The following is a 121,896-nucleotide window of genomic DNA, read 5'->3' as shown; positions in this document are numbered from 1 at the left end:
GAAATCCAGAGGGTAGCCCTTCGAAAAGCAGAAGCCGGAGAAACGCGGTTCGGGCCTGATGTCTAATAATAGCTAAGAAGGTTTTGCTGGAGGGTTCAGAACCTGATACTCAGGCTGTGAACGTTGGGGCTACAGCTGAACTCCCGGGGAACCCCGCCCTGCTAGCTAAGTTTTTGCACAATGTTTCCTGCCACGGGGTGTGTGTGTGTGTGTGTCTGTGTGTGTGTGTGTGTGTGTGTGTGTGTGTGAGTGAGTCACTGTGAATCAGGGGAGGTCCTGGTGAGGGGGAGAAGAGAAGAGGGGAGAGGAGGCGGGGCGGGGAGGGGCGGGGCGGGGATTCTACTCCTACTGAGGATGTGGCAGAGGATAAAAACCCCACCCAAGCGGTCCCCGGCTCTGCCTGAACCCTGACTAGTTCCTTGCTCTCTCAGCGCTTGGCACAGGTAAGGACTGGCCCTCCCGCTATTCCCGTCCCTCGGTTATAGCGGGGAGGGAGAAGTTCTTCAAAGAAAAAAAAAAGGCCATTGCAAAGAGGCTCTGAGTTGCTTTGAGGCGGAGGGGGCCAAGGGAAATGAGCAGCAGAAGAGGGGCTGATCCTGCGCTAGGGGCCCCTTGGGCACAGGGCTCGCGCCAGTGGCAGGACTTCTAGGGAGAACAGTGGTGGGGCTAGTAGTAGTCCAATCTGAACCCCTCAGCTGCTCGCAGGCCGCATAGACGGGGGGCCCCGGACCCCACCTTCAGGCTGCTGCATGGGGCAAGGGTGAAGGGGATGGACAGCAGGGGGGAAAGGGTCCCTGCGTTCCAGGGGAAAGGAATCTGCGCAGGGGAGGTAAGGGCGTGGCAGTGATAGATGGCCCAAGGCAGCTTCAAGAAGTTACTACAAAGTGGGGTTTCAGAATTTATTCATTTAAAAAGTGCACAGACGTTTCCGAAGTCAAGTAATTGGCCTAAAATAAGGGTTCTATTAGCTTTCTTTGTGCAACCCCTCTTTTTTAAGACTGGAAGTAACTGAAGAGAGCTAGTCTGGTTGCATTGCTGCATAATGAGGGAAATCCAACAGCTGGCATAGATTGCTATAGTAGCTTAAAGCCTTCTGTTCTTGGGATTCGTCTTTTTTTTCCTTCCTTTTCTTTCTTTCCCTATATTTTCTCTTCCCCTTTTTTCCTTTTCTCCCCCTTCCTTCCCTCTCCTTTTTCTTTCCTTCTCACCTTTTTTTCTTCTGTGTGGTCTGATGGGGTGGGAGCAGCTTTTACTAATGGATCCCAGTATCGGGGCACTCCCTCTTTATCCCCAGCCTTGGTGCAGTAGGCAGGGTTGTGGTTGATTTTCAGTGGACGGGGCCAGTTTTGCCTTCGGCCTAACAGGATGTTTCAGATGGGAGTAGGAGGTGTTATTGGTTATAATTCAGTGGGTATATGAATTCAGAGAGTACGGAGAGGCGTGGCCTTCCAAATAGATTTAGGCCCAAGTGGCTACTCCTTTCTTGGGTCAAGTAAATTTATGGCTTACCTGTGCTGACTGGGTGGAATGGAAAGGGCTTAGATTCCAGGCCACAAAACCTCAAAACTTTGGTTTCCTTATCTGTAAAAAATGCGGTTGATGATAACCGTTCTTACTTTCCTGCAGTAAAAGCAACAGCATGGTACAGTGGAATGAATGAGTGCTGCATTTGGAGTTGGGAGAACCTGAGTTTTAAAGTTTATCTCTGACTCTGAACTGCTGTGACCCTAGGATAAGTCGCTTCACTTCCTGGCCCCAAGTGAGACAATAGTATTAGGTTATTGCTAAGGGTACTCACATCTCTTCATCCTGTGGCCTTAGGGTATAAGTTCCCCATTTTCTTTATGAAAGAGCATCCTGAAGTGTGTGCATTTATTCCCTAATGGATTGTGAGCTCCTTGAGGGCTGGAACTGGAGTTTCTACTTTTAAAAAAGTCCATACTTTCTGTGCAGGGTTGGGCCAGAAAAGTTTATTTGTAAATTATCTTAGAAATAGAAGTGGTAGGGGAATCATGGAATGTGAGACCTGGAAAGAGCCTTAGGAAGTTCATTAGAAGAGGTAGGATTCAAACCTGAAGTCCTTCGATTTCAGAACAAAACGGTTTGTCTATGGCAGTGTGATGACTCACTTGCCACACCATGAGTGGGTGTGGCAGGGATAGTGGCCGCATGGGTTTTTCGGGCTGAGGCCTGCCTGTCTGTAATATCCACCATTTTCTCTTAAGAGGCCTGCCCATGATAAAGGCTCAATAAAAATGCTTACTGGTCAGGAATATAAATATGGATTGGAAATGCAATGTTAATGTGTTATATCTTTGTGATACTAAAGCTGTGATTGATTTTATTCCTGCGGTTATGACCCCTGGCTTCCTGACTGATATTTCTGTTAAATAGTTTTTGGAAAAAACGGTCTAAGGAGAGACACATTTCTTCCCTAATTGCTATTGATTTAAGGGGCTATGTGTTTTTTCCTCTGGTGATGGATTTAATGGCACCAATCCATTGGGTATCAGCTCTTCATTCAGGAGGCACCAGCCCTCATAAATCCTATGGACTTGCTTTAGATAGTTACAAAGATCATTGGAAATAAGATGGGAAAGGAACCTAGAGGCCATCTTATTCCATATGGGGATCTAAAGAGGTCTTCAGACTCCAAATCTAGTGCTCTGTACTAGACCATTACTTGACACATCCCTAAATTAATTTTCTGTTACTTCCATAGTTGATATGGCAATTAAAAGTGGGGTAAATGGCTCGTTAAAACAATAACTTATGACGTTGGAGTTGATGGTCATACCGAGAGCTTCTGGTTTAAACCAGTCTTCACATAAATAGCTCAGGTAGCCTGTTGTGGGCTTGTGTTGCTTAAAGTTACCAGCACTTTGACCTATCTTCAGATGTAATTGTCTGAATTAATTAGACAACTTGCTGTGCCTCTTTTTTATGCACGGGGATCCCCATTTCCCCTGGTGCTTGAATGCTGCCACACCCTGTTCCAGTGGCCTGCCACATCAGAAGGAATCATGCTCACAAAAAATTCCCCTCCTTTCAATGAAGTTTATCTTTTCTTTTTCTGAAGTAGAAATCTTTTTTGCCTCTGGCAGAGATAGAGACCAGCTGAGAAATCAGGAGATGGCCAGTCTTAGGACTTGTGACCTGTATTCCAGAGCGGTCCTGGTTCTCTTCTGGAGAGCACCCTGGGCAGCCACCCACTTGCCCTTACATTGGGCAAATTATTTAACCTCCTTGAGCCTCAGTTTCCCTATCCATAAAATGAAGGAATTGGACTAGATGGCCTCTAAGGGCCCCTGCAGCCTTAAATCCTGTAATCCGGAGTCCTTGCCTCCAAAATACTTTGCTCAGACTAAAGAGTACTAACTAACACTGGCTAATTTGTGGCCTGCCTTTCCTGCTGAGAAGGGAGTGGTTGGGACTTTGGCTCTTGGAATCCAAATCCTTTCCCCTTCTTTGCCACTCCCTAGCAGTACACTCATCATCGTTGATCTGAGGAGTCCCAAGGCCACTTTAAATTATTTCCCACTGTGCTGTTACAATATTGCCTCTAGTGTTTCCAGGACCAGTAGGACCACTGCCATGTAATCTCTGCATTGCTTGAGGGTTTATAATCAAAGAAATGGTACATTGGTTCCCAACTTTTTTTGTTCCTCGAATTCCTTTCAACAACCACAGACAAAAGGCTTCAAACATACATGTGCTTGTTGTTACAAAGGAAAAATATATTTGTAACATAATTGGGCAATTATTTGCTGTGTAAGGTGCCATTAAAGAACATTTAGTACAAACCACTTGGAGAATTAGTGTGAAAATCTTTTGACCCATTAAATGGAAACCACTGGAGTAGTGTCTGGGGAGACTTATAGTGTCAGGGAATACAGGAAGTCTTGTCTTTGTAAATTTTTTGCTTGAGGTAAAAAAGATAGCCCATATTGGTGCAAAACTTCAGTGTGGGTCATCCCATACACTCTTTCTCATTATATGGTATTTGTATCTGCATGTCCCATCCTCCACCTCAATTCTCCATAGAGGATCTGTGGGTGGAGAGGGACCTTGCCCTCCAGGTCTTTTAACTTTCCATGAGATACATTATATATCGCACATGAGTTGTCTCTCTGTGTCTGGATCCATTCCTGGCCCACCTCCTTTTCCATTCAGCTTCTTGGATGATTTTTTTCCTTAATTAGAAAAAAAATTACAATCATTTTAGGATATGCTCCACCACACGGAACCTTCAGCTTTTAACAAAAGAAAAACCAATAAGCAAAGCCAACCAATAAAAGCTTCCGAATCTGAAAGAATATGCTACTTTCCCAACTCATGGTCTCCCACTTTTGTACTGAAAGGACAGATATGTTATAGTCTCTGTTTTTGGAAAAACGCATCCACCATGTTTTTACTTAAGGAAATAGTTGAGTGTAAAGCAATCTTCTGTATATGATATGATCATGAAAATATGGTTTATGGCCATACATTACTAAAATTCAGTGCCCCCTGTAGCTTTGGTGAATTGGCATGATTTCTCCAGAACTGAAGATAACGGGTTACTTCTCCAAGTTAGTGAAGTAGTTCCTTCCTCTTGGGTTTTTTCTGGACACCCACTCCAACCCAGTATCTTCTCTGAAGAACTGCAGAGAAACTGAACAAGAAGGACCCTGACTTGTCTGTAGGCTTTTTAAAAGAACAAGTCAGAGCTTGCAAGACAGGTTATTTTATTATTAAGTGTTCACCCAGTCCTACTTATCAGGGCTGTTTTGGATTTCTGGGAAGGACATACACGTAGAAACTCACATATAGGCATGTGATATTCATCTGGTGAATCATATGGAGGTCTTTAGCTCAGACTTTAATTAAGAAACTGTGAAACCAAGTATTCTAAGTTGTACTTTGGAAAAAAGGTCTGAGTAAGACTCAGTCTTCCCCCTCCCAAGCGTTATTGGTTAAAATTCGTAGACTTCATCATCCTGTTCTGGCTGATTGGCATGGTGGTTGCTATGGCGCTGTTTTGTGGTGACCCCATCAACATTCCATGTGTAGCTGTGCAATGTGGGGGTGTGGGTGAAACTGTTGGCAGGAATTCAAGTTTTGCTCTTTAGACCGGCCTCTTTCAATGTGTTTTTTATTTGCTCAAGAAATAAGCCTTTTTCTGTTACTGCTTTGTGCCTTCTAAGGCTGTGTCTAACTAAAACCAAATTATTCACAGATTCTGCTGTTGCTTTTTGTCCCCCCAGAAGATTAACCTTTGCGTTTAATTTAAAACAAAACAAAACAGCAACTTTTGCCCACCTGGTTAGTGTAGTGGCTTTCCTCTTTTTTTTTTTTTGATAATTAGTTAAAGCTACCTTTCCTAGAAAGTTTTTGATGGGTTTATCATATTATTATTATTACTTATTGTGGGACAAGATAAACTCCTTATCAGAACCAGTATTAGAAAAAAAACCCAAACAACCTCAAATTATTAAATTATCTTTGACATAAGGTTTATAGTCTCTTTAGATAGTAGCTTTCTTCCTAAACAGAGTCATAAAGTCTTTAGTCTGTAAGCAATTTGAGTGAATGTTTAATTTTTATGCCCCTAGCACATAGCATATATGGGAGGTGCTTAACACGTGCTTATTAATTGATTACTAGAAGAAGCCAAGGCTTGGTGGAAAGAATGGAAGGGCTGGGTATAAGTCTTAGCCTGCAGAGCTGAAGGTAGCAGTTTTGGCACCTGGGGTAAGTAGCACAAAGGGGGCTCATAAAGCACTTTTTTCTCTCTAAATCACTTGGAAGAGGCAAGGCAAGATTGAAAGACCTTATATCTCAGTACAAAAGCCTTTGCTGGGGAGACTGTTGCCAGGAGAGGGAGCAGGAATATCCCACCTGAGGTATAGCCAACTTGAATCTCCTAGCCTCCTAGTTATCTAATTGATTTGGTTAAATAGGAGTTAAGCTGTTTGTACTTGCTGAATGAATGCAGGTGTTATTAGCACCTATTAAATATTGGCACCCTATGGAAAAGCTCTGGTAACTCTACCTTAGTTATAGCTCTACAATTCTTAACTTAATAGCAGTGTGACTTTGGGCAAAGCACCAAACATTTCTGAATTTCAGCTTTCTCTTCTTTAAATTGGACTAGATTTAATTTGACGAATCTTTTAGTGCCCATCCAGTGTAAAGTACTGCAGGAGGTGCTAGGAAATTAAAAAATGATTCGATGATCTTCAAGCCCTCTTTAGTTATTGCATTCTGAGAGTTCATACCGGAAGAGTTTTTTTCCCTAATAAGAGAAATAACAGTTTCTTATGAATATTTTGAAGTTCAAAGAAAATACTCCTCAGTTGTCTTGCTTGCATTAATGGTTGACCTCAAGTATGTCTCCCTACCCCAATGATGAAGTGTTTTAGCCAGTTTTATACAGGTGTGGCTGCTTAGGGGCTACACTAATCCAAAGTGGTTTTTTTTTTTAGACAGGGAAATAAATCTATGTGTTCTTGACTCACTCAACCTGTTTCTGGGAATTAAAAATCAGAACATGTTAGAGTGCTTATCAACAGGATGAATCTGCTGAAATGGCTTTTCTAAGCAAGTTGGGGCAAGTCAAGAATCTGGGTGAGGCTGAGGCTTTGGAAATACTGAAAGTTAAGTCTCTTTCCAGATTTCATGTAATCAGTTTGTAAGAGAGGGAGGGGAGGGTCTGGAAGGCCATTTCTGCTCTTAATATTAATGATAATTGTGGCTTTGGGGCAAGTTACTCAATCTCCCTGGGGCTCGGTTTCCTCATCTGTAAAATGAGGCGTTTGGGCTAGAGGGCTTTTGAGGTCCCTTTTAGCACCAGAGCTATGGTTCTGTAATTCCATGAATGTATGCTACTATGCAGATAGGGACTCATTCATCCTGTCTAGCCTTCTGACTTGGTTTAAATTACTCAAAGCAATGATAACACAACATGTAGATACAGCCTTTTATGATTTGCCAGGCACTTAACATGGACGATCTCATTTGAGCTTCTTAACAAACTTGAAACATGGGTAGTGCAAGTATCATCCCTATTTTATGGATGAGGAAACTGAGACTCGGAGGGTAAAGTGATTTTGGCTGAGGTCAACACACAGGTCTTGTGACTCAGAATCCAGAACTCCTCCATTACACTCTGTTACACTCTGTGGCCTTCCTGCATATTAAATTTGTAAAATAAAAAGTAAAAAAACAAGTTGGAATTTGTGAAGGGGAATGAGCAAATCTTGGCATCATATCCAAACTCCTCTGCCTAGTTCTTTAAGGCCTTTGGTGATGGGGCCCCACTCTGGTTGCCTCTTCAACTTTCCCATCTCCTTATACTTCAGTCTCCTCACGCTGCAGACTGAGCCCTCTCCTGTCCTCCTCCTTTTCATTAATACACATCCTACTTACTCTTCAAGCCACAGTCTCTGCCTCCCGTTTCTTTTTTCTCCATGAAGCCTTCTCTGACGACTGTCTTCTATTTGCTCTTAGGCCTGATGCTCATTTGCAGTGAGCCCTTAATTGTTCTCTCATTGTTTCACATGTCAGTTTTGCCTCCCGAATAGAGTTCAGATGCCTTGCGGTCAAGGACCTGGCTCTTTTTCAGACCCTGACATTGTCATGAACGTATAGGAAAGCCTCATGTAATCCTTGTTAGCTGGTTGATAGCATATGTTCTTAGCTGTCTCTACACTTGGTAGCCTCATTGCAGTTTGTTTTCCTCTTTTGTTGGAAGGATACTGACATATGGACATATTCACATCAATCAAATTTACTATATTAAACTAATGTTTTTACAAGTGGCATAAGCAGGAAAGCTGACTCTTTCCTCTGGCAGCTAATTAGTCATACACACAATGGCTTTGGAACACTAGCAGATTTGATGGGATGAAGAGAGAATATCCTGTTTTATTTCTAAGGTGAAAATGAGTTAAGTTACCCTTAATGGTTTGTGTGTATGTAGAGAAAACACTGATTTTGGAGGTTTTCCCTTTTTGCCACTTTAAATGTGATATTCACCCCAAAATTCTCCTCTTCTGTAGTTATAAGCATTTTAAAGACTGCCTTTTGTTTCAAAAGGATCATATATTTAGATCTGGGTGTGATCTGAGGGGCCATCTAGTCCAACTCTCTTTTTTACAGATGAGGAAACTGAGGCTCAGAGACTTCCCCAGGGTCCCAGAGTGATAGAAGTTGGATTTGTATTGTGTTCTTCCGATCCAACCCCAGTATGTGTTCCTTTTAAATAATATTTCATTTTCCCCCCAATTACATGTAAAAACAATTTTAACATTTTTTTTAAAGTTTGGAGTTCCAAATTCTATCCCTTCCTCCCTCCATTCCCTCTGCCTGAGATGACAGGCAGTCTGATACAGATTATACATGTGCAATCATGCAAAACCTATTTCCATATTAGTCATTTTCTGGAAGAAAACTCAAACAACAAAAAAAGAGAAAGTGAAAAATATTGTTTAGATCTACATTTAGACTCTTATCAGTTTTTTCCTCTGGAGGTGGATGAGCCCTTTGGGATTGTCTTAGATCATTGAATTGCTGAGAATAGCCAGGTTGTTCATCATACAATATTGCTGTTACTGTGGACAGTAACAGTACTGTTCTCCTGGTTCTGCTCACTTCACTCTGCATCAGTTCCTTTAAGACTTTCTGGGTTTTTCTAGCACAATAATATTCTATTACATTCATATACCACAACTTGTTCAGCTATTCCTCAAATTGATGGGCACAGGATGTGTTCTTCTGTACCATCTGGCTTGTAGTTTCATTAATGCTTTCAATGTAAGTGTTTATAATATTAACAGTAACAATAGTTAGCATTATTATAGGATTGTAAGGTTTTCAAAACACTTTACAAATGTTATCTCAATTTGTTCTCACAACAATCCTGGGAAGTAAGTGTTCAAAATTGCCCCCATTTTACAGATAAGGAAACTAAGGCAGATAATGGTTAAGTGACTTGCCCAGGGTCACACAGCTGTTAGTTGTATTAATTAACCAGACTTGAAATAAGGTCTTACTGACTCCAAGCCTAGTGTTGTATCAGCATATCAAGATGGGGAGGGGGAAGGAAGAATTTTTTTTCATCTTTGAAGTATTTGTTAATGAAAATACAAACGCATTAATAATTTATTCAGGAATATGAGTGTGCCTAACACTGTTGCTACATTGTAGCCACTTATGGGGCTTACAAAGATCAATAAGACAATTTTCCTGATTCTCAAGAGCTTGCAGTTGAGAAGGAGAGATAAAACATGTGCAGGAATGACTACTGACCAAGGTGTCATAAACTAATTTGAATTTGAGTAGCATGGACAAAGTTCTATAGGAGTTGGGAGAGAGACTATTCAGAAGGCCAGGATGTCCAGAGAAGTCTTCTTGGAAGGTGGGGGGCATGTTATGTCAGGGGACCTTTGAAGGTAGATGAAAATTTTACTGACGGCTGGGGAGTGAGGTGGGGAAGAGGAAAGTGAGCAGAGAAGGGCATCCTTGGGAGAAGGAATGGCCTGAGCTGTGGCTCAAGGTGTATTTGAGGAGTAGTTAGTAGACCAGTTTGAGGGAAAGGTAGGTTTCAGTTGGGGAGTAATGGGAGATATGTCTGGAAAGATAGTTTTGAGGCAGTTCATTAGGGGGATTTGAATGCAAAGTTAGAGTTTGCTGTTTTTTTTAAAGACAGTGGTGATAAAGAGTTTGGTATTTTTTTAAGGCAGTAGTGAGCCAGTCAAACTACATTGCACAGAGGAGTGAAAGGATCAATGGAGTCCTTTAGGAAGATTAATCTGTTGTAGACTGGTATGGTGGATAAATAGAAGAGAGGAAGACCAGCAGCATATATTAAGGCTCAGAATACAAGGAAACAGCATAGTATAGTGAAAGAAACATTGAATTTTGGGTCAGAATTTTCAGGGTTGCATCCTGACTGCTCCACATCACACATATGACTTTGGACAGGTCCTTTAACCTCTTTGGATCTCTGTTTCATTTCTGTAAAATGGGAGTTTGGATAAGATTGAACTCTAAAGCCTCATTCAGATCTAGATTCCCATGAGGATGATATTGACTAAGACCCAAAGAATTAGTTTTAATTTTCCTTCTCCATGTAGTCTACCCCGCTTTCATATATTGTAACTTAAGAGAAAAGAATGTTATGGGAGAGTATACTGAATGCATTTAATTACTTCTTTAGTACCGGAATGCATATATGTTACATGTTTAGACAGCTGTCTACAAAACCTGTGTCAGGGCTTGAAGAGCTCTCCATCTGTCCTTTCTAGCTTGAAAGAAAAGCTTTCCTTTTTATCAGATACATCAGAAGCATCAGAATTCATTCTGCAGTATTTAATTTCCCATACAGGTAAACTTTAACTCATACTTACTTGTAAGGAGAGACACATTATTTTGCAGTTTAGCCCTATCTCTTAGTATTAGTGCCCCCCGCCACACACACACACACTGTTTGCAGCAGGGAGTAAGCATATCATGGATTGGAAGGTAAGAGGGCAGATTTTTCCCACTGTTATCCTCCATCTGTTGAAAATCTAAATTTCTTCGCAAAGATGCAGCAGGCTTATAGAGGCATGAGAGAGTCGTTAGGGTCTAGATGTCCTGGGAAGTCCACCAAGAGATTAGTTATACTCACTCTGAAATTCCATAAGAGACTAGCTATTCTAGACTAGACCTTTGACATCTGATTTAGGTTCCTCTGACTATTCAGGCTTACCCTAATGCAGTTCCAAACCTATGATTTGGTATCGTAACTTAGTTGTACCTTACCCCCAGCCCAGAGTTCTGTGCATCAGACTGACTCAGGGTTGAAACTGAGACTAGGGGTTATAAGGCTTGGCAAAGAATTGCTTTGGATTCTTTGAAATTCATCTGTGTTTGCAACAATTCCATCAGCTTTAGCTGAATGAGAGGTATAAGCCTGAAAACAGCCCAGGGTCAAACCTTTACAAGAGGTGAACTATTTCTAAGAAATAATAGTTATCTTCTCCCTTCCTTCCCGCTCCTTAGATTGTACCTGGAATTTGCTCAGTAATTTATTATAGCATAGTAGGGATGACTTTTCCCAAATACTTCTCCAATTCTGTAATTCATGGCACCATTTTTACTAGCAGACTAAAGCATGCTGCTGAGTAGAACAGAGTATTTCATTTGTAGGGGCAGGATTTCTCTGAACAAAGGGGGTTTAGAGAAAGCAAGGAGGCCTCTGTAGGACCACAGATGGGCTCTGCACCAACTGAAATGCCATGGCACGTTTCAGCTCTCCATCAGAGAACATGACTGTGTTTGGGAGTTTGGGCTGAATGAACCCTTATTGCTAGGGATCAGATAAAATTTACTGCTAATTGTATGTCCCTTAGTGGCAGGGACTGGTAGCATATGTTGTTCCCTAGAACAGTACGATTATAAGATTGGGTTAGCCAGACTTCAGCCTTTAATGTTGCGTGCAGTCCAAGTAGGAGCATTAACTAATTATGAGCAGCTGGCTTGAATTCCAGCCATTTTATGTTTCAACATAAGGAATTTGGTTATTGATGGTACCAGCTTTCAGTGTGTTTCACGGGGGCTGGTTGAGTTCTGGCTTTCTAGCAACCACAAGGAATTTTTTAAATACTAGAAAAACATATGGACTATTGTGTCATGACTAGTTTGTTCACATCTTTGATTGAGGACAGTAATTATTAATGATAAATATGAATTGTTGTTTAGGAAAATCACTGTGACTTAAGTGGTCTTGGTTTGGAGTCACATCCATGCCTTACAAAGCTGTTTCCAAAATGTTAATTACATTTTGGAAGCATAGAATAAATCATTTATTGGAAAACTTCATCACTATTTTTTATGAGGAGCCGGAGACTTAGTTTTGGCAAATGACTGTGGCTTACATTTGCAGATTGAATTTTGAAGTTTTTTTTAAGTACGCTTGTAATAAATGATGAATGCAGAAAAGTAAGTGACTTCTCAGATCCTACCCTTTTTTTTTTCCTTAAAGAACTTTATCAATGAAGAGTAACATGTCACTCTGAGTAGAGTTTTGGATGTGGAGCCAGAAATTCAAATGGCATTGACCTGTTGTCAATTACTTAACTTTTCTGGGCCTCAATTTCCTCTTCTACATAATGGGAATAATAGAACCTGAACTACTCAACCCACAGGGTTGTTTGAGTTTCAAATTGGAAAAATATATGTGAAGCCTTTTGCAACTTTGAAGCTCTTTGTAAGTGTCAGATATTATTGTTAGTGGTGAAATTTAAAATCAAATTTCTCATAAATAATTATTTAGATCTTATGTCTAAATTGCAAAGATGGCAGTTAACAATAGGATAGTCTCATAAAAAAATGAGAGCTTAGACTTTTGAAATACAGAACTGGTGAGGTTTTTTTTTAAGATTCATAATTGTAAAGATGGCAGTTAACAATTGGATAGTCTCATAAATTAGAGCTTAGACTTTTGAAATACAGAACTGGTGAGTTTGTTTTTTTTTAAGATTTATAATTTTTGTCAACCTTGTGGTTGCTTTTATTGGGCTAGGGCTACTCTTGGAAGATTTTTTGGCTTCTCTGTTCACTAATGGCATGTGGTGAGGTTTGTGTCTAAAGGATCCAATAAGATAATGCATGCAAAAGCACTTTGTAAGCCCTTCAAGCACTTTTATAAATAAGTTGGACTTTTGTGGGGGGCTGGGTGGGGAGAACAGCAAGGAGATCGTTGAGCTTAGGTGCTTTCTCAGACCAAAGGCAGCTGAAAATGAGAGTACATGGCTGCAAAAATGATTTAACTTCCTCAAGTGAAAATGTCCTAATGTACTTGTGGCATTGATAAATGCATCTTCCTAAAGTTCTTGTGTATTTTTTTTGTTCCTTCAGCTTATTTCAAGATGGCTACAGTTCACGAAATTTTGTGCCGGCTCAGTTTGGAGGGTAATGTGAGTATCTCACTGAATCTTGTGTTTTGAAAGTGGCTCTTCTGAATCTTGGTACCTCTTGCTTTTTCAATTTAATCTTCTAGGCGGCACAGTGGGTAGTGGTGTCAGAAAGACCTGAGTTCCCATTTAGCTTTAGACATTTCATAGTTTTGTGACCCTACGCAGGGCACTTAACCTCTCTTTGCCTCAGTTTCCTCAGGCATAAAGTGGGGATAAATAATACTGGCTACCTCCCAGGGTTGTTGAGTGAATCAAAAGAGATAATATTTGTAGAGGATTTAGCACAGTACCTGTCACATAGTAGGCACTTGATAAATGCTTTTTTCCTTCCTTCCTCTATCACCTCCCTCCCCCAATTCATGACTCTCTACTAGGTGTTCTTAGCTTGATGAGTGAACTTGTTTTTTAAAAGAATTTTGATAACTTCTCATATAATTGGCTCCCTTTGTAAGCCTATGGATTTTATTTTATACTTTAAAAAACATTTTTCTGAGAAGCGATCCATCGGCTTCACCAGAGAGATCCATAAGATGAAAAAGATTAAAAGCTCCATTTCTAGGGGAGCTCAAAGGTTGAAATTCGGGTAGATTCTTTGGCTCTCCTTTCCCACGATTAATTTTGCCATTGTCAGTAGCACAAAACCAAAGACATTTTAAGTAATGAACTTTCCCCGCCCTTGCAGCAAAATTGGAAAGACTAACAAAATAACACCCTTGTGACCCTTTTTGAAGGACTGTGTGTCTTTTGGCCAAGAACCAGCCTAATTAAGATCAAAGAAGCCCATCACTGCAGGTGAAGAATTTTCTGGCTGTAGCAACTCATAAAGACCAAGTGCTAGGTCATAGGGGAGTTGTTATATAAATCAATGGTAAAATTTCAGATCCTCAAAGTATATCCTTGAAGCAGATGCTGTTATGGTTAGTAGTAAAATCATATTCATAGTGTGATTTTCTTGTTGTTGAGTCATTTCAGTCATGTCTGACCCTTCATGACATTTGGGGTTTTCTTGGCAGAGATACTGGAGTCATTTGCTACTTCCTTCTCCAACTCATTTTACAGATGAGGAAACTGAGGCAGGCAGTGCTAAGCGACTTGCCCAGGGTCATCTAGCTAGTGGGTGTCTGAGATCAGATTTGAACTCAGGAAGTTGAGGCTTCCTGACTCCAGGCTTAGTGCTCTATCTACTATGCCACCTAGCTACCCCCAATATGTGATACATGTTAAAATATACTGATTCTCATTCACATGCATAGAATGAGGGCCACATATTGGCCTTTGCTCTAACAGGAAGGTCAAAGACTGGTGAGATTGTACCTGAACATTAGGGTCTAGTGAGATGTGCCTGGGCTGTTCCTGAACATTATGGCTTAAGGAGAACTTTAATAACAACTCAGCACTATTAATGGTAATGTGGTTTGTAACTATATCCTGTCTTGCAGTTAAAAATATGCTTTCACTGAAGTGATAATAGACCCCCCACAAATTGGACAGATGCAATTGACAGTAATTTTGATAAATATTGCACAGAGCCAGTGATATATAATGAAAATTAAAAGTTACAGCATAAAAATATTAGAGGAGAGCGGAAGTAGGTACATTTTACAACTTTCATAACATAATTTGAGGGGGAGAATTTTTACCAAACAAGTGATAGAGGTGATCATAAATAACAATTTTAGCCACAAAAACCCTATAAAAAGCTTTTGCACAAACAAAAATCAATGCAAACAGGATAAGAAGAGTAAATATTAAGTGGCAAAAAGTTTTTGCATCAAATATTGCTGAGAGAAGTCTGATATCCAAGACATGTAAGAAATCAACATCAGTATACATGACCAAAAGCCATTCTAAAATAAATAACTGTGACTTGCTTAGGGTCACATAGCTACTAAGTGCTATGTGTCTGAGGTCTGCTTGACTCCAGGGCCAGTACTCTATCCACCATGCCACATACCTGCTGTTTATAAACAGTTTTCAAAGGAAGAGTTACATACTATCAGTCACCATATGAAAACAATCCAAATCACTAGTAATAGAAATGGAAATTAAAACAAAGCTGAGATTTTACTTTGTACCTGTAAATTGGCAAAAATGACTAGAAACTGAAACAGTGGTTGAAGGCCCCGTGGAAAGTCAAACCACTAATACACACTGTTCATGGGGAGCTGTAAATTGGTCCAAATTTTGGGGAAGTAACTTAGAGTTATCCAAGAAAAGTGACAGAATTGTTTAACGTTTGATTCAGCAATCTCACTACTGGTTATGTGGCCTAAAGAGATAATAAATAGAAAGGTCCCACATAATGCAAAATCTGTATTTTTTGTGGATGTGAAGAACTAGAGAAACAAAATGGATGCCTATTGATTGGGGAATGGCTGAACAACTTAGAGTATGTGAATATAAGAGAACATTATTGTGCAGTAACAAATAAGAATTCAGAGGATCATGGGGAAAATTTGTATGAACTGATACGTTGTTAGATAAACAGTTAAATAATAACAATATATACAACAATCACAACAATGTTAAATAAGGATTACTAAAAGAATGCTGAATTCTGAGTAATTGCAAAACCAGTTATGGTCCCAGAGGATAGACAATGAAAAATACTTTCTTCTAATTGTAGAGAAGTGGAGAACTAGCAGGACAGAATGTCAAGTATATTACAAGAGATTAGTCACTGTTTTTGGTGGTTTTCCTTAACTGTTTTTCTTTAATGTAGGAAAGCCATCAATAGGGAGGGATGGGGTCCAGAAATGATTGTGATATAAAGACAAGACGCATTAAAACATATTTTTAAAAAATTGAGCAGACCATTTTATACTTTTTGTGATTACTTAAAAAAAGAACATTATTTGGCATTGGTTAAGATTAATGTTTGTTACAGATTGTGTGGTGTATTCAGACTTTTATTTATTTGTTTGTTTTTGACAAAGTGGACATATCCTTCGACACACTCCCCCCCCACCATATACCTTCCTGAAAACAGTTAAGCAAAACCATCTTTAAAAAAAAAAAGAGTACTCTATTCTGTGTTTGTGTTCTGGTGTTTGAGTCTAAAATACAATAAAAAAAAACCCAATTATATTTGTTTCCAGGCAAAAAAAAAAGGGGTACACATTTTCTACTTTACTTAGTCTTCCACAATTTGTTCATAGAAGGGAAAGATGTACTTGAACTTGATAATTCATTAGTGACATTTTTTGTTGCATTTGACCTTAAGTTTGTTTTCATTTACATTGCTACTCTTATAGTTCATGTTGTTCTTTTGGCTCTGCTTCCTTCCTTCCCATCTCTTACAACAGACCTCGAGGTAATAGACTCAGGATGCAGAATGGTGTACGTCTTTTCAGATATGGCCAGTGGGAAGATTTAGTTTTCTGGATTATATGTATTCATTAAAAAGATGGCCTCCTTCTTGGAGTAGGAGTGGTATAAGAAAAAAAAAAGAGCATCAATGAAACTTTTGAAAAAGGCACAGAAGAAAATAAACAGGTTACATAAGGAAATATAAAAAAAAATGGAGCTGTTTTGTGACTGCCCTGTTACATCTAACATTAGGTGTTCTTTTTAAAAAAACAAACTGTGACTGACAAACGTTCATGATAGCCTCTGCAAGCCTCTTATTCTTGCTTATGTTGTAGATTGAAACATTTGAGTCTGTTGATGATTAAGTTCCTGATAAAAGGAAAGCAAACAATGCTTGCCAGGTTTCACTAAATTCTTCCTATTTGTGATTCTGTATGGCACAGTAATATTCTGCCACTTTAACATGCCACAGTTTGTTCAGCTATTCTATTCCCTAGTCATTGCCTATGTAGTTTGTTTCTAGCTATTTGCTATCACAAATCATGCTTTTAGAAACCCAATAGTTTGATCTCTGAGCCAAAGGACATGAACACTTCAGTACATTTTCTTGTATGATTTCAAGTTGTTTTCCAGATGAGTTGGATATTTGTTTTGTTGGAAAAAAATAGTTCTCAGCCTCTTTGTTGTAATTTATAGATACTTGCTCAATCCTGCCCATCCTATCCCTGGATTTCTGGAGTCTGCTCTTAACTGATATAATCATCTTTACCCTTATCTTGCCCAACTAGATAAGAGTTGGCACCTGAGTCCAAAAGCTAATAATTCACACACACAGATGTGTGTGTGTGTATATATATTATATATATATACATACATATATATATACACACACACACACGTATGCTTACATGCACGTGTGTATATATACATGCCCATGCATACATATGTATATAGGTACATATATCCACACACCTATAAGTATACACATATGCCTATATGCCTTATCCCTTCTCCAATTGTTTCATCCCTGTCTATAGATGAATCCCTCAAATTAGAGTAACGAACTTAGAAATGGACAGGATCTTAGAAGTCCTTTAGTGTAGTGCCCTCCTTTTACAGATGAAACAACTGAGGTCTAGAGAGATCAGATGACTTGTTCAAAGTTACCCAGGAAAGTAAATGGCAGAGATTTTAATCCAGATCTCTGACTCCAAAATCAGTGTTGCTTGCACTACACCCTCTCAGTTACCCTAGATGATGTGGAACTTCTAAGGAATAGAAATCTTGTGTCCTTGTTTCACTTGCAGCCTATTTTTACAGGAAGTTACTTTTCCTATTGACAACACAAGGTGCAGGTAAGGCATAAAGAGGATGTGGACGGTATCGCTACACTTTGGTGCTACATTCGTGGCCCGAGTCAATTCTTTGTTGTTGAGGAATACACCCGCACTCAGTTGTCTAGATGACCAGAGATAAGCCACTTAGGATTGTTGCATTTTCTTTTACAGTCTCTTTTACAGTCTGACCTGTCTCCATTCACTGTGCCTGCCCTAGGTTGATCCAGCTAGGACTTTTGATTTGTTCAGGGAAGTTCAGGTTATCTTACTTCCCTTCACTGTTTTGCACAGTTCTTATTTACAGTTTGGGTGTTTTGAGTTTTCATTTCTCTATCCCCTCTGCCTACAGCTTCCCTAGAACAATAAAAAAAAAATACCCTGTGAGATACAACCCAATTCTAGATTCTGATGGTCTTTGCAAAAAAAATTTTCCTTTAGCATTCTTGTCTTCCTCTGTAGTTGACAACACAACTCCAGATAAGTATGCACAGGTTAAATAATGAGCATTTCTGCCTAACTGATTAATTTAAAGGTGCAGGGCAGTGTGTAGCAGAAAGAACTCTGGACTTGCAGCTAGAAGACCTAGGTTTGAATCCTGTTGCTAGCAGGCAGTAGTCATATGACCCAAGTCATTTCACCTGTAAAGCCTCAGTTTTCTCTTATGTAAAATGGTGATAATCCTCGCGTTCTACTGACCTCTTAGGATTGTTATTATGAGGAAATTGCTTTGCACACCTTAAAATGCTAAGTAAATGTGAACTATTTCTTGCCAAGATTGTTAAAAATATGGATTTCTTACAGTTTTTCAGTTCATTCATTATGATTTGTGATACATTCCTTGATGTGGAAATCCACACACTTATGATAAGGTATTTTGATGTGTCTGTTTACACATACACACATTCATACTCAGAGGCTCGAAGATTAGAGCTAAGTGAGACTTCAGAGGTCATCTATTTCAATCCCCTCATTTTATTGATGAAAGTAGCAAAGGCTCAGAGGAATTGAGTGATTTATCCCTGCTGTAGAGGTAGGAAGTGGTTGGGCAAGGATGTGAGCCCAAGTCCTTAACTCCAGACATAGCACACTTTCCACTGCCCCATGCTCCTCCTGGAAGGTATACCTCTTGTATGTGAAGGACAAAATGGAAAATAAAGCAGTTAATTGGAAGCCTGAAGCAAAAACAAAGATGCTTTCTCCTCCCTTTCCTCAAAAAAAAAAAGCAAAAAAACAAAACCAAAAAACTAATTGAGGTAAATGTAAGTCCCTAATTCCCCCTGCCTCTGGGGTTTTATGGACAGTTGCCTTTGTCGTTTTTTTCTTGTTTCAGTATAGTGTTTTGATAAAAGCCTTTCCACTTAACTGTTATTTTTGGAAAAGAACATGCACAATCTGGAAAAATAAACCCTGTGAGATACAACCCAACTCTAGATTCTGATGGTCTTTGCAAATAGAAATAAGTGATGATTTTGGTAACATTTAGGAAAAAAACATTTTCCTTTAGCATTCTTGTCTTCCTCTGTGTAGCAAACATAGTTGGGGAAATTCTTTACTACTTCAGGGATCCAGGATTTTGTAGGAGTCCGTACTCCTTTCACTGACATGGATTGAAACACTTCTATGACTTACTAGGTATTCTTAGAGAGTTAATGAGGCTGAAACATTTACCATCCTAGTAATCAGCCTCTTTGAACTTCACTCAGCTGCCTCACTAGGCCTGTGCTGAAAGTCTTTCCAGTTTGGTAGGGCCTGATGCAGCTTGCACTCAACTGGCATTAAATGCAAGACCCAGGGTGATAATGAGGCAGAATGGTAAGATTTTAGTGGAGGTGCTAAGGAAGCACAGCTTCAAAATAGCGCTTAGTCTTCAACGTGGGATAAATACTTCAATTTCCGCCAAATGAGGAATATATCAAATGGCCCTTACTGGAACCTCAAAGCAAAATAGAGTGGTTGGTGCCTTGGAAATTCATTTGTGATTTTTAAGAGTTATAATTATTTCCTAATAATTATAATCTGGCTCCAAATTACACAAATATTATATATATACATAATTATATAATTTACATATATTCTGGCCCCAAATTATACAAATATCTCATATATATATATATAATTACATAATTACACATATTCTTGCTGAGATCAAAATATGCTTTTCCTTCTGTTCTGGGAATTGAGAAGTAGTAGCTATAATAGATAAAGAGCTGGCTTTAAAGCCAGGAAGTTCTGAGTTCAAGAAGTTCTGCTGTGTGACCTTGAGCAAGTCACTTAACTTCTCAGTGCTCCAGGCAGTTCTCCCGGATGATAAGTTGCAGAGGTTTCCTCCCCTGGGAGTTCTTTATTTCCATGAGACCTTAAGTCTAGTCACTATCCCTGTCATCTTGGTAAGTGTGAAAAATGGTATCTTATCTCAATATCATATGGGGATAATTCTCCACAGGTGGTGTGGGTGGTTTGGTTATGTCAACTATGTAGACAGAGAATTAAGTCAGAACACTTAGATCGCCTGATTCTACACCCAAAGGGGCCAAGGCAACATTACCACAGTGTGAGTAATTGCTATGGAATTTGCTCACTGGGGGAACTAAGGGTGGGGATAGTTGAAGTAAAGTAGGAAAAAATTTCTATCTTCTCGAAGTAAACTATGCTGATTTTTCACTTGTCCAAAAGTGGGGTAGTGGTAAAGATTAATTCAGGATCTCAGAAGAGAACAGGTGAACAGGTCTGGCCATCTTCTTCCTCTGACTTCCAGCTAGGGTGGGGATGAAGTGATGGAGAGAGAAAGAGGATATGGATTCACCTCAGGTGGAAAAAAAAAGACTACAAGGCATTTTAAAACAGTGGGATAGGAAAAGTATAAAAGAAAAAGGCCATAGGAGAAGCTGAGTGCTGTCCAGAGAAGGCCTAAAGGAGTCTGGGTAAGAAGGAAGAGGAGAAAAACTTTGGCAAAGACCGCAGTAAGGCATAAAGAGGATGTGGACGGTATTGCTACACGTTGTGATGCTACATTGGTGGCCCAAGCCAATTCTTTGTTGTTGAGGAATACACCCGTACTCAGTTGTCTAGATGACCAGAGATAAACCACTTAGGATTGCTGCATTTTCTTTTACAATTGTGATCTCAGTGATATAGAACCTGTCTCCATTCACTGTGCCTGCCCTAGGTTGATCCAGCTAGGACTTTTGATTTGTTTGGGGAAGTTCAGGTTATCTTACTTCTCTTCACTGTTTTGCACAGTTCTTATTTACAGTTTGGGTGTTTTGAGTTTTCATTTCTCTGTCCCTTCTACTTACAGTTTCCCTAGAACAATAAAAAATTAATTTTTCAAAATTAAATGTTTTATACTCAATAAATCTTTTGAAGAATAAAGTCTAGGTTTGCTTCATTGAATAACAGGCAAAACCTAGTTATTTTTGTTTTAGTTGGCTGTTAACATTTTAATATATGTTTGGTGGCTGTTTTGAGAGTGAGTGTGGCATAGTAGATAGAGGATTAGCCCTAGAGTCATGGGGACTTGGGTTCAAGGCCTGCCTCTGATACATACTGCCTTTGTGACCTTGGGCAAGTCACTTAAAGCTTTTCTCTGAGGCCTTAAGTTACAGAAGAGCAGCTGATCTGTACAAGTTCCCACACCAGAGATTGCCCACATAGGCTGAAATCACAGGTCTGGATAAAAAGACTTTTTAGTTGTTCATGATGCCAGATTTCTAATTTTTAATATTTTAAAATTTCAGCATTCTACACCAGCAAGTGCGTATGGCTCCGTCAAGGCTTATAACAACTTTGATGCCGAGAGGGATGCTATAAACATTGAGGCAGCCATCAAGACCAAAGGTAAGACATATTTCCATCTCCTTGTCAGACCCCATCTAATCATAATAATATCTAATATCTAATATTATATATGTAATATCTAGATCTATATAATATCTAATCTAATCATAACTGCTTTTGCATTCCAGTCACTTCCTGACTTTTGGGTTTGCCATCGGATTTACATTTAGTAGAAACAGATTATTACCTTTTTTCCCCCCTTTTCTTTTTAGAAAGGATGGTGAAAAGGGACCAAAAAATGGCATCCTGGTAGAATAGAAAATATGAGCTTGGTGATGGATTGGGGCACCAGTATAGATAATTTGAAGAGAGCTATCACCAGAACTTGGGCTGTGACATAAATGAGGAAATTTTATTTTAGTTATATCAGCTTGTTAGGCAGCCTATGAAAACATTTGAGGAAGGGTAAGGGAAGAGAAGAGCTGATGATCTACATCAGAGGAGAAATTACTTGTACAGAGGAAATCATGGATCCCAGAATGATAAAGACCTTGCTTATTTTGAATCTAATCACATTTCTATGAGAGGAAGCAGAGCATAATGGATAAGGCACTTGAATCAGTAGGACCTGAGTTCAAATCTCATCTTAGACATTTGCTAGTTGTGTGACCCTGAGCAAGTCATTTAACCTTTCTGTGCCTCAGTTTTATGGAGGAATCGGACATAATGACCTTTGAGGACACTTCTGGCTTTAAATCACAAATCTTCTTGGAATAAGCATTTATTTTTAAATTGTTGATTTGTAAAACATTTAAGATTGCATATGAAAATTTATAATAAAATGAAGTAAGGAATGCCTGGAAAATCTTTTCTCTTGTATGTTCTTTGGTGATTTAATAATGGAAAAATCCAGGCAGATTTTAACTTGAATGAAGGAAACCAGGAATGTCACTCATTTGCCTTTGGTCCCTAAAGCAGGAAGAGCTGTCAGGAGATTTCCTAGAGATCTGGGATTATTAAGAGAGGACCATGAGGCCTGTAAACCTTCTTTTTGAAATAAAACCAAATATTAACAGATGATTTACAAGTGTTTCTACTGGTGTCTGCCACAGTACTTGATAATTAGGCAAGGAGATGTTTCAACATCACGAAATGAAGCATGACTCTTTGGCATTCCCCCAAGTCTTCTGATTCCTAACAAAATCCTCCGCCTGTTGTGAAATGTAGTTCAATATTAATAACCCTAACCCTGCTGCTACCCCCTTTGAGGTTTCAGTGTGCTTTAGACATCACCCTGTGAGGAATGAGAAAGTAAAGTTACCCATCCCCACAAATGGTCAGGTCTTCCGTCTCAAAATTTTTGACAGGAGTGATGATGATGATCACCATAAATGTTTTTTCTTTGACTTCATTTGATGGAGTCTTAACCTTCAGGCAAGGCCCTCCAACCATATTGTCAGTCGATAGACATTTATTAAGTACCTCTTGTGTTCCAGGCATTGTGCCAAGTACTGGGAATACAAGTATGAAAAAGATAGACAGCCCTGCCCTCCAGAAGCTTACAGTCAAATAGAGGAAAACAATACACAAAGAGAAGCTGAAAAGGGTAGGGGAGGAGAGTGGGAGGTACAAGAAGTCCACAGGATTGTAGTAGTGGGAAATGAAGAGATGGCTGGCCTCGACCCCCTCCTTCAGGGGAGCTTCTTCCAGCTTCGAGGGTACTGTGGGTACTGAGAAAGTCCGGCTTATCCAGAGAATCTCTAACCTTTCACTTTTTGTATTATCCCTGTAGGCACTGACCCTCTTCTCAAAATGATGTCCTGTTACTCTGCTGATTTGGGGTGGGAGTGGGGCTCTCTCTGCTTAAGATAATAATAAATTCATAGGGTCGTAAATCAAGTCCAGCTCCTCAAGTGACACATGAGGAAACATTTTACAAACTAACGATGAAAGAGGGGTAGTGATTTATTCAGGATCATAATTTTTGGTAAGTTTTTGAGACAGGATTCTAACTCTGGTCTTTTTTACTCCAAATCCAGCACTCTATGCCCTGCATTGCTTAGCTGTCTAAATGAGCTGCCAAAAGTTGCTTAAAGGAGGCTTTAAGTTTCTAATTTTTGATGCTTTAAAACATCGCCCCCCTCTCTCACCCCACCACCCCTCATCTTGCTCATGTAAGTTTGGGCAAGGCATGTGCCCTTAGACACTGATGAGGAAATTGAACTGGATTCCAGAAGGCTTGTCTCATAACTCTCCTAACGGCTAGTTCTCATTCTGTGAGAAACAAAGAAAGGGTGTGGCCTGCTTTCCTGAAACTGTACACCCAGCCCCCTCCCCACCCCACTCTAGGACCTGGGTGTGCCTGGAGCCCTGTGGTTTGCCAACATGCCATTGCAGAAACATGCTCAGCGTCTAACAGTTAACTCATCCAAAAGACATACAGCTTTCAGTAAGCCTGGAACAAAGCCTCCTTTTATCCCTGCATGAGAAACCTTTTAGTGCATTGGAATGTGAAGATTCCATGAAACCACCCTCGTCAGCACAGAAATTCTCATGGTACCTTTTCCTACCCACTCTGAATTAACAGGAAGTAGTCAAAGGTTCTTCCTTCATAGGAAGTCTGGACTGAGAACTTCAGGCTTATTCCAAAGCAGCTGCCATTTCCTACCTGCTTTTTGTAATTGGAAAGAACCTTCAGCAGTGAGAAATCTAAGCCTAAGAATCTTTTGGTGATGATGGTGTGGCTGGTTGAAACTTCTCAAATTTAGCTTCAGGCACTGCCTTCTCTTGAAGATTTAGCCAGCAGAGCTTTTGGCGGCTTCTAGTTAGGGGCTGCAGTGCTTTGTAGAAAGGAATTGTTTTTTAAAACATTAGCCTGCAAAATCAACTTTCTTATAAAATGTCCTGTTCATCCAAGAACATTAAGCATCCACTATATGCAGTCTGAGAGGCAAGGTGGTGTAGTGGATAGAGTTGGCCTTGGACTTATATCTGTTGCACTTTTGGCTGAGTGACTCATGTAATCTCTCAGTGTCCTAGGCAGCTCTGTAAGAGTGTGTTTCAGAGCAGTTCCTAACCTGCCTTGGTAGAGGGAGTTCACAGAATCAAAAACTTGAGAATGGAAGAGACCTCAGTGGCCATCCATTCCAATCCATCCATGAAAATAATCTCTAACATGCTTACCAAGTAGTCATCACTAGGAACTCCCTACATGGATGAAATCATAAGTGTGTTGCAGAAAGAAAAAAAAATACACCCCTACTATTCAAGGGTGGGGAAAGTAAATAAGACATAGTCCCTACCCTAAATTAGGATATTTTTAATTTGGTAGAAGGGAGAACCTATAGGTTCCTCCAAATTAAATGGATTAAGTGCCTAAGCAGAGCACAAAGTGAAACACTCCTCTCTTCTGTGATTTACTTCATCCATGATGAAGTCAGATGATGTCAGTGATACTCTTAGGAAAACTACCTCATGGAAAGCCACAGGTGCTATATAATAACAAAAAAAAATGCTTGGAGGAAAGACTTTTAAGTGTAACATGTTTATAAAGTTAAAGAGACCTACTTGGAGTCTCACAATAACTTGTTTAGTTTTTTTTTTTCCTGTGAGAAATATAGCCAGTCTAAAGCTAGAATGAACATTTTGCGAAGTTTCAGATTTTCACATGATTAAGACTAGAAAATTTTGTTAACTAAGTGTATGTAATATTCTTCTTTTAAAAAAATAGATTTTTATTGATCTTTCATTGTTACTTTTATATAGAATAGATTTTACCCTTGTATCTCTCCCAAGAGAGGCTATAATATCTTTTTTTATCTGTTTGTCTTTATTTTTTTCAATTACGTGTAAAGGCAATTTTTAGCATTTATTTTTACAAAATTTTGAGTTCTAAATTTTTCTTCCTTGCTTTCTCCCCTCCCCTCTTCTTCAAATGGTAAGCAATTTGATATAGGTAATAATATGTGCAGTCATGTAAAACATATTTCCATATTAGTCACAATACTCTTTTAAAATAATAATATTTTATTTTCCCCCCAATTACACGTAAAAACAATCTGTGATATTCTCAGTAGAGGCAAGCTGGCATAGTCGATAACCAGGTCCAGTCCTGCCTCTTACTCATACTGGTTGTGTGACCCTGCATAAAGCACTAACCCCTCCCAGTGCTCCAAGCAATTCTCTAAGACTATAAGTAACAGAACAGCTGCCGATCTACCTCTGGTGGTGGGAGCTTCCATGCTGAAAATTCCCTGCGTTGATAAAATCATAGTTCTGAACAGTAAAACCCCCAAACTCTTAATACACAATGCAATATGATCCTAAGCAGCCCAGAAATGTCTTTTGGTGTTTGTCAAACAATAGTTCTAAATGCAAGCCACAGATGTCCAAAAGTATTAATTCTGAAGTTTCTTCTTAAAGTCATTAGCTCATCATCTTAAAAAGCTTTTCAGTTTCTCTTTCCAACACTCATCTCCATTCCTTTTCCTTGTATGTACCCTCCTATATAACCAATTTGAAAAATGATTAGATTCAAATCTTACCTTTTTCAGAAAACTTTTCCTATAAGTCTGTCTGGGAACAGATTCCACCCTTTTACTTGCTTATTCCTCCCGTTATTCCTCCCCTCCTCCCAATTCTAGGAAACTAGGCACTTTGGCATGGGGACATGGCATACTATCTGGTCTTCTGGTAGCATCCAACATAATAACAACAATAATTACAGGTTTGTACAGCTCTTTACAAATATTATCTCATTTCATCTGCACAATAATGGAGGTAGATACTATTCTTATTCCCATATTATTGATGAAGAAACTGAAATAAACAGATTAAGCCACTTGCCCAAAGCATCACAGCTAGTGTCTAGAGGTGAATTTGAACTCAGGTCTTCCTCTTCTTTTTTTTAAAAAAGGCAATTGGGGTTAAGTGATTTGCCCAGGGTTACACAGCTGGTAAGTGTCAAGTGTTTGGTTTGAGGCTGGATTTGAACTCAGGTCCTCCTGACTTCAGAGCCGGTCCTCTGTCCCCTGCGCCAGCTAGCTGCCCCTGGGGGAAGAAGAAGGAGAGATAGAATGATCAGGAGAAGGGAATGCATGACTGATTATATAGCTGGTGAAACTGTCCAAGTTGACAGTCCTGTAGTTGACTCTTGAAGGAATATAAGAATTCTTTTTTTTTTTTTTGAATATAATAGTTCTTGAAGGACCAGTGAGGAGGGAGTGTGTTCTAGGCCTCAAGGATGCAAGGTTGAAGAATTCCCATTTCATCTTAGAAGCACTAGGGACCCAACTGATATCTTCTGAATTGTTTAATGAAAACTTAGAGGATATCCTTTCCCATTCAAACTAAAAGCTCCTATTCTAAATTCCAGAATGGGGTGATTTTTCTTCACCCTCAGAAAGGATGCTGCTGTGCTAAAGGTAGCTGTATCTTTTGAGTTGAAAAGCAGCCACTTAACACCATACTGCCTATTTCTTCTACCCTTTATAAACTATTAGCCCTGGACTCCTTCACCTCCTTTACCTATTTAGAAGAGACTGAGATTTGAATAATTAATACTTAATTAGGAGATGATTGTGGTTGATCCTTTTACCTCTTTAATTGTGGATTGCCTAGAGGCAAACCAGACCTGGAGAATGAATGGCTTGGAGCTTGCAGGTGAGATTAGGTAACTAAATGCACCTGTGTTGGTGTTGAAGCAGGTTGGGCAGCCATTGAAGACAGAACCTGAATCTCAGTGGCCCCCTCAGAGAGTTGAACTCTTTTTTTGTTGTTGTTGTTGAAAGGAATTCAGTCTTTGCTGTTTGGTTTCCACTTGGGGGTCCTCCTTTTTTTTTTTTATGTTTATGGTACTTAAAACAGCTTTATTGGAAAAGCTAATAGTAATGCATATGTTCTCTCCTTTAGATAAACTGTACTGCTCCTAGCCTTAATTTATCTACTTAGAAATTGAGTAAAGCCTTGCAAAAGTATTATTATTGTCTAATTAACAAGAGGCTCCTTAGGCTTAAAGCTGTAGGAGTTTCATGGTCTAAATTGGCCTGGGGTTAAATATATGCTATGCAGGATACAACACAGCTGTGGATGGTTTACCATATGGGTCGAAAAAACTAGAAAGGAAAGTCAGCTAAATGAGTAAAGGATGAATCTAGACTACACAAAATAGATTGTAATTAGCAGCAACACAACCCCGGAGTTACTTTAAGTGCCAATAAATGAGTACAGCTTTCGTTTCTTTCTGGAATGCTAGGATAATGAGTGGTCCTATTATTGCCAGTTTTGATTTTAGCAGGATTTGTGCTCTCCGGAAAGGATGCAAAAATCAGCCGATGTTCTTTATGAGCATGAGTATAGAATAACTGCAGTGAGTTTCTGTGCTTATCTTGTGTTTTTTTTTCTTTTTCTTTTTGTGAGTACTTTAAAAATGGAACCAATCAAAGCAATACTCTAAATGACCAAAACTCACTCTCAACCTAAAGGAAGTTATTACACATATTGTTGGCACAGTATCTGGACCTGGAGCTACTTCAAACTGAGCAGAGTGGTTTGGAATACTGTTTTTTGAATGGATAATAATAATAATAACTAAGCCAGAAGAAAGGCATAACTTGATGTGACATTATTTCCCATTGATGGTATGTATACTCTGGGAAGAGCAGGCACCGATCTTTCTGAAAAAAGGAACCAGGCTTTGTTGAGAATGTCAACAAGAAAAGTCCCTTTCCGCCCATTGGCTTGAAGCCTAGAGCTTTAACAAGGACAGTCTCCCTCTCAAATGGCACTGCTAATGGAAGGGAGTGGGTTGGAGCCCAGTTGCTGAGAACATGCCCCATTGTATTATGGTTACTTTAGAGTTCTCATCTTACATTAACGCCAGGAGCAAGAGAAGCAAACCATGAATCATGGCCACCTTTGCACTAGGAGTACAGATTTCTTTCTTGATTGTATTCATTGTCTACGTGACAGTCCTGAATGCCAAAACACTGGGCCAAGTGTGCTAACGTGGATGGGTAAGGGAATCCAGAGTGCCTTTTTAGTTGTAGGTTTCAGTTTTAACATCCTTCTTTCCCCCTTCATTCTTTGCTAGACTGCTTGGTAAACTTTTTTCTTTTTTTCACATCTGAAATTCCAATGGTAGCACCTCCCAGGTAAGGTGGCCATTATTTGTTGTCCTAGTTGATGGGGCCACAGGAAACAGCCTCCTCATTGCCAATTAAGAGACAAATCTGAATTAGGAAGGTGTGTGTTGATTCCTCTTTCACCATTTAAAATTTTGATTTCCTCTTAAATCTGGGGCTTAGATTTGTCAGAATAAGTGGTGCATGTACCCTATTTCTGGCCTCAATCACTTTTGCCATTTTATTTATTTTGATTTATGAGTGAACATCAAGTTACTGTTGTGCTTTATGGTCTCCTAGGAGCTTTAACAGTATGTTTAGAAACAGCATGGCATTGTGGGTAAAGACTTGGACAGGATGTAAGGAAAGAACTGTGTTCAAATCCTGCCTACAACATTTCATAGCTTCGGGATTATGTATGGGCATTTAGCCTTAGCTTCCTTATCTATAAAAATAGAAATAAAGATACCTATAGCATCTGCCTCCTGGGGCTGTTTTAGGGTGTCAAATTAAGTAATATGGGTAAAACAGAAGCCTTTCAAGCCAAACTACCCCATGAAGTCCCTTAACGCTGTCAACCATCTCCTAGATTTTGCCTTCTTCAACCTGCTCTTTGGGGACCTCCCTGCTATGTTACTTGTTTGATGTATATTTTTCAAAGTATCACCTGGCCTTGCTAATCTGATAATAATAGTGTATTCATCTGGGAAAAGGCTAGAAGCCTTCTTTCTTCCTCTCCCAGGTAACAGAAATGTTTTAACAATTGACTTTGGGAGACAGTTACCCAACTTTGTCTAATCTGCTGACATGATTCTGAATGGGAATTTCAGGCCGAGTGGGTTGAGAAGATGATACCATAGTAGACCAATAAGGATAGTATTGAGGATGGGGGCAAATATGGCCTTGCAATCCTCCCTAAATTCACATGATATAGATAATAAATAAATTGCCTGATTTTCAGATGAATACCACTTGTCCTGGTCACAGCAGTCTTCTTTAGGGAAGAACAGACCTTGCTCACTCTAAGTTGTAAATAAAATTATGAATCACTCTCATCTCTGCCACTCAACTCTGACCTCTTAATTTCTTGATGATTGTCATTATATAGCTTCATGCTTTAATTTCCATTAGACTGAAAGAATTTTCAGTTGTTTTCCAAGAGGAAAAGCATAATTGGTCTTACTGCCTCAAATCCTTCCCTGCTGCCAAAATGAGTTTTCTGAAGTGTAGAATCTGACTGATCAGCACAGGCCTGTATATCCTTTGGCTGGCAGCTTATGGCTTTCAGGTGCTTTCAGCACTCCAAAGGATTTCCTCTACATACAAAGTATGTGTTCCTCTACATTTTTCGTGGGCCACCTGAAATCCTCCACAATAAGCAGTAATCTGCCTGAGAGCCACAGGTTACTTAGGCCTGCTCCAGTGGGTCCCTATTACCGCAACCCATAGGTAATATCCCATTTCTTGACTGGACCTGTGACTTCACTGATATAAAAAGCTCCTGGAGGAGAAAAAAAATCCCTCTACCAATGTTGGTCAGCACCGTTTTGGAAGCTTATAGTCTTAGAGTTGCCTAGAGCACTAAAAGATTAAGGGCCTTGCCCAGATCAAATATAAACTCATGCTGGGCAGGAGTTTTTGGCTCCTCCTTTCTGTTCAGTCTTCTTACACATCACTCCATTTCACAGTTCAACCATGATGATTTTCTGTTCTTCACATGGTACCTTCGTTTCCCTTACAGTGCCTTGTACTGGCTACTCCCCATACTTAGAATGCTCTCCATTATCACCTCTACTGCTTAGAATCCCAAGGACTAATTCAAATGCCACTCCTCCCCAGTACCTTTCCGGAGTTACCTTCTGCCTATTCTGTACATGTCTTGTGCATACCCTTTTATGTACATGTCATCTTTGCCTTTAGAACGTAAGCCTCTTGAGGAAAGGGGCGGTCTTTGTATTTTCTTTGTATGTCCAGAGCTTAGTTCAGTTCCTGGTACACGCTTAATAAATACTTGCCGATTGATTGATAGTTGGTTTACTCATTTCGTGCACTAGCACATTTTAATTACAAAAGATATCCTTTGTAGAGAAGCAGGGAACTCTCCCACCCCCAAAATCGACATATACACCCCCCACATTTTTTGACCACCGTTTACTCATTTTGGTGTAAAGATTATCCTTTCCAAATTCCTGATACAGATCTAACCAGAAACCATCATTGTCCTGTAACCTAGATAAGGGGAGATTTTGGGTACCGGACGGTTGGCCAGGCCGCTCCCCCACCGCCAAGTGCTTCCTGGACTCTTTAGTGAGCATAAAGGAGATTCATTTTCTTTGTATTGTCACTATATCTGGGGAGATGTGAGTCAGCATCCTGTTCAGAATGGCCTGCTGGTTGTTTGCCATAGAAAATAGAAACAAATTTTCCATAAAATGCCAGACTAGGATCCGGTTTGGGATTTCCATCCACAGAGCTGAGCAGGAAACACCAGCAGGCTAATTTTGTGGGATTGGCATTATGTTGTGAAAAAAAAAATTAAGCTCGAGATCTTTACTGCTGAAAAATTCTGAGGCTGGTTAAGGGTGGAGTGTGGCTGGAGAGTCATGGTGATGGCTGAGAAGGTCAAGCAAGGCATTGTGTAGGAGGTGACCCTTGGGCTGAGCCTTGAAGGAAGGTGGAGGTAAAGGGGAGCATGTAGGCACAACAGAAGGGAAAGGTAGAATATTGTATAAGGGAATCTTGTTCTAGGCTTTTGAAACGCTGGAAGACAGTATTGAGTTAGAAATTTTGTCTTGGTTGGCACATGAATATGGCAGTTCAAAGAGAAAAAAAACCCTTTAAGAATTCCATCTATATTCTGCTTTTAAGATGGCAAATAAAGTGTGTATTTACCTTCTTAGGCATTCTAAAAACAAAACAAACTATTAAAAAAAAAAGCAAGAACAGCAACTTTGCAAAAGAGATTTCAAAAATTATATTTGGCTCACAAAATTTGCATCGATCTTAATGCCATATCTTTTTCCATGTGCCTTTGCTAAGTGTCTTTCTAGTAAGAAGAGAAAATTCAAACAGTTGCTTGAAATGTGTCTGTACTAAGAATTTATGTCCATGAGAACCAAATGAAAAATGGATTTGAAATTAATGTGTGTGCATATTCTTAAATTAATTTTATTGAGATCTTTTGTTTTTATATCACCTTAATTTCAAAATACATCCATGTCCCTCTCTTTCTGAGTGACCATCCCTTGTAACAAAGAATAAAAAAAGAAAAAAAAACAGTTCAGCAAAACTAACCAACATATCAGTGGAGTGTGACAGTAATGTAGTATCCTACACCCTGTAATCCCAACCTCTGCAAAGAAGGGAGGGAGGGGAGAAAAGGAGGGACATTTTTTCATCACTTCTAGGGGAGAAGTTCAGTCTTTACAATTTACATAGCATTCAAGGGTTTTTGTTTATTTGCTAGCTTGTTTTCCATTTACATTGTTGTAGTCATTGTGTGGATTGTTTTTCTGCTTCTGTTTACTTCACTCTATATCAGTTCATATGTCTTCCCATGCTTCTCCAAAATCTCCAAATTCATTTAGTATGTTGTTACATTCATGCATTTTATATTTGTTCAGTGATTCCTTCATCAATGGGCATCAACCTTGTTTTCTTTGCTACCACAAAAAGCGTTGCTCTGAATTTCCAATGAATGTATATGAATTCATTCTGCCGTCTTTCCTTTCTCTTCCCTCAATTCTAACAAACTCCAGAAATAGCCATGACATATTAGTACAACAGGCTACTATTCTGAGCCTGGTTGAAAACTGAAGAGATTCCTCTGAATTGAAACTTGAGTTGTTAGGGAATAAAAGTCAAAGTACTTCATAAGGTCAAGTCCCTTCACTTATGTGAGCCTCAGTTTCTTTTCTCTTAAATGGGGACAATAGTACATGCACTACCTGTTGCCGCAGTTGTTGGGAAAATTAAAGTGTTGTATCAATTCATGATTTTGCCAGTGTCATAACATTCTTTGACGTAGATAGATGCAACCTAGCTGTGACCTAGTTAGATAAGTCCCAGGGAACTGCTTGAGGTATGTAGTGGTTAAGTGACTTGCCTGAATGAATCCTGGCTCAGAAGTATCAGAGATTGGACTTATACTCTCTAAGCCCAGCACTCTGTCCTCCCTGACCAGCTGTCCCTGCTTTAGAGTCAGCATGTAACAATAGGAAGAACACTGACTGGATCTGAAGTTAGAGACCTTACCTTGAAATCGAAGCTCTATCATATAGATTGTAGCATAACAGATCTACATGTCCAATGCCATCTAGGAAGGAAGGAAGGAAATGAATATTTATTAATTGCCTGTTGTGTACCAGGCACTGTGCTGAGCACTTTTCAAATATTACCTCATTTGAGCTAGTAACTTGATCATTTGCTGAAGATGAAACAGAAGCACAGACAAATAAAATGAATTGCTTAAGATCACACTGCTGGCATTAGGGGAAGGCTTTAAACCCAGGTTCTCTGACTCCTGAAGCAATGTTTTTTTTCCCATTGTACTAGATAATTTATGTGACCGTGGCCCTGTCCCTTATCTTCTTTGGACCTTAACATTCTCCACTGTAAAATGAGCGTTGGACAAGTTGGCCTTCAACATCTCTACATCTCTGTCCCTCTGTAAAGCCATATTCTTCTTATTCTGGCTCTACAGTTTGATGATTCTAAGTTTACATTTTCTAGTTCTGTGCACTTTAGGAATTAGATGGTTGGGGACCATGTCAGGGTAGAAGCTCCTCCCAGTATCCGCCATTAACTTGGCCCTCTCTCAGCATTGTCAACAATGAACATGATGATCTGCAGGAAGAAAGTATGTTCCGTCTTGCATTCTTCAGCTGAGTCTTCGGACTGGAATGATGAGCCACCAGAAGACCCTTGCAACTTCAACCCGTTCTGAACAATTTTCCACAGGAATAAGCTGCCTCACAAATTATGGATGGCAAGTGGAAAGGAAGCAGCAGGTCACTGAAGATAAGATGGTTATGTTGCACAGGCAGCCATGTGCATATTCCACTCTTTTTATGAAAGAATGAGTCTCTACTCTAAATGAATCGGACTTAACAGTCTGGTACTCCATTTTTTTTTTCATTCCAGTTCAATTTAAAACGTGCAGAAAATGAACATGCTTGAGAAAAAGCTGATGCAAGGCCAAGTGCCCTGGGAGCTTCTACTTGCAGAAATAGATTCTATTTAATTGTCTTTGTAGTCAGGGACATTAGCATTTTGGTAATGGATCATATTGTTCCTTTGTAAACTGGCCCAGTGTGTCAGATGCTGCATCTCAGCAGGCTGTTTGGTAAATAATTTAGGGAAATGCTTTTGGATTATTTCAGGCTATAGTTGTTGCTACTGAGCTTCGGATGGTGTTTTAGCAGGTTGACCCACTGAGATATTGAATTCTGACCACTGATCAATAGTGAGAAGCTAGAGAGGAAAAAGCAAGGTGTGGACCAGTACCCATTTCTGAAAATGGGAAGTGCATGTTACTTACTATGGATTGCAACTGGGAGAATTAGTTCAGCTGTGAATCCTTCCTTTTAGGCCTCCTTGCTCAGCTGGGGAGATTCAGGCAAAGGCTGCCCTTCTTTCCTGACAGACTGTTGTAGAAAGTGCAGTCTACAGAAGGAGACTTAAGTAATGGCTCTTGGTGACTTTCTCATATTCTAGTTTCCAAAGACCTACCCCTGGCTAGCCATGGGTGTGAACTACCTGCTTCTACTTCCTGGGGGGTTAGGGGGATGTGGAGTAGCTGTCTTTATAAGTGAATGTGCTTGGCATATGTGTAGGCAGTCCTCTGGCTGGGTTGGAACAATGAGTTCAGGCTCCCCCCTCTACCCTTTTCTCTTTTTCACCTTGAAGAAGTTTTAGCTGAACTAAAGAGTTCGAGTGCAAATCCAACCTGGAATTGTTAGTCCAGTGAACTTTCTTTTATAATTTAGGCACACTTAGTTGTCCATACTCACCAGGAAGTAGTCTATAACAACATCCTTGCAGATGATAGGATTTCTTTTAAACCCCCAACAATTCTTATTGATGCTTTTTAGTTTTACCCTTATAGGCATTTCACTTTATAACCCCAACTCTCCTCCCTGAAATCTCTCTTTGAACAAAGCAAAAAGAGCTAAGCAAAACCAACGCACAGTGACAGTGTGCAACAGCACATAGAACATTTTATACCCAGAGTCCCCCTACTCCTCCAAGAGTAGAGAAGTGACAGAGATGCAGTTTTAAAAGTCTCTTTGTTCTGGCTACTTGAAAAATAAGAGCTAATTTGAGACACTACAATAAAAACAATGCAGTGATATATTGTTCTGATGAATCCTTTTATGAAACTTTGAAATGTTACTGTGCCATTTTTACACTCCCTTGCTCATTCTATTTTTATTCCTTGTGAACTTTATAATTTATTTTAAAGATCACATTGTACCTCCTCTTTACTGTATGACTCTTGAAATAAATGGCCTTTGGTCAAAACCAATAAAATTCTGACGTGGATTTATTTTATTTTTGAAAAGAAGTGTCATTGGTTTTCCTTTGGAGAAAACTGTTTTGAGTTAGACCTTGTTTTACACAGGTATGTGCCATGTGACATCATCATTTCAACTCACCTGTGGTTTCTACAACTACGTGGCAGGCAGGGCAAATCATAGCAAAGATTCCTGTCACTCCCCTCCCTCCTTCTTTATGAAGCAAGCCCATATTCAGTTAGGAGAGGTCTTTTACTTTCTGAATTCTTGAGCTCATGTGTTCTTAAAGTTAATGGTATCTTGGTGGCATTTCTCATTATAGAAAATTGGAAGCTCTCAGATGCTAGGAGGCATTGCTTATCTTTGTAAATACACATGTTCCAATTAAAATAGGTACTAAAATATTTTCGTGGCACTTCACAACTCCCAATTTAGATTTAATTTAGATTAAAGCACTTATTCTTTTTTAATAAAGTTATAAAATTGATTATTAAAATTGCCTATTGAAGATTAAAAGCAGTAGAACATTTGTTTCTCTCACAAAACAATTTAGTCTTCACTAAGTGTGACTTTAATAATCAATTATGCTATTAAAATACAACTGCCATATCGAATCTAAGACTCATTTGTCATAACAGTTGTATAATTATAGAAATTATACCTAGCTGCTTGTATAGCTATAAACCTGTAATAAATATAAATAATTGTCTCCATTAATTCAGCTTGCAGCTACTGTTCTATTAATCTCACTGTTAAGTGGTAATTTGGGGATCTTCATTTAAAATGCCACTGCATCTTTCTTGTTCCGTCCGACTGCTAGAGCCTCACAAATGCACCTCCTACTGTTGATTCCAGAAAGCAATTTATGAGCAAAATGTTTCTCCCCATGAGTAATTAAAATGTGTCTTTAGATGTGAGGTTTGAGGCTATCAGAAAAGATGGGAATAAAAAGGGTGTAGATTGGACAAGGAAGTACATGGAAGATAAGGAACAAATATTGATGTCTCGGTGTTTCAGGCAACCAAACAGTAATGACATTTTCATCAGAAAAGCTCAATTTGAAATTCTCTAGATGAGAAAACCAATGCGACGAACACTGACCAGTGAACTGTTCCAACTTGTGTTTCTACAGGGGTGGATGAAGTTACCATCGTCAACATTTTGACAAATCGCAGCAATGAACAGAGGCAGGACATTGCCTTCGCTTATCAGAGAAGGACCAAAAAGGTATTAAAAGATCTTATTCTAGGAGTATGGGTAGCGTGGGATTACTTTTCTTGAGTTTTGGATCTTCCTCAAAGTTTCAGACCAATGGGCCACATAAGATTGTTGTCAAACAGGCAGCAGCACTTGGAGATATGTGGTATTACTTCTTTTATGCTATTGGAACCATCTGAGCAAGATCCTAAAGGACTTGAAGGTACATGAGTGGAAACCCTCTTTCCCTCCCAGTTAGAGTAGGTGAAAAAAGAATTTCTAGTGCTTGGGGAGGGCTTATAAATTTTTGCTTGGGGGACCGAAATTCAGTATCTTGCCTATGTGCAGAATTATATGGTAGGCTTCAGAGCTGAAAGGGATCTTAGAGTCCTTCAAGTCTATTTCATTTTACAGATGAGGAAACCAAGACTGAAAGAGGTTATTCATATTCAGGGGCATATAGGTAATAGATGACAGAATTAAGATTTGAACCCAGAACTTCAGACTCCAAAGCCAGTGTTCTTCTCAGTGCACCATGCTGTCTCACTGAGCATCAAACACCTCAAAATGGCATTTTGTCCCCAAAAAGACCTGCTAGGTTATTTGTAAGTTTTCCATTAAACTGCCTGCAGAGCTAGCCATTTGATCCACCAGTGAGCTTTTAACAGGGAAGAAATCTATGGGCTATGTATGCTACTGGTTAAGGTGTTTTGTGTATTTTTGTCTGTGGTTTTGGAACAACCAAGTGCTTATTCACCTTTTACTTCATTGTAGTGTTGGCAGTTTTTATTTTTAACAGCTTGCTGTTTTATTTTTAACTTCTTGTTATTTAAAGTACCTGATTTATTCTTGGGCAGGGTAGTAAATGCAGCTTCCTGCAGCTCACCCTTGACTTCTCCCAGGCAGGCTTTCACTCCTAGCTGTGGTCTAAATGAAGCAAAGGAAGCTGTGCTTGGATGCAAGGGAAATCTGGTGTCTGGGGCCCTGTGGGGTCGAGAAAAGACTGCGGCTGATGTGCCTGTAAGATGCCTTTGGGAAGCAGCCAAGTCATGATAACACTCCCTCCTCCTGGAGTAGTTGAAAGTGGCATGAACTGGCTTCCCTCATCCTCTATGCATTACAGTTCCTTCTGGAGCTAGGCTTTTATTAATCTGCCCTGGTAGAAAGGATCTGTGAGCAGGTAGAGCTGTGTCTCAGTTAAAGGACAGAACCTCTCTCTTCAGAAAATGTCCTTGTAATTGCTCTCTTAGGCTGTCACCTTTGGAATGTTATTCTGGAACATGCCATTTTAATCTGTATCCCTTTCTTGGTGTGCGTGCATGTCACGCATATAGAACTGTAGGTTCACATTTCCAGTCAGACAGCTGGCTGAATGAAGAGAGTAGCTTTGCCCAGGCCTGCATGGAGGAAGACATCATGGGGTCATAGATCTAAAGCTGAGAGACCCTCTAGTGGAATCCCCTCATTCCTATAGACAATTGAATGTGCTCACTGACCTCAGAGATGTCACTGTGTGTAGGGACCGCTTACTATTAGCAACACACACAGCTGTATTGATTCTTAGTTTCTCTTAGTACTAGGGTGGGCAGACCTCCTTGATCATGGAGAGGTATTTACCAGTCTTTTAGATACCTGTGAGTAGTTGCTTATTGCTACAGAGACAGCTTTAAGTCTGTCTCCCTCCTCCTTACAACCCCCTCTCTCTTTGCTGAGGAAACTTTTCTTCTCTGATGAAAAGGATAACACACACTTTGAAACAATTTCTGGAGGGAGTAAGCACTGGGAACAAAACCATAGTATATCAAATTGGTATCAAACCAAGAAAAAAAAAGATCCTACCATGTGGAGAGACTTCTGTGAGAAAGGTAATGCATCTCTGTCCTTTTCATGTAAAGATGCCAGGATTAATAAATATATCTGTAGTACTAGAAGTGTAGATAGTGGTGGGCAAAAACAGGGAAGGATAATGTGAGAACAGACTTGGGGGAAAATATTGCTGAAGTCTCAGTTTTATTATTCCCCAGAGGAGACTATGCTAACTAAAAGAGTTTGGTGTTAGAAAGCAAAAAATAATGTTTAAGACAGTGATAATTTGCTAGTCGTTTTTGACTGATTTGCATGTAGTACCATTGAAAGAACACTCAATTTGGAGTGAGAGAACCCAGGTTCAAATCCTAGTTTCTGCTTCTTACTATCTATGTGACCTTGGACAAATCAGTAGGAAAAGCTTTCCTCAGAATTCTTCAAATTGTCTACTTAGAAACCTGGCCATAGAGTTCTGGATGTGCACGGGAGCCTCTGCAAAATGAAGGGATTTGACCAGATTAAGTGGGACAAAGTAATTTCTAAGTGTTCCATTGAATGCTTTTGGTAGGGCTAAGGCTTAGGCAGGAGAGAAGAAAAGAGGGAAGGAAGAGGAAGAGAGAGACTCATTTAAAGAAGGGAACTTCTTTAAGGTTTTTTGTTAGATAGTGCGAACATCATTGTCTTCACTTACCATTCCAAGCCATGAGCCAGAAATAGCTTTCCTCTGCAATTAAGCTTATCCTCGAGACCCAGTCTAAAAAAAGGCAGTCCTTGCATCCTTAAAGAAGAGTGAGGGATTGCTCTCCATTGCTGGGAACTCCAATTTGTAATTTCTAGCTAATGCAGAAGCAAGAGCTTCCTGAGTTTGATTCTCTTCTTATTAGGTAGTTGCAGTGAACACCCACGGTCTGAAGTGGTTTCAAGGCAAAACTGCATTTGCTGACTTTTGGAACTAGAGGCTGCAGAGACTGGGATGTATAATCTGATGCTCAGCATAGCTTTGTGGTTCTGGGTTGGCTTAACTGAATGAGTGGTGTCAGGCACCTGGGCTGATGTCACTATCCTCTCTGTAGATACAGCTCAGACTCCCCATATAAGGCATCAAAGAATGTGAAATGGACTTAATTGTAGCTTCTTTAAAGGATGAACAGGGTCTCAGAGAAAAGATCCATTGACAAATTTTTATAGTCTCCTAGACAAAAAGCATCATAGTATCATAGACCTGGAGTGGGAACCTGTGTTATATAGGTATTCTCTAATCTAATTATTAAGCCTCCTGATTAGCAAAGGTGCTTGAACCTCAGAGAGTTGTGGGACTTCATTGATGTTACTATGGCTTTGAAGAATGAACTAAAATTCCCCATGCTTTTATTGACAAGGAGAGAAACACAGTGCACCACCTACTCCACCTATCTTTATATCTTCCCCCTTGGATTTTGAGCAAGCTTTTTGAAAGAAGAGTCTGTCTGGTCTTTGGGTTTTTAGCATCTAGCTATGTAGAAGGGAAAGTAAGAGAAGTGGAAAATAAATACTTCTAGCCATGACACCTCAGAACAGAAATGATATAACAAATGTTTGTGTGTTTCATCTACAGATAATAACCTGTCTTAAAAATGGAGTTGTCTTACTATTCTTTTAATCATAAGTTTGAAAAAGCAATGCTAGCTATTAACTTTAAGTTCACCATCATTTCCTCCCTTCTTCCACCCCAAAAGGAACTTGCATCAGCACTGAAATCTGCCTTATCTGGCCACCTGGAGACAGTGATTTTGGGCCTTTTGAAGACACCTGCTCAGTATGATGCTTCAGAGCTGAAAGCCTCCATGAAGGTAAACAAGCAGATTTAATCTAAATCAAAGTCTACCATTAATATTGGGAATTACTTTTTTTCTTCCTTAGTGTGTAATTAGGTGATTTTCAGTTTTGTTGCATTCTCCCATTTGGAACCTTTTTTTCTTAAATGAACTGAAGATATAGGGCCTGGGATTTGTACCAAAAATATTTCAATTCCTTTTTTTAAACTCTAAAGAAATTTCATGATGCTGAGAAGTCAGTTACCAGCTGCTACTGCTTGGCACCTGGGCAATTGCTGTACCATTTGGAAAACTACTTCCTTGATTACACTTCCTCCTTTGAAAAATGTTTTGTGATTTTAAAGTAAAAGTTAAACACATAGGAGGTCCTCACTGAGGATAAAAAATTCTGCCTTAGTATTTCATACATTCACCATCTCCAGTTCCCTGCTAGTGGAAAAAACATTAGAATGTAGATTGTTACAACTAGAAGAGACTTTAAGAGATAATCTGTCTGGAACCCCTCATTTTCAAGAGGAAACTGAGACCTAGAGAGGATGAATGACTTGACCAAGATTAGCTTTTATTTGACAGAATAGCGTAGGATCAGAATGGGAATAAGGATTCTTCTAAATTCATTCATTCATTCATTCATTCATTCATTCATTCATTCATTCAGTAAACGTTTATTAAGTGGCAGGCATTGTGTTATGTGCTTGAGATACAAAGACAAAAAGAAGTAGTCCATTGCCTCTAGGAATTTATATTCCATTAGTGGGAAACAACATAGATAGGAAAATACAAATGAAAGCAGAATAAGCACAAATAATTACTGGGGAGGGGGCATTAGCACATGAACATGTGGTGAGATTCAGAAAACATTGCATGTAAGAGGTGCCACTCAAACGGAGTTTTGAAGGAAGCTATGGTTTCTTAAGAGGTGATGGTCAGGAGGGAGCAAAGCCAGGCATGGGGCGCAGCCTGGGCAAAGTCATGGAGACAGGAGATGAAATGTTATATATGAAGAACAGTAAATAGGCCAGTTGGACTTAAACTTGGAGTACGTGGAAAGTAACGTGCAGTGAGGCTAGAGGAGAAGAGTTTTAAATGCTGAACAAAAGAGTTTTTACTTTAACATGGGGCAGTAGGGAGATACTGGCACTTCCGTGTATATATGATGTCTGGGGATTTCAGGTCATGGATGCACCATGGTTTGAATGATGTGTTTGATTTTTTTTTCTTGAAATCTTTGTAAATTTCTGGCATAATCTTACATCAGATTTATTATATGTATCTTATCAAATGAAATAATAATTGTAAAGCGCTTATTAGCACAGTGCCTAGCACGTAATAGGCTTTATATAAATGTTAGTTGTTTATTATATTATCGTTGTTGTCATCATCATCCATTTAGCTGCACCTCATACCAACAACTTTTTGGTGTCTGTTGCTGAAAGAAGTTTGACTAGGAATTGTACCAAGAGTCATTATAGCTTACATTAATGAAGAAATACTATTTCTATATATGTATATATATTTAGTGTATATATGTTATTACCATAGGCTAACCACCAGGTTTTTGGATAATCAGATGCTGCCCTCTACTGCTCTAAGTAGATATAACTTGTACGATTCAAGAAAAAGCACATTTGTCATTTTATTCTGTGCTTCACTGCTTTTGTTGGGCTTTTAATATTCCTGAATTGCCAAGTGGCCAATCTGTAGACTTGTCACCAGCTGTGACCAGTGTCACAGTTCAGTCCTTTTCTCATGAGAGTAAATTGGAGTGTGAGTCAGCATGCCTAGGAAAGAGGCATTTCTTGGGGTCCGAAGCCTAAAAAATCAAGTCTACTATAAATATTTAATTGTTAAATTCATTCTTTCTTAATCATGCTGAAACTCAGCTCAGGTAGCTCCCTCCTACTTACCCCCCCTTTCCTGTTTTTCTCCCTTTTGTTTTTTCCCTTCCGCTCCCTCCTCTTGCTTTTTCTTCTCTTCCTTTTCTCTCTTCTCTGTCCCTCTCTTCCTGTCTTTCCACCTTTATCTCTTTCACCCATTTCCCCCACTTTCTTCTCATTCTCCTCTCCCTTCTTCCCTCTAGACACTCCCTTCTCTCTGCATTTCCTAATTAGTCCAAGATTCATCAAAATGACTTAAAGGAGTGAAATTTCAAGAAGATTTAATGATCCTTCTTGATAAATATCATCCCTGAAATTTGAGCCAGGAAAAACACAGAGGAACAGAAGATTTAGCCTTATGGAGGGTTTTTCTTACCATCAGCACATTCGGCAGGTTCATACTAAATCTTTTCATCATGAATTCATTTTGCTGATACTCATACTTGGGAACTAGACACTAGTAGCTGAAACAGGACTCGGGACTTATTAGAGTTGTCTTCAGTCATTTTTGTAGTCTCTCAAAGACACTGAAGGCTGATGACAAGTATGAATGAATGAAAAATCTTTGACCCTTTCCAGCTCTTTCATTAGTTGTTGTGGCTGAGCCCCACGCTGAAAATGATGAAATTTGAAATGATGTTGGCTGAATTACCTTTAAAAGCAGTCTACTTTGCCTCCTGGAAGCAACAAAATCTCCAGTGTGCTGCTGTCAACATTGCCCCCGCAGTAGGAATCGTGGGCAGCCTTGTGAAAAACCCAAGCTGTTATTTAGTTTCTGAAGTATTACAACTTAACCCCAGCCTCTATTGATGTTCCAGAAACATTTCAACCTTGAGAGTTCAGAGACTGCTCAGGTTAAGTCCAAAAATAGAGACAAACAAGTACCTTGTAAGGTCCTTGCTTTTCTTCCAACCGTAATACTGAGCAAACAGACAGTGGTAAAGGATTTCATTGTTTCAGTCCACATTTCTATCAGCCTTGAAAATGAAAAGGTACTATCCAAATGTGTGTCATGAGTCACTTGATCCTCATTTTCCACTACTCATTTGTGTGGAAGTAAGGATGTTTGTGAAAGATAAATGGTTGTTTACATGGTGCCCTTTCAGTTGGCACAGAATTTTAGGGAAGAAGTTTTTGCTTTACTGAATGTCAGAGCCTTAATAAGACATCTTGAAAACCTGTAGGTAGAGGTGTTAGCTGGTGAAACAGATTAAGTTCAGATTTTAAAATTAACCATTGACCAATTGCCCAAGGCTCAGTACATAGTACTTGAGCGTATCTGGGGGTCAGCTGAACTCTAATAGAGTTTAATTAATAGCTGACACTCTTTTCATGTGGATAAGTAATTTTCTTATTGTATTAACACCTCATAATTGATTTACATTTTCAACAGTACTCATTCTGTGTAGTTCAAAGCAATATTTCTATATTCAGTTTTACTTTAGCTTCACAGAATGGCAAGTATTCAAGGACCTGATTATTAAATCTTGACTTTGATCACAAAGCAGCCTTTGAAATACATGTTTCATCATGTCCTTTCAACCAGTCTGGCTAAATCAAAAGTGTATGTATTAAATTTGAATACATCATCTCGCCAATTCTTACTCCTTAATAAAATGTTGGTGTCTGGATTTATTTGACACTTCATTATTTCTTTTTGCTCCTCTAAAATGCCTGAAGAGTGCATAATAATTAAGGGGAAGAGGCAATGCAAGTATAACATTTTGAACATTTATCCAGTTTTTCATTTTAAGGCTTGTTTTGTCGTACACCTTTTCCTAGCACAAAGGTTTATTTGAATCTAACGGGCTGGCTGTGGGTGATACCATAACATCACCTATGTTTCGTTTGCTTAAAATACTGAAAAGCACTTTTTAAGGGATGGAGGATAACATGAGTATCTGAGGAAAACTGTCCAGATTCTCTCTTGGAAAGACAAAAAAAAGAATAGGGAGGGGAGATAATGGAGTTGATGCAGGTTTCTCTTACTAAGGCCATGTGATTCACAAGTATGGATACCAAAGGAGATAGAAGTAACTCTATGACTATGAGCACTTAGTCCTTGATGGTTTCTCAGTACCACTCCTCCCTAATTCTGATCTGATTTTTCCAGGGCCTGGGTACTGATGAAGATTCCCTCATTGAGATCATCTGCTCACGGACAAACCAGGAGCTCTATGAAATTAACAGAGTCTACAGAGAAAGTAAGTGAGCTCTCTGTTTCTGTATTTATGTTAAACCCTTTTAGCCCAGTTTTCCTGAATATATAATGGAAAAGTGGGACAGTGAGATGGCCGGAATGAAGTTTTGCTGAATGGCCTTTGGTTATGCTGGGGAGAAATTTTTCAAAATGTATTAGTTTTGTTTTTAAAGTCATGCAAGCATTTTACTTCTGCCTCATTTCCTGACTTTGGGGCATATCTCTGCATGTCTTGAGGGTAGGCAGAAGGGCAAGTGGATAAAACAAAAATGAATTAATTTTGCATCATTATTAGTAGCGGTATCAAAGGCAGCAGGGCATAGTAGATATTAGCCTCACAGCCAGGAAGACCCGGGCTCAAGTCCTGCCTCTGATACACAGTGGTTCCATGAACAAGTTACTTCTCAGCAGTGCTCTAAGCAAAATTCTAAGAATATGAGTTGTAGAGGGGAAGCTAGGTGGTACAGTGGATAGAGTGCTGGGCCTAGAGTCAGGAGGACTTGAGTTCAAATCCAGTATCAAACCCTGCTGAGGTCATGGAGAATCAGACATGATTGAAAATGACTAAGCAATAGTAACAGCCAAAGTTGTAGAGGAGGGACCAACCTGCATTGGTAGAGAGCTCTGCAGGAGGACCTGAGTTCAAATCTGGTCTCAGATATTACCGTTTGACCCTGGACAAGTCACTTAACCCAGAGTGTTTGGGGGGGAAATAAAATTTGGTGGGGAGGAAGTTTAAACTTGGATGAAATAGTGTTTCTGTGTTATATGAAAATTCCATTTGCTGAAGCTATCTAGTTTGCCCTGCCACAGATAACTGTTTTAGAAGTAAGCTTGTTGATCTCAAAGTTGACTCAGCCCTGTCAGTCCTTTGTTACTAAAAGTGACAAACCAGTTCTGACTCCAAGAGGATAAAAGGCTTTTTTCTTAATAATTAGGTATCGATTTAGGGGTAGGGCATGCTGATGAACAAGGTATGTTCATTATTCAGGTTAAGTCAGGCATGTCAAAGCCTTGGCACGAGCCAGAACAGCAGGAATTGGTAGGAGGGTAGGTGAGGAGGCAGGAAATGTAAAAACCTATTGACTTTCTTTTCAAGTGTACAAGACAGATTTGGAGAAGGACATTATTTCGGACACATCTGGTGACTTCCGCAAATTGATGGTTGCCCTGGCAAAGGTTAGTTTCTTTCAGCGTATTTCTCTGCCCTTGTTCCTCTAACTCCCGTGGCCAGTCCCATGCCTCATTTTGTGCCTGGGAGTGAATTAACTACATCCTCCAGGGCCTGCTGCTTTCCTGACAGTAGGTTTATACTGCCACTGCAGAGTTGTCATTTTCATATAATAGGATTTCTTATCCTGAGAAACAGCCTGGGCTAGTGGACTTGGGGAACAGAAGGAGAATAAGTATAGCTCCTGAGGCCCAGCTGGGCTTTGCCAGCCCTTGCTTGGGTGACTTTAGGAAGGTCACTTTGCCTCTCTCCAGGTGGGCTCCCAAAGCCCCCTCACAGGCTTGTGCACTCTCATCCAGTTCACCTCAACTCACTCCTTAGGAGAGAAAGGAACATCTGTACACATCTGGGAGGATTTACAAGTATGGTCCTATGCTTAGTGTTTTGGTGGTTGTAAATCAGTTTGAAAATGCAAGTACAAGGCATTGTTGAAATGCAAAGTATTATCACCTATAAGCCTGAATTGTGCTGAGGATGCAATTAAAAGCCTAAGAACCAGTGGAGGGAATTGAAGTTAGTTTTCCTGGGACCTTCAGAATGAAGTGATTAGCATGGTTCATTTTGGATCCTACTACACCTTCTTATCGTCTCCTAACAGCCTCCTAGCTGTACTTTCTGACTCTAGTCTCCTATCTGTACTTCATCCCTTGTATCAGACTAATCTTTCTCAAATGTTACTTTTGTTGTATCAAGCCTCTGCTCAGCAAATGCCATCATCACATCTACATGCAAACCTGCAAAATCTATATATGTGACATGCAAACGTACAAAATCGACATCAAAGTCAAACTCCTTTTTCTCTTCCTCCTCTTCTTCTGAGACCCTCTGCAATCTCATCCCACTCATCTTATCCATCCCTGTTTTCCAATATTTATGCCTCCGGATAGTATATTGAGAAGCAGGGTAGGTTGGTGGGCAGAGTCAACCTCACGTTTGGGAAGACTTTGGTCCATGTCTCTGACATGTGTGGGCGTGTGTCCCTGGGCGAGTTACTTTAACTTCCCAGTGTCTCAGGAAACTCTCTAAGACTATAGGTTGCACTCTAGGTTCCTGATTGCATGAGTAGAGGGAGTTCCCTTATTGTGAGAACTCTACATCACTAAAAATTACAGATCTAGTTCAAAATATTACTTAATGGGAATCGGGTCTTCTCACTACGATAACATTGTCAGACCTACTTTATCTTGCTCTTCCTTCCTGTTCCATCCATCCTCTAGGGTCTAATACATACCCCATCCTAATTCCCATATACTTATTTATCTGCTACTATGTGTTAGGTCCTGAGGATACTTCAATATGTTATAGATCTGTGATTGCTTTAGGTATTCCCTTCACTGTCGCAAATCACAACCCCTTTACTATTTTACAGGCAGCTTTTTAAAGTTGCTGAAAAGTTGGTTGTCCTGGAACCAGCCTGGTGAGAAACCTTTGGGGTTCCAGAAGTGGAAAGGAGATAGTCTCTGCCTTCAAAGAGTTTATAATATAGTGGGGAGGGGGCATTTTAAACAGACACAAATAACTGAAATACAAGTTAGAATGTTATAAATAACATAGAAGAGGTCAGAGAAGGGTGAGAGATTGGGGAGAGATCACTGCTAACTGGGAGTTGACCAGAGAAAGTTTTGTGAAATAGATGACACCTGCTGGTGTGCTGGTGAATATTTAACAACTGACTCTCTGGAGAAAAAAAGGTCCCATGACACATTTAAGTTTAATCGACTTTATTGATATTTTCCCTGTAGCTTTTTAAGTGTAGAAAATAAAGAAACAAAATACCTTAAGCCCTGATTTGTATAATTTGCCACTCTCCAAGGTGTAAATGGTCACGATGAAAACTTAGCAGTTGGCTCATAGAGCTGGCTCCAGCGCACCTCTGGCTAACACTTGAGTTGCACTTTGAAGGAAGATAAAATTTTCAGCAGCAGTGATATGGAGGGAGTCTGTTCCATGAATGGGTGTTGGCTAATACAAATGCATTTAGGTAGGAGAAAGCAGGACAAGATGAGGGAAAGGCTAGTAAATTAGTTTGGCTGGAATGTAGGAAGGATAGAAAGAAGTGGCATGAAATGAGGCTGGAATGATAGGTTAGAACCATATCGTGGGGTCCTTAAATGCCAAGTTAAGAAGTTGATATTTTTTGTGAGCCATGGAGAACATCTTTGTCTTCAAGCAGGGGGAGTGACATTCTATGGCTTATGAATTAGGAAGCTAGCTTTGACAGCTTTGTAAATGATAGGAGAGGTCATGACAGACTGATAGACAAATGATAGACTGAAAAGGGGAAATGGGGGTCAGGAAGACTAGGTAGGAATCTAGGATAGTCAACCTGCATAAAGCCTTCCTTGTTTACTGCCTCTCTGGTGGTTTCTCTGTTTTCCAGAATTCCTTATACTTCCTCAACACTGAAATGATTTTGCACTTAATTTTTCCCTCATGTTGTCTTAGTTAAAGTACAGGCTACTTAAAAGCATCAGTCATATCTTAGGAGGCAGTATGGTATAGCAGAAAGAGCATTGGTTTTAGAATCTAAGGAACTGGGTTCAGATTCGGATTCTTCTACTTATTACTAGCATGACCCTGGACAGGTTATCTTTGCCTCTCTGGGCCTCGACTTCCTTATCAGAGAAATGAAGGGGGTGAACTCGATAACTCCTTAACATTCCTTCTTGCTTTCACTTTTGTGCTCCACTTCACTTATCATAGTAAATGCTTGTTGATTAACTTTGGAGAGATCAGGAAATAGTTACCTTTCAAGGTTGGGTCTGTTAACAAATTCTTGTCCCCCTCCACCTGGACTATTTTTTAAAATACTGCTTGTAGTAAGCGTCTTTTACTTGAACTTGAAAATTGTAGATAGCATTTGTTCAAAGTGAATGTTTAATTAGCACACATAAGCTTATAGGAACTGAGGGGAAATTGTATTTTGTCTTAAGCTTATGATAATTTATGAATTTAAATGTATAATTTTTTTTACAGGGCAGACGGGCAGAAGATGGCTCTTCTATTGATTATGATCTAATTGACCAAGATGCTCGGGTAAGTGACAGGTATAGCCAGTAATGACATCTTTTTGCTAGGAATGCATTATTAAAGTGTATTTGCTATAGAGGCTCATGTAATAATAATAAGCATTTATATACTGCTTTGGGTTTGAAAAATGCTTTATGTATGATAGGCATTCAGCATGGAGAGTAGTAGAAGATGGGGCTGCTCCGAGGGTAAGGAGTTGACAAAGAGGTTGGCATTAGTGCCAATATTTCCTGATGGATATTACCATTATTTCAAAGCAAGTCTAAGAATTCTTTAAAACACAGAAGGGGTTCATTTTTACTTAAAAATTAAATATATGACATAAATCACTCTTACGAGGAGATGGGAGAGTGAAGATGGGTTAGATATTTTAAAAATAGTAATAGTGTTGTATTTTTTTGTAGGTATTCAGGTAGATAGCATTATTATGTTTCTTAATTTATAAATGATCTAGACTTCCTCCCTCCCTCTCTCCCTTCTTTCAACCCTTCCTCCCTTCCGTCCCTCCCTTCTCCTTCTCTTTCTTTCTTTCCCCCTCTTTTTCTCTTTCCCTTTTACCCTTCTTTCTTCTGCCCCATCCCCTGCCTTTTCTGTACTTATTTGTCTTATTTATTCCCACCTATTGCCCCTGGATATTTTGAAAGTCTGGACCTGGGCTAGTGCTGACTTCTAATTAGTAACCCTTTTAATCTTTTTTTGTGTCATGGATCCCTTTGACAGTCTGGTGAAGCCTATGGATCCCTTTTTAAAGTAACATATATGTATATTTTTTCTTTTTTTTTTCTCTTTGGAGAGGCAGTTGGGGTTAAGTGACTTGCCCAGGGCCATACTACTAGTAATGGTCAAGTGCCTGGTCTGAGACCAGATTTGAACTCAGGTCCTTCTGATTCCAGGGCAAGTGCTCTATCCACTGTGCCACCTAGCTGCCCAATTAAAATAATATTTTTAAATGCATAAAATAAAATACATAGGATTACAAAGGAAATCTGTTACGTTGACTAAAAGTTCACATACTACCCAGGCTAAGTATCCCTGTTCTAAAAGTTGAATATTGATATTTGAAATATTGACATTTGAAAATCATAGAAGATTGAAATTGCTTTTGCCTGCTCTGTGGTTTCAGTGGTAGATAGATTCCAACATTAAACATCTCCTATGAGCATGGTGGAGGGAGACAACTGATCAATGTTGACAGGCCCTTATGCTGACAAAAATCCCTTAAGAAAGGGCTGATCAATGTGTCACTATTAGAATTTGCTTGCCACTATACATGTGGACAGGGGCAGCTGGGTGGCAGTGGATAAGGTGCCAGGGCTGGAGTGAGGAAGACTCATCTTCATGAGTTCAAATCTGGCCTCAGACACTTATTAGCTGTGTGATCCTGGGCAATTCACTTAACCCTGTTTGCCTTAGTTTCCTCATCTTTAAAATGAGCTGGAGAAGGAAATGGCAAATTATTCCATTATCTCTTCCAAGAAAACTCCAAATGGGGTCACAGGGAGTTGGACAGGACTGAACAACAAAAATACATGTGGACAGAAGTTCTCTAAGGAAAACCTTCTGTAAGACCTGTGTTCTCCTTGTAATGATCAGTCACTTAATGAGCATTTATTAAGTGCTTATTATATGTCAGGCACTGTGCTAAACACTGTGGATATTAAGAAAGGTGAAAGTAGTCTGTGCATTCAAGGAGATTCCATTTTAATGGGGGAGAGAAAAGGTACATAATTAGCTACATACAAGATACATATAGAGAACATAGAAGGAAACCTTAGAGGGCATGCTCTAGCATCTTGGGGTGTGGGCAAGGAGGGGAACTGAAAAACACTACTACAGATGGTAACATTTGAGATATAGCTTGAAGGAAGCCAGGATCTACCCCCTTTATGTCTAAGGGAAACCACCAGGGAATGAATGAATCACTAATACAAGTCATACTTTTTGATTTGAGTCTGTATCATAAGGTTTTCTTCTGGTTTGGCTTTTTGAGGATTTTTTAAAATATAAAGCCTGTATTAGGTTATTATGATGCTTTGTCTGGTGAGACTTGACTTCTGTCTGCCTTGATTGTGCCTATAGGAGCTCTATGATGCAGGAGTGAAGAGGAAGGGAACCGATGTCCCTAAATGGATCAGTATTATGACTGAGAAGAGTGTGGCCCACCTCCAGAAAGGTACTGTGCCCATGTTTTCTAATATATGAGCCAAATTTGATTTTGTCCTCAAGGCTTATCTCACATATGATCATGATGCCAGGGTTTGGGGAGGTTCTGTCTTTTACTTATCCTCTCATCTGTCTGCTCGCTCTCCCTCATTCCCATCAGTCAGTCATCATTATTAGGCACCTACCATCCATTCCCACTGGCCCCACCATTTTTGGCCTTTTCCACCCGAAAATATATTAGGTGTCAGATTTACTTTGCCTCTTTTGCCTTTCTTCTTTCCACTTTTCCATTTTCAGTACCTTGAATAAAACATTCAGCACGTAAATCATAAATTTTTGCACTACAAAGAAATAGAAGAAAACACATTGGCCAGACATTATCAGAGAGACTCAGCCTGTCCTGGTGGACAAAGGGCTGAACCTAAAGCTTGGAACATCTGGGTTTAAATCCAACACCTGACGTTTACTAGCTGTGTAAGTCTGGGCAAGTCACTTAACTTCAGTGGAACCCTCTTTCCTCATTTATAAAATGAGGGATTTAGACTAGATGGCTTCTGAGACTTCTTTCAGCCTGAACTCTATGATTCTATGATCGTTCTCTCACCTCTCTACACATATTGAGTTAACTGCTTTTACTGTGTACTGAAGTCAGTTTTTTTTTTTTTGTTATGGAAAGGAGATGAGTGAGCAGACTTTTAAAATCATAAATTATATCCGATCTTTCTGACAGCAGTACATTTTTATGGATCTGTCCCTGTGATTTCATTAGTATAGTATATTTCATTAGTATAGGGAACTCCCTCCCCTGTATGGGAACTCTCCATGGATGCAGGTCTGCAGCTTCCCTGTAACTTAGAGTTTCCTGGGACTCTAAAAACTAAAGTGGTCACTCACCTAGTCAGTATCAGGACCAGGTCTTGAACCCAGTTGTACCTCTGTCCACTCTGTCCACAGTTGATTATAAACGCTTTGAGGGCAGGAACTGTTTTTGGTTTTGTCTTTCTGTCCCTAGCACCTAGCCCAGTGCCTGGTACATAGTAGGTGCTTTATACTTGTTGAATAAATGTTCCATGCTGCCTCTCTGCCCCCAGGATGTGACTGATTGATTGATAATTTTGGTTTGATGTAGTGAAGACTTCCGTTCTTCTGATTCCTTTTATCTGTCTTACAGTATTTGAAAAGTACAATAGCTACAGCCCTTATGACATGCTGGAGAGTATCAAGAAAGAGGTCAAAGGAGACCTTGAAAATGCCTTCCTCAACCTGGGTAAGCAAATATGTGTTCCATGGCCCCATTATAGCTTTCCTTGAGCAGTCCCCAAAGTCTTAGTTCTTCTTCAGCCCTACCGACTTAGATTGCTAATTGGAAGTTCTTTTTCTGAATGTAAATGATTATTGCATTGAAGAAAGAGAAAAGAGCTATGATTTAGGAGCTTTCTCCACTGTGGCTTTTTATAATCAACATCATCATCATCCACCTTATATTATATGTAGTGCTTCCCCTTCCTTAAAGCACTTTTATACCCATTATCTCAATTTGTGGATATTATGTGAGGACATTAAACTGACAGACTTGTTATAGTAGGACCAGAAAGCTTGGGTTGTGGGGGTGAGCGGAAGAGGAAGGGGAGAATGTGATGGTTAAAGAAGAGAGGACCCTATTATTGAAAAAGATTTTCACTGTTTGTGTACATCATCTGTATCCCCTGATTTTAGGCATGTTTGGTGATTAGTGTCAGTCGTGGGATAAACATGGACAATTTTCTGATCCCCATCAGACATTCCTATTTTAAAACATTTTAATAAAGGAAACCCATTTTGTAATATAATCCTTTCTAGTTTACTCAGCAAGGATAAGACCATTTCACTCTTAGGGTTTGTAAATAGATAAGCAGTTGCACCAGAAGTCTGACAGTTTCTCCTTTCTGCAGTCCAGTGCATTCAGAACAAGCCCCTGTATTTTGCTGACCGACTTTATGATTCCATGAAGGTAAGAGCAGCTGGTTACTCAGTTCAGAGTTCTGCTGCTTGGCCTCTCTTCTTTCCTTGACCCTAGATTTTTTTGTAATTTCTCAGAAAGTATGTTGCCTCTGATAAAGGAAGGGAGTCATTGGATAGAGGCAGGAATCAGGGGTTCCAGCTCTTGTGTGATTGTGATGTCATACAAACTACAGTTATCCCATTTTGAGTTTGTTTGTAAAAAAAAATACCTAGAAAGCACACATGGAAGAGGGGATGTGCCCTGTCTGTCATTAGTCCTCTCCCTCCCAGTTGCTTACAGAGTAAAGTACAAATTTCTTATCTTGGTGTTCAAGGTCCTGTACCATGAGGCCCCAGCTTTTTAGGCTTATCTGTTCCCCGTGCCTTATAGGGCATGAACCTTTAGTTTCATTCACTCTGCTCTGTTTGCTGTAACCTAGATTGTCTTATACTGTCGCTGTTCTTTTAGCTTGGATTGTCCCCACTTCCATTTCTGTATATCAGAATCCTCCCTGTCTTCTGAAACCTATATCCACTCACACCTCTTCCTTAAAGCTTTCCCTTATCACCTTAGAATATCACTTAGACAGAAATGAAGTCTTCCTTTTTTGGACTCCTACAACATTCACTGTTGATTCTATTCATACACCAAATCATATAACTTGTATTTGTGTATATCTTTAGCTTCTCAGGGCAGAGATAGTGTCTTATATTTCTTTGGTTCTTCCATGTTACATAGTGTCACACCTCCGTAATAGGTGGTCAGTAAATATTTGTTCGTTCAATGAATGAATGGGGGTAGCTAGGTGGTGCAGTGGTTAAAGCACCATTCCTGGAGTCTGGAGGACCTGAGTTCAAATCTGTCCTCAGACACTTATTGCCTGTGCGATCCTGGGCAAGTCACTTAACTCTGTTGCCTCAAAAAATACATATATCAATGAATAAATTCAGTGGGTTTTTGAATCCGTTTAATCCTGACATGCTTGAATTTCTAAGAAACTAATTTTTCTTTGTGAAATGATTTTGCCCTTCTATTTGTCACGTCTTAGAGGGAAGAGTCTTTTGTAAGGGACCTAGCACCCTTCCATGTGCAAGCAGACCCTTTAAAACTGCTTTTTGATGATAATGTTTTCAGTGAATTGTAACTTTCTGTGTAAACTTGACTATAGGGCAAGGGAACCCGTGACAAGGTCCTGATCAGGATCATGATCTCCCGCAGTGAGGTGGACATGCTGAAAATTAGAGCTGAATTCAAGAAGAAGTATGGAAAATCTCTGTATCACTTCATTCAGGTAAGTCTGGAAGTGTGTACCTCTGACCTGCTTTGTATGCTTGCTGGGAGCACTTTTCTGCTGGATTGTCTTCTGGGCTGCCTAGGAAGGTGGCAGAGTTATGCCATTGCACTTTTTACGTTGGAGGAAATTATTTTAATTAGCTCCATACTCCTTCCCTTAAACATGAACAGTTTTCTTTGTAGGCCTCAAAGTTCTACTCTGACAAGGTTCTCATAGAAAATACAACAGACTTTGTTTTGTTGAAAATACAAATAACTGAAAGGTAGACCATTTGTTTATAGTACACATTCTAATTCTTTGAGAACCAGACATGACAATTAATTTTCTATTGTGGACTTATGTAACAACAACAACAACAACAGTAAGAACAATGACAAAAGAACCAAACTACCTTGAAGGGTATGCTATTAGGAAAGCATCAATTTATCTATATCTGTAATCCTTTACAGTGATATTTGATTTTGATAGTGATGGACCTGGAGGCATTTCAAACTTCTCAGATGCCTTCTGCATCATCAAAGACATTCATTACATTTTGTTTTAAGTATATTTTATTATTTTCCAGTGATTTGGAAATTGTTATATTGTATGACATTATGACAATTCTCATTTAACCAGAATATTCAGTCAGTCAACTACAGTATCTTATTCCCAAGGCAAATCAAAACATACCTCATTATTCTGAATGAATGGGAAGTTAATATATAAAGGAATGCTATCCCTGTGCCATTGTGATACTGAGGTCAACTTTTTAAGTGCTTTTCCTGGAAGATTCAGTAATTTTTTTTTAGTAAAATAGGGATTGATACAGGAATTTGGAGATGAATAGTATACCTAGGTCTTCTATGAGCGGTTCTGTAAAAATTTTCACCTGAAACTAGGAAAAGATTAGAGAGCTACTGACCATCAGTTTATCCCAGAAATGATTCTAAGAATCCACCATCAGGCACAGGTGAGAGAGAGCAAAAATTGAGAGACAGAGTCTGAGTTCAGACAAGTTCATCATTAGCTGGCCTGTCTGCCCTAGAAACAAGGCATTTCTTCCCTGCTGCATTAGATCATTTAACCACATTTGTTTTCAATCTGGAGCATTCACTTTTAACACTATGTCATGGAATGGATCGAAAGGGCAGCGGAGGGTGGTATGTTGACCTTCACTGAGCACAGTTATGGCAAGACACCAGGACTTAACTCACAGTCATGGTGCCCATGTCAGCTACCCTAGCAGCGTTCAAGACACAAAACTTCATAGTTCTGTTTCATCCCCTGCCAACTTGTGATTCATTTATCTTGGGCATAATCTTCATGACCTAGTTAAATGCTGCTAGATTGTGAAACACAAATTTTAAAAAGTTCCTCTGGTCTTAGATTATATTTATTTTCCATTCTTTATTCCTTAAGGTCTTTAAATACTTAATAGTCTCTTTCAGTCACTTTGTTTTATCAGCAAGGACTAGAATTGAATAATACTGTAGAATAGGGCTAGGCTTATGTCTGCTTCCCTGAATCTAAATTCCTTATTTGAGATGCTCTTATTTGTGTGAAATACTCTAGGATTCCTGAGCTTGCTTTAGCTGTGTGGTGGGGAGGGCCTATACCCAGGGCATTTTTTATGGCATTTCACGGGCCCTTTCTTGTGTCCTAACATCTCCTTTTCCTTCTCTTTCATGACATTGCAGCAAGACACAAAAGGAGACTACCAGAAGGCACTCCTGTATCTGTGTGGAGGAGATGACTAAAAGTCATGTGGAAAGAAATGACCAAAGCAGTTGTAATAGCCAGAAACAATGCTTTCTGCTCTCCCCCCTTGTAATTTTAGAAAATCAACTTGTGGTAACTTGCAACTAACAGTAACTCGTATTAGTCCTTATTAGGGTGATGTTATTTGCTTTCTTGTACTTTTTTTAAGTCATGTATGCATTGCTTGTCTTTCCTCAAGTTTTCTCCTTAGCCAAAGGAATGAACATTCCAAGGGAATAGAAGTGAAATCTCTGATGTGAAACACTCGGCTTCTTGTGTCCTGTGTCATCAAAAGACAAATAAACAGAATTTTTACTTTAAAACGAGTCTTGTTGACTTTGTTTTCAAATACAGAATTAAAAACTAATAGGTCACCTTTTGAAAGGGATTATCTAGCACTGCTGCTTTCTCTATTCAGTAATTCTGTAGGCAGATGCTTAGCAGGAAGAAAGGCCTTCCCATGAAGGTTGATGAGCAAGGAAGTCCAAATCATTGTCAGCCACAACACATAAGGTGAAATCTGGTATAAATGAACATCAAGGACAGTCTTGAAAGAGCAAAGATGTCACAAAACTTGGATACATGCCTGGGAACTGGATGTGAACTTGGGAAGGGGCCGACTTACCTTGTTACTTTGGTGATGTTGGGATGTTGCACTTATGGGCCATTGTATGTATAGAAATCTTGGGTTATTTCCTTGTTGTGTTCTATCTGCATGCCTGTCTGTCTCATACTCTTTCTCCCCCTTTGTAATCTCTCTCACTCTTTCCCTTCCTTTTCTTTCCTCTCCCTCCTTCCTCCTTCCCTCCTCCCTTCCTCCCTTCCTTCCTTTCTCCCTTTCTCCTTTCCTTCTTTCCTTCCTTCCTCCCTCCCTTCCTTTCTCCCTTCCTCCCTTCCTCCCTTCTTTCCTCCCTTCCTTCCTCCCTTTCTCCTCTCTTTTTTCTTTCTTCTCTTTTTGCTCTCCTCTACCTTCCCCTACCCGAAATAGCTCCAAACAAAAATTTAAAGACTACTGATTAGAGTGTAAATACTATTTGGGGGTAGGGAAAGGGTTGGCCAAAGATTTCTTTAGACTGTTCTTGCCGCAGTGAAATGAATATGGGCACAAACTTGGACCATCATCACAATAGCTTACATTTTCTATAGCTCCTTATGTTTCATATAACAACAATAATGTAAACGTATATTTTAATGTCAACTGACTGAACTGGCTTCTAGCTAGAAGCAGAGGAGTCAGGAATCAAACAGAAGTTTAATTTCAAAGGGAGGGAATCAGCTTACAAGCAAGGAGGGAAATTAGACATTGTGCCAGGGGCCTACCCCTGGGTGGGGAAACCCGAGGTAGTGTGGGGAGATCTCAGTACTTATACCAATGGCTACTCAGTGAGCTGTAGTTCTGGCAATGAGGAATAAGAGCAATAGTAAGACAAGTTTGATTCATAGCACAGCTTCATGACCACTACATGGGTATTGGTCAGATCTTGTCTCGTGTTTGAGTTCAGAGAACACCTGGTGCTGGTCAAAGCAATACAATAATTACATGATTTTTCCAGGGGGTGAGATCAAAGGGTTGTCGTTATGCCAAGCTCAGGGCACATCCTGATTGCTGGGCCTTAGCTCTGGAAAACATATTGGCATATATTAAGGTTTGTAATTCCCCCTTTTCTGACAAGACCCATGCAGAACGTTTTTGCCTTTTGATGGAACTGTGATCCCATCATATTGGATGCTTTCCCTAGTGATGCAGACCACAATCCATTTTGGTATTTTCATCTTTTATGACATGTCCATTTCCTCCAGGAAATCCTTCAATGCAGTTGGGAGTTTCATCCAACTTTTTGGAGGATTTTGCCGAGATTTATATCATCTAATTAGAAGGATATGCATATTGTTGCTGGAGTTGTAAACTGATCCAACCATTGTGGAGAGCAGTTTGGAACTATGCACAAAGGGCTATAAAACAGCATACGCTGTGACCCAGCAATATCGCTTCTAGGTTTACTTCCCAAAGAGATCATAAAAATGGGGAAAAGACCCAGATGTACAAAAATATTTATAGCAGCAATTTTTGTGGTGGCCAAGAATTAGAAGTTGAGGGGATGCCCGTAAGTTGGGGAATGGCTAGACAAGTTGTGATCTGTGAATATAATGGAATACTATTGTTCCATAAGAAATGATGAGCAGGGGGCAGCTAGGTGGCACAGTGGATAGAGCTCCGGCCTTGGAGTCAGAAGGACGTAAGTTCAAATCTGGCCTCAGACACTTGGCGCTTACTAGCTGTGTGACCCTGGGCAAGTCACTTAACCCTGATTACCTCACTAAAAAGCAAAAAACAAAAAAAGAAATGATGAGCAGGTGGACTTAAGAAAAACCTGGAAAGACTTACATGAACTGATGCTGAGCGAAGTGAGCAAAACCAGGAGAACATTGTACACAGTAACAGCAACATTATGCAATGACCAACTTTGATAGACAACTCTTCTCAGCAATAGGACCTAAGACAATTCCAAAAGACTCATCCGGAGAAAGAACTATTGAGTCCGAATGCAGATTGAAGCATATATTTTCTCTTTTTTTTGTTTCTTTCTTCTCGTGGTTTTTTCCCTTTTGGTTCTAATTCTTTTTTATAGCATGACTAATGTGGAAATGTGTTTAATGTGATTGTACATGTATAGCCGATATCAAACTGCATGCCGTCTTGGGGAGGGGATATGGAGAGAGGGAGAAAATTTAGAACTTAAAATCTTATAGAAGTGAATGTTGAAAACCAAAAGCAAATAAAATTATAAAAAAAAAATTTACAAGATTAAAAAAAAAAGATGTGCATATGAATCAAATTTGTGGTCAATCTTTGAAAAAACATCCCTTCCCGTTCCTTGCCCTTGCCCATACTGGAGGCCAGGCTCATTAGGAAGAAAAATGATCTGGGGGCAGAAGGCTTTTAAGCCCATTTTTGGTCTTTAAATGACTAGCTCTCTTTTGACAAAGTGCTTTGGCTTTTTATTCACATCAGTTTATTTGACTTTTTTCCCGTCAACCACCAAAAGGAAAGGCCTACTGAGAGAGTGCAGTTTCCAATGTCTCCTAGCAATGAGGCAGAACATGCCATAGCCATTGAGTTCTTGTTCATTTTATTTATCGAAAAAAGCTGTAGCCTGATTTCTTCTATGTGACTACATTTGAGCAAGCAAAGTTTATAGAGATGACTTATCTCATTACATTAGAAGAGTGATTTGCTATCTCAGCATCTGTAAGCAATTTCACCAGACATTTCTGGATGAAGAAAAGCTTTTGTAAATACGTGCCAATGACATGACTTCATCAAGCATTAAATTGGAGGTGCCCCAGAAAAATATTACATTTGTGCATTCAATTAGCTTGATTGTGACTGAATTTTGTCTACCGAAGACAGCATTTCTGTAGGAAAACAGAAGCATTCTCTATGTCAGCAGGTTTCCTTGAACAGAAAGACACACTTATTTTTTTCTTCTCAGGTCCTGACTCTTTTTCATTTGTTCTAGTCCTCAGCTTTGGAGTTCTAATCATTCCTCTAAGATTGGGTCTCCTCACTAGGGTGAGGGTAAGGTAGAGAACTGGCTGTTAGCCATTTTGTTTAGTGGTAGTTGACAATTAGATGAGATAAATTGGAATGCAAATTGCTTGTCTTTAATTTGAGTGTATAAAGGGTAGATATGGTAGCAACATTTTGTTTTGGGGATTCATAACTCTCCTTTTCTCTTGCCATCTATTTTGTGTGTGTGTGTATGTGTGTGTGTGTGTGTGTGTGTGTGTGTGTGTGTGTGTGTGTGTGTTATTTGCTCTGGTGGGATGGTGGGAACCCCATCTCCTTTTGGGCACATAGCTTTATGCTGCAACCTTCACAAGATCTGGTGATGGAATATAGGCCCAAGCTGAGACCTTTGCCCCTCACTCCAAAAAGAATTTGGGTCCCATTTGTCTACTGGCCCCAGAAAACCCTTAAACTTTATTTGAACTATCAAAGAAGTCACAAGTGGTTGCCTGAGGCTATTATCTACTGAACTGGCTTTTCCTTATCTCTTATTCTTATTCTGATGGTCCAGCTCTCCCTTTTCCTAGGCTTGATCTTCCTTTGATATCCTAATGAAGCCTCTTCTTAACCAGACCCCATTCAACCTCTTCCTTCCCTATCTCCCAGTTCTTTGTACCCTAATAAAGCCTAGCCCTCCATTGTCTATTCCCAGATGACCCCATTCAATCTCCCAGACACTCTCATGGGGTTCTCCCTAAACTCCTCCCCCAATCACCCCAACTTCAGGATCTTCCTCCCAGCCCCTCCTCTGTTTGCCCCAAATTACTTGTATATAAGATCCATCCTGGCTCCCATTTACTCACTGAGATTTCCTCATGCCTGATGGTCTTTACAGGTGTCATTAATATTCAGATTCCTTAAGAGTCTGGCCATGTATATGGTTCATCTCTAATAAAACCTTGTCTTTGGCTGAAAGAAGACTTGGGTTGAATTCATTCGAGCAGGACCCACATGTTGTGATTTTGGGGTGCCAGAACCCCTAGCATCTACACCTCAACACTAGGACCAGGTAAGATTTGCTATCAGTTGTTTGTAACTTTGTGTGAATATGTCATAGTGTTACCTCCCTCCTGGGGCTTTTACTTTTTAGGGTAAGGTGGAGTAAATTAAAGGAAATTTAAGTATTGGTGAGCATTTAGAAGATATTCCTGAATACGTTTCAGATTTCTTGAGTCCTTGAAAACACATCAGGAAGGTAACTGTCTAAGACAGCCTAATCTAAATGATTGGGATATTGGATATTCCTTCCATTAACTTGGTCTTGGTTGTATAGACCTGCTCTAAATTTAACTCCAATCAAGGCATGTCAGGTAGGACATTGTCACCTATGATTTTGAGGACACCTAAGGAAAACTTGGGAAATATCCTTGGTTATGATGGAGTCTGGGACATATTTTATTTTCTTTTTAAAATTTTTCTTTATTTTTAATTTCCCCCCAAAATATGCTTATAAGAAATCATTGAAATGAGGCAGCATTGATGAGGATGGGATCTGAACCCCTAAAAGGAAAAGACTTGAACTTTCCCACATGGCCAAATCTCTGGCCTGAGGCTATAATCCTATCAACTGACCTTTCCTTATTTTCTAACCCCAATCTCTCAATTCTTCATTACCCTTAATTGAGCCTAGCCCTTTATTGTCTGTTACTTTCCCATGGCCCCCAGCTACTTCCCACCCTAGATCCTATCTAGACTCCATTCTACCTCCCAGTCACTCCCATCAAAATCCTCCCTAGACCTCTCCTCCACTGAACCCAGTTTACTGGCCACTCCCATCAAGATCCTCCCTAGATCGCTCCCACAGTCTGTATATAAGGTCCATCTTGTCTCCATTATGGTGCTCAGATTTTTAAAATATAGCCAATGGCTCACAAATGTTCAGATTCCTTAAGAGTCTGGCCAGTATGGTGGATCTTTAATAAACATTGTCTTTAACTTAAAGAAGGGTTGGGTTGAATTCATTTGGGCAGGACCCACGTATTGTGATTTTGGGGTCCCAGAACTCCTAACCCTCTAAACCTCAGCATGATACCATGGGAAAACTACTCGACTTGAAATCAGATCCTGGCTCTGCATCTCACCATCTGTTTGACTTAGGGCAAGACTTTTAGTATTTCTGAGCCTCAGTTTCCTCAGCTACAAAAAAAGCATTGGACTAGATAATTTCTAAGCTCTCTTTCAACTTCACATATGATCCATTCTGGTTCATGTTGTTAGGAAATCTTTTGGGAAACTTAGAACATTTAAAAAACTCAATATTTTCTATGCATTCCTGGAGGTTGGACAAACAATTCAGCTAGAACCATTCATTATCCAGGTTCCCATATAATTAAAAAGCTAGAATAGTTAAACTCTGAAGGATTTCAAAGCTTAGAGTTTTCTATCTGTACCTGTTTTCCCCATTTGCTTTTTCTCATTATGAAACTCATTTCTGTAGAGGGTCTTTAAAGAAGAAGATACTGTAGATTTTTTTTGGAAGTACCTAGTATAAATGCATACGTGAATTCTATATTTTTGGTACCTCAGCTTGAAATTAGGCTTATCAGGCTTCTGGGAAAATACAAATAAAAAAACAAATGTATGCATATACACATGCATATATGCATCTATACACATGTGCATATGTATATAGACATGTGTGTCTATATACTTTTATATACACATGTGTATATTCACACACACACACACACACATATTTGCCATTCACTGACTTTTCTTCCACTCTTAGAAGTGATAGCTACCTATCTAGGTGCAATTTAACTCATCCAACAAACAGTTATTGAGAGCCTAAAATGTGTAAAGCAGTGCTCTAGGGAGCTAAAAGACATGGTCTGTGCCCTCAAGGAATTTAGAATTCAGTAGGAGAGATAAGGTAAGAGATTAAAATAATTACAGTGCAAGACAGTATATAGTATCAGCCATACAAATGATACAGAAGAAATGATGGAGGAGAATGATCACTTCCTTTCTCCTTTTGTACCTGAAATTCTCACCATTTGTATCACTTTTTTGGTTGAGGCAGAGGTTCTTAACTGTTGGTGTATGTGTTTGCGTATGTTTGTATGTGCTTGTATGTGTGCATGTGTGAGACAGAGACAGATTGAGAGAGAGAAAGAGAGGAGAGAGATGAACCCCTTTGACAATCCAATGAAGTTTATGGACCCCTTCTCAGAAAAGTGCTTTTAAATGTATAAAATAAAACATAATGGATCAAAAGAAAGCCAATTATATTGGTCTACAGTTATCTAAATTATAAAACAAATTCACAGATCCTACATTAATGAATTACCTCCTAAGTAGTACCAGTTGAAATGCAAATATTATTTGTTAGGGAGGGGTAACTATTAACACCCATTATTATTTTAGGTTGAATTTCTTTACCAGTTCACAGAGAGTATGGCCAGAAGGGAATGGAGCAAAAGATAGGGAAAGCTCTGAAAGGGGCAGGGGAGAGGAATCAGGCACTTTTGGGGTGGGCAGACCTAGATGATGGTGATAAGTGATTTGGCATGTGATCCAGCTATATCAAATGCAAAGTTCTTAGTTCTTAGTTCAATGGAGCTCTTTCCTGAAATGTAAACACGACATAGCTCTGACATTGCAGAGGGGTACACAAAAGAAGTCATATCTCTAAAAGGACATGTTAGAAAATTTGAAAAAGGTAAGGGTTGCCCATAAGAAACAGTTAGGATAGTGACAAAAATCATTGGACTTGGAATCCATAGATCTGGGTTTGTGTTCAAGTTCTGCCAATTACTAGCCATGTGACTGTGGGCAAGTCATTGAGTCTCATTTTCCCTATCTATAAAATGCAGATAAAAGCTTTGCATTCCTTATATACAGGGTTGTTGTGAAGAGAGTTACTGTCAATGATTAAATTCTTCATACCTAGGATTTCTGCTGCTCAGAAATTTTGTTTGAGGTCTGCAGCATTTAAATATATTCTATTGACTCTAGCATGATCATCCAGGGAAAGCAGATCAATGGAAAAATCAGTCACAGAATCTGAGAGTTGGAAGGTACCTCGACAGTCAACTAGTCCAGTTTATACTCAAAAGGAATACCCACTGTAAATTGTGGTTGTATGGCCTCTGACGACATTGAAGGAGGGGAAACTTACTATTTTGAGACAGCCCATTCTTGTTTTGCATATCTCTAATAGGAATTTTTCCTGACAGCAAGCCTGTTTATCCTAGAATAGATTGTGGGATATGGCAGACACTGGCACAAGACTGCCCCACATGGCATACTGCAAATCAAAGAAGATGCTGTCCTCTATGAGCAAAGCAGAATTACAGTAGCTCAAAAGAAATGTGAAATGCACAAATTTAGAGACATCTCCAATCCAAATGTTCATGTGAACCATTTTTACCCAACCTGTGGTAGAATCTTCTGATCAGACACAGTTGGACACACTCTACATTGATACTACATTGACATCAACATAGTGATGTCATTTTGGTTCTCACTGAGATGAAGGCCAATAACCAACCATCCTGTTTCAAACACCTACATTTTGGCAAGTTGAACTATTAATGCCTCTTTTGTTGCTCCTGGTTTTGCCCTCTGGGGTCAAACAAATTCAACTAAATTTGAAATGCCCCTGTCTTCCAGGTGTTGTTCTAGGTGCTGGGAATACAAGGCAAAAATGGAAATGTCTTATGCCTTTGAAGAATTTCCATTCTACTAGAGACAGGTTTAGAAATCAGTCTGTAGTCCCGAATCTGTAGCCATCAATTGATAGGACTTTGAGTAAATCACTTGTTGATCTCTTTGATCTCAATTTAGCAAACTATAAAATGCTGGGATTGACCCAGGTGATATTTAAGATGCCTTCTAGCTCCCAAATGTTAACATAATTTTTGAGAACTATCTGTAATAGGAATTTAATCAGAGTGATAGCTTGTGGGTCTGGTTTCAAAGGTTAGGAGGCCAAGCTATAATTTAAGGGAATATCTTAAAAAATGAGGTCAAGAATTCCTGACTTATAAGAATCAATTAATTTAAGAAATGGAAGGGATCTCAGAGGTTATTTGGTCCAATACATACTTAAAGCATAAGGCCCTCCTACAACACCCTCAGCAATTTGTCATCCAGTCTGCTTAAACTGATAGGAAACTCACTAATTTAGGATGAAACTCATTCCAATTGTGGACAACCATCATTAGAAAGAAAGGCAGTATGGTGTATTGGATAGATGACCAGATTTGGAATCAGAGTCATGTCCTGCCTTGACAAGTGCTGTTCTTTGACTCTGAATAAGTTACTTAACTTTTTAGTGTCCTAAGAAACTTTCTTAAGATTATAAAGATAATAACAAGCTGCTGATCTATATTGATGGAGAAAGTTTCCTGACTGAAAACACCTTATACCAAGAAAATCACAGGGCTGTACCTTCTCTACTCCTAGCCAAAAAAAGCAGTAAGAGTTGCATTTTTCAACATTTTATTTTTTTCAATTAATAAAAATATTATTTTCCCCTCCTCATCTCCCCTGTGCCATCAAAAAAATCTGTCCCCGTAACATCTCGTTGGCCTTAGTTCTGTCCTCTGGGACCATAAAACTTCAGTCCTGGCTTAGAGACACTATGTCAATTAAACGATGAGAAATAACATTTCAGTTTTTTGACTACTAGATGAACTTAATTCTTCAGAATAGAAACCTAAATAGCTTCTCAAAGCAGATATTTCACCAAAAACTTTATGCCCCTGAAAAGAAAAGAAAATGAACCAATAGCCTGTTGTAGGTGATTTGGTTGTTAGAAGAACTTCCCAAACCTCTTGTGCTTCCTATCATAATGTGTGAGTGATCTTTTGTTCATTCATTCATTCATTCATTCACTTATTTATCCATTCATTTATAGGAAATATGGCATACTTAATAGTCCCATTGCTTTGGGGATTAAAAAAAAAAAGCCAATCTCAAACCTGAGTTCTATGATGGAAGATAAAAGCAGAATTTTCTGACATCTTTTCAGCTTATGACTCCTGCTTATTCAATTTTTGCCCAAGTTTTCGTGTAGAGCATCCGGGGAGGAACTGTCCAATGTTCTGAATCTCCATCTTTTTCTACTTCATGGGCATTAGGCTGAACATCTATTATAACTTAAACTTGTTGCATGACTGGCTTACCTCACTTTACTAGCATGTATTTCCCCAATGACTTATTTCTTATGTGACTTCTTGCTTTTGGGGGGTCGTCAAAAACATTCTGTAGCACAGAACTATACTAGCAACTTTGAGATCAAGAGCATGAGTCCTAAAATTACCTTTAAAGATAAATTCAGGTGAGAGAGTGGAGCTGGCCAGAGGGGAGGAGAGACTGTGGAACATGGCTGTATAAGCAGAGAGTCCAAGAACTAGGGAACTCTATGATGTGTGTGTGTGTGTGTGTGTGTGTGTGTGTGTGTGTGTGTGTTTGAGGCTGGATTTTACCTCAGGTCTTCCTGACTCCAGGCCTAGCACTCTATCCAATAGCCACCTGGCTCCCTTCACCAAAAAAAAAAAAAGAAAGAAAGAAAACAAACCAAACACCCCCACCCCTCACCATCTTCGATGTTTCTCACTGCTTTCTAAGGGGTAAGTTAAAGATCTCAGCTTGCACACATTCACTTATATGTATTTGGTATTTAAGTATGTGTCTACATATAGTTTCCTCAAAAGAGTGTAAGTGTTCCGAAGGCAGGGGATGTTTTATTTTTGTTTTCATATCCAGCATATAATGCAGTGCCTGGCATATAGCAGGTGCTTAACCAATGTTTCTTGATTAGTTTAGAAGCATTTTGAAGCATCTTCTTTGGAGGTGAAGTTTCTATGTTGTATATGCATCTATCACTATCTATAGAGTGTATGTGTGTGTGTGTGTGTGTAGGCAACATGGAGTTGTTGATGAAGCTGGCCTCAAAATTGAGAAGACCTAGATTCAAGCACAAACTGGCTGGGTGACCCTAGTGCTCTAGTTCAGGTAATTATCCAAGACTATAACCTGACCTATGCTAGTAGGAGAATTTCCTCACCTAGAATTTCCCTATACCAAGGAAATCCCAGGTTCTGTCCACATCCCTATGTGAACATAGCATAAATCAGAGGTTTTGAACCTGTGGTCTATAGACTGCATATGTGTGTCCCTCTGTGTGTGCATGCATGTTGTGTGTGTATATGTGTGCTTCAGAGTGATTGAAAAAGGGGTTTATGAATTCATAGGCATAGAAAACATCATCATTTTGATATTTATTTTGTTATAACAAAATATGCAGAAAGACTGCCTAATAAGAAAACATATCTCCTACATACTGACTTATATCTTACAGATACATGTATTATTAACTTTTGAATGTATGTATGAGAGGCGGGTAGGTGATGCAGTAGATACAGCTCTGAGCCTGAAATTAGGAAGATCTGGCCTCAGACACTTACTGTGTGACCCTGGACAAGTCACTTAACTTCTGCTTGCCTCAATTTCCTCAACTGTAAAATTAGGATAATAATAGCACCTATCTCCCAGAGTTGTTGCAAAGATCTAATGAAATAATATTTGTAAGGCACTTAGCATGGTGCCTAGCACCTATTAGGCACTATATAAATACTCATTCTCCACTATATAGATGTTCATGTATAGAACAAAATACAAATTTATTTAGAAATGTCACAGAAGTTATAGTTGATTTTTGCCACTGAATATTTTTTCAATCAAAACATACTAGAAGTGCAATTCATTATATACAGATAGTATCAAATAAGATAATATTTAAAAAGTGCTTCACAAACCTCAAAGTACTATGTGGAAAAACTATTATTATATCCACTTTGTAATTTTCACTGAGTTTGACATGCCCCCTTAAACATGGGAGATGTCCAAAAGATGCATATTGATTTATTTGTATAAGTGGAATAATGCACCAGTGATATATAAAAGCTCTTCATTCACAATTCTAGGAATATAAGGATACCTGTCCTAGCAAGAAGCAAAATGGAGGAAAGGTAAATCTTTTGCCTGTAGTGGCAATTAATTACAAGACTTCTATTCTGTTTGGGCTTGTTGAAATACTCTAAAAGAGCTTTAAAGAGTGAGGGGGGTATCATGGAAAGAGCTCCCTACGGATAATTAGAGGACCTGGGGTTGCATCCCAACTCTTGCTACCTCTTTGACCATAAGTAAGTTGCTTATGCCCCTCTGAGCCCTTTTTTCCTTATCTGTAGAATGAACCAGGTAGAGGGGCTATACAGAGATAATCTCTGAACACCCCTTTAAATCTCAATCCTATTTATTCTTTCTAATTTCAAAGGAATGGTGTAAATGAAACTAACTTTTTTGGTCAGAAAATTCACTTTTTAGGACTAGGCTGCATCTTACTGAGAATGATCATAGGATCATAGATTTTTTGAGCTGAGATAATCTAGTCTAATCCCTTTCCTTTTACAAATGAGGAAACTGAGGCCCAGAGAAGTTAAATGATGACCAAGGTCACACTATGGTAGCACTAGGATTTGAACCTAGGTCCTTTGATAACCAAATTTAGTGCTAATTTCATTGCACTACATGATGCAATTTGTTTTTTTTATACTTTGTAAAATCTCAAGAATACATTTTACTTTCTTTTCCATGCCCCTACATGTTTGGTCCTCTTTCTACAACCTTTTGGGGATTCTCTTTCTTTAATTCCCTTGACTTTATTCTTATCAAATATTTGTGTCCAGATGTGCTGTTTGCCTCATTTTCTCCTCTCCAATGTGAAATTGTCAGGTGGATTTTTAAAAAACTGTCTGGGAAATGTATAGAATGCTCTGAATATGCATGTATGCCCTTGAGTTTCCTATATGGCTAACATTGCTCAAGTTAATGATATTGAGATTATAGGGTTTTTTTTTAAACACATTTTGATTAGCTTTGGAATATTCAATCCAGTAGATAGATATGCATGGCATGAAGATGATTAGCAAACTGTGTTTCAGAATTGTCCATTTTTGTTTGTTTGGTCATTTTCAGTCATGTCTGACTCTTTGTGACCCCATTTGGGATTTTCTTGTCAAAGATACTGGAGTGGTTTGCCATTTCCTTCTCCAGCTCATTTTATAGATGAGGAAACTGAGGCAGACAGGGTAAAGTGACTTGCCCAGGATCCCACAGCTAGTAAGTCTGAGGCCAGATTTGAACTCAAGAAGATGAGTCTTCCTGACTCCGGGCCTGGCACTCTATCCACTGTACCACCCAGCTGTCCTATAATTGTCCATGCCTATCACTTATTAGGGGAAGGTAGGTTGCTTAGTAGATAGAGTGCCAGACCTGGAATCAGGAAGACATGAGTTCAAGTCCAACCTCAAACACTTCCCAGCTGTTGTGATGCTAAGCAAGTCATTTAACCTCGTTTGCCTCAGTTTCCTCATCTGTAAAATAAGCTGGAGAAGAAAATGGCAAACCACTCCAGTATTTTTGCCAAGAAAATCCCAAAATGGGGTCACAAAGAATCGGGCACAACTGAAAATGACTGAACAACAATAACAACATCAGTTATTAATTCCCCTTCATAGGTTTATAGGATCATAGAACATGAAGGGACTTCAAAGGCTAACTTCCTCATTTTATAGATGAATCAACTGAAGTCAAGAGAATTTAAGTGATTTCCCAATGTCATACACTAGTAAGTACTTGAGGTGGGATTTAAACCCAAGTTATAATGCATTAGGGAGGTATCATGCTCATTTGAAAAGAGCACTAGAATTAGAGACTTGGGGATGAATCCTGACTTTACTAAGTACTGTAATAATTCTGAGACTTATAGTTTTAGAGAGTTGCCTGGGGCACTGAAAGTTTAAGGCACTTGCCAAGAGTGATATTTCAGTGTAAGAGGTACTATGGCAGGGTGGAAATAGAGCTAACTATACACAGGATCTGAGTTTGAATCTTGACTCTTTTATTTTTAACCTGAATGACCTTAGGTAAGTCACTTAACTGCTCAAGTAAAAATGAGAGGTTTGGATTGGACTACCTTTAGAGTTCCTTCTAGTTTTAAATCCATAATTCTATAGGTTATTCTCATGCTTTACTTCATTATTATAATAGTCTTCAGAACATGTAAACTTCTCTAGTAAAAATGAGAGGTTTTGGGGCAGGTAGGTGGCGCAGTGGATAGAGCTCTGGCCTTGAAGTCAGGAGGACCTGAGTTCAAATCTGGCCTCAGATACTTGACACTTACTAGCTGTGTGACCCTGGGCAAGTCACTTAACCCTGATTGCCTCACCAAAAAGCAAAAAACAAAACAAAACCAAAAAACAACTTTTGGGGCAGGTAGATGGTGAAGTGGATAGAGCAACGGCCCTGGATTCAGGAAGACCTGAGTTCAACTCCGGCCTCAGACATATAACACTTATTAGCTGTGTGACTCTGGGCAAGTCTCTTAACCCCATTACCCCATTGCCTAGCCAAAAAAAAAATGAGTGGTTTGGATTAGGCTATCTTTAGGGTTCCTTCTAGTTTTAAATCTATAATCCTATGATCCTATAGGTTACTCTCATGTTTTACCTCATTATTATAATGATGGTAAATGAAAGTAAATGGAAAGAGGAAAATTATAAGAGAATACCCCAACCTACTAAATCTCTGGGAGTCTTTTGGTCAGAATGACATAGAAAGCATAGTGAATCAGACACTATTAGAACTAGAACTTGGCTTCAAGATTATCTTGTCCAACTGAATCATCCCAATTTGAGAAAATTGAGAACCAGAGAATTTAATGAGTTGTCCATGGCCACACAGCAAGTAAATGGTAGTGAATGGACAAAGTGGAGTCAGCTTTCTTCATTATATACCTTTCTTCTTTTGCTCATGATTTCTCTCTTTACCCATTTGTGTTGCTCCTCAAATTCTAGGAAACTGGAGAATTGCTAAGTCAATATGAATTTCCTTCTTTCCATTCCACAGAAAGAAATGTCCCACATGAAAAGCAGCATGGTATAGTAGAAAGTATTAGACCTTGATTCAGGAGGGACCTGAGTTTGAACACTGCCTCTGGTACTAGTAGGTCAAGTTTAGTTTTCGAGTCCCAGTTTCCTAATCTGCATAATGGGTACAATAATATCTGGGGTATAGTGGTTTTCAAACTTTTTTTTTGCTCACATCATACCTGGCCCACACTCTCTACAAATTCATTTTTTTAAAAAACATAAGTCAGAGATTTTCATTTCATTTCAACATAAATCAGAGATTACATGCAGCAGCATTGCATTGTAGATAGAATGCTTGACTTGGAGAAGATGAAAAACCTGGGTTTAAATTATGCCACTGACATTACCTTTGTTCCTATTGGCCAGTCACTTAATCTATCTGAGCTTCAGGAATCTCCTGAGGACCAGAAATTTCAGATTGGTTGAGATCTGTGCCAGTAGACATAAAATAGTGCCCCTTTAAAGGATGCTGCTAACTAGCTTTGATTTTTTTAAACTATGGTTCAGAGTTGCTGTGGCCTTGGTGGAATCAGCACAGTGGATACACTCATTCATCACTAATGCCAGATTCCACTGTGAACCTCAAGGGGACATCAGAAAGGGAGAAAAGCATTTCCCTATTTTGTACATATTTGTCTCATTACCATTAAATTTGAGTCATTCTCCCTAATGTCCTTGGGAGCTCAAGGGAAGTATGCTCTACTTTGAATTGAATGTTTTATGCCAAATATTCTTGCCATATTTTCTCAGTAAATTCATTTTCTAAATGCTAATTGAGTTTGGCTGGCATGATTGAAGGGTTATTGAACCCAGTGTTACCAGAAAGAACCATGAGAGAAGTTGTCAAGTGACCATCTGGGGACCCCAACTTACAAGTGCAAGCACAGGTTGGGGAAATGACCACAAAAGGAGTCTTATGTCTACAATAGTGTAGATAATTGAAATTCAAAATGATGGCCCTGAGGCATTATAAATTCCCCCATGTTAGAATCTTAGAGTTGGAAAGGGGCCTGAGGGTTGATTTAGTTTATGCTTTCAGTGTTTGAATTCTCTCCATAGTATCTATGACATCTTTTGCTTGAGCACAAGTAACAACAGCCATTTCCATTGTTGAGTGTCTCTATTATTTAGAAATCACTTTATGTTGAACCTAAACTGGCTTTAAAACCTTTGACTTTTGCATATTGACTCTAGTTCAGGTTTTCGGAACACAGAAAATAATTCTAATTTTCTTTTGGATGATTTCCCTTCAAATGTGTGAAGGTAGCTATCATTTATCCCCTTATCATATATCTACCTCCAGCTTAAACATTTCAGATTAATTCAATTCAATTCAATTAGCAGTTACTAAACAATTAGCATGTGCAAATGTTATACTAGACATTGGGGACAGAAAGAAAAACAAAGCAATCCTTGATCTCAAGAAGTTTGTGTCCTATAGAAAGAAGAGAGTCCAAGACAGAGCCTTAAGGGGTACTCATGGCTGGACAGGCAGGAGATGGATGATCCAGCAAAGGAGATGAAGTGTTCAAGTACAGGGGAAAAACAAGGGAAGAGAAGGTATCTGGGAGAGGAAGCCAGGACCTGAAGACAGGTTCAAGTACAATGACGACTGAGCCAAGACCATTTGATTTAGCAACTAAGAGATACTTGGTGATCTTGGAGAGAATCGGTTTAGTCAAGGGGTGGCATCTCAAGCTAGATTGAAAGGGTTGAGAAGTGAATGAGAGGTGAAGCAATGGTTGTGAAGATTATAGTTGACCAGGAGTATTTTTTTAGTGAAAGATCCTTCAACTGTTGCTCTCATGACTTCAAAAGAAAGATTCATTTGTTGGCACTGTATTCTATCTACTAGAGAAGAAAAGTAGAATTTTACAAGGGGTTTCCACATGATAGTTAAATCAGGGAATCTCCATTGATTAGATAAAAATTAATTAGTTCTTCAAGTTGTACATGCTAGATTTCCACTTTATTTCTAGGTCTCTTTCTTTCTCCAAAATGATGTCTTCTCAGGAATCTTACCATGATTCTCTTCTTGGAGGAAAGTAGAGCCATTAATCAATGCCCACATCTTCTTCCTATTCAGTTTAGAGAATTTCCTTGGTTCATCCCCCTCACTGTCAGCTTTGTCCATCCTTCCCATGTTCAATGATTTATGGCAAATGAGAAATAGCTGTGCCTCACAAAAAAGTTGGTGAACTGTAGGTTAAAACAGAGAAAGATTCTACTTAACCACCAATTAGCCAGAATATTTAAACAATTGGCTGGAATGCCCCTGCTCTAAGCACTCCACTCAACTCAAGTTTTCCTATATTTTGGCAATATTCCACAAATATTCTTATTTTATTCAAGTATCTACAAAGAATATTCTGTAACTATATATCTCATAAATTTTAATATACAGTATAGAGTTAAATATAACAATGGGATATACAGTTGGAAATACCCACACCCTTTATTCCCCCAATTTGAATTCCTTTTGACCACAGGGAATTTGGCTAGTCTCTCAGGAGGGAGTGCTGGAGGAAAGTCACTTCCTTTCACTTAGGAATGCCAACAGCTGAGGCCTCTGTTCCACTGAGGAAACTTATCCCCCTTACAGATGGATAAACTTGACATCATAGCATTTCCAGGGATTTCAAGCAGTGATGAGTGACATTATGCACCCAGCCAGCAGCTGCTAATTTAGGTAAACCAGGCATCATTATCTCATTAGCCAGCCATGGTGCTGAGGCAAGGAAAAAAAGGGGAGAAACATTTCTTCTACCACCAACATCTAAATATTTAGGAATGGGAGTCTTTCTTTATGCAGGTTGACTCCATTTAGTTTAGGAAAGTTTTGCTCTTTAGGAAAGAGCAAAATGTAAGCTCCTTGAAGACAAGGCTGGAACATAGGTGACTGTAAACAGTAGGTGCTTAGTAAATGCTTGCTGATTTGGACCATGTTAAATCATCCTGTGGTTGGCATAGTTCTTAATGAATGATTTTTCTTTCATCCATTCACTCATTCATTCTTTCGAGGGGGAATCCAATTATCTTGTTTAGAGGAAGCTATATGATTGTACCTTGAGGTGTTACAGAGAAGACAGTATTCCAAATCCCATAGTATTGGGAGTGTGGGACAATATGTGTTGTCAAGATTGTATCACAAGAGGGCACTCTAACAAAGCGCCTAGAGCCCCGCTGCAAAATCTGGTTCTTTGCTCTCCGTAAACGTAAACATCAGAGAATTCCGGCTGATCCCTGAAAAGTGCAATTTTAAAACAAAATGCCTGCCTTCCCAAATGGCTTCAGCTTCATAAAAAAGGCTTTTTTTGGGGGGCGGTGGGTGTAGCGAGGTGGCACTTGAAAACAAGTCGATCTATTTTTTGCTTTTTTATTCTAGATGATGAAAATTCCTTTATCAGAGTGGATCAGTTACAGAGGCAGAAACAAGGCATTTGCTAATATAAATACTTTTATATGTACTATGTATGTGCTGATTTTTTTAGCCACAACTACTGTCAAAGGCATTGTGCTAAGTCACAAAAGGATGTCAATATATCTTTTAGTTGAGAGCTAAGGATCATAGATTAATAATAATAACTAGTATTTATATAGTGCTTTAAGATTTGTGAAGGACTATAAAATATCTCACGTGATCCTTAGAACAGTAGTGCGAGGCAGGTGCTCTTATTGTTCCCATTTTACAGATGAGGAATAGCTGAGGCTAAGCGAGGTTAAGTGATTTGCCCAGGGTCACATAGCTAGTAAGGCTGGGCTTGAACTCGGGTCTTTCAGATTTTGCCTCTAGATGCTTGGAGTATTGAAATAGAAGTAACATTTCCAGTTCCAAACTGGGGCTTTCACTCATACACTATAAGAAGAACATTTTCAAGCTGTAAGTGGCTACCCTGCATTCTCCTACTCAATCAATCTTAGGTGCTACTGACAAAGATGAGTTGTTCTTAAACAAAGGGATGCCTTCCTTTATATTTATATATATATATATATATATATATATATATATACATATATATATACATATATATATGTATATATATATACACATATACACACACACACACACACATATATATATATATATATATATATATATATATATATATATATATATATATATATATATATATATATATATATATATATATATATATATATACTTTATAAAAAGGGAGGAAATAGTCCGCATTTCTGTCTCAGAGGTAAATTAAAGATCCCAGCTTGCATTTTTCCTGGTATTCAGATTAACACTTGAGGGCTTAATTGCCAACAGTTGAACACCCTTTGCATGGAAACAATCTTTACTGAAAATAAAATAATTAGAATAATTTATGTGCATATGTGCTATTATGAAAGAGGCTTTGCTAAAGAAGATATCGGTAGTTATTCAGGGATATTAAGGGCTCTTCCCCCACCCCCCTTTCTCCAGTGACATGTTTATACTCAGGAACACTTTTAAATTTTTAATAGAGAGGAAGAGAATTCATTTAATTAGGTAGAGTGACTTGTTTATGTGCAGGTTATACATTTATGAGTTTTAATGAAGAAGGGAAAATACCCATTGAGCTGCTTTTGAAGTTTAGCTTGTTTAGGATAATTGTATCACTAGGGCTTAATGGGAAATCGGGTCACAATTCAATCTGGTGGCAGAGATGGTAGATTATGGGGAGGAAGCCCAGGTAAGTTCATTACACAAATTGGGCTTGGATCACTGGGATGCTTGATAGATTTTGCCCCCAAAGCAAAGTCCTCTGGCTTCCTCTCAATTGCAGTGTTTAAATTAAGCTGCGAACAAACTGCTAAGGATATAGAAAATGAACCCCCCCCCCAACTCCACCATTTAATAATGAAATTTTTGAGGGGCTGATTTTTTTTTGTATTTCTTGTGAGTTTGCCTATGAAATGGTTGCATACTTTAATTTTCATTTTAATAAAGTACTTCTTTCTCAACTACAAAGCTAAATGTGAGGAAATAGGTGGTTAAATTTTTCTTGAATCCCTTACATAGAAAATCCAAATTTCTATGTAACCCTAGCATAATATAAAAGGTTTACCTTTAATTGATGAAGTTTCCCCTAAATTAATGTATTATAATGAACCACAAAACTCAATAGGACTTAGAAATCTCAGCTGTTTTTAAGCAATCTTTATTTGCAAGACCTTATGTTTGCAAGGTAAAAGCACTCCAAATCTATTTAGTGAAAGAATAAAAGATAAACACTCTATCTTTAGCTGTTTAATACCTACCACTTTATAGGTGCTCATGATGCAACAGATGAAATTAAACTTTGAGAAAGGTTAAGGAATACTCATGTTGAAGATTTCTTTCCTATCACCTTTTATAGGTTTCATTTTAAATTGCAGTTATCATCTGGAACAATTCCAGTTCCCTAAGCTTGAATAATAATATAATCCCCAGCAGAATTCCTCTTATGGGAGGGAGTAGGGTAAATGGGATGTTACATAGTAGTTCTTGACAACACATCCATCTTGATATCATCCCAACTGATGGATTGTTACGAGACTGTTACCAGGCCTTGATTTTTGCCACCCTTAGTTTATATTCCAATTACAGCCAAAAAGAGAGGAAAGTAGTAAATATAGTTTGAATCTTTTCCTAACTATAAAAAACAACAATCTCCCCCACCAAGTAATCTTCCTTTCCTAACCATTAATATACTTTCCATCATCACTGAATCACAGGCTTTAGAAAGGAAAGGGAACTTAAAAGCAGCAGGAGCCAACTTTCCATTTTTACAGATGGGGAAACTGAGAATCTGAGAGGCTGAATCATATGCCCAAATTCAGAGAGTAGCAAGTAGCAGAGCTAGAATTTCAAGCCTTGCATAAATTAGGTACTCAAGAAATATTTGCTGATTGACTGAAGACCTTCATTATTGACTAGTGTTGGGCTAGGATGACCAGAGAGAACAGAAATGGATGCATAAAAGAAAATAAATTGCTCTTGTGTGATTGTTGGACAATATTTAGGGTTCTCAAAGAAGCATTTAAAAAACACTCATCATTTTCTATTTTGTGTATTTAGTGCCTTTATTTTCATAGGAAAATGGTGTATCTCCTCATTCTGAGCTGGCATTATAAAGCTGAGATCTTATGTGGTGTGAGTTTAGCAGCAAACAGGATCTAATCAGATGGGATTTGGTTTTTTATTGATCTTGTTATTGCTTGGTTACAGCAGAGTAGATGAGAAGTAATGGAGAGGAATTAGGGAGACAGGTACTTCAGAGTGAGTCGGCTTCCTTATTGACGAGGGGGGATGGCACCAGCTATGAATTTAAGTGTAAGGGATAGTAAATGCAAGGAACTGCGAGGCTCAAAATGGTGAGACGAACTCAGGTATTGACCAAAATGTCAGTGAATTCAAGGGGAAATGCATCAGATTAAATCAAACACTATAAATAAGGGTGTTGAATTAACCGATTTCTAAGATCTCTTCCCACTCTAATTTCTAAGATCCTAACCCCACAAAAAGATTTAGGTTGAATTTCACAGATGAGATGGCTAACGTCTTTAATTAGTGTTGGTCAAGGCTGCTTCATTTATCTTGATTTAAGGAATGAAGGAAGTGGAGTTGAGTTTACTAATATTTTGGTAGGGGAATCTGCATGTAACAGCAAAGGAGCCTGGGACTTTGAAAACATGTTGATGTAAAAGTTAAAAAAAGTAGTGATTTAGTTGTAGAGGGGGAGAGACAAAAAGAGAATTGGGAATATTTGAAAGCAGATTAAACTAGCTACCAGGAAATGCAGAGAATGTAGGGTAATAAGCTGGAAGAAGGGAAAAAAAGTTGTTGGTTGGTAATAGCAAATGAATTACTCTCGTTCAGATCTGCAAATAGAACTGAACTAAACAAACAGCCATGGTGTTATTAGATAACTTAATTGTACCAGGCAACATAAAAAAGATCTGTCTTCTCATTAGGGTAAACAACACAGGCTTAGGATTCTTCCGTAAGTAGACAGAGTGCTGCCTAAGCAGAATTTTAAAAAATTTCCTTGTTTTACAAAATTACCATAGCAGGCTTCAGGGTCAAAGAGTGATGTATTCTTTCTGTCCGTCCTCTTTTAGTGTTTCAGAAAAGCTGGGTGAAATGAGGGGGAAAAATGGTGCAGAAGGGAGTAACCATTACAAGTGAAATATTACTGATGACACTCTCACTCCCAACACAGAGCAGACTTTGGGAATCTCTTTAGCAAAGTATTTACAGGTACAATATTTCTTCTCTCCACCACTCCTCAATTCTACTCTGTCCCTACCATGTGCAAAATATCTTTAGGTTGTTGTTAAATTATTTTTTTTTCCCAGAGGGAAAGAAAATTATGCATATTGTACATTGTAGCCAAGATGAGGGAAATGCCAGATTAAATTTCTCCCTTTTAATGGAATAGTGTTTTTTTCCCCAATGTAACAAATTCTACACTTTTTGTCTGTTTAACTCTCATCTCTTTTATGTACACTGACTGTGCCTGCATGGAGGAACTCAAGACAGTGTGGTCGAGAGATGAGTGCTACGTAGAAACATTAATGGGACCCCTTATCTGGGAAAGGCAGAAAACTTCCATAGAAAATCATGAAAAAAAAGCAAGAGTCCTGAACCTGGGGTACTTGAATTTGTTTTTCAGAAATATTTTGAAAACGGTATTTCAATATAATACCTTTCCTTTGTAATTCTATGTATTTTATTTAATGCGTTGAAAAACATTCTAAGAGGGGATCCATAGGCTTTACTGGACTGCCAAAAGGACCCATGTTATAGAAAAGGTTAAAATCCCTGCTTTAGAGGAATTGTCTGAAATGAAGAAAGTTAACCAGAATACCTCTAGAAGGAAATAGTATTATGGTGGCAGTTCAATAGTTCCAAATATAAACTGAGATAGAATTACTGTTACAACTATTGGCTTAGAAACATCTTCATTAACTTAGAAAGATATTAAAAAATAGAGCGCTGAAAATCTTATGTTGGCGTCAAGCTTCCCCATACACAAAGACCACAGGGCCTTGGACAAATGTGTTCAGGCTTTTAGGGCCCAACTGTTAGCAATTCAAGTTCTTAGTATCTAAGAACTGAGTGCTATCAGCCATAGGTAAGGGTTCTATTTAACTTGCCATTTCTGACCAGATAATGGCTGAGTCCAGACTTTTCTTCTTGACCTGGTGGTTCAGCATGGATTTACACCCCAGTGATAAATTAATCTGAAAGGGGAAACCACCCACTAGCTGTGTCAGGAGGTCAGGGCCTTAGAGAAACTTCGAAGGGGTTGGAGGGATTGGAGCTCCCAGCAGCTGGGCACCTGCTGCTCTGATTGATCTGACTCCTCCCTCATCAGTCCCAGACCAGGTAATGCAAGGCAGGAGGAAGGAAGCAGAAATCCAAGGATCAAAGGAGAAAGTGTCAAGTTCCCCAGGATAAGAGAAAGAACACAGAGGGGGGGAAATGGACGGCTTTTTCCCCTTACTCTTTTATAGGTAAGAGTTCTTAGTCCTAGTATTACTTTAGAATTTATTTGGGGCATATGACGATGTTGGGTGCTTTCTTTTTTTTTAAAAAAAATACATTTTTATTGATATCTTTTGTTTTTATATCACCTAGGTTTCCTATTGTCTCCTTCCTCCAGTTTCTCCCAGAGAACCATCCTTTATAATAAAAAATGTAAAAAACAAAAAAGGGTTGTGGGAGAGGAGTTCAATAAAAGTAGCATATTAAAAAAGTCTGATGTCATATGCCACCGACCATACCTGTGGTCTTCTACCTCTGCAAAGAATATAGGGAAATTTCTTTCCATATATCTCTATCTTTCTGGAACCAAGCTTGGTCATTACAAAGCTGTAGCTTTCACTTTCAATTGTTTTGTGGTTATTGTTGTGGTCATGGTGTATATTGTTTTCTTGGTTCTGCTTGTTTTATTTTGCATCTGTTCACATATGGTGTTGGGTGCTTTCTAATAAAAATGGAACTTTCAAAAATATTTAAAAATAATGAATTTCTTTATATCAAGTTTCCCATCAGAAATTTTTATGTGATGATCTTTATTTTTTTCTCAGATAGTTTTAAAAACTTCACTTAATTTTACAGCATCCCATGGTTTAAATGAAATCATTCACAGATACGTTTTACAGAGTTGTCTCATATGTGTTTCTCTGACTTCTGTCATTTCTCCTCAAGTAAAAGGAGGCCCAGTTTCAAAGGGAATTATGATATCTCACAGCAACACAGGCCCCACGTTGCTCCTAGCTCTTACTGAAGTTGACAGAAAACTTGCTTGAGTCCATTTTAAAGTTTTTATAATGAATTAAGGAAATAGAAAATTCTTTTTCATAAGATAGCTCAATTTATCCAGCAATGTGTAAAACACAGTCCTTCAGGCTTTATTCTAAGGCAGTGAGAGCTTTCACTTGGGATCTTTAATTCAGTGTTTACTCATAAGCATCATAAAAAGTTTGGGGAGCACTTATTGATCTTTCACATGGATTTGTTGATGTGAAACACTTTTGTTTCTGATTTGCAAAATTGTCAAATGGTGTCATAGCAAATGATATACATGACAGGAGGTGGCATAAAACTATTCTGTAGAATAGGGCTTATCTAGTGAAAAATACTACAGCTACCTAATCTACAAAACTGGGAAGATGTACTTGACTTGTTCAGCAATTGGTATGTCTAATGAAATTAAATACATGACACGTGAAAGTAGAATATTTATTCACAAAGGACTGCATGACTACATTTTAAAAAATCATTTAAATCAGCATTAACATGATATTTATTGGAGAGTCTTTTAAAAAAAGTCAAGAGAAGACTTGTGATTTTTATCCAGTTGGTCTCAGGTTCTAAAAATAATTTAAAACCAAATATTTTTCTTTTTAAAATACCTTGGACTCACCTTGAATTTTTTCCCACAAATTGGTTTTAATTTTTTTTTTTCAATTGTTGCAGACCTGTGATTGTCTTGGAATATGGAAGTCCTGGTTAAGAACCCCCTGTATGGATGCAGATCAGCAACCCCTTTCCTATTAGTTTTAGGGAGCTGCCTGGAATATTGAGGGGTTAGGCAAATTGTCCAAGGTCCCCCAATCAGTATGTGTCAGAGGCAACACTTGAACCCAGGCCTTCCTGACTCTCAGGTTGCCTCTGTCCTCTCTGTCAGGCTGGCTCTCAAGTTAATTTTAAAAAAATCACATCCATAATGTCATTGGTGTAGGAAACTTCTGGTGTGGAAACCCCTTCCACCAGTGCAGATCATTAGTAACTGTTCCTCTAATTTATTTTAACTTTCATAGTTGATGGAGTAACTAAGAACTTAAGTACTGTCTAGAGTCACAGACCCACTATGTGTCAAAGGCAGGACTAGAACCCAGGACTTCCTTACCCCAAGGCTGACTCTCTATCCACTACCCCTGATGCTTTTCCCTCAAGCTAAACTGTAGCAATAATTATAGTTGGCCAGTGGTGCTTTCAGGTTTGCAGAGCACTTTGCACATATGTCATGGGATCTTCACAATCCTCCTGTGAGGTAAGACCTATTATTTCCCTCATTTTAGATGAGAAAATTGAGACACAGCGACTACAGGGCCTGATACAATACAATCTTCTGTAATCAAAAAAGCATTTAATTTTTTCAATGTTTAATTTAATTTTTGAATTTATACCAGTGCCTCTGTACCTGTGCATACACACAAACATATATCATACTTATGTTTGTGTATATCTTCTTGGATAATGTGGAAGACAATCTTATACGCTGAAGAAGTTAGGAAGTGTTATAATGAAAGGGAGTTGGTTAGCAGCATCTGTAATCATAATTGCATTTGTATAGGTAGTGCTTTAAAGTTTACAAAGCCCTTAAAATATATTTTTTCATTTGGGCCACACGATGACCCTGTGAAGTGGGTATTGCAGGTATTACTATCCCCATTTTATAGATCAGGAAACTGAGGCTTAGAAAGGTGAAGTAACTTGTACATGGACAAGATAGCTCGTAAGTGTTTGAATCAGATTTCAAACACGGTACTTCTGGCACCAAACTCATTGTCTGATTCATCACTTGATTCCATACTATATTTCATATTTAACAAATGTTTTAGTTTCCATTTGTTTTTCTATATTTTTTTTCTCCCTTTCCCCTACAAGTAACAGGCAACTCACTGCTGAGGAGATTCCCTTCACCAATGCAGGTCAGCACCTTTTCTGCAAGTTGTAGTATTAAAAAATACATAGAACATTTAAAAGTTAACTGACTTATCCAGGGTCCACAACCAGTGCAGGTAAGGGTAGGAATACATTGAATACAGCTCTTTCTAGCTTCAAGCCCGGCTCTCTATCCATTATGGCCCCTCACCTTCCTCTCCTATCCCACCCCACCCACCACAGAGAAAAGTCAAACTCCTATATTGGAGTGGAAGCTTCCCCATAGAAATGATTCTGTATAATTAATCTCTAATGGGTTCAGGCCCTTGTTAGTTTCTTGCTCTTATTAGGTATTCAACAAATGTTTCCAAAATTGAATTTGAGTAGTTTAGGGGCATTCTATTAATCCATTGTTTTTCTTTTTTTCTTGTTTAAAAGAAAAACTGTGCTTATGCTGGGATGGGAAAGCTGGGTTGAATGGTTAACCTTCAAATAGAGTTAAGAAACCTCTCATTTCTCAGTGGTAATGGTTGGGGGGGAGTTGTCTTTTTCAGGGAGTGTCAAACTCACATCTCTGTTGCCACTGCTGAAACCTTCGCTTAAAATTTATTGTCATTTAGTGCAAAAATTGATGAGAACATAACCTTTGTAAGGTTTTTATGTTTTATTGGCCATAAAAGATAAAATATGGAGTATAAGGAAGTAAAATAGTATTTTGTTAGGCTGGGAGATGGATTTATGCTTTAACAAAGTGATAGAATAATCAGTGGGTCATAAAGATCAGAGCGTCTGCCTCCTATCTCTTCTTTTTTATGTATGTATTCAACAAGCTTCTCTTTGTGGTTGTCAGGCCCATGGGAGCTCACCAAAACACCAGGCCCCTTTTGTCCGAGGGTATTAACTCAGCTGTTTAGATCAAGAAGAATATAGTGGAGGCTTCTGTTGCAGACATTAAGCAATTGGGATAAGTCTAAATGAAATCAGATACTTGACATGTGCAAATGGGATGTTTGTTCACAAGGGACTCTGGGGCTACAATATGTCTTGAATGAACAGGCAAAAACAAAGTGTTTAAGTTCAATTGAATTTTGAGAGAAACACAAAAAAGATCCCGATCTTTGGGAGTTGGGGTGGGGGGGGAAGGAGTGACCGAGGAATGCTGGGAAGAAATGGAAAAAAGTAAAAAAATGGATGTTTAGGAAGGCAGCTTTGCATAGTAGATAGAGAGGTGGCTGAAAAGCCAGGGAAAATGCTCTTTGGGTCTCACTTCTTCCATATAATGACTGTGTGACCCTGCACAAGTCATTCAGCTTCTCAGTGCTCTATACAACTCTTTAAGACACTCTGAGTTGCAGAGAAGGTGGAGAGAATTTTCTTATCTGGGAGTTCCCCGTAGTAATGACATGACAGGTTCAGTCCCAATCCCTATCTCTATCCCTTCAGATGGAAATGATTTAAAGTATGAGCAAGAGAATGCTTGTTTGTAATAAATATATGGGGTGGGGGATAGAAAAGATCTCTCTGAGGGGATCCCCCTCCCCTAAATTATCCAATTGACATGTTTGTGACTTTCTTCCATCACTCATACCATCGCCACCATCACTTTTTCCAGGACCTCTGGAAAAAGTTCAGAAAGAAGTGTTAACTCTTTAGAAGGGTGGTTTAGGGGGTGTCAGAGGATAGTTAGTGTTCTTTGCTGTTAAGACCTGTTGCTTTCTTTTTCAGGATTGGACGCTCTGGGACATAACAGGGGAAAAAATGATGCATGTTGAACTCAAAGACTTGTAATTGTTGTGCAGGTCTTTTTCTGCCTATGTGAACATTGAGTTAAATGCTGATGAGGTGAATGCTTTCTTAGTTCATCTGGGAGAAAAATATTTTAGAAATCTTCTTCCCTTTACTCCACAGCCTCAGGACTATTGACTGAGGCTTAATTAAGAGAGAATCTCCAAGAATCTCCTGGCATACTACTCTCTTTGGGGGAAGTAGAATGATAAGGGAAATGAGAAGCTAGTCATAGGGAGACTGTGATACAGGAAATTCACTATCCTTTCTCCCACCCCAACCCCCTTTTTTCTCCCTGTAAAACTCTGGTATTGATTCAAGGGAACTCCAACTGTTTCTAGGCCTATCTGTGGCCTTTGAGGTATTTTTTCCCTTCCCTCCTTCCTATGTGATTGTTGTTGTGAGAACTAGATCATTAATGTTTTCTTTTTTTTAATATAAATTTGTTTATTTTTAGTTTTCAACATTCACTTCCACAAGTTTTTGAGTTCCAAATTTTCACCCCATCTCCCCCCTCCCCCCACTCCAAGATGTCATGCATTCTGAATATCCCTTCCCGTAGTCTGTCCTCTCTTCTATCTCTCTCCCCTGCTCTTATCCCCTTCCCCTTCTATTTTCCTGTAGGGCAGGACAGACTTCTGTACCCCATTTCCTATATTTCTTATTTCCCAGTAGCATGTGAAAACATTTTTTTAAAACATATGTTTTTAAAACTTTAGGTTTCAAATTTTCTTCTTCCTCCCTCTCCACCCACCCTCACTGAAAAGGCAAGCAACTCAATATAGGTTGTACACGTGCAGTTATGCAAAACACGTCCATAGTAGACATGTTGTGAAAAACTAACTCTATTTCCCTTAATCCTATCCTGCCCTCCCATTTATTCTATTCTTTCTTTTGACCCTGTCCCTCCTCAGAAGTATTTACTTCTGATTACCTTTCCCAATCTGCCCTCCTCTCTATCATCCCCTGCTCTCTTGTCCCCTTCTCCCCCTATTTTCCTGTAGGGTAAGACAGATTTCCATACCCAATTGAATGTGTATGTTATTCCCTCCTTAAGCCAAATCCTATGAGAATAAGATTCACTCATTCCCTCTCACCTTCCCCTGTTTCCCCTCCAGTAAGAGACTTTTCTGTTTTTTTTGTGAGATAATTTACCCCATTCTACCTCTCCCTTTCTTCTTCTCTGAGTATAATCCTCTCTCATCCCTTAATTTTATTCTCCAGATATGACCCCTTAATCTTCAACTCACCCTGTGCCCTCTATCTATCTATCACATATACATACATATAATTTTTTTCCTCCAACTACCCTAATACTGACAAAGGTCTCATGAGTTATAAATATCATCTTTCCATGCAGGAATGTAAACAGTTCAATCTTAATAAGTCTCTTATGATTTCTCTTTCCTGTTTACCTCTTCATGTTCCACTTGAGTCCTGAATTTGAAAGTGAAATTTTCTATTCAGCTCTGGTCTTTTCATCAAGAATGCTTGAAAGTCCTCTATTTCACTGAATGACCATTTTTTCCCCTGAAGGATTATACTCAGTTTTGCTGGGTAGGTGATTCTTGGTTGTAATCCTATCTCCTTTGCCCTCTGGAATATTATATTCCATGCCCTCTGGTTCTTTAATGTAGAAGCTGCTAAATCTTGTGTTATCCTGATTGTGTTTCCACAGTACTTGAATGTTTCCTTCTGGCAGCTTGTAATATTTTCTCCTTGACCTGGGAACTCTGGAATTTGGCTATAATATTCCTAGGAGTTTTCCTTTGGGGATCTCTTTCAGGAGGAGATCGGTAGATTCTTTCAATTTCTATTTTGCCCTCTGGTTCTACTATATCAGGGCAGTTTTCCTTGATAATTTCTTGAAAGATGATGTCTAGGCTCTTTTTTTGATCATGGCTTTCAGATAGTCCAATAATTTTTAAATTCTCTCTCCTGGATCTATTTTCCAGGTCAATTGTTTTTCTAATGAGATATTTCACATTGTTTTCTAATTTTTCATTCTTTTGGATTTGTCGTGATTTCTCATAAAGTCACTATCTTCCAATTGCTCTATACTAATTTTTAAGGAAGTATTTTCTTCAGTAATCTTTTGGACTTCCTTTTCCATTTGGCCAATTTTTTTTTAGGGCATTTTTCTCCTCATTGGCTTTTTGGACTTCTTTTGCCATTTGGGTTAGGCTATTTTTTAAGGTGTTATTTTCTTCAGTATTTTTTTGGGTCTCCTTTAGCAAGCTGTTGACTTGTTTTTCATGATTTTCTTGCATCACTCTCATTTCTCTTCCCAGTTTTTCCTCTACTTCCCTTACTTGCTTCTCAAAATCCCTTTTGAGCTCTTCCAAGGCCTGGGACTGATTCATATTTTTCTTGGAGGCTTTGGATGTAGGAGCTTTGACTTTGTTGTCTTCTTCTGGTTGTATATTTGGATCTTCTTTTTCACCAAAGTAAGATAATAAGTCTGACTCTTTTTGCATTGCTTGCTCATGATCCTGGCCAATTACTTGAGTTTTAAACTCTTTGTTAAGGTAAGAATCTGCTTCCAATGTGGAGAATGTACTGTCCCAAGCTTCAGGGGTTTGTGTAGCTGTTTTCAGAGATACTTGTAGGGACCTGTAAATTTTCAGTTCTTCCAAGGTGGTATGATAAGGGGCGAGGTGTTTACTCCTTTCCTGGCCTGTGACCACAAGTACTTCCTTTCTGTCCTGTAACTGTGAGGAGGGGTTCCTCTCCACAGCCACTACAAGCTCCACCAAGCCAGCGCTCCTCCTCACCCAGCACTGCCGCCCAGAACTGTGACCCAGATCCAAACACGGGCAAAGCAAGAGATTCCTGCCTCAGCACTGGCAAAGAGATCCCTGCAATCCCTCTCTGATCAGCCACTGGACTCCCCCTCAGTCTGTGGGCCAGAAGCTCGGGAAGCAGCTGCCCCCCCAGCTCCATGCTGTTGGGGAATGGAGCTGAAACCCCGCCTTCCTTTCTCAGCACTGACAGAAACAGACTTTTCCCACTGACCTTCTAAGTTGTCTTTGGCATTGGTGGATTGAGGAGTCTGGAAACCTCCACAGCTGCCTGAGATTCAGTCCTCTGAGGCCTGCTCCAGGTTCGCGGCGGCCTGCGCGCCTGCGCTGCCCTGCGCTCCCAGCCTGGCATGATATACCTTTCTGATCAATCATCCAGGTTTTCTTGGGCTGGAAATTTGTTTCACTCTGTCTTTTTGTGGGTTCTGCTGCTTCAGAATTTGTTTAGAGCCATTTTTTATGAGTATTTGGAGGGGTTTGGGGGAGAGCTCAAGCAAGTCACTGCTTTCACTCTGCCATCTTGGCTCCGCCCCTCATTAATGTTTCTTGAACAAATTGACATTCAAGTCTACCTAGAATATTCTTTTTTTTAAATAAAAATTTATTTGTAGTTTTCAACATTTACTTCCACAAGATTTTGAGTTCCAAATTTTCACCCCATCTCAACCCTCTCCCCACCCCAAGATGGCATGCATTCTGAATACCCCTTCCCCTAGTCTGCCCTCTCTTCTATCTCCCCCCCTTCTTTTATCCCCTTCCCCTTACCTAGAATATACTTGTCCCCTTACTTCCTCAACTTAGAAAGTTCTTTATCCAGAATATATAGACAACTAACAGATCTATCTATCTATCTATCTATCTATCTATCTATCTATCTATCTATCTATCTGTCTGTCTGTTGTATTGATTTTTTTTCCTCTTCCTCCTAATTTTCTTTTCTTTAAAAAATATTATTTGTTTTATAGGATGGCTTTCTGGGAGAGAAGAGGGGTGGACACTGGGAGGAATTCTGGTGATATAAAAAGTAAAAGAAAAAAAATTTATTTAAAAAAAATTATCCTCAGGTTAAATCAACCAGTCAACAGGCGTTTAATAAATTCCTCTGATGTGCCAGGCATTATAATAGGTGCTGAGATAAAAATATCACAAAGAAAGGCAGTTAGGTGGTACAGTAGGTAGAGCACTGGCCCCGGAATCAGGAGGATCTGAGTTCAAATGTGGCCTCAGACACTTGACACTTACTAGCTGTGTGACCCTGAGCAAGTTACTTAACCCCATTGTCTAGCCAAAAACAAATAAATACACACACACACACACACACACACACACACACACACGTACACACATGTTCAGTTTCCCCCCTCATGGATTATACTCAGTTTTGCTGGGTAGGCGATCCTTGGTTTTAATCCTAGCTCCTTTGACCTCCAGAATATCATATTTTAAGCCCTCCAGTCCTTTAATGTAGAAGCTGCTAAATCTTGTGCTATACTGATTGTGGTTCCACAATATTTGAATTGTTTCTTTCTGGCTTCTTGCAATATTTTCTCCTTGACCTGGGAACTCTGGAATTTGGCTAAATATTCCTGGGAGTTTTCTTTTTGGGATCTTTTTCAGGAGGTGGTCAGTGGATTCTTTCAATTTATATTTTATTTTCTGGTTCTAGAATATGAGGGCAGTTTTCCTTGATAATTTCTTGAAAGATGATGTCTGGGTTCTGTTTTGATCATGGCTTTCAGGTAGACCAATAATTTTTAAATTCTCTCTCCTGGATCTATATTCCAGGTCAGCTGTTTTTCCAATGTGATATTTCAAATTGTCTTCTATTTTTCATTCTTTTGGTTTTGTTTCACAATGCCTTGATTCCTCATAGAGCCATTAGCTTCCATTTGCTCATTCTAATTTTTAAGGATTTATTTTCTTCAGTGAGCTTTTGGACCTCCTTTTCCATTTGGCCAATTCTGCTTTTTAAGGTATTCTTCCCATTAGCTTTTTGGATCTCTTTTGCCATTTGGTCTAGTCTATTTTTAAGGGGTTTTCTTCAGTTTTTTTTTTTGGTCTCCTTTAGCAAGCTTTTGACTCATTTTTTTATGATTTTGTTGCATCACTCTCATTTCTCTTCCCAATTTTTCTTTTACTTCTCTTACCTGATTTTCAAAATCCTTTTTGAGCTCTTCCATAGCCTGAGACCAATTCATATTTTTCTGGGCACTTTGGATGTAGGAGCTTTGACTTTGTTGTCTTCTTCTGAGTGTGTGTTCTGAGCTTCCTTGTCACCATAGTAACTCTCTATCAGTTCTTCCAAGGTGGTATGGTCTAAGAAGAGGTATTTACCCCTCTTCTGGCCTGTGTTCTGTCCATGAGGGACCACAAGCACTCTTTTCTGCCCTGGGACTGTGAGGAGGGTCCCCCCCTCCACTGTGGCCACAAACTCTGCTATGCTAGTGTTCCTCCTCACCCCAGGACTGCCACCCAGATCCATGTCTAGACAAAGTAACAGGGTCTTGCCTCAGTGCTAGCAGAGAAACCCCTGTAATCTCCTTCTGACCAGTTGTTTGATCCCCTTACCATCTATGGGCTGAGAGTTCCAGAAGCAACTGCTGCCACTGCTGTCACTCCCACAGCTTGTTCCAGGTTTGCTGGGGCCAGTGCTGTGCTGGTGAGGTCTGTGCTGGACTATGCTTCTCCCTCACCCAGGTCCAATAGATCTTTCCCACTGACCTTCTAAGTTGTCTTTGACATCTGTGGGCTGAGAAGTCTGGACACCTCCATTGCTGCCAGTGATTCAGTCCCCTAAGACCTGTTCCCGGGTTTCCTGAGGTCTAGTCTGTGCTGGTGTGGCCTGTGCTGGACTGTGCCCTTCTCTCAGCCTGGTGCAACAGACTTTTCCTGTTGCCCTTCCAGGTTGTCTTGGCCTGGAGATTTGTTTCACTCAGTCTTTTTGTGAGTCCTGCTAATCTAGAATTGATTTAGAGTAATTTAAAAATGATGTCTGGAGAGGTTTGAGGGAGAACTCAGGTGAGTTCCTGCCTTTGCTCTGCCATCTTCGCTCTACCCCCTGTAAATATTTTTATGTACTTACTTGAATATGTTGTCTCCCTTTGTACATTGTATGATTCTTGACATCAGAGTATGTATCTCCAGTGCCTAGCATATTATTTGACACATACTAGGCACTTAATAGCTGCTTATTAATTGATTGCTTATTGTGGAACTTCAACTATTGGACTGATAGCTTTAGTATATCTTAGCAGAGTTTTTGGAAAAATGAAAAAATCAAATTTCAATTGTCTGTTTTATTCCTTCCTCCACATTTCTCTTCCTTCATGTTAGTACAGAATAGTTCAATAGGTTTATCCTTCCAAATGACATTCATATTTAACAGAAGTCTTCAATGTTTCAGTCTAAAGGAGTGCCTCTAATGTTAGAAATTTGGTGCCATAATAGGCTGAAGAGGGACTTAATTGGGAGCAGAGGGATCTTTGGGTACCCTTCAAATCACCATCTACTCTAAATCTATATTGATATTTCTGTTACTCTTTTTTGTTTGGATGAAATTCATGCAAGTGTAAATGGGCCTTCTTAGATGTTTTCTCCTCTCCAAGATGCACCAAAACCAAAATGAGCATCATAGTTTGACATTTTTTTCTGAACCCAAAGCTCTACTTTGAGCTTGCTATTCATAAGGATTTTGAAATAAATATTTATTAAATACCTCTATACAAAGATGAATGAAGGCACAGTGCTTATCCTTAAGGAGCTGCAATGTAATGGGGATATGAGTAGGTTTGACATACATATGTAGGTAGATAAGGCTGAATAAGGTTTTCTCATGTTACTTTCCTAGAATTGACAGATAATGACATGGCAGAATATGATTTGGCCAAAGGTGGGAACCAAAATGTACTCTAAGAAAAAAATATAGTGGGAAAGATGACTTCTAGATAGGAAAATCCGAGCCAGGTAAGGCTTTATTGAAGAGGTAGCCCATGAGATAAGTTTTGGTAAGAGAGGTGACTTTTAATAGGCAGAGACATAGTAGTACTGTGTTGTTGGCATGGAGACTGACTGTGGAAATTCTTGGAGATGGGAGAGTGAAGGATGAAATTGGGAAATAGCGACATGACCAACAAATTAGTAGACCAGACATTTTCTTCAGTTCCCATTAACTTTTTTTTTTTTTGCAAGGCAATCAGAGTTAAGTGACTTGCCCAGGGTCACACATCTAGTAAGTGTCAAGTATCTGAGGCTAGATTTGAATTTGGGTCCTCCTGACTCTAGGGCCAGTGCTCTATCCACTGTACCCACTCTGTCTACTAGCTACCCCACCCCGTTAACTTTTTAAAATATTTACTTATTTTTAGTTTTCATCATTTACTTCCACAAGATTTTAAGTTCCAAATTTTGTCCCTATCCCTCCCCTACCCCCACCCCAAGACACCATGCAGTTTGATACAGGTCTACATATGCATTCATATTAAACATTTTCACATTAGTCATCTTGTAAAGAAGAATTAGAACCAATGGGAGAAACCATGAGAAAGAAGAAACAAACAAACAAAAAAGAGAGAGAGAGAGCAAATAGTATGCTTTGATCTTTTTCTGGATGTGGATAGCATTTTCCATCATGAGTCTTTTGGAGTTGTCTTAGATCCTTGCATTGATAAGCAGAGATAGGTCTATAAAAATTAGCCATCACACATTGCTGCTGGTACTGTGTACAATGTTTTCCTGGTTATGCTTACTTCACTCAGCATGAGTTCATGTAAGTCTTTCCAGGTTTTTCTGAAGTCTACCTGCTCATCATTTCTTATGGAATTGTAGTGTTCCATTACATTCATATGTTATAATTTGTTCAGCTTTTCCCCAATTGATGGGCATCCCCTCAGTTTCTAATTCTTGGCCACCACATAAAGAGCTGCTATACATATTTTTGTATATGTGGATCCTTTCCCATTTTTATGATCTCTGTGGGATATAGACCCAGAAGCGGTATTGCTGATTCAAAGGGTATACACAATTTTACAGCCCTTTGTACGTAGTTCCAAATTGCTCTCCAGAATGGCTGGATTAGTTCACAACTCCACCAACAATGCATTAATGTTTCAATTTCCACATTAACTGTTAAAAAGCCTCAAAAGGAAGAATTATATGCCAGATGTAGAACAATTACAGCCAAATCCATAGGACTTTAAGGTAAAAATGCCACAAAAGTAATAGTCTTATGAATTAACAATGGAGGACAAAAATCTTTAAGGTGCTCAGTACCCCACTGCTACCAGCCTCCACAAACCAACTGAAGGACTTGTGCCTAGGCCCCAAATAGGGATTCACTTGCTGCTGTAATGACTGCTGGCAAATCCTACCTTCTCCTTACCTCTCAAAGCAAGCACTGATTCAGACTAGCCACCTGAGGGGAAGGGAAAGCATAGTATCTTATATCTGAGGTAGCCCCAAAGTTAAGGGCCCCAAAGTGTATAGACATTCTGTCTATAGCACTCCATTTTGTGTAAGTCCTGCAAAAATCCCCAGCAAATACTGATTCAATCCAGCCAAAGATAGAAAGGAAAAAAAAAAACAGGGAAGGAACCTGGGCAAGGAGCCATCATGAGTGGCTACACCCGGCTTAAAGAAAAGGATTTAAAATTTAGATGGAGATAGTCCCCCCCAGAAGCTACTTCAGGCAGGGATATAGGCCAGTGAAATGTAAACATCCTTCCCATCCCCAAATGTGGGATAATTCAGTTCCTAAGTCCAGCCCCGGGGTTGTGCCCAACATAAAAGTGTGTGTGTGGTAGGGGGAGAGAAGTCAGAAAGTGACAAGGGAACAGAAAGAAACAAAACTACAACAAAAGATTTCAAAAGGAAGAAAATTCAATTAAAAACCTAACATAAGATAAATCAAAAATGATCCTAAAATAGCAGGAAGGTGACTACTAAATCCTCAAAGAGATTACAAAGTTCTCAAATATACATGAGAAAGGAAAGTGAACCATTGGCAGATGAAACAGAATCCTGTGGAAGACCACGAGAGCATGGAACAACAATAACAAATTCCCAGATGATTCAAAAGGGAAATGACACCCAGAAGAGAAGAAATTAGAATGAAACAAAGGGCAGAATTTGCAGCTTTCACATTAGAAATAAATTAGTATTCCAGCTTGACTGAAAGATAGAGTACATGAAAAGCATTGGTATGAAACAGATAAAAAGGTAGTTTAGAGCAAGATCATGAAGAGCTTTAAGTGCCATGATTAAGTTTTGTAGTGGGGGGAAGTGTTTTTGGAATCTAAGGAGATGGATTTAAATCCTGGTTTTACTGCTAGAATAGCTAGGTGGTACAGTAGATAGAACGTAGGGAGTGGAGTCAGCAGGACCCAAGTTCAAATCTGGATTCCAACTCTTCTAGTTGTGTGACCCTGAGTAAGTCATTTAATCCGTGTGCCTTAGTTTCCTCATCTGTAAAATGAGCTGGAGAAGGAAAAGGCAAACCATTCAGTATTTTACCAAGAAAACCCAAAATAGGGTCACAGGGAATCAGGCACTACTGAAACAAATCAACAGAAACAAGTTTACTGCTTTTATTTCCTGTGTGACCTTGGGACAGTCAACATTTTTAGGCTCAGATTCTTCATCTGTAAAACGAAGGTTTTTTGGACTTGATAATTTTCTAAACTTCCTTCTATCTCTGATCTCAGGATCATATAGGCAACAGGTGGCCATTAAAGATTTTTTTTTTTCAATCAAGAAAGTGGCATGGTCAGACCTGTCAAAATATCATGTGAAAAGTAGCTGTGGGACCCTGGAAAAGTCATTTAATCTCTTTGAGTCTCAATTTCATTATCTGTAAAATAGAATACTAGTACCTGCAGTACCCACCTCACAGGGGTGATGGATTAAATAAGCTAATATTTGTAAAAACACTTTAAAACTTTAAAGCACTATACAGGCTATCCCAAAAGTAGCTTAAAACTGCCCTGAGATTTTTGGGACACCTTGTAGAAATAGCAACTAATTATAATTTCTGTGACTCTGTGTCTGAAGATTAATTCTGTCATTTTATTGATGAGGAAAGTAAGGCTCAGAAAGAAGAAATGACTTGCCCAAGGTCATAGAGGTAGGAAGTATCCTAGGCTGGGCTTGAATTCATGCCCACTATCTTCAAGTCTAGCACTCTTTTTGTGATTTCATACAGTCCCTCTACTATGCAGTTTGGTAAAAGGAATTTAATGACACTTATTTGTAGAAGTTCTTTTTTGTTTTTTAAAGGCAATTGGGCTTAAGTGACTTGTCCAGAGTCAGACAGCTAGTACGTGTCTGAGGCTAGATTTGAACTCAGATCCTCCTGACTCCAGGGCCAGTGTTCTATCCACTGTGCCACCTACAGGCACCACAAGTTCTTGATAGATGTAAATAGTGAACTGCAAGAGAAGTCAGAAATTCATTGCATTTATTCATTGAATAAACATTTATTAAATGCTATGCTCAGCTTAGTACTGGCAAACACAAAAATAATTAAAACATGCTTCCTGGGGCAGCTAGGTGGCACAATGGATAGAGCTTGGCCTTGGAGTCAGCAGGACCTGAGTTCAAATCTGGTCTAGACACTTGACACTTACTAGCTGTGTGACCCTGGGCAAGTCACTTGACTCTAACTGCCTTGCAAAAAACCCTCCAAAAAAACAAACCAACCCCCCCCCCAAACCAAAACATGTCATAAATCACAAAAGAAAAAAAAAATCACAACCTCAAAACCCAGCTGTGGCCAAGCGTTTCAGCTTCTTTCAGTATTTTTCCAGACTGGCAAAACTAGTGAAACTGACTCTTTATCTCCCTTTATTTTTCCCTCACCGTTCATGCTTTGGGTCTAGGCCAGTTAGCAGCAAGGTAGACAGGAGGAGAATCATTTGCCTAGTTATTAATTGATAGTCAAATATCAATAGTTCCTGGAAACTAACAGGAAACAAACTTGTCGAGCCCTGTCTTTGGCATGCCAATGTGCCTGAGATACAGAGATAGGTTTTTAAGGGTGAGAAAGATCTGGATGCTACAACCTTCACATTTTATTCTAATTTTGAAATAATTCCTATAACACCCCCCCTGAAATCAGGGTTGTGGCCAGCAAGACCTTCAGAGGAGGATAGACATTCTCATCCTTTAAAAAATGAATAATCTTTTCTGAGATGAACTATGGAGTTGTGTGAGTCTGATGGTGAGGGTAGTAGGGTATGGCATGTACACAAACAATTATTATCTAATATTATTAGAAATATCTAGATCACACAATGGGGAAAATACTGGTCTTGGAGTTGGGAAAACCTGAATTCAAATTCTGTTTCAGATGCTCAATAGCTCTGTAATCCTGGAGAAATCATTTAATTTCTCTCAGCCTTAAGCTTTCTCTTCTGGGAGTGATAATAGCACATGCTTCACACAGCTCTTGTGAGCAACACATAAGATTATGTGTGTGAGTGTGTGTGTGTGTGTATATACATATATACATATATGTTATATAAAGCACTTTGCAAACTTTAAAACACTAAATAAATGTTCAATATTATTATTAAGTATAATTCAAGGAAGATGTGAAGGGGCAAAGGAGAGATCCAGACAAAAGTTGGATCTGAAAGCTTTTTTTTTTTGAGATCTTGTAGAGAATTCCTGCTGATGTAACCTAGTCCCTGCCTAGTTGTGCTTGATGACCTAGATTAGAGTTTAAAGAGAGTTTAGGGAATCTCATAATCGTAGGATCACCGGATCATAGAACTAGAGATGAAGGGACCACAGAGATCATTTAGTCCAAACCATCCCCCCTCATTTTACAGATGAGGGAACTGAGGACCCAGAGAGGGTAAGAGACTTACCTAAGGCCACAGAGGTAGTAAATGGCAGATATTCAAGCCCAGGCCCTCTGACTTTAAACCCAATACTCTTTCTTTGGCCATGCCCTGCCTCCCAAAAATGAGGTCTGTCTTATGGCATAGGATAAGTGGAAATAAGTTTCCACTAGGACCTGAACTTTTTGTGTTGAGTTATTTCAGTCATGTCTGACACTTTGTGACCCCATCTGGGGTTTTTGTGGCAAAAATACTAGAGTAGTTTGCCATTTCCTTCTCCCGCTCATTTTACAGATGAGGAACTGAGGCAAACAGGGTTAAAGGACTTGCCCAGAGTCACATAGCTAGGAAGTGTCTGATGCTGTATTTGAACTCATGAAGATGAATGTTCCTGACTCCAAGCCCAACACTCTGTCCACTGTGCCACTCAGCTGCCCCAGGATCTGAATTAGGACTGTTGAATTAAAAATCAGGCATGCTAACCATTACCCCTCCGAATCCCAACCCAGCTTTCCTCCTATTTTAATTTTGGTTGTCACATGAGAAAACTGAGAATCAGACAGGAGAATGAGCTCATGAAACTAGTTAGTGGCAGACCTTGGATTCCATTTCTTCGGACTCTTCCGTTTCATATGATTAAAAATCCTTTTTTGCTTGGATCTAAATCTGGGAAGTGAGACAAAGGCCCTCATCTAATAACATGGGCATGGCACTCGATGTTCTTTGAAGGGGCAGGTTAGGTAATGAAAAAATAGACTTGCAACATGGTTGCAACATGGAAGCCACAATCATCTGTACAGGTACGTCCCTTAACTGTGAAAGCAAATGGGAAGCTCAGCTTTCCTGCGGGCCAGAATCTGCTGAGCCTGCAGAACCCCAGGCAGAATTAGAGATTGAATTGCAATGGATTGACTCTGCCAGAATGCCCTGTACTCATCAGATGTCTTCCCTTGTACCTACAGGCAGGGATCACCCAGAGGAGAAAGTGATGGCAGATTGCCAGCTGTAAATAATGAATAGCGCCCACATTTACATCCGTCTCTAGTGCAGCCAGTTTGTGTTCAGCATCATGGACTCAACGAGCCCAAGGAAATGTGACTTCCAGCCAAACTCTGGCTCCATCATTCCAGTGTGCCTAGCTCAGGAAAAGGCAGGGCTCTTCCAAGCAGGCCATCTGGCCTTCTTGAATGTGCTTATTAGTAATAGAGGAGGTGGGTCTGTTAGCCTGGGACAAGAACTCAGAAACAGATGCTTTGTTTATGTGTAAAATATGGCTCCCAGCCAAAGCGCTAATCATGATTGCCTCTGAAGTGGGTCTAATCATCTGTATGAGGCGGCATCGGCTCTTATGTTGTTTGTACAAGCTGGTAGTTTAGAGGTGTTGTGTACAAGATATTTGTAGTCATAATTTCTCCAAACAGGTTAAGGCAAACATTATGAGGATCAGCATATTAATGTGCTGTGTTTCAAATTAGAATTATAAACACACTTTCCTCATTGGAGGCCTAATCTGCTAGGAAGAAGCCAGATGTTTAATGATGAAACCATTATTTAGAAGGACCTATCAAAGTAAAACAAATTGTTGTTGTTTAACTGGAGGAAAAGCCCTGGTTTATACAAGTGAAGTTAGGAAAAGAGGTTGGAATCTAGCTTGGGCTTCAGTTGAATTTCTCCTTGGAATACAGATTCACATGTAATACACACACACACAGAGTTCTCCCAAGCATCATTCTATAGAGGAAGACTCTGAGCTTGCAGGTGCAAATCCTGGCCTGTATTGGAATATTCTGGGGGAACAGAAACTACTATGGCCCTTGGTCTAAATGACTTATTGAAACTGGTCTGGATTTTCATCCTCTCCTCTTCATGTAGCTTTTCAGACAAAGTCTGTGAATAAAGAGTTGTTTTTCATTGGCTAGACTGAGACATTTCTCTGATTCCAGCTACTACATCCTTGTCTTTTGGAATATATCAGATGAAAGCTAAATCCCTACTTCTGGTCCTAAAAGATACAACATCAAATCCTTTAAAGGCTTGTGTATGTGTGTGTGTGTGTTGCTTATTCTCCCTTTGTTCTTCTTGTCAGGCTTGCAGATTCACAATCCCATCATGAGAGGACAGGAAGAAGAGTCATGAAGGTATACATTGAGGGTAATTTTAGAAATTTGGGATTTTCTGATTGTGGTATTAACTGAGATTTCCTGACACTGACAAATAAATCTTCCACATATTTCATGTAATAATAATTTATATTTACATGGTACTTTACAGTTTAAACGACACTCAAGCCCTGTATTAACTCCTTTGAACCTCATAATCACCCTATGAGATAATTACCACAGGTTTTATTCACCCAATTTCACAGATATGGAATCTGAGGCTCAAAGACACAGGCAGTGAGTGTCAAAGTTGGGATTGGAACCTAGGCTTCTGGACTCAAAGTCCAGTTCCCCAGCCCTGTTAACCACTATGACCTAGCACCCAACAGATGACAGCAAGTACTGGCTCCCAAAGCTCCAATTTTTAATCTTCCAAATCTCCCCCAAATCCCAAGTTCTCCTTGTTTTATCCATTTGGCCTGAAAAGTTAAATGAAACCATCAAATGAGATAATGTGCATCAGCCTCTTTGTAACCAGGAAGAGCTATAGAAATGTAAGCTGCTATTATATTCAGTTTCCCCCCCACCAATGTAACAGAGACTGTTGATACATATGAGCTTATGGTAATTACTGACAGTGAGAAGAATATCAGGTTGAAGTGGCTATATCTCACTGGAGAGTCATAGGCTGAGCTTCACTGTTTTTTACACCCTAAAGCTAATCTAATAAAAGTTTAGAGCTATCCAAGGACTGAAAATACTTCCAGGTGCCAACATCTTGTGTGATTTCTTTTTATAAAACCAGGAAACTAGAAGGAACCTTGAGTAGTCCTTTTAATCAATGACAATTACTTTAGGCAGCATCAGAATGAAATAATTCTAGGCAGATGCTACTCTGTCCTATTTCTAAAGACCTCCAAAGAAAACTTTCCCATTTCTATTGATGATGCTATCAAGCTCTAAGTCAACTTTGACTCTTTCCTCTCCCTTGACTATCACTCCAACCCCTTACCCCTCACCCAGTAAGCTGGGCAATTCTTCCAATGGTTCCTTCATGGCGTCTCTCATATCCGTCTCCTTTGTCCGCTGCTCTAGTGTAAGCCTTCAAAATGGTTTCTTCAAGTCTAGTTACTCCTTCTTCCTATTTGTACAATAAACCATTGCCAATCAACCTTCCCAAAGCTCTGATCATATCAAATAAAGCACAAACTCCTTGGCATGGCATTCAAAATACCACACAATCTTACAATTGGAAGTCTTGTTGGTAAAAAAGAATTTTGTTGGAGGGGAATTAAGGGAAACTCAAATGCAGCTGGATTGGGTTTGGCATTTTCCTTGTATGGGCACATGTGGACCGATGCATTGCTATGACCTTAGAAATGAAGTATTAACATGCTATTCCTGCGCATAGATCAGCATCTTGGGGATATATGTGGCTTTCCACAAAATAGTGCTTTTTAATGCCTCAGTGATCATGGACTATAAGTCCTTGTGGGTGTATGAGGCCCAAACCTTAAAGGAGAGGCAAAGTTTCTGAGGGCAGGAATTGTTTCCATCTTTTTTCTCTGCCCTGGCACATGGATCCTTGTTAATGATGGATCCTTAATCCTAATTGAATTGAATTGAAAGTCACCCTGTCATCTAATCCTTGATATAAAAAGTAGCTCAGAAGTTATCTAGTCAAATCTATCTCTGAACTTGAATCATTTTTTCAACATGACAGTCACCCAGACTCTCTACAAAGACTTCTAGTGATAAAAAACATAATATCTCCAGAGGAGATAATCCCATTTTGGAACTACTTTGTGAGAAAGTTTTTTCAGTTAAAATCTATCTCATGGAGCAGCAAGGTGGCAAAGTGGATAGAGTGTTGGACCTGGAGTTAGGAAGCCTCTTCTTTCTGAGTGCAAGTCTGGCCTCAGATACTTCCTAGCTGTGTGACCCTGGCAAGTCACTTAATCGTATTTGCCTCAATTTCCTCATCTGTAAAATGAGTTGGAGAAGGAAATAGCAAACCATTCCAGTATCTTTGCCCAAAAAAAACCCAAATGGAGTCACAAAGAGTCAGATAAGGCTGAGAAATGACAGAACAACAACAAAAATCTATCTCTCTGCAACTTTTACATACTCATTCTAGTTCTAGGGTTAAATGGAACTAATCTAGCCCCTCTTCCTTATGATAGCCCTTCAGTTATTTGAAGATTACTAGCACATGTCCATCCACCAAAGTATTTTTAGCACTTTATCAACTATTTCTAGTTCTTTCAAATGATATTCATAAGTCTTGGTTCTGAATTCCTTCACCATTCAGGTTATCTTCCTCTGGATTCCCTCGGTCTTTTTGATATCTTTCTTAATTATCATACCCCAAACCGAAGACAATACTTCAGGTATACTCTGATTAATGTGGGATACAGAAAGATTCTCAGATTTTTATTTCTTGCTGCTATATTCTTATTAACACAGCTTAAGATCACATGAACTTTTAAAATTGTTATATTATGCTGCTAATTCACTGTTTGCCATCCACTAAATCTTAGGTGTTGCTGTTTTTATTTCAACATGTGCTGCAAGCTAATCATTTCTTACCTATCCTTTATTTTTGTGTATGCCATTTGTGTGTATGTATGCATTTAAGTATGTGTATATGAGTGTACTTCCTGTCCCAAGCCTGACTTTTAATTATTTGGTGAGGCAAAGTGACAGGTAAAGTGCTGGAATTGAAGTCAGGAAGAACCAAGTTTAATACCTTTCGCAGGCACTTAATAGCTGTGTAACTCTGGGTAAGTCACTTAATTTCTTTGAGCCTCAATTTTCTCACCTGTAAAATGGGGATGGTAATAACTCTGTTATTATTAACAATAGTGTTGCTGTGGGGTTCAAATAAGATTATTTACGTAAAGTGCTTTGCAAACCACAAAGGGCTAGATAAATCTGACATTTCCCCTTAGAATTCTTAAGGGAATGGTAATACTTGTTGCAGGTATATTCTAAAATGCTCCTTTCCATGACCTAATTTTATTGAAAAATATTGTATTTTTGTATTGACAGGAAAACTGGTGGCAGAAAAGTTCAGGTTCAGAAGTAAGGATGCAAGTGAACACTGTTGTTCAAAATCACAGAGAAACTTTAAGAACAGTTAGAAAAGTGTGCCAGACAGATTTCAGAAAAACCTGATAAGACTTGCATGAACTGATACTGAGTGAAGTGAACAGAACCAAGAGAACATTGTACATAGTAACAGCAACATTGTGCAATGACCAACTTTGTTAGACTTAGCTCTTCTCAGATTAATGCAATGATCTAAGACAATTCCAAAAAACCCATAATGGAAAATGCTGTCCAGATCCAGAGAAAGAACTATGGAGTATGAATGTGGATTGAAGCATACTATTTTCTATTTTTTGTTTTTGTTTGTTTTTTCTTTCTTATGGTTTTCCCCCTTTGTTCTGGTTCTTCTTTCACAAAGTGACTAATATGGAAATATGTTTAATATGATAGTAGTACATGCATAGCCTATATCAGATTGCTTGCCTTCTTGGGGAGGGGGTAGAAGAGGGAGGGGCAAAAATTTAGAACTCAAAATTTTATAAAAATGAATGTGGAAAATGAAAAATAATTAAATAAACTTAAAAAAAAAAGAAAAGTGTACCAGAGAAGAGAAGTAGAGAAACACAGCGAGATATGACCATGAATTTGCAGGTACCAAGGGAGTTTGAGGATAATGATGACAGGCTTGTGGATTGATGTGAAGTATAGAATTATTAATAGAAACTCACTGAAGTGGAATTGGCTAGTATAAAATGGAAATCATTCCAATTTATGCTTTTATTTAGAATCATAGAATTTCAGAGAAGGAAGGAACCTCAGAAGTCATTGAATCCAACCTATTCCCTTAGTATAAAACCCCTCTACAATATTGCTAATAAATGGATATGTAGGGGGTGGGGCCAGTTTTTCTCCATTTCCAAGGGAGAACTGGGTTTAAACTATGACTAAACAAAAGGTTAAAGTCAGTAAGTCAATGAATATTTGTTAGGTGCTTACTATTTGCAAGGCAAAGAAAGGTAAAAATATAGTCCCAGACCCCAAGAAGCTCACATACCAATGGGAGAGATAACATGCAAACAACTAGATATGTAGAAGATATATATAGAGTAGATAGAAGGTTGTCTGGGAGGGGAAGGCACTAGCAGGAGTGGGGCAAGGACTGAAAAGGCCTCCTGAAAAAAGTGGGATTTGAGCTAAATCTTGAAGAAATCCAGGGAAACCAGCCAATAAAGGTGAGGAGGGGGGGTACATTCCAGACATGAGAAACAGGCAGAAAGTCAGGAGATGGAAACTGGAACAATGGTAGTGCCCTCAACAATCATAGAAGAGGGGTGAATTTTAGGGGAAGATAATAGGTCAGTTTTAGGAATGTTGAGTTTGAGATGTCTATGGAACACTCGGTTCAATATGTCCAAGAAGCTGTTGGTGATGTGAGATTGAAGGTCAGGAGAGAGGTTAGGGCAGGATATATAGATCTGGGAATCATCTACACAGAAATTAACTTTAAGTGAGGTGACAAGGCATTTAACAAACTCATGCAGTCTTAGTGTTGGGCAGGATTTCAGAGTTTATCTTCTATGACTACCCACCTGCTGCAGGAATCTCTGACAGATGGCCAGCTAGGCTTCCTTTAAACACCTCCAGTGACAAGGAACTTGCTATCTCTTGAGTCAATGAATACCGTTGTTGGGCATTTCTAATTGTTTGGATGCTGTTTCTTATACTGTACGAAAAACTGCTCCCTGTTATTCCTTCCATTGGTCCTAAACCTATGACCTGGAGCAAAAAAGAACAAGTCTTCTCCCACTTCTACAGCTCACCTCCTCATCCAATGTGGGAAGGCAGCCATCATGCCTGTCTCTGATATTCTCTGGGATATCTTTACAAGCTCTCCCTGCCTTCACAAAGCTGACACAGATGGAATCTCCAGACCCCTTGCAAGGACAGTCATCAACATCGCAGGACAGAAGGCTGAATGGAGAGGATGGTGGGATATGGCTCAAGGGCACAAAAACCAAGAGGAAGAGTTGATGTCTTCTGGAAGGCTAACTGAATCTTTGACAGTTCATCTGAGCTTCAGGGAGATTTTGTAAGCAAACTATTGCTCAGGGAAGAGGAACCAATTTTTCCCTTAATTAAAAAAGCAGTTAGTTGTGCTTGAAAGAATGCTATTGTTCCAATTTGTTAAAGAAGAAAATCCCAGACTGAAAAACCCATAAAAAAAAACTCCATGGAAATGAGTAACTGTCTGCTATTGTTGTGACTGTCCTCATCTCAAATCTCCCAGAGATGAGATCAAGGGTGAAATGACGAATGATTAATTTGTTGCTGGTTATACTTTGTGGCATCTTCAAAATGTTACAGCATCCAGTTCATAGATCCTAACTGTACTGTAGGGGCAGCTAGGGAGTGCAGTGGGTAGAGCACCAGGCCTGGAGTCAGGAAGATCTAAGTTCAAATATAGCTCAGATGCTTACCAGCTGTGTGACTTTGGGTAAGTCACTTAACCCCTATTTTCCTCAGTTCCTCTTCTGTAAAATGGGGACACACTGGAGAAGGAAATGGTAAACCACTCCAGTATCTTTGCCAAGAAAACCTCATGGACCAAGTCCATGGGGCTGCATAGAATGAGACACAACTGAATGAATGAACAACAACGACAACATTCTGCCCAGTTCTCTCCTTCTGGCTTGTCACATCCCACTAGATCTTTTACAGTGTAACAGAGATGAATAAGCAGACCTGGTTAGGATGGTTCCTTTTTTTTGTTCCTTTTTTTTTTTTGGATGACAGGAAGGCATCCTTTGTTGCTCTTTTAAAAACCAGGAAGTTTTATTTGAAGTGCTAAGACTGTATTCTGAAAGGAGGGCTGGGCTTGGGGTCCTGACAACCTGAGTTGGATCCTGTCTCTGCCTCTCAGTAGCCTGTGTGACCATAAACAAGTTACCTAACTTCTCTGGGCCTCAGAGAAGGTCATCTGTAATGGGAATAATGACACCTTGTTGCTGTGCTGACTTGGCTGTGGTATTGTGAGGCTTAAATGAGATGTGTCACAAAACACTCTGCACACTTCAAAGTATTATAGAAATGTCAGTTACTATATGTTATTATTATTATTATCCTGGTAACTCGGTTTTCTTTGGTACTTTGGCCCAGCAGTATTTAGTTCCCAAAAAGAACTTTAATGAAAGAATAACATTTTTAGAGTAACTTCACTTAGGAATGATCTGGTCCAGCTACCAGCAGGAGGAAGGCTACAGGCAATTCAATTCAATAAACATTTATTAATTAACTACAAGTATGAAGTGAGATGCAGCTTGAGATGGGGGATAAGACAGCCCTGGAGTCAGTAAAATCTGTATTCAAGACTTGCTTCTGATACAGGCAACAGTGTAATGGATACACTGCTGGGCTTGGAGTTGGGAGGACCTGAGTTCAAATCCAGCCTTAGATACTTACTACCTCTGGGTAAACCACTTAACTTTTGTCTGTCTCAGTTTCCTCAACTCTAAAGTGGGGATATAATATCCAGGGTTGTTGTGAGGATCACATGAGTTAACATTTATAAAGTACTTAACACAATGCTTGGCACAGTCGCTTAATAAATGTTCCTCTCCTTCCTTCCTTCCTTTCTCCCTCTCTCCATCCCTCCTCCTCTCTCTCCCTACCTTCCTTCCTTCCTTCCTTCCATATCTTTCCTCCATTCCATATCTTTCCTTCCTTCCATATCTTTCCTTCCTTCTATATCTTTCCTTCCTTCCTTCCTTCCTTCCTTCCTTCCTTCCTTCCTTCCTTCCTTCCTTCCTTTCTTTCTTTCTTCCTTCCTTCCTTCCACGTACCTGGACAGTGTGCAATCATAGAGAACTTACTTAACTTCCCAGTGCCCCCAGAAACTCTCCATGACTAGATGGATTTGTTGCTGATCTGCACAGGAGAAGGGAGTTCCTACACAGTGATTTCCCCATATTGATGAAATCACATGAGCAGTCCAAAAAGTATAGGATTGTAGATATCAGGCAGAGACCTCAGAGGCTATAGAATCCAACCATCTCATTAAACAGATGAGGAATCTAAGGCTTGGGAAGGATAAACAGGCAGAATCAGATTTTGAGCTTGTCTTCTAACTTGGGTCATACAGCTCTTACCTCTATACCACTCTGGCTCTGTGCTACGAAAGTGAAATAAAAGACAGGCTGTGTCCCAAAGGTTCATTGAATGGCATGAAATCCCTTATGTGTTATACACCATTTCTGAATCACCTTATTGTATATGACAAGTAGCGGCTTTGCTATTTGTGGGTCCCTGGAATGCCCTGCAATCTCCTAAGATGCTATCTTCCCATTCCATGTGGTTAGTGAAACTTCCACTTAATGAGACTTTTCTGCTTCTTAATGAATTTAGTTAGAGTCCAAAGTTTATCTGCCATATAATAAATCCTGCTCAGCAGTGAATATTCTTAGAGTGAGAAAATCCAGTGTTGAAGGAAGCCAGGGATTTTTCAGCCCTATGTCATTCAAACATTGTGCTCTAAATTTGGTAGTTGGCTTTTTGCGGGCCATTTGTTATAAATGAGGCCTTGGTTACAAAAAATTTCTCCATAGATCATGTTTTCAGTCTGTACAGAAAATCATTTGTGAAAGAGAAACAGCTAGGTTTAAAAGACCTTAACCATTTCGTTAAGACATTTTTTAGGATCTAGAAAAAATAAAAGTTCAATTGATTTTTATCTTGCAGACAAAGCAAACATCAAGTATTTGCATTTTCTATGCTCACCATTTAGCCACTCCTCAGTTTATGAAGATATTGCTTTTCTCTTTCAGTTGCTTTCATTTACATTTATTCTTTTTGAGGAATGGATCCTGATTAGTTAAACTCATGAAATTGTTTATAAATTGCTTTGAAAATAGGGATTTGATTCTACAAATGAATCTGGGAGGGAATTTTCTTTCCAAAGTATACCTGTTACATCCAAATAGCTTGAAAGTGTAAAAACTACATAAAGTTGAAAATTATTTGGTACATATATACATCGTGAAATTTATTTATGCCTGTAGTTAGTATTCTATGTCATGAAGTCTAAAGAATTTAATGATATAATGTGCTGAATTCTACTGACAAGAGGGGAGTAAATTTGATAGGTCCATTAACTCTTTCTGTCCCTTAGGACCCATTTAGTAAATTATCTCTTCTAGTGTACCTAGTGGTTCCCATGGGGACTGAGAAAGTTAATGTCCCTGTCAAAAGTGAGCAACCTTACTCCCAAGCCCTACACATTGGAAGGATCAGCCCCAATGTCTCTGAATTACTTACAGATGTGAAAAATATCTTTATTTTCTATTTGATGGCTCTTCTGGATAATGTAAGGAATTATAGAATAATACCTTAGCTTGAAAAGGATTTTACTCCAAAATAAAATCAAGTCAGATTCTCAGCTGTGCCTGTTAAGTGCCAGTTTGACATTTGAAATACCCTTTTAACTTAAGAGATTTGGAAAATATCCACAAATAATAGCTACAACCTTCATCTACTTTGAACCCATTTGGTAATGGCTGATAAAGGCAGTCCTTTTTGTTTGGGAGAATTAGATTTAAGCATTTTTGGATGAAGATTTAAGAGCAGATGCTGGAGTAGCTATTATAAAAACTTCAAGGTCCAAATTTGTGCTCATTTTAAAATAAACAATTTTGATTCTCTAATTTTTTTTTTCTACAAGGACATTGAGGTTCAATAAGAAGATGCTGACACCAAAAAGCAGCAAAAATATTACTTTTTTAAAAAGTTCTTTTGATCTCTGGATTGAAGTTAAAAGGGACTTACTGTTACTTTTTTGTTACCTTCCTTCTTATAGAACCCACAGTTCATTAATATATTTTTCTAAAATTTTGCTAGTGACTGTCAAACATGAGACCATATTTGTAAAAGGAAGCATATTGTGTTGGGTGGTCTCCCACCCAGGAATTAATTTAGTCTTGTGTCCTTAGTTAGATAAAACAATGGAGTTGTTTATTCATGCTGAGAGGGACAATAGGTTAGAAACTCCCTTCAGAGTATTTGATGATTTGCAGAAATCATTCACTTAAAAAATGTTACCCATGTGTTGAAGCAATAAAGGTACCTCATTATTATCAAATAGAATGGACCTAAACTCTGATCTTGTGAATAGTCATATTTTATTTGATAAGATTTACAATATTTTATTTTGTGGGAATCCTTGTGTGAAGGTATATGTTCGATTTTTTTCAGTATAGTATCGATTCTATTTTGTGAGGTCTTGGTTACAGCACAGTGGGAACAGGGAGAAGAAAAGGGATATTTTGATATAGACTTCAAGTGAGAGAACAATTCTGCTTAAGTCTTGAAGTAAAACAATGAAGTTGGTGTTGACAGAGAAGATAGTCCTGAACTGAGTATCAAGATTTTAACTTAGTGGAGGTTTTCACATGAAGCACCTCAATCAATGAAGTATTAACTGTGGAAAGAGACAGTTGTAGTATTAGTGAGTCTAACTAATCCTGGGAGGTGCTGTGACAATGAGATCCACAGGAAGAGCAAGAGAACACAGCATATTCAGAGCAAAGCCCATTTTGGACGGAAGATGTATTTAAATAGGAAAAACCCTCCATGAGTATTTATGTAGAAATGGATAGTCATATTTCAGTTTACTTAATGCAATATTAACTTATCCAGGGGTGTGTGTGTGTGTGTGTATGTATGTGTATGTGTATGTGTGTGAGCACATGTGTGTGTCAAAGTATGGTGCAACTAGAAGAGCAAAAAGGAATAGTCATCAGGAAACAATGACTAAATGATACTGACTGACCAGATCATAATTATGTATAAATGTTATCTTTAAAATAATTGATTAAATGGGAATAACTTTATCAGATAATAGCTTTATCTCCTCCTTTTTGTGCTTTGATCTCCTGAGGGTTTCAATTCATTTCATGTATTAATTACTTTTCATTATTGCTTTGCAAATATATTTTTATTTATAACCGTAAGGAGATGGTACAGTGGTTAAGGAAGTAGACCTGGGGTCAGGAAGATCTGGGTTCAAATCTAGCCTCAGTCACTTACTAACTCTGTGGTCCTGGGCAAGTCACTTACTCATTGTCTGACTCAGTTTTCTCATCTGTAAAATGAGGATTTTGTGAAGATAAAATGAGATATTTGTAAAGTACTTTGTAATCCTTAAAGAAGTAATGAATGCTAATAATAATTATTATTAATAATAACCATAATGATAATAATTTAGATATTCTCCATAATCTAAGTCACATAAATCTTGAAGTGGCCAATCAACTCTACAATAGAGTCAACTCAACTTTTAATACTGGCTAGACTATGGCAGCTTTGAAATCTAAAGGCTGAGGTCAGATATTTAAGTGGGGTTTATAAATCCTGATTCAACATTCTCTCAGAACACTGATAATTACAAAAGTTGCAAAGGATTGCCTTCGATGCCCATTAGTGATGGTTGCTGTTATAAAGGCATATCATGTATCACAGTGTGCATGAATGCTGAGTGTTAAGACAAACATTTAGTAAGAACCTGGTGCATATAAAATATTGTGCTAGATGCTGTACAAAATCAAATTGAGACATCATTCCTGATCTTCAGAGATATTTAATCCCCAACTCACACATATAAATTCCAAAGACACTTATCAGGGAGAACTTGGGTAGCTAGGTGGCTCAGTGGATAGAGTGCTGGGCCTGGAGTCAGGAACACTCATTTTCTTGAGTTCAAATCTGACTTAAGACACTTCCTAGCTGTGTGACCCTGGGCAAGTACTTAACCCTATTTGCCTCAGTTTCCCCATTTGTAAAATGAGTTGGAGAAGGAAATGGCAAACCACTGAAGCATGTTTTCCAAGAAAACCAAATGGGATCACAGTCAGACGGGACTGAAAATGACTGAACAAACAAAAAGGGACAATTCTGAAACATCGTTTGCTAATCACCTTCATGCCAGCCACATCTACCTGATCGAACATTTCATCAAAACATATTAAAAACCTACTGTCTCAATATCAATAACATGAACAATGTTGGCCATATAGGAGACTCAAGGGTATACATGCATGTTCAAAATATTCTGTTTATTTCCCAGATAGTCTTTTAAAAAATCCATCTCTGACAATTTCACACTGGAGGGGAGAAAATGAGGCAAACAGCACATCTGGACACACATTTTTGACAAGAAGAAAGTTGTGTCTGATCCTTTGTGACCCCATTTGGGGTTTTCTTGGCAAAGATGCCGAACAAAAGCAATAATACAAGGGAGATCGGTGTAAGTATCTTCTCTGTTCTCTATTGACATCATGATTTCCAGGTAAAGATAGAAATGAAAACCTTACCAATTTTTATCTCTACACTTGGCTAACTTGTACATTGAAGAATACTCGATATTTGATACCTTTTTCTGGGTCTTTAATTGTTTCAATAAACATCTAGTCTGTGGCTCCCAAATATGCAAATGTGGGTAATTATGATCATGGAAATAATTTGTTGATTGCTTTGAAGAAACAGGATATGAATACTTTTCTTTAAATAGAGAAGAGCATAACCTTTTAAATACCTAGCCTTTTAAGTGCCCAAGGCATCATGAAGCATTATTTCCTTATCTGAAGATTGTAGGTAGTTTGAACACAGAATTGCTTGTAACTGGGCCCAAATTGCCTTGTCATTTCCAAGGCACACAGCCAATGACATCTGTATAATTACTTGTCCTAAGCAAGTGCCAATATACAGTACTGTTGTTATTGTTCAGTGATTGTTCAGTCATGTCCCAAAGTCATGTCTTTGTGACCCCATTTGGGGTTTTCTTGGCAGAGATACTAGAGTGGTCTGCCATTTTCTTCTCCAGCTCACTTTACATATGAGAAAACTGAGGCAAATAAAGTTAAGTGACTCCTAGGATTACACAGCTAGCAAGTATCTAAGGCTACATTTAAAATCAGAAAGATGAATCTTCCTACTCCAGGACCAGCACTCTATCTACTATACCACGCCACTGCCCAATATACTGTACAAACCTCAGTAATTCAAATTGATTGGCAAAAAGCCAATTTGAATGAGCTAAAAGTATAAATGATAGCATTAAAAAGAAAGTTTAGAGTACTAAACTAAGAAGGAAAATTTTTGGCCATTGAATAAGGAATGACTGAACAAATTATGGGATATGAAACTAAGGAAATAAACTGTAGCAAAAAAAAAGACTATGAAGAATTTAGAGAAACAGAGTAAGAGTTATGTGAACATGTACAGGATGAAATAAGTAACAAAAGAGAGATATGCATGATGGCCATAACAAAGTAAATGAAAAAAGATCACTAAAGTGAAACTGTACTCCGAGAAACTGAAATACCAATAATGGATAGATAATGAAGCATTTCTCCCTCCTCTTGATTGAAAGACAGGAGACTGGGAAAGGAGCATGTTATATATGTTTTCTCTGTGGTTACTGTGTGATTTTTCCTTAACTGTTTTTCTTTTTATAAGCAATTAATTTACAACAATTTCGGGGTTAGGGTAATTGGATGGGGAATATCCAAAAATGACCATGATGTTAAAATAAAAGGTATCAGCAACACTTAAAAAATTTTTTGTTTCATTACATAGAATACTTCAAACTAGACCAACTAAGTGTTACCTAGTAGAAGCCCTTAGGGGACTTGCTTTAATTAATAGATAAGCATGTAGTATATCGATGGTATGTAAGTGGTTGCTTCTAAAGGGTTGAGAGGGCTTGAAAGCAGTTTTTCTTAATTATTTAAAATATTCACCCTACAGTCTTTACACGATTGCAATATAAAGTGCCAATTATTAGGCAGTCTGATTTCTGAAAACCTTAACCTTCCGAAAAGCACCCAAGAAGCTGGAGATAGGGAAGAAAAAAAAACCTCGGGTCCAACACATGCAAGTAACATAAATTCCAAAGATTTTTCCCATAGTAGAGTGGAGCTACGCTCTCTCTTCTCAGGTAGACAATGTTTTGATTTCATTTTACATGCTTGTCTAGCTACTTTGCACACAGTAGGACTGCAATAAATGCTGGTTGAGTTGTACTGAATTAAATTGAGTTTTTTTCTGGCATTGTTCAATTCTGCTCATATATAATTGGAGCCTGTGAAGAGTAGATGAGAAATTGAATAAGGAATATGGTTTCGGTAGAAACAGATGCTGAGAGCAAAAAACTGGTAGTGGAGAACAAAAGCAGCCCCTAGGGCGGAACAAAGAGCGTTGTCATCTCCAATAAAACAGCAGCGTGCAAACTTCACAGGTGCAGAGTCAAACCCCATCTATACCTGAACAGCTCACAAGGGAATCAAGGAGTAGAAAAATCACGGGGCCACCAAGGAGAGCAATTGGGCAGGTAGGGGAATTTTCTGAAAGGACAAACTAAGTCCTGAAGATCTTGACAGCCCCAAAGGGTATCTGTGTATTATAACATAATATGATAATGATAAAGATGGTAGCATCATGCTGTAGGAGCACTGGATTTGAAGAAGTCAAATGTCTTGGATTTAAATCCTGGTTTTTCATCCTAGTACCCATGTGACTTAGGGCAAAGTCATTTAACTTTCCTGGGCCTCAGTTTCTTTATCTGTAAAATGAGTGAATTGGATTAAATCAGGAGTTCTTAACCTTTTTGTGGCATGGACCCCTTTGTTAGGCTGGTAAAGCCTATAGATCCCTTCTGAGGATGATAATTTTAAATGCACAAAATTAAATTCATAGGTTAGCCAGGGAAACTAGTTATATTGAAATGCTATTATTAAAATATTAAAAGTTTCAAGTTCGTGGACCCCCTGAAATCTACCTGTAAACCCCTTAGGAGTTAAGACTCCCTGGATTAGATGTTCTCTAAGTTCCTTTTTTTAGCTCTAAATACTGTGAGTTTGTGAAATGTTCCTAACAATAGCCATGGGTCATCAAGAAAAGGCTAATTTATACTTTGTAAAACCTTTACTATGTCAGATGCATGTGTAATATATTTTCCTTTAAAAATGTTTAAAATGTATTTTGAAATTCCATTATCTCTAAGGTTTACTTGTCTGGTAAATTAACCTATCCAGAATACCTTACTTCCCTAAACTGGTGAAGTACAGTACTGTTATAATTTACATTATCCTCAGAGATAAGGTTTGCTTAATCAAAGACAACCCTCAGTTCATACCTTGTCCAATATTATAACAAATTCAGAATTATTAGAGTCTAAATTAAAAGGTTTTTGCTGTATTTGGATATTTAGAACCTGGCCTTCACCTCCAAGAACCCGTACCTTACAACAAAATGGATTTGTAATCCTAGTAATTGGGGTTGCCTGGCAGAGTGAGTCATAGTACTTGAAGGAATTGTTTCTCCAGGGGCCATGTGGTGTACCATAAAGAATACTGGACTTGGAATCAGTAAATTCAGGTTGTTGTCCCCAATCAGCAACTGACCATCAGCATGGAGCATGATATTTCTGGGTCTCTAATTCCTCACCTGTAAAATGGGAATAATAATATTTATACTGGTAATATGTTGTGGTGGAACAAGCACCTGACTTGTCATCAGAGGACCTGGGTTCAAATCCCCACTGTCACTGTATATATGACCTTGGGCAAGTCATTCTACCTTTCTGAACCTGTTTCTTTATCTGTAAATGAGGTGAGTGGAATAGATGACCTTAAAAGTCCCTTTCCAGCTCCGTGCTCTATAGATACGTTAGTCATTACTGATGGCATCACCAGAAAATTATCTGATTATCCCTATCATCAATTTTTGCTGCTGAGGCTCTATTCTTCCTAGTGGGTAAGACTCCTCTTAGTTGTAAGATGTCTGCCTATCCCATCAGGTTGGTAAGGAGACCTCCAGTTTGGTGCTATATATCCTGTAACTTTTGAGGGTATAGTTTAATAACAGTCTCCTGAGATAGTGACATCAAACTCAAACAGAAGGAGGTCCACTTATCTATACTTAGTTTTAAAATGTAATGTTATCTGTGTTTTGTTATATTTTTATTTATTTTGTTAAGTACTTCCCAATTGCATTTTAATGTGGTTGGGGCAAGAGACAGTATTCTACACGTCTGCTCCAAGAGACCCTGATGGGTCTCTGTCAGACCAGTTCTTCAGTGTAGGTGGCAGACTACTGATGGGACACAGCTTTATCTGTGGGCTCATCTCTTTGTATTAATGTTCATAAGATGACAATGCCTATAATCTTAGAGTGAATTAAATAATCTCATGTGAATTAAAAGGGAGAGAGCATTTATTAAGTGTCTACTATACGTCAGATAAGTGCTTTGCAAATATTATCTCATTTAATTTAAAAAAAAAACAGCAAGGAGTAGGTGCTTTTATTATCCCCCATTTTACCACTGAAAAAACTGAGGCAAGCAGAGGTTAAATGACTTGTCTAGGATCTAGTAAGTAACTGAGGGTAGATCAGAAATCACATCTTCCTGAATCCAGGCCTAGCATGCTATTCCTTGGAGCCACCTAACTGCTTTAATTAAGCATATACTTACTACTACTACTATTACGGTTGTGGCTGCTATTGCTGCGGCTGCTGCTGCTGCTGCTACTACTACTACCATTACTACTACTGTGTTTACTTATTCCATTCATTCAGACATCTTTTTTCCCTCCACCATGTTGAAAGTGGGGAGCAGTTCAGTTTTTTACTGTACAATACTATAATGATTGAAAAAGGTGGGTGGTTTTTTTTTTGCTTGTTTGTTTTTTGCTGTATGGCTAGGGCACTGTGCTGAACTTACAGGTTTAATTCCCTTATGGGTCAGTTAGATTTACTCAGCTGTACAACTCTGCACTGCACCCTCATCTCCTACCAACTGTCTCACAGTTGAGTATAACAGGTCACAAGAGAAATGGGGTAAGAATATAGATGAATGATTCAGCTCAGACCCATTGTCACCATAATATAAAATGATCTAAGGCACATGTCCTAAGGGTGTGTGGTAAAGCAAGAAAAAGAACTGAACCTGGTGTCAGAGGATATGAGTTTAAAACTAATTCTTCCATTTACTGCCTGTGTGACCTTGGGCAAGTCACTTTACATCTCAGGGACCTCATTTGTAAAATAAAGGGGCGGCACTAGATGACCTCTAGTCCTCTAAGGCTATGATGGTATGACCTTCTGAAGCCATTGGATCATTTTCATGTGTGAAATATAGAATGTTGAAGTGCCACTAAGAGAGACTAGTCAGGAGGCTCACAATGGATAGATCCTCAAGTCCAATCTGTTCTATTACCATGATAGTGGGCGTGACTAATTTAGTAAAATAAAAATTTTATTGATGTTTTAAAAAATCTGGTTATCATTTTGCCAATGCCTTCCAGCCCCCTGTTCCCAAACACCAGATCCTTCCATGTAACAAAGAAGTGTGATTAAGAAAAACATTGGCCATATCTGACACCATTTGCCCCATCCCCCACCTATATAGTCTGCCATCTCTCCGCTAGGAGGTACACCTCACTGTCTCATTTATTCTTTCTGAGCTTAGCAAGAGAAATGGATGTATGTGAGATGCTGAGTGTAGATACATTCTTGAAACAACAATCCACAAAAGATCATTTTTATGAATATTTCACATACTTCTGGTGTACAGATAATAAATGGGTTACAAAAAGGCTTTCTGCCAGCCATCCTAATGTAAGCAACCTATTTCAGAAGGTTAAAATGGAGTGATAGCTACTTCTCTGGGCTTGTCCATTGAAAGGGATCTTTATAAGCCTACTGGAGAAGTTTTTCATTTGCATGTGTATATTTCTGCATACTCCCTTGCCTATCTGCTATCACCTCAGACAAAACCAGGATTGAAATCAGTCTTGCTGCCTTGAGCCACCTTGTTATTCAATAGCTCAAGACTGTTTTACACAAGGAATTTTATCCTTTGGAAAGGTGGAAGCATTCTCTGGTTTCTAGGAATGGATCAGGTCTAGATAAAAGAGCTCATTTTAAAAACATGAACATGATTTGCCAAATTTCTCAGTCTAAAAGTAAGTGTTAGCAGCAGATATATATTACGTTCAAATTGAGAGAGAAGGGAGACTCCAGTCCTTATTCTGGTGAATGCAGGCCTAGATAATTCTCTTCCCCGCTCCAATCTTCCTCCTTCAATTAATGTAAATAAGTTAATGGGACGTGATTTCACTAATACACAACATTGATAGTAAGAGGGGCGGGACTAAATCTAATGGCTTCTGTAACATGCTTAATTTCTGATGTTGCTGTTAAATGTGGAGGAAAATTAGTCACATTTAGAACCATCTGTTTCCAAAAGTGGTTAACATACTGTTAGACTCCTGAGTAGTCGTTTTGTCATTTGGGAGAATAATTGTGATGAGAGATTATTCTCTCTCTTGTAAAATCCTTTTAATCTCTCTTATCTGAGTATTTTTAATATGCTTACTTTGGTTTCTCAAGAAACTCAGGTGCTTGGTCAGAGAACCTACTCCAGGACATTTAGAAACAGTGACTAGAAAAAAGGATCAGCTTCTTGGTCTGCTCTTTTCCCTTCAAATCACACAACATCACATGGGAAACTGCATGTCTGATAGCTTTAATATCATTTAGTATTATTTACTCAGGCTAAATGCTTGTTGAAAGAATGATAGGACTATGAATTAGAGGTTTTGAACAATTATTTAATGAATGATGTCTAGTGTCATGGTTGAATTTACTTGATTAAGCAGATACATATGCTGAGGAGGTATAGAGGGAAAAAAACAACAACCTCTCTTTGTGCCAAATGTAGAACTTTCTAAAGAAAATAAACTTTAGTGTCTAAGATGGTAACCAACTTGTCTCCATATGGCTTCTCTTTCATTTTTTTTGTTTTGAAAATATCTGATTGAATAGCATTGGATATATACTTTATTTTTTATCTTTATATCACCTTTATCTCCAAATTTCTTTCCCTTTTTCCTCCACAATGAACTATCCCTTGATTCCTTGTAACAATGATTAAGAAAGAAAGAAAGAAAGAAAGGGAAAAAAGGCAAATTCAGCAAAACTAAATAACTCATCAAACAAGTCTGGCAGTTTATGCAAAATTCCACACATAGTTCCACCACCTTTGCAAAGATGGAAGGGAGGTACATTTTTTCTTCTCTTCCCTGTAGTCAAGCTTGGTTATTGTAATAATATGGTATTTAGTTTTGCTTTTTTTTGTTTGTTTCTCTTCTTACATTGTTTTTGTGAATAGTACTTTCCTGTTTCTGCTACCTCACTCTGAATCAATTCAGATAAATCTTCCTTTGCTTTTCTGGTTTCTTCATTTCCATCATTTTTCATGGCACAATAATATTCTATTGTTGTTGTCCAGTTGTTTTCAATTATGTTTGAATCTTCATGACCCCATTTGGGGTTTTCTCAGCAGAGATATGGAAGGGGTTTTCCATTTCCCTCTCCAGTTCATTTTACAGATGAAGAAACTGAGGCAAACAGGGTTAAGTAACTTGCCCAGGGTCACACAGCTAAGTAAGTGTCTGAGGCCAGATTTGAATTCAGGAAGATGAGTCTTCCTGACTCCATCCCAGCACTTTATCTACTGCACCACCTAGCTGCCCAATATTCTATTACGTTCATCTATCATAACTTTTTTGACTATCTCTCAGTCTGAGCATCTACTTTCTTTTCAATTCTTTGCTACCACAAAAAGTACTGCTATGACAAGTTTGGTGTATATGGGACCAGGCATATACTTTAAATACAAAAATTGCCAACTTTTTTTAATCAGCACTACAAACATATTGGCAAGCCTGATGACTGTATTTGTAAAGATATTTAGAAACTGCTTTGCGTTCCCCATGTGTGTCTTTTGGAAAAAGGAGACTTGAAGTTGTTTTTTTTTTAAAGTGGTCACTGCATCTTTGCAGAGTCTTCTAATTTTCCTTCATTCCCTGATGTGTTCTTACAGAAAAATCAGACTCAAAATGCCTTTGGTGGCTATGGATATGCAAATTGAGCCTTAACAGCAAAGGAATTAATAACTCTGGCCTACAGCTCTCACACCATGGAGACAGATTTGTCTTCTTTACCCCCGTCTGCTCAGAAACTCTGTTCCAACTTGACAAACTTAAAGAAAGGTCCTAAAAGACCTTACTCAAAGCAAAGAAGTAAGACAAGGGGGAAAAGGCTACTTGAAACTAATTCAATTGGTTATTGAAATGATTTTGAAAAGTTTGCGCTGTTATCAAAATGCAGAAATTCATGAAGTCTAGATACAAAAAAAGAATTTAAAAATTATTATTGTCTTCATGGCATCATGTCCCATATGCATCAAATGGTAAAGTATTAAAGTATTACAAAACACAATGGCTAAAGTAAAGTGGAAGTAAAATTATCTATATCCTATATCCTTAGACACAGAGATGGTTAACAAAAGCAGCCTGGGATCAACAATTTGAGGAGGGATATTATATCAAGCTCCAAATGCTCAATGATTGTGTTAATCCTTTAGAAGAATTAAATTGTTATCTCCACCTCCCATATACCCTTTTATTTTTATACCTTTAATTTTATACCCTTAATTTTCCTAGAATGTGGCTTGTTTAAGCTTGAATGTGCTATGGGAGGCATGCACTATGGTAGAGTCACATTTCTGTCTTTTGGTAATTTAGCCAATTAATGAAGAAGTTTTCTTTAGTAGAGTCTGGGTGGACATGCATTGGTCTCTGCTGAATGATTTTCAAAATGGGTTGCTGACAGCTACTCCCAGAATCTTGTGTAAGGGTAATTTCTAAATGACGTTTTCTCCTATTAGGGCAGAAGAATTGATTGCTTGCAAAATTTTTAAATGGTGGCCTTTTTTATGATACAGTTTACGGTACAAATGTGAACTGAAACACCTTAATTAGGCCACTCTGAAATTGAAATGGCTTGTACTTATATGATACAGAATTCTCTACAAAAGTTCAGCAGAGAGAATTTTTGATTTGATGCAACCGGAGTGTAGCAGTGGCACCAAATTAGATGCTACCCATAGAATCTGTAATAGAAAAGGTGGGAGAAGCTTCAAACAGAATTTACATGATTAGCATCACCTACATTCCATCTGCATTCTCTGTATTACCTCCTAAGCTTCACTCTTTCCACTTTTCTCCTTTTAATAGCCAAATCAGCACATATTTAACAAATAGCCATACATTCATTGCTAACATGGAGAGCTTAGAATCTTTAAAAAAGAAAAACAAACCTTTTCAAAAGAAAAAAAATTGAACTTATGTATAGTTATAAATGGGTGGGAGAAAAAAAGCAAGGAGAACTGAGATCAGGGATCCTTTCCCAGGAATACCATTTTTACTTCTTTCAAGCATAAAATGTAGCATGATATAATGGATCAAGAGCTGATCTTGGAGGCATGCAGACCTGGGTTGGAGCGCAGGCTTTGATGTTGTTATTGTTGTCCTTCATTCTCAAAGAGGACCATGACATCGGGAAGGTGATGGCAAGTTAGGGAGGACTTTGCAAGGTCACCTGCCTCATCCTCTCTTCCTGAGCCATCTGGGTCCAGTGGCAAGATACAGATCAGGATGACTGGAGATGGCCCATAGACTTTGATATATGTTGAATGTGTTGCCCTGTGCAAGTCATTATATCTCTTAATGTCCCAGGCAATTCTTGAGAACTATAAATTACAGAAAAGATGCTGATTTTCATTGTTAAGAGGAAGTTTCTTCACTAGAATTTCCCAATACCAATGAAATACCAGGCCTAGTTAAAACAAACTTTCCCCCTCAAAGTTGGAGTTGTGATTTCATTGGTGTGAGTACACTTCCCCCACCTCTGTTTTTATTTATTGGCCCTTTCAGTCACCAAGCTGTCCACATATGACAGGGACAATTCTTTACATGTATGCATTAACCTAAAAATATGTCAGACCTTGAACTCACAAAAGACTCAACCAGAATGGATGCGGGTATTGGAAAGAAACAATATGCATGAGTCTTCTGACTCTCCCTTGGTGTTTTCAACTTGAATGTTCTAAGTCATAGTTCCTCATGGGAAAGAATATTGTATTCTGAGTGAAAAAAAAAGTTTAAGAATCACTGATTTAGAAAACTGAATCTGTTTGTCAATACCATTCTTTTGGCCAATAGGTAGTTTCCCATAACCTTGTGTTTCTTCCAATGAAGCTAGGTGGTACAGTAGATATAGCATTGGGCCTATAGTCAGGAAGATCTGAGTTTAAATCTGGCCTCAAACACTTATAAGCTGTGTGATCCTAGGCAAGTCACTTAACTTCTGTTTATGTCAGTTTCCTCATCTATAAAATAAGGGATAATAATAGTACCCGTTTCCCAAGATTGTTGTGAGGATCAAATGAAATAATAATCGTTAAACACTTAACACAGTGGCTGGCACACAGTAAGCATTCTATAAATGTTAGCTATTATTATTGTTGTTGTTATTTTTATTATTCCAAAGTTCTGATTTTTGATTTGAAGAAAAGATAAAATGTAACTTGTGTTTTCAAGCACTTTAGTTTCTATTTAGGGTCTTACAGTTACTTGTTATTTTTCTCTCTTTTAAAAAAGTTTTATTGTTGTCTTTTTAAAAACATGACCACTTTCTAATATTACCCTCATCTCTTGACCACCTTGAACCCCTCTTTGTAACAAAGAAAAATAGCTAAGCAAAACCGTCTTACAGAAAATTCAACATTCTGTACCTTTATTTTTCCTCTCAGTAGTTATTTCTCCAAGGAGTATTTGCATCTGAAGGCTTAGTTCTAATTATGGTGTGAATGTTTTTATGCTTTGTTAGATAATTTCAGGCACCTGCAGACAAATATGTGTGTGTGTGTGTGTGTGTGTGTGTGTGTGTGTGTGTGTGTGTATACTTTGAGATGCAAAGTGCCTTCCTGATGTGTGTGTACATGTATATATATGTGTGTGTCCACACTTTGAGGGCAGATTACCTTCCTGATGTCCCTAAACCATAACTACCTCTTCCCTCTTATCCTTAAGACTGGTCTCATATGCAATAGTTGGATATGAGGGTGGTCAGAAGGTATAAAAGTACAATTCTTTGTATCTGCAACCAGCACACATAGAGATTGTTCACCTTTCCTTCCCTATTGGAAATGCAGAACAGTACAAGCCAGAATGATGCAACATTCTGTCATGCTCTCATTACACACAACTGCCTACTATAGCATCTTCTCAAGAACTTTGGAGAGTATCTTAGGAATCAACATTAACTCGGTCAAATTCAACAAATATTAAATGCCTACATAAAGATAAAAAAATGAAACTGTTCTTGCCCTCAGAAAGCTCCCATCCTACTGGAGAAAAAGAATATAAAATAATAAAAACAGGAAATTGAGGAAGGAGAGATCACTAATAACTCAAGGAAGATATTGTAGAAGAAGTGGCACCTGAGTTGAATTTTGAAGGAAAATATGGATTCTAAGAAAAAGACAAAGAAGGAATGTGTTCTAGGCATGAAGAATGGCTTATAGAAATGAAGGCAGGAGATTCATGTTGGTATAAATGGCCACTAGTTCAGTTTGTACTTTGTGAAGGAAAGTGGTATGAAATAAGGCTGGAAACACACATGGGAATTTGATTATGGAGGGTCTTAAATGCCAGGATAAGGAGTTTCTATTTAATCTTATAGGCAATGAATCACCGAGGGATTTTTATCAAGTAAGTAGTATGGTTAGACCTATGCATTAGGTAAAAATAAAAAAAAAATTGAAAGCTGTGTACAGGATGGATCAGAGTGGGGGACAATGAGAATGGAGACCAATCAGGAAGAAATTACACTAATTCATGTGAGAAGTAATAAAGTCCTAGATTGAAATGGTGACTCTATGAATAGTGAGCAGGGGCTAGAAATTATTTCTAGGAATGAAAGTCTCCCTTGGAGAAGGGTGGGGGGAGAAGAGGCAAAGGTTCACTTTGCACCACACAATGACAGCTCCATGTTCCACGTAGGGGGCAACCTTAGCTACATGATATCTAGGGGAGGGGAAATAATGCCTCATTTTTTCCCTTCTCAGTTCTGCCTCCTGGCTTTCTTCAAGTCTTAGCTAAAATGCCCCCTTCTAGAAGAAGCCTTTCCTAAGCCCCTTTAATATTAGTGCTTTATCTCAGCCAGATGGCTCATCAGATAGAAGGCTGGACATGGAGTTAAAAACACTCGAGTTTGAATGTGACCTTAGATACTTATTAGCTGTGTAACTCTTAGGAAGTCGCTTAACCTTTGTTTACCTCAGTTTTCTCACCTGTAAAAATGAACACATCTCACAAGGTTGTTGTGAACATAAAATGAGGGAATGTTTGTACAAGTGCTTTGTAAAACCTAATGTTCCATATAAATGCTATTATTATTATTATTATTACTTCCAAATTTTTTTTTGTATATATCTTGTTTATATGCTGTTTCCCCCATTACATTGTGGGATCGTTGAGGGCAGGGACTGCATTTGCCTTCCTTTGTATTTCTAGCATCACTTGTTTTACATAATGAGTTATCCCTTCTCCTTGCCAAAGCAAACAAACCCTCTACACACAAAGTAGTCCCATTTCTGTCCTGTCATCCCCATTGTCTCACTTATTTCAATTTCTGTCTACTGGCTACTTCCCTATTGTGTACAAACATGCCCATATCTCTCCTATCCTCAAAAAACTTCCCTTAATCCTTCTATTCCCACTAGCTAGCATCCTATATCTCTCCTCCCTTACTCCTTGAAAAAGGCATTTATCATAAATGTCCCCATTTCCTTCCTCTTCCTTTCTTTTTAGCTCTCTACAGTCTGGCTTGCAACCTTATCATTTAACCCAAAAATGCTCTCTCCAAAGTTATTAATGATCTCTTAACTGCCAAGTCTAATGTCCTTTTCTCAGTCTTCCCCCTCTTGCCCTCTCTGTAATCTATGACAATTGATCACCTTCCTCTCTTTGATACTCTCATCTCTCTAGATTTTCATGACATTACTGTCTCCTGGTTCTGCTCCTAACTATGTGACCTCTCCTCATTCTCTCTTTTCTTTTTTTCAGCCAAAGACAAGGTTTATTAGACCACCCACCATATTGGCCACTCTTAAGGAATCTGAACATATTGAGTTATTGGCTAGATTCTAAGAATCTGAGCACCTTAACAGAGACGAGATGGACCTTATATACATGAAGACTGTAGGAGGGATCTAGGAGTGGCTAGTAAGTGAATAGAATGCCAGGGACTTGGACCACGGGGCCAACAGAGAATGGAATTGATCCTCAGTCTCTTTTACTGGGTCTTCACTCAGATTGCTCATGCTAACCAAAGGTGTCCCATTGGCCTTTCTTTTCAGGGCCTTCTTCTCTTCTCCTTCTGCACTACTTCACCTGGTGATCTCATCAGCTCCCATATATTCAATTATCATCTTTATGTTGATGACTTTCATTTGCATATCCAACCTAAACCTCTCTGCTGACCTCCAGTATTGCATCTCCAACTGCCTGTTAGACATCACAAACTAGACACTCTATTTAACTTTGACTCAACATGTCCAAAACTTAACTTATCATCTTTCCCTCCAAATCCTTTTTTTCCCACCAACTTCCCTGTTACTGTTTAGAGTATCACCATCCTCCCAATTATCCAGGCTCACAACCTAGGTATCATCCTTGACTTCTCTCTCTTGCCACCCCACTCCCTCCATATCCATTCTGTTGCCAAGTCATGTCAATTATACCTTTTGTACAATTTCTTGTTTATAATGCCTTCTCTCCTCTAACAGTGTCACCACATTTGTGCAGGCCCTCATCATTTTATTCCTAGATTATCACAATAGCCTCTTGACTAGTCTCCCTTCACAAGATCTCTCTCTATTTCAGTCTATCATCCACTCAGCTGTCAAAATGATCTTCCTAAAATGAAGATTTGATCATGTCACCCCACTGCTCAGTAAATCCAGTGAAATCCTTATCACCTCCAAGATAAAATATAAAACCCTCTGTTTGCTATTCAAAGTCCTTTAGCATGCCCACCTCCACCTGCTTAGTTTTCTTACACCTTACAGCCTTCTCTTACCCCCATGTACTCTGTGATCCAGTGATACTGGCCTTCTTTTCTGTTCCTCAATCAAGATACTCCATTTCCTGTCCCCACACATTTTCATGCTTTGAATGCTTTCTCATCTCTTTCCATCTCCTGCCTTCCCTGGTCTTCCTCAGGTCCCAGCTAAAATCTCATCTTGTATAGGAAGCATTTCATGAGCTCCTTTAATTCTAGTTCATTTCCTCTGTTGATTATCTCCAATATATCCTATATAAATCTCATTTGGGTATAGTTGTTTATATGTTGTCTCTATGGTTAGGCT

General features: G+C 38.8%; 1 protein-coding gene across 1 annotated transcript; it reads left to right on the top strand.

Moving 5' to 3' along the window:
* Positions 1–336: 336 nt before the first annotated feature.
* Positions 337–55,659, top strand: ANXA2 (annexin A2). The gene is made up of 13 exons (XM_020968659.2): positions 337–443; positions 12,886–12,944; positions 21,328–21,427; positions 36,136–36,230; positions 39,722–39,835; positions 43,811–43,901; positions 44,997–45,076; positions 48,105–48,164; positions 50,238–50,331; positions 51,493–51,588; positions 52,253–52,311; positions 53,471–53,593; positions 55,276–55,659. The coding sequence occupies exons 2-13, from the start codon at positions 12,897–12,899 to the stop codon at positions 55,333–55,335; spliced, it is 1,020 nt and encodes a 339-aa protein (XP_020824318.1). The 5' UTR covers positions 337–443; positions 12,886–12,896; the 3' UTR covers positions 55,336–55,659.
* Positions 55,660–121,896: the final 66,237 nt, after the last annotated feature.

This window comes from Phascolarctos cinereus, unplaced genomic scaffold (assembly GCF_003287225.1).
Source record: "Phascolarctos cinereus isolate Bilbo 61053 unplaced genomic scaffold, phaCin_HiC Scaffold_3;HRSCAF=262, whole genome shotgun sequence".
NCBI classification, from domain to species: domain Eukaryota; kingdom Metazoa; phylum Chordata; class Mammalia; order Diprotodontia; family Phascolarctidae; genus Phascolarctos; species Phascolarctos cinereus.
This window is presented reverse-complemented; position numbering and strand designations above follow the sequence as displayed.

Coding starts and splice junctions, on each gene's coding strand:
- ANXA2 (XM_020968659.2), top strand. CDS start 12,897: ATGGCTACAGTTCACGAAATTTTGTGCCGGCTCAGTTTGGAGGGTAAT. Junction 36,231..39,721: donor ATCAGAGAAGGACCAAAAAG/GTATTAAAAGAT, acceptor CCACCCCAAAAG/GAACTTGCATCAGCACTGAA. Junction 48,165..50,237: donor TAATTGACCAAGATGCTCGG/GTAAGTGACAGG, acceptor TTGTGCCTATAG/GAGCTCTATGATGCAGGAGT.